The 143169-nt window shown below is 44.5% G+C and overlaps 1 protein-coding gene and 1 long non-coding RNA gene across 8 annotated transcripts; both read left to right on the forward strand.

Moving 5' to 3' along the window:
- The first annotated feature begins 4169 nt into the window (after nt 1-4169).
- Nucleotides 4170-99362, forward strand: TSC22D1 (TSC22 domain family member 1). Of its 6 annotated transcripts, none has more exons than XR_012764177.1 (4): nt 4170-4706; nt 5276-8118; nt 43651-43842; nt 44818-47249. XR_012764177.1 is itself a non-coding variant. In XM_075422227.1 (4 exons), exons 2-4 carry the CDS (start codon nt 5309-5311, stop codon nt 98186-98188), a joined length of 3120 nt encoding a protein of 1039 aa, XP_075278342.1. In that variant the 5' UTR covers nt 4183-4706; nt 5276-5308; the 3' UTR covers nt 98189-99362. The 6 variants fall into 6 exon arrangements, 5 of the variants coding, with proteins under 5 accessions (XP_075278352.1, XP_075278342.1, XP_075278334.1 ...); XM_075422227.1 differs by lacking the exons at nt 43651-43842; nt 44818-47249 and adding exons at nt 97080-97131; nt 97931-99362 and having other exon boundaries at nt 4183-4706; XM_075422237.1 differs by lacking the exons at nt 43651-43842; nt 44818-47249 and adding an exon at nt 36829-36931.
- A 2961-nt stretch (nt 99363-102323) lies between these two features.
- On the forward strand, nt 102324-115040 carry LOC142362564 (uncharacterized). Of its 2 annotated transcripts, none has more exons than XR_012765158.1 (3): nt 102324-102806; nt 104386-104795; nt 110364-115040. It is a non-coding gene; the product is annotated as an uncharacterized LOC142362564 (long non-coding RNA). The 2 variants fall into 2 exon arrangements; XR_012765162.1 differs by having other exon boundaries at nt 102324-102483.
- The last annotated feature ends 28129 nt before the right edge of the window (nt 115041-143169 follow it).

Here is a 143169-nt window from a genome sequence, read left to right on the forward strand (position 1 = left end):
AGATGATCTAGAAAGACATGATTTTGAGTATATTGGCATTGGAGTAGACCTGAGTAACCTAAAGGAAGCTGATTTTTTAAAAGATTGACAGAATTGTTGATTTCTGCAAGTATTCATTTAATAAAAACTTGTGAGAAAAATTCCCTTTCCAAAAAGTTCAACATTATTTCATAAGAATTAAAATAAGGACTGAAAAATGTCTCAGTAGGCGTTTTGGAATCAGTCAGTAAACCCAATCAACCAACTAACCAGCCAACTAAAAACAAAACAAGAAAGGAAGATCAAGACTTGACTTGAACTTGCTAAGAAAATGCAGAAGCAGAATTACAACTTTTTCAGAGCTGAAAGGTGAGAATTTTCTTGTGAGCACTTCTCTGTGAAGGAAGAAAAAAATTGCATACATCTTTGCAAATCAACTTAGAAGACTACAGTCAGCAATATTAATGAACACAGAAAAGCTTTCTGTCTAAACTAACAAAGGCAGCTTCGTATCATAAAAAAAATATTTTCATTAAAGTTTTAGAAAAATTCTTTATGAAGCAGTCACACGGGATTTAAAACACACATCAGACTGATTTGCCATGATTCTGACTGTCTTGAGTAAAAAACCCTACAGTATTCCTGTTTGTTGGCTTTATAATTACTCTGTACAAAGACACAAACTACTGCATATGCCAGGATGAACGCAGACAACTGTGTCAAATAATAAAGGAGCCAAAGAAAGAAAATATTAAAATACTGCATCTTCTAGTATCCTTGGAGAATCTATGGTGGCAACAAGGCTTTTTGTTTCCTGCCTGAAGAAATATTACATATACGGGAGACAGATCTCTAAATATTTACACTGTGAAGATCTTGTTCTCTTGCACTAACCCAAATGATGAGATTTTAAGATTGAAGTAAGAGTTCTTCCAGACACTCGCTCTGCACCAAGCCCATCTGTGCTCGCTTATTCGGGAAGGACGTATGTAGGAGATGCAATCCGAGGGGATTCCTCCATACTGGCAACCTTCCAGCAGCCTTCAGTCTTCAGCTGTGGCAATGATGGGATTGCAGGACCGTGTGCCCTGCAGTCACGAGCAGTGACCACGGTGAACAAGGTGCTGGGTCCATCCGGTGATGGCACAAGCACCTCTGGTTCCAACTACTTGATTGATACGGTTCATTAAAAAACAGCAGGTGGACTTGTCTGGAATAACTATTGGGTAACTTCACTTACTGTCCATACGTGAAGGTGGTCAATTGTGTTGTGGCTGAATTTTGAAATATTTGGTGTTTTGCAAATGAGGTATATGATGAAATTTATTTTCCCATTTGAATAACAACTAAATAACGCAATTCCTAACAATTAAATTACCAGTTTCAATGGTTTAATTTCATAAACCTTAATGGATATGAAAAGGAATTAAAATATTAAATTTGAGAATCCCATTTTCATGCTTAGACTAAGGCTTACAAAAAAATGAAAGAAGTGTAAGTACATACCTGATGAAAAGGGATAAGCAAAGAGAAAAAGGTGTGACACGAAAATGTTCATATTTACAAACAGCATTAAAAAATAATTTCAAATATGCCACTTCAGATGTGTTTTGTCTAGTCTAGACCATCACTTGGATTGTTAACTGACCAGTGACCACACTATGCAGATAACACTGTTAGCTCCATTTCCTTTTTTCTTCAGCTTCTCTTGTCTAAGAGGAGAACTACATGCACTGAATTTAAAGAACTGTTTCACATGCTGTGCTAAGAAACCTATAGCCCAGAAGACTACCAACTATTCAAAACAAATATAAGTTAGTTAGTGCTGGCAAAAGCAAACGTTTCACCAATGACAACACTACTGTTTTAATTCTTTTTCAGGCTTGTTATGGTCCGTTAGGTGCATACAAACTCTATAGCTCAATCCTTTTTGAGTTACTTTCGCACAAATTTTTGTTAGAAACAGATTCATCTGTATTCATAGCCTATGTGCTTTAAAAGTAGTTGGACTTTGTTCAAACATTCAAAAAATCATCTTTGAGAGGCGACTAATCATAGCAGACTTAACTCCTCAAGGAAATTGTTCTGGGAAAGTTATAAGCAGACAGAACAGGAATTTATAATGGAAGTTGGCTTGAAATGTGGGGCTCTCATCTCAAAAATGTTTACACGTGTGAGTATCTCATTAAAGACACATAAAAGGCCTCAGAGGTGCATCAAGATGCAGACAGATTGTGGGCACCTTTGTGATGCTTTCCTGTAATCTGCGAGGGTTACACGAAGGCTCCTTCCCGTAGAGAGCTCATGGTCAGGTAGTATGGTCTTCAAGCTGTTCTATCTGATTATCGGTTTCAAAAAAAGAATATTTTCTTGCTCTCAAAAAAGGCAGAATCTTATTTAATTACATGTCTATTGTTTCGTAGTGTTCGGCACTGTCTGTATGCCGGCAGTGTCCCAGAGCCACGGACGGAGCAAGGGTTGGATGTCTACCTTTCGGGTACCTGGAGACCTGAGCTGAATGTCTGCATTCCAAGCATAAAAGAAATTTGGCTGCAAAAGGCAGGATTTTCTCAAAGCCACCCCTGTCCCCGCACCAAGCGAGAGCCAGATAAGGCAGGTTAACAGGGAGAGGCAAGGCAGAAGGGTGAAATTCAGGAACAGGCTGCAAAAGCTCCTGCTCTGTGTGTGACCTTGAATTCTCACCCTTTTCACAAAACGGAGCTAGAAAAAACAGCTTTTTCAGTACCTCGGTGATTAAACGCCACACACCAAACACGGGGGACTCAAACCTCCTCTCTGCCTGAAGGAACTAACATTCACATCTCCCGCAAGAACTCTCTAATGACTCAGCTACATGATGAACACCTCGGACTCTGACAACTTCTGTCAAGTCCTATGAACATTTTTATCCTTAACTGGACCCATTTCGAAGCAGCGACTGGAGACGCACCCAGCAGCTCGTGGGCTGCCTGTGTTTGGAGGCGAGGAGGTGGGAACACAGGCGGCTCTCCGGGCACCGGTGTGCGCCCCGCCACCGGGCTGACGGAGGAACGGAAAGCGGGACACCCAGCTGACGGCGCTGGTGGGAGCAGTGGGGCAGCGCTGACGGTGCGGCCGTGGGATGCCTGTCGGGCAGCGGCAAGGACACGAAGGAAACTCTCCTGCCGGACACGGGCACGTCGAGTGCCTGCGGAGGTCAGCCGGCCGCGGCTCCGCCATGAGGAGAAGCCCAGTTGGGGATGGGGGAGAGCTGGAGCAGCCCCACCACGGCAGCCACCTCGAGCTTCGCTGTGAGGAAGGCCACGCCACGCCGTGTCCCGGCCCCGGCGGCATGGCGGCAGCGAGCAGCGAGGGAACGTTGGCGGGTTTCACCTCAGCTCCGTTCGGTGACTAACAAACTCCTCTGCGGAGCGGTGCGTGCCCTCCCCAGCTCCCCCCGCAGACCCCGCCACGCACACTGCCAACGCCCGGCTCCACCCGCCCCGGCCATCGCTCCCCCCCCGCCCCGCCACAGCCCCGCGCCCCCCACGCCGCCTCCCACCCGGGGCCTCCGGGCACCTCCCGGGGGGGGAACCTTCCCGCCCGGCCGGCTGAGCGGGGAGAGCGCCCGCGGAGGCGGCGGCCGCCATTTCGGGGCGGGAAGGGAATCACCCGCGGCGACCCCCGCCCCGGGGGTGGGGGGGGAACGGGACACACACACACGAGCTGCCGGAGGCACAAAGGGGAAGGCGGCCCCGAGCGAGGTGCCTCGGCTCTCCCCACGGGCGGGAGGGGAAGGGACGGGCAGGAACATTCTGGACCGAGGGAGGGGAGGGAAGAGAAGGCGATGAATAACTCGAATAAATCTGCAGCGGGGCTGAGCGGAGGGAGGGGAGGCGGCGGCCGCGGGTCATGTGAGGCGCAGTCACGCTGCGGGCCCGGGGAAGCGTAACGAGGGGCACCTGGGGGGGGGAGGCGGCTGGGGCGGTCCCCCCGCGTTCTCCCCGCCATGGCTGCACCCCGGCGCGGCGCCCCCCCCCCCCGCAGCAGCGCCGCCCGGCGGGGACACCCCCGCCCTTCCCCCTCGCCGGGCTCGGCGCCGCTCGGCAATTTCCGCCGCGCGAGCCGAGCCTATTTCCGTTGGCCGGGGCCAGACGGGCTTTATGTCTGCCGGCGGGGCGCGCATGCGCGGCGGCCGCCATCTTACGTTGTCTCTCGCCCGCCCTCCCCTTTGGCGAGCTCTCCCCTCCTCCCTGCGGCCCCGCGCAGCGCCCTCCCCCAGCGCTCCGTGAGGAGACGGGGCCGGGAGGGGGAGAGACCCGTGGCGGCGGGGGAGCCGGCAGAGACCCGGAGGGAAGAAAGGGACGGGGCAGCGGCGTGCGCGGGAGGGGGAGGAGGAGGAGGAGGAGGAGGAGGAGGACCGACCCCCGGCGCGGCTCCGCGGAGGAAGAGCGGGTGCCGCCTGTTATAAAGGAGGAGGAGGAGGAGGGGGAAGGAAGAGCGTGCGGAGCGGAGCCTCCTCCAGAGACATCCAGACACAGAGGGAGGAGAGAGAGAGGCTGCCTGGCTGGCTCCCCCTCCCTCCCTCCCTCCTTTTCATGGACTCTCTCGTCGGGCTGCTGCCGCTTTTCTTCCCTCCTCATTCCGTCTCGTTAATACCCAAAATGATTCAGCTCCATGGCTGCCACTGACGGGGATGCCCCTGCCCGGCTCAGCCCGCCGCTGCCGCCCTGCTGTGCGCCGGTCCCGTACGTATCTCCGCTCTCCTGCTGCTGCTGCTGCTCCGGCGGCGAGGGGCGCCGGGCTGCCCAGGGCCTGCCGGCCGCCCTCGCCCCGCCGAGGCGAGGAGGAGGAGGGCAGCTCTGCCGGGGCGAGCGGCGGGGAAGAAGGGGCTCGGCCCCGGGGCCGGCCGGCCGGCTGCCCTGGGCATTCCGCTGCCCGCCCCGGGAGAGGCGCAGTTGGGGGGGGGGGGGGGGGGCGGTGGGAGTCAGAAGCTGGGGGGTGGGGGAAGAGGGAGGCAGAAAGTGAATGGCGGCGGGTTGGAAGTGTCACATTCGGCGGCGCTAATGGAGGGGCGGCGGAGGAGCGGTGCTCGCCCCCTCCCTGTCTCGGAGGGGGGAGGAGGAGGGGAGGGGGGCGGCTCGCTGGCGGCGGTGCCGAGGCGCCTCAGCCCGTGCTCCTGGGGGGGTGGGGGGTGTGCGCGGTGTCCCTGCCCTGCCGTGAGCGCAGAGCTAACTGTGTGTGTCTGTCTGTCTTGTCTGTCTCTCTCCGCGCCGCGGGATCGCACGCTTAAAACACACCCGATACAATGCACCAGCCTGACTCAGCCGCAGACGTTAGTGCTAGGAAGATGGCGCACCCGGCGATGTTTCCTAGAAGGGGCAGCAGCAGTAGCAGCGGCAGCAGCTGCGTTGCTGCTCCCACTGCACCAGGTACCGGCGTTGGGAGCGCTGCCCTCTCCGCCGAGGATTATCAGCCGCCTTTGCTGGTCCAGCCGCCGCCTCCGTCTCCTGCAGCATCTTCATCAGCGGGTCCGCAGGCGACACCCCCTCCTCCACAAAGCCTGAACCTCCTCTCGCAGTCTCAGCTCCAGCCGCAACCTCTTGCGCAGGCTGGAGCCCAAATGAAAAAGAAAAGTGGCTTCCAAATTACCAGCGTGACCCCTGCTCAAATATCAGCTAGTATGAGCTCTAATAACAGCATAGCTGAGGATACGGAAAGCTACGATGACCTGGATGAGTCCCACACCGAAGACCTGTCGTCTTCGGAAATCTTAGATGTTTCTTTATCCAGGGCCACTGACTTGGGAGAACCCGAGAGGAGCTCCTCTGAAGAGACTTTGAATAACTTCCAAGAGGCAGAGACTCCTGGGGCTGTTTCTCCAAACCAGCCTCATCTTCCTCAGCAGCATGCTCCTCTGCCTCATCACCCGCAGCAGAGTGTTGTGATCAATGGAAGTGTTCACCCCCATCACGTTCACCACCACCACCATCTTCACCACCACCACCATGGACACCATCATCCGTCGCATCCTGGGGTGGGCAGTGCCCCAGTTTCTGGAGGACCACCGCCCAGTCCATCCTTTAGAAAACTATCCACAACTGGAAGCTCTGACAATGTTATATCAACTGCACCAGTTTCTGCTGCATCATCCACTGGTTCCCCAGCATCTGTCGTGTCTAATATCCGCACTACAAGTACTCCTGGCAATTTAGGTGTAAGTCCTGCTACTGGAACTAGTACCTTAAATAATATGGGTGGTGGTAGTTCTAGTGTGCTTGGTACTATGAATTTAAGCAACATCACGAGTACTGGTAATGTAAATGCTTTGTCTGGAACTAGCAGCAGCGCTAATGTGAGTATCTTGAGTGGTGTTGGCAATGGTACCGGTGCTTCCTCTAGTGTCATTAACAATGTTACTAATCCCGCTGCAGGGATGGCGGTGGGATCAAGCCAGCAACAGCCTGCATCTGGCACGTCAAGGTTTAGGGTTGTAAAATTAGATTCTAGTTCTGAACCTTTCAAAAAAGGTAGATGGACATGCACTGAGTTCTACGATAAAGAGAACGCTGTTGCAGTTTCAGAAGGAGTAGCAGTAAACAAAGCAGTAGAGACGATAAAACAAAACCCGCTTGAAGTGACTTCTGAAAGGGAGAGCACCAGTGGGAGTTCTGTTAGCAGCAATGTAAGCACACTGAGTCACTATACAGAAAGTGTGGGAAGTGGAGAAATGGGAGCACCTACCATGGTACAGCAGCAAGCGTTTCAAGGTGTGGGTCCGCAGCAGATGGATTTTAGCAGCGCTGGTCCTCCGGCAATTCCAGCATCTAGTATACCACAGAGTGTTTCTCAATCACAGCTTGCACAAGTCCAGCTGCATTCTCAAGAAGTAAACTATCCACAGCAGAAGCCAGGGGTCCAGCCTCCTGCGCAGGCCAGTCTAACCACTGTCACTGGGGTTCAGCCAGCCCCGGTTAGTATACTAGGTGTATCCCCGTCTCTGGGCCACCAGCAACCTGCCATTCAGAGTATAGCTCAACAGCAGCTGCCGTATTCTCAGCCGGCGCAGACTTTGCCAGTTGTGCAGCAGCAGCAGTTGCAGTATGGACAACAGCAACAGCAGCAGCAGCAGACGGTTCCTGCGCAGATGGCCACAGGTCACGTTAAGCCGGTGAACCAAAACTCCGTTACGGGGACTATGCCGGACTACATTCAGCATCAGCAGATCCTTCAGCCTCCTGCCCCTGCCATGCAGCCTGCTTCCACGGGAGTAGGAGCAGGGCAGCCGGTTCCCGTTGCCCAGGCGCAGAGCATGCCGCCCTCGGTGCAGGCACATCCAGCCGCTGCCCCAGCGCAGCCTGTGGCACATGCTCCAGCAGCGATACCGGGTGTAGGTACCAGTGGTCAGATGCTGAACGTTGGGCAGCAAGGAAGCGTAGCCGCTGTGGTGCAACCACCATCTGCTGCCAACCAAATTCCACCTCCAGTTATGCCGTCGACGGCTGCTCCTCCATCTTCGCAAGTAGTGCAGCCTGTGCAGACAGGAATAATGCAGCAGGGATTACAGGCCAGCGCTTCAGGCCTCCCTCAGCAAATGGTCATTGCTCAGCAAAACACCTTGTTACCTGTACAGCCGCAGGCACAAGGGGTGGAATCTGTAGTCCAAGGGATGACTGGCCAGCAGCTGCCTGCGGTTAGCCCTATACCGTCTGCTAGTACTGTTCCTGCACCGAGTCAAGCTGGTTCAGCTGTGCCTCCTGGCATACCTTCAGCTTCTATAGGTTTGGGACAGCCACAGAACATAGCACAAGCTTCGGCTGTGCAGAACGGGAATTTGGCTCAAAGCGTTAGTCAGCCCCCCTTGATATCAACGAGTATAGGTATGCCGGTGGCGCAGAGCGTGCCGCAGCAGATACCGCTAAGCTCTACCCAGTTCCCCGCACAATCACTAGCTCAGTCAATTGTAAGCCAAACTGAAGATGGCAGACGCCCTACGGAACCTTCCTTGGTGGGTTTACCTCAAGCTGCCGGTGGCGAGAGTGGCGTTGGAGCATCGGCCGTTTCGGATGGCGGTAGCGGCAACATGCCGTCCTCCGCTTCCCTCTTTCCGCTGAAGGTGCTGCCGTTGACGACGCCTCTCGTAGATGGTGAGGATGAGAGGTAAGACTGCCTGTAACTTTTGTTAAAAGAGGGACTGTGTGATGGTTTGCTTTGCGCTAACTTGCGGGTCTCGTTACAGCCATTCTGTGAAATGAAGCGGTGTGATGTTTTTGTTTAATTAGAAATAATGGTTTCTCAAGTCCCAGCGCATGTAGGTATTATATTAAAATACTTGTTTTGCTCTTGAGGGGGTGGGTTGTATTGATTATGCTCCGAAACTACTGCTTGAGTAAATTACGTTTAACAGTCTGTGACAGTGCGTATATTCCCATTGTACAGAGGAAGACTGAAGAATACTGTGGAATGTGGGTATGCTGGTGGTGATTGTAGTTTAGATTATTTATTATACTGAAATAATTAATATTTATTCTTAGGTAGATTTTTTTTTTTCACAAGCCTGGACTTCATCCTGCCTCAGCTTCTCTTTTTCAAGTACTAACTTTACTCAGGTTGAACCAGTTGCGAGTCTGTGGTCTATGTAGAAGCCTTCTCTTTGACAGCCAAGAGACGCTTTAGGCAAATGAGTATGGTGGGAAAAGGGAGGTTCAGTAACACTGTCGTGGTTCTTTAAACTGGACTTCAGGCACTTTTGGTCTTGGTGGTTTTGCTTCAAAGCGTTAATCCATTGTGAGAGCCGCTTGGGCCTGCGGAGGAGTGGTGAGCCTTTGAACCTGGTGCACCAGCTCTGTGCAGCCCGAGTAAGGAACCGCACGTGCTCTCCCACCTTCGCCTCTTCTAGCAAATGACTGCTGGCTGGTCTTAGTAGTATGTACATGTGAAGAGTCTGATTTCTTTGGCAGTGTGCGCAGAAAAGCTGTGTCAGTTGTGAAGGGTCCTCACGTGTGCAGGCTGAAGCGATCTGAACAGCAGTTCTGAAGTGTGATAGTTTGATATAAATTATACGTGGAAATTCCCCACTGCACTGAGGACCTCTCGTGATACGCGTTTACGAACGGACAGAAGACTGTGGTGGTTCTCCCAAAGAACTTCTTGTCTAAGAAGCAGCTACATTAAGGGGGGCATTAACTTTAGGATGAATAACCTGCCTTGAGAATGTGGGAGAGGACAGAAAAAACACTGGAAGAAAAACCCCAGAGACTCAGGTGAGGGGACAATATAAAGCACTAAACACAAGGAGGGGAAAAATGCCATAGCAATGGGAGGTGAAGTACTGAAATACCTTCTTGGTGCCATGACTTAAATCAGGAGTAATATCAGTGGCCAAACTTTATTGGAAAAAAAAACCCAAAAACAAACCAAGGGGTTGCTGGGAGAGGCTGGAATCTTTTCTTAATACTGAAAATACTAACTCTATCAGCAGTCTCTGATTATGTTGATCATGAGGTGTTGACTGCCTTAGTGGCTTTCATCAAGTCTTTCTAAGATGCCAGGGAGCTATAATGAGTAGCAGCTTGTCTTCCAGGAGTGCTAGAAGACAAGTTCCAACACTGTTTCATTCTGATTATGTTTTTTAGTCAAAAAGTACATGAAGGTGGTAGAAGACAGATTGGGGTGTTAAAGCCCACAGTGTCACCATTATACTACTAGTAGTTAATCTTCTCAAACATTTTTTGGTTTTCCTGCCTTTGATCCTTCTAAACCAGGACACTAATACTTCTCTTCATGGGCCCAGTTTGTGCTTGGTGGTGTTTTTTGTGGTGTGTTGTGTGTGTTTGTGTTTTTTTTTTTAACCAACCAACCGAAAATGTCCCCTAAGCTTTCAGGGGATCCTAGCTGAGCAAGAGAATCATAACTCATTGATACTCAGTGTTTTGGAAGATGACATCTAGCACGTGACTGTACCCTGATTTTAATAGCATATGTTAGCTGTTTGTCATGATTGGTAGTTTTTCCAGAATGTTTAAATCCCTCAGGGTAACAATAGCCAGAAATACCTTCTTCCTCTGTTATTTGGCTAGCCAAAGATCATATCCTTTCTTCTCCCGTGCACGTTGCGTCTTTGTTCAATCTGTCATCTCCAGGTAGACTATACTTTTGTGTAGCTGCAGTTGGAAAATCATTTAGATTCTTTACACAGAGCAGGATATGACTCTATTAAATGGCAACCAAAAATAATTGTGTTTTTTTGCATGGCAGTAGTAGTTAGGTCACTTTTGTATACAATTAGGTAATTCACAGCAGCACTTCTCCCTGTATATCTGCCTGTAACATTAAAAACTTAGTGAGGTTGCTTCTGTTACCGTTTCCGGGGGATCCTGGGGCAAGGTATTATTTCTGTTGTCATCTTGACTGGAATTTCTTTTGGTCTGGAGCTTAGATGTCATCACTCACTAGTAGTGCAAGATATGCTGCTTGGCTCCTCACTGCTCTGACCATCGGATATCTGTAACTAGAGTTTTCTCGAGAGTTTTTTGCCTGTTTGTTAGATTATTCCCTCTTTTATGGGAGGTAAAGGGTAGTGTTTTGTAAAAGTACATAAATAAAAAGCAGATATGCTGTCAATATGTGTGTATGAAATCCCCATTTCTCTCTCACATGCACACACACACACATACATTGCTGAAGATTTGTATCGGTACATCCCAAGTGATTCTAAACCTGGCAAGGGAAAAGGTGGGAGAAAGAAGTAAGTGATGACATAATCGGGCCAGTGAAGAAGCTGTAAAATTCCATTTAGTGTGCCTTTGAAAAAACATCTGACCCATGTAATACCTTGTTTAGATTAACTCCAAGCTTTCGTTAAACCTGTATGTAATTGCATTTAAAGACATGCCAGTATCTTTAAGTCTTTAGCCCTGTTCAGTTTTTAGAACGCCATTTGCAGCTCTTCCTATGCCTGTTACCAGGGCATGGCCTTTTACATATAGACAGTGTGGAGTGTATCTGCTTTGAAAACTGTAACCTTTATTTCCTCAGTATGAATGATTTTTTTTTTTTATCTTCACTGTGACTTGAAACAAGAGGTATTAAAAATGAACTGCTTGGCAGAATGCCGTATGGAAAATTAATTTGCAGACTTCATTAAGGAGAGGATACCAATAATAATTTTACAGTTTCTGTATTTAAAAAAAACCCACCAAAAAACCTCACCCCTAGTTCTTCTGACTAGTCTTTCAACAATAGCCTGTTGGGTATGCCATCCATGTCTGTCTGTTGGTAGACTCATCATCTGTTCTAATATTTCAGTCTTCAAAAATGCAGGCCAGTTTTTTGGATGTTAAGTATCTTTTTTTTTTCTTTGCTTGAGTCAGGGTATGGACATGGTTTTAGTGCATGATTCCCATACAGTTTCTTGGATTTGCAGCGGGTACCTCAATTTATTCAGTTCAGTTACTAAATCCTGTCAATTTTAGACAGCTTTTGAGCTTAGTATTTCATCTCTAGAACTGTAGAAGAGGATTTCTTTTATTTTTATGCCTTTGAAACTAAAGTATGGAAAAAATACATATTTGTATTGCAGTGAATTCTTTTGTGCATTTCTACTTAGTGTTACAAAATCAGTTTTATGTATTCATAGACAGTGCTTTACTATGCTGTAGGTGCATGCAATAGGATTTTGTAGAGACTTGTCTAATTCTCAAATTACCTATAAATTGAAAATTAAAAAAAAGTGTTTTACAGCATTTAGAAAGGTTCCTGTAAGTTAATTTAAAGATAACTTAATCTGAAATGTTGTTTACCGTTACTCAAGAACAGCTTTTGTGAATGAAGGATAAGAGAACTAATAACTGTCTCCCTGTCCTTGACAGCGTTTCCAGTAGAGTTGCTTTCATTCTTTAGTCTGATGCAAGCTGTTTTCACCTGTTTGTGCATTTCATCCAACAGTGAAATAGAAGAGAAAGGAGAACGTGATGATGAACACATAAGCCTGACATAGAGATTTGAAGTATTCTTTATTACCTGACAATCTGTCATAATTTTCTTTTTGAAGAGAAATTTTTATTAAGAGATCCCTTTACAGCTGGACAGAGGAAAAAACAAGTGGAGGAAATGTTTTCTGTATAGGATGTATGTTTTGGCTTGTTATTAAGTCTGTGGAGGGGCTGGAAGATTAAAACAGCATGTGAGAACTGAAAGAGTTGCAAACAGCCTTTGAGAATCTCTAGTAGTAGTAACTAGTGCTAGCCTGTAAAGATAGAGTACAGTCAGGAAATTAGATGAATTTTTATCATGTATGCAAGTATGTAGTAGGAAGGTTGATCAGGTACAGATCAGATTTTTATAGATGTAATTGAATACTTGTTGAAGATGTTAGTAAGCAGTAGTAAATGAACATAAGTAGAGCTGGACGTTTCAATTAAAATTTTTTTTTCATGTGGTAACTTTTGCATGCTTTTTTTTGTAAGCTGTTTTAGAGTTCCTATGGGCTTTGTTATTTGCTGTAAGTTTTGCTTCTGTGTATCTGATGAAAAAGGAAGAAGATACTTTTAGTAGATACTTCACAACAAAGGATTTATGGTAGCTTAGAGTAGATTTTGCTGGTATTTTTTTAGTTGAATGCTAGGGGCAGTGTTATCTTCCATTTTTCGGATTTTAAACTTGCTTCAGAGTTCTGCCATCAATTTGAAAATTGCGTAATTTGGGTTCAAGGAGATTGACTTTTTAAAAAGTCTCTTCATAGCTTCAATTTGTCTGTTTATGGAACTTGAAAAAATAGTTACTCTCAATAGTGGCAAGTCCCATAAGTAAGGAAAAAAAAAGCGCTTTGTCGAAGAAAGTGTGGTTGCTGTTGTGTTATGCTGGTAAGTCCAGCTTCTCATTTCGTCTGATGAAATAAAATACCTACCAGTAGCAAGGAGTTTAGGACCTGTACTTTGTATACAGTCTGCTGGCCAGCTGCAGGTGGCAATACCTGTTTGAATGGACCTTTTTCTGGTGTCTTTCGTAGATGCATCTTCTGCATGCCATGATACGCTTTGGACTGAGGATTGCTACAGTGCTTGGTATTGCGTTGGCTTTAAAGATAGGAGGAACCAGCAGATTTCAGGGGGTTATAAAAGGAATAATTTAGCAATTAAGGCAGATTGTTGGAGATGCTGAGAAATGTACCTCTGCAACGGATAATGAGACTTCCAGAAAATGTTCCTTAGCACTACAGTTTTGGCTGCTCTTTGGACATTGTTAGTATATAAGTAGACTAAATCATCTGTGTATGTACAAAAACAAATAAAAGGTTTTAAAATATTTAATTTGAAAGTGATCTTTGTTACTGTGTTAGGATTTGCATTCTTTGCATTACAGGCTAATCTGGAAATTAGAATTATCTGTTTGCTGTGCTGTGTATCGGTAGTGAAGTGTTTCAACCTTTAGAAGTTACTGTGACCAAGGTAATACCGCAATTGGGTAATGACTAGAACAGTCAGTGAAAAGCAAAGTTAGAAGGACAGGAGGGGAAAATAATAATAAACACAAACAACACCCCAACACCCTTGACCCTTCCATGATGTACCTTGCTTCAGCGTCAGTAAAAAGACATATGCATAGCACACCTGTGCTACAAAAAACACCCTATAATAACGCTGCTCACTTTACAGAGGGTAATAAGTAAGCCAGCCTTTTCAGACCTGTCTCTGACAGCTTAGGAAGTAGATGAAGTTGTAAACAGTAATATTGCTGCTGTGGTCTTTTAGAAGAAGAAACTATGCACACCTGAATATCGGTGTAATAATAACCAGTACACAGATGTATTCTTGGTATGACCTTTTTGGGAATAATTTGTGATCTGAGTGTGCAGTTTGGTGTAGGTGAAACATAAATGAGAATAGTGTGTCTTTGTTCTCGTTGATTTAATGCACTGGTTCTTTTCTATTCTTGATTAATTTATGAGACTAAAATGTGCTGTGTGTAACGCATATTATACTTCAACAAATGACTGATAACTACTTGTAGAAGTGGGCCCATACCTTTAATTTACTGCACTTAGGCCACCAAAGGCAATGCATGCTTTAACAGCATACTAAGCGGGAACTAAGGATAAGGTTATTCAGTAAATGTATTTCATGTTAATAATCACCGTAAATAAGGAACTAGTTTATTCTCAATGTGATCGTGCAAGAAGCCATAGCCTAAAGCTAAGATGGAAAAGAGCTCTTGAGTGACAGGAGATACCACGTTATTTATTTTAGCTGATTCTAAAGCATTCACAGAGTTACAAATCGAATGATGGAAGTGCAGCATAATTGCGGTATCAAATTGGAGCACCTGATCATCCTTCTGGCTTTAATGTCTTGCAACACTGTAACTCTTGGTCTGTCTTTGGAATTTGCTAACAAAGATAGTAATTGTGCTACTGTCAGTTGTGGGGTAGAAACCCTTAGCTCATTTTGTTCAAACCTTTGGACACCTACTATGCATTATCAGTGTTTCAAGCAGATTTGGTTTGTGGTTGCAGTTGTACGCAAAAAGTATTTTGCATATGTATTCCATCTTCTGAAGCTGGACAAACCTTCCTGAGAGTGACTGAGTGGTTATAAATGTTTGGCAGGCAGGGATTGTAATGATCCCATACATGCAAATACTAGACAGTATTGCCTGTGACTGTTTAGGTATTTTATCGCTGTTGGTTACCTTATGGACTAAATGACTTGCTGGTACTGAATAAATGAGGACTTCGGACATAGGTGCCATGCAGAAATTAAGAAGAATACTCATCATAGTTCAAATGCAACATTACAATTTAAAAACTGAACTTGTTCAATTTTATTCATTTTTTTACACTTGCAAAGTAGAATCCTGAACGTGTGTTTTTGTAGAGTAGAAGAGTCATGGTAAACTTGTTCACCATTTCCCTTTGAGCAAGCAATTCATTTGTTGTTACGCTTTCTTTAAATTATTTTGGCATTATCTTTTGTTCTTCAGCTCCTAATTTTTTTTCCCTACTCCACAGTCTTAACATACACTTGCTGGCCTTGACTTTGTCTAAGTTATTTTAATCCTGCTGATAATTTAACCTTTTTTAATTCAGTTAGTAATTTCCCAGAATTTTGCTAGTCTTTTTATCACAATATTTAAAATTAGAGAAAGTGTACATTGACACTAAATATTACTACTGGAAGTTTAAAATAATGCTATATGAATTAAAGAACATTTAAACTGGCATGTATAGGCATAGGAATATGTTTAGTTCTAAGTGTTGCTCCATATGTATATATGAAGTCAGACTTTCACCACTGTGCCAAGCATGAAATTCACATGTAGATATGTCTGTGTGTGGGCACTTAGGGCAATGTGTATTGTCATGTGTTTTTAAAATTTTTTTCTTTGTGTTTAAGTATTTCTTATACTGCTTTCATGAGGTGTGTAGTGTTGGTGAAGCTTTGTAGATTGAGTAGCTTTGACAACCAGGACATATATTTAAGTATCATGGGCGTTCAAGCTTGAAGTTCTTCTTCCATTTTGTGTTTCTTCTTGCAGTGCTGGGCTAGTGATGGTCCATGAGGGTCAAAAGTAACTTTTCTTTGTCAGCAGAGAACTACCTGAACAAACTACCCTGTATTATTAGCCTTCCTTGCTGGGCGTTGTAGGTAGCGTGCAAGCTGAAATGGGTACAGAACTTTGAAAGAGTGTTAAGAGTAATAGACTAGGAAGTAAAGCAGTTTGAGGTTTTTTTTTTATCATTAAGGATTAGAAGCTTATCACTTTTTTTGAAGCTGACTGTAATCCTTGGAGAGGGACAAATGCAGGTACCACTGATGTTTGCTTTTTCTCAAAGAAACTTGCAGAAAACTGTGCTTCATATTTATTTTAATAAAACATGAGAGATATCTTGTTCATCTGTTTATATACATTTGAATAACGCATTCTTTTGAGTATAGTGGAGGAGTATGGTTTTACAGATTGTTAAAACAGGCACCAGAAGACCTTCCATACGTTTGGGCTTAACAGAAAGGTATGGATGGGCCCACGATCTGTTAAAAAAAAAAAAAAAAGTTATTTCTAGTAAGGTATAGGTTTGATAGCAACGGGAAGTTGTTTGTAGAGTGTTTTATAAAAACCTGAGGCTTAGGTGTGCTAAACCACTTGGCCAGGCAAATTGAGCTTGTATGTGTCTCAAGTACTTGTCCAATCTTCTGTTTCTGTGTCTGGGTTTGGTTTTTTTTGGTTGTTTTAATTAGGATGAATATCCAGCACGAACTTTTCAGGGCTCTGATTTCTTCATGTGTGATGAAGATTTGAACTTCTCCAGCAGTTGCTTAAGCAACAGTATCAAAGCACTGTGCTAAGTATTAGGGGCAGTGCTGAAAGGCACTGAAAATGTGGATACACATTCTACAGTAGTCTTAGTGTCTTAAGCTGAGCTTTTTTTACTACTACACTGCAGTGTAGTTCTTAAAGATGAGTTACTCGGGTAAGGTAATGTCAGCACAGAGTGCTATTGGTGTATACTTCTCTCTGTATCATCAGTGTTACACTTCATTCATTCCCGTAAGATCAGAAGGTGCAGATCAAATGTAAGTTACGCCTTTTTTTTCTTTTTTTTTGCAGACATTGTTGATCTTTTATTTGTAAACTGTTTTCTCATGGGTCAGTAACAGTCCTGGTTATTGGTAACCGAGTGTTAATCTACTTCAGTACTTATAAATCTAGTCAGCAGTCCTTTTAATTGCATAGAGTTAAGTTTCTGAGCTTAATATAAGTTGTGAGTTGCTTGTGCTTGGTTTAGTAATGGTATTTTCCTTTCAATCATTGTAAATACATGCATGGTATAGAAGTACCTTTTAATGTTTTTCTAGTAACTTTGAACTCCCTGTGCAATGTGGAGGGATGAAATCCCTGTCAAGATGAGAGAAAACTGAAATGCCTTTTAAGCTTCCTCTGACCTTCGCTTCACCCAACCCTGTCACAGCTGCGTATAGATGAAAGAGAGAGAGATGATGACTGGCAGACATAACTTAAGTGTACCAAACTGAAGAAATCAAGGAATTCAAAACTTCACCATACTAAATTTGTGGTTTTAAGTATTTAGTGGTGTTACAGCTAGTAAGGAAGGAAGATTGTGATTAGAAGTAAACCTGGTAACTCATGTGTGATTGCTTTGACTTCTGTTGTGACTGCAATTTTGAAATATTTCTCTTTTTAAAGAAGAGCAAGCAAAACTACTCAGGTGGAGTCTGTCTGAATTGAGTAACTTGTTTGGCATGTGTTGCCTCTGAGTTGGGATAAGCATGGTAGAAAAAATAACAAAACAAACAAAAAAACCCAACCAAAAAAAAACCCAAAACAACCAACAACCACTTCTGTAGATTTCCTGGAAGATTATTTTCAGCTTGGTGATTTTACTGGATGTATGTGTGTGTTTCAAAGTACCATAACATGTTCTTGTACCATGTGATAAAATTCGTTATTTCTCTGAGGAGGTCTGCCTTTGGACTGTAAACAGTACCTTAATTCTTGCTCCTATGTTGAGTCTAACAGAAGTGGAATGCTTTCGTTTCCTCTAGGATTTCGTGAGGGTCCAGATAGCAATGCCTGCCCTGTAGAAAGGCAGGTAAGGGCAAGCAGAACAACTGCTGGTATTTTTATGGTTGTCATCTGTGTGGAAACTTCTGTAGGCCATTAATTGTCACTGTCCCTTGATGTCACTTGTGGTACAGGATTTTCAAACTCTGAGCATCTCTGAAATCTGACAAGGAAGGATTTTGTAGTAATAATTAGTTTATATTCAGCATTATGGTTTGTTTATATTATTTAGTGAAAATCTAGACCTGGCTTTATCTTAAAATGTCTACTAAGCAATTTGATTAATTTTTTTTTTTAAATTCTGAATGCTGTGTTACCACCTGTATACAAGAACATATAAAGTTTAACCCTTTTTTTTTCTAAGGGTGGAAAAAAACCCCCAACCTGCTGGTGAGAGAAAAAGCAATTGCTGCTCTTCCAGTTTCATTTGTTGCATTCTTACAAAATAAGACCAAATGGAAATAAAATAAAAAGGACTGAGTTAATGACTACATATTTTAAGTACTTGTTAAATTATTTACTGTAGCGCTCAAATGAATTCAAGGTATAAATGTATCTCTTTAATCTATTGAATGAGGTTATTACGTTAAGAATGGATCAGCGTATTGCACTGCCAAGTGTTTCTTTAGCAGGCCTAATATCCTAAATTGGGTGAAATGGCAAGTTACTCATAAATGTTCAGGGAATGGTGCAGACTGTGCATGTGTCTCCGTGTTCTATTCTTTCTTTCCAAGTTTGTGAGGCTCTTTCCAGTTCCATAATTGCTTGTGAAAGAGAGGAGTTCCCGAGCATGTATTTGATTGGAGAAAGAGGAGGGAGGAAAGGAGGTGTGAAATGTTTATGGTGGTGGTTTTGGTTTTCTTCCTTCTGGTGGGGAAAGGGATTTTAGTTTTTGAAATGGTATCAGGCATGCATGAGTTGGAGCCAAGTTACACAGATGTTGGCAATAGAGCCTATTCTTATTTATGGGATAGTAGCTAAAAGGCCTGCTTGTGAGTTGGGGCTCTCCTTTGCTGGCTGCTTTATAACAAAGAGCAGAAAAGATGATCCTAAGGGACATGCTGTCTGTCCATATAATTTCTGAATTTATTTTAAGTCGATGATGCTTTAAAGTGGGCAAAATCTCAAATGCTTTTAGTGCTTTATGAAAAAACAGAGCAGCAAAGCAGGACAGAGATCTGTATATTCCTGTAGAGATGTACCTTGTTAATAATGAAGCGCATCATCTCTGAAATATTACTGCATTGAAAATTGAGGCACCCTTTTGTCGTGAAGGCATAGGTTAGCCCCATTTGTAAGGTTTCAGTGAGACTGCACTTGGGACGTGTAGATTCTTAATGCTGCTCGCATAGTGGGGTAATTGAGCAGCCTTCTTATTTTGTTGGAATTCAGTATGTAAAAGGTAGATGATGATTTCCATTAATATATTTTCAGCTTCTAGAGAGTACTGTGGTCTGTGGAAGGGGAAAAATAAATATTAACGTCTTAAAGGACATCTGTGGCTAGCAGTAATCATCTTCACTTTTCGTATTTGCCTGACCGATAGAATCCAATCTCTGGGAATCTTTAATGTGTATATTTACTGTCCAAATACTTAGAATATTGAGAACATACTTTTCTAGTGCCTACGAAGCTATTGGATGAGAGTGTTTTCTCTGAAAGCATCACAAACAGTCCTCCAAAGAATTCTGTAAAGGACATCAAAATTATGTTAAATGTTCATATGTATTTTCAAATAGAATATCTTGATATTTACTGACCTAAAAATTGTTAAAGAAAGCCATGCAACCCTCCCTCTTAATACTTTTTAATCGGAGACAAATTTTAAGGATGCTTGCTTTTATTAAAGTTTTATTTTTAAGAGTTACTTCCTACTCCAACCTCGAAACAAGATAGACTAAACCATTCTTAATATTTCAGGAACATGACGAACATTTTATAAGTAACTAAAATGTTGTATTAATTTTTATACTTCAGCACCAAAAAACTCCCCAAAACAATGGGATTCGTTTTTGTAAATGATGAAGTTTGCATCTTATGTTAGATGGAAGATCAAGTCAGATCTATGTAAGATCCATGCAGGTACCCAAAATGCCAAACACTCTTTCTTTCTTCTACTTTGGCTTTTAAAAATCCTATTAAAAAAAAAAAAAAGAATTTATAGGTATTGTTTAGAATTACTTTCTCAAAGTTGCTGTCATAGCTCTGGAACAAAAGTACTTTATGATAGGCACTAGATGTACTGTCTGTGACTTAAGAGGAAAGTTGATAGCTTCTGGATCAAGCCTGGAGCCTTTGTGTGTACAGACAAATATTCCCATGGTTTTGTTACTGTGATCACTAGAACAGTCATGCAGATTGCATTCATCAGATAATAGTGCTATGTAGCTTTGCAGAATTTGGCATAGGCAACTTGGCACTCCGAGATCTGTGTTCAGAAATGTTGAAGTGTAAGTTCTAGTTTTCTGGAGTGAATTGTAGTACAAATATGTAGACCTTCTGTAAATTAGATGTTAGAACTTCTTAACCAACGTCTTTTCTACTAAAAACTTCAGCTTTCTTAGACACTTCTTAAAAATAACTATAATATGAAAAATTATATAATAGACAACAAATTTCTGTGGCATTTTATGTACTAAATATAAACTCTATCCTAAGGTGTAAATTTGTGATGAAGTTTTTAAAATGATTTGTCACTGTGCAAAATACTTCAAACATGACAGGTGAACGTTGGATGTTTTAATTTTTGAATTTTTGCTGATCAGTTGCATGTTTTCAGCCACTGATTTATGTTGTCTGCGTCTAATGAAGAGGCAAGATTTAGATGCAAAGCCTTTTCAGAAATCATGAGGTTGCTGGAAAGATCTACATTTTGCTTCAGAAATAAGAGTTAAAAGATGTAAATACCATTGGTAGTCTACTCTGCATAAAGTGACCACAAAAGAAATGTACCAAACATAATTGCTGGGAAAAGTAGACTTCTTTCTTTATAAAAGAACATCCAGCCATGTCTGAGTACTATTTAATTATAGTGTCTGTCAGTGAATGCGAGCAGTTTCTGCAAGATTGTCCTTAAGTGGTAAAGAAAGGTTGTTTGTAATCTCAAACTGGTAAGAAATGGTTTGAAATGTAGTATCTGAAGTTGTGTGCAGTTTTTTCTGGGGAAGTAAGCAGTCTTTCTCTCTAAGTATATTGATGTTACTGGGTTGAATTAGGATTGCACAAACATGAAACATGAAAATTAAGGCTATTTCTTCAATTCTGGCTTTTCTGAAAACTAAAATGAGATAAAAATTGTATTTGAAACATGGCAATGAACACCTAAAATGCCAGGATGGCTGCTTTTGACTCAGCAGCTTGATCTTCTTTGAAGGACATACTTGTGTTAATTCATCTAATCAAGTAATTGATAACAGCAATAGAAGAAAGAGCTGCTGAAGAAGGAAACTGAGTAGAGCCCTGTGGAGAGCTTGAAAATCTTGAGTTGAGGTTAGTGTTTTGGAGCAGTTTGCAGTGGAGATTCTGAACATTTAGCCTGCTACAGGAAGCATATCTAGAAATGTATGTGCTTCTCTTACCTTCAGTGTAATTTCTAGGGAAGGGGATGGAAGAGTTTCTCGCTACTCCCTCTTGATGGCTGATGGCCAGAGGCCCACTGCCGTAGGAAGCAGTGACTAGTGGAGAAGTTTTTGGCCAGCTAGAGTGGGTTTTGTAGAGCCTGGCTGGTATGACCAAGTGTTGGGGGGATGCTGTATGTCCTCAGAAGTAACTGAATTGATGCTTGACTGTTGAGGCCAGCATCTTCCAGAATTACACATAATAGATGCAGCTGGTTGATGTTAATTGTAAATTTATGAAGTTAGTATGTTTTATGTGCATGCAGATTGAATTTTAGCATTTCCTAGCGTATTTGCTTTTCTTGATGCGAACTGTTGGTATTGCAGCTTTACTGTACTGCTCCGCTTCCATACGTAAGTACAAGCTTCATAACTCTGCCAGCGTCCTCAGGAAAGGAGCAGAAGAAAATACAATGTTTACAGAGCTAGGTTGTGCTGCTTGAACTAATGCATCCTGTTTCGAAGCCTGGAATGGTGTCTTACAGTTGTTCTGCTTCAGCACTGTCCCCTGTGCGTTTTCTGTTTGCCCAGTTTGGTTCAGCATCTACTGTTCTTTGCTTGAGAACTGGTGATGAATGAAAGGAGGCTGTCTGCTGAGGAGTCTTTACAGCAGGAACAATGAAAGGGGTTAAGAAAAAGGGTGGTACAAGTGATTAAATGGTAAGTTTGTGTGCTGCTAATTCCTCTTGTCAAAGTGTGGGAAGACCTCCTTTTGTATTATTTTCCCTTCTTTGTTTTCCTGGAGTCACTCTTACCTCACCAGAAGCCGTTTGTATTGTCCTTGTAGGCTAGGTTTGCCTTCTCCTGAGGTTTGGTGCCAGCAGGAAGTGGAGCTGCTGTTGGGGCCAGTGGCTTTCCACGCATACGTTCTCCAAGTACAAAGGACCGTCTTACCTGGTCACTTTTGCCTTCCCAAGGATTTACCACTTTTACCTGCTATTACTGTGGCGAATTAATAGTTTAACAGTTCCAAATCTGTTGCCAAATGTGCCAAAATGGTTAATTGGATTTGGTGTGGACAGATACAAAGCCCAGAATGTCTGTCTTGTAAATCAAGTGAGGACTTGAACTTGAGCCTTTGAAAACAAAAAGCTAATGAGTTAAGGCCTGCTGTGTTGCTGGAGCTTGTCCTACAACATCTTAAAATTCAGTAGTGGTGGTGTATTTTTTTTAAAATGACTAAAGATGTTCTACGTGGATTAGAAGGAATTCAAAATGAAATGACCATGTAATACCCGAACCAAGAAAGAAATCTCCAAAGCTGAATGGTAAACCTACATCAGACTTCTGATGGAGACAATGACTCATAAGGAGCCTAAAGCTATGATAACACATCCCCTTTTTTGTACTTTAAATTTATAAATGGGAACTAGTTTAGAACATGATCTGGACCTTCTGTGCCTTCATACAATTTGGGAATAAGAGAACATGGGTAAAATGAACTTGGCTAATTTCAGGAAAGGTTTTGTCTCTGGAGCTCATTGCTGCAAGATACTGTGGAGGCCAGGAAGTTAGCAACCCTTAAAGAACAAATGTATGAGTATCTGTATGTTACGTATGTTTGTGTAGGTAACTATTCAGAATTGTAATAGTACGTGGAAAAGTAAATGTGTTTTGGCTTCAGCTTCTAGGACTAATTAGCTTCTAGCTAATGCAGGGTAAGCAAGTAAATTTATTCAAGACAGACTTGCTATAGCACCTTTTGCAGTCACTTGTGAAGTACTTGGTGCTGGCAACTATTGAAGGTGGGCTACTGCTCAATAACTTCTTATTCCAAACTGGAAATAAACTACAACTTGAAATAATTGTTCTTTAAATTTACACTTTATTGAAAGCAGAAGTATGAGGGCAGGAGAGGAAACTGATAGAGCCAAATGGAAAAAGCAGGTACGGAAGGCCATACCCTTGACTGTCGTTTATAGAAATGTCAATGATTGCAGTCATAGCTAAAAGCTGTCTGGGATGCAGTGATGTGTTACTGACTTTATGGACTAGCAAAAGTTTAGACGTGGTTGCACGTTCAAAGTAGGGAAAGGTGTAACAACTGCTGTACTCTTTCAAAGCATAGGTCAGAAATGAAGATGTCATGTGAGCAGAAGCAACATATTTGTGATTTTGTTAACCACAAAAACAATTATTCACAATCGTCATTTTTCAGGAAGCTGCTCTCGTGCTTGAAAAATGTAGTGGTCAGCACAGCAGTGGCTTAAAATAGCATTTTGGATGCTGTAGCACTGGCATTAGAGCCCCGTTGGCAAGCATCCAGGAGGCCTGTGAAAGAGGAATAATGCTTTAAATGTTAAAGCTTCGAAAGGCAGCTTCTGGTGTTTAAATTTTCTGAAATTTTAAAATTATGTGCCTGTTTTACAAGATGTTTGAGAGCGAGCTTAAAATCCTTTAGAGAATCACTTCATAGAAACAACTCACAATACAGAATAATTAACTCTGTTGTAGGGAGTGCATGGAGGGTAGCTAGCTGTGAAGAATTACTGAAGTTGTACAGAGTAAAGCGTTAACTGCACCAGTGAGGTAATAAATAAACTTCAGCAGTTGGATTTTTCTGTTCTCTCTGCTTGTGTATTTTTCAGATGCTTGGCTGTACATCAGGATATGCTGTAGGCCTTTCTAGGCTAGTTCTTCTTTATAAACATATAAATGTGTTTAGCAGTTACGTGATGGAATTGAAGTCTGTTGTTTGTCCTCTTGCAGGGCGCTGCAGGTACCAGGAGGGGGGATGGCCTTTCGCAGCCTCCTTCCGTGCTCCTCCTTCGTAGTCACATCCTGCCTCAGGGGAGGAAAGAAAGATGCCTTCTGTGGCGATAACCCCTCTTAGAGTGTCTGTGGATAACTCCATTAGTGATTGCTAATGAATAAATAGGCAAGTAGCAAGTATTTGAAATTGCCAGGTTCCCAACTTTGCTGCCTGCAAAGGACTCTGAGTAAAAGATGTGAAACGCTTCCTGCGCGTCCTCTTCCAGTTCTGTCAGGTAAATGCGGTTACCAGAGCTGCTCTGAGCTGTCATCACAGTAAAAGAGAGAACAGGACTGTTCAGCTGGATTCCTGGCTGTGTGGTTGCATTTATGACCAGGGCTCTAACAGTAATTTTAAAGTATGCTACCAGGACTCTGAGATCTGGTGTAACTTTCAGAACACTCCCTCATCACAGTGCTGTTTTTTCAAATGCTTGAAGTAACATGGAGGAGGAATTTGACCTTACGCTGCTAATGAATTCTGGAGCACGTTTTTCAGGACTTCCCGTTTTCTAGAATTGCTGGCGTATCAGATGCTCTGCAGATCAGCAAGCACGTCAGAGGTCACTAAACCCTGAAGGAGACAATCTACTTAGGTTTTTTTTCCTGACTTTATTTAGAACTTCTAGTTTGTAATATATTGAAAATATCTTTCATTATGTTGTGTTTCTGTTTTAATCCATCCAACAGCAGAATACTTAGAGTAGAAGGTGTTTATTTCATCCAGTCTGGAAATCAGTGTTTTGCTTAATGAATTTGTGCTTAGACAAGTTCTGAATATGATCCCCAAAAGAACCATTGTGGGAAGGACTTAAGTCAAACCCTGGGTTAAGACAAACCCCAAGTACGGTATCTGCCTGTTTCTCTCCTTATCGTGTGGCTATCAGCTAAATATTAGTATTGTATTTGACCTACAGCACCTGTTCCAGGAATCCTACTTCAGAAGCTGGAGGAGTCTGAAGACTTTTCAGGGGTTGTTCACCAAACTTGGTGTTTGGAGAGGACGTTTGATTAGATTTTAAAGCAGAGTGTGATGTGGATTGTACGCAAGTAATGCAATTATGTTGCAAGCTAGCAGTAAAATGAGTAATAAATTTAGACATGCAGGAAGCCTGTTGATCTTATTTTAAATATAAAAAGTTTAGCAAAATTTACTCTTTTTTTTAAATTAATCAGTTACTTAAGCCAGTAAATTACCTCAACTTTTTCTAGATATCAAATACAAACTATCTCGTTGGCTGCAACATCAGGTAGTATTGGAGAGAATTACTGTGTGTGGCTTAAAATACAAAAATTAAAAAAGCAAGGTAATATACTCCAAGTCATTGCATGGCATATAACTAATGTATGACTGGTTAGTAAGTGTGGGTTTGCTTAGTGTTAGTGTCTCGGCATGAATTTCTACACTTACTCCATTTTTTGTCTGTAACCTGTTTTATGTAACAAGTTCCTCTAGATTATCTTTCCGTTGCTGTAATGAAGCATCTTGAATGTGCAGTTAGAAAATGCTGTATAACACTAACTAAAATAGGAGTAGCCAGGTGTTCTATTTACACTTCGACTACTGTTCAGGAAATTTATTTTTTTCCTCATGCTGGGTAGTCTGTTTGAAATTTGCATCATACTGTTGTCTAGGTGATAGTGTAAAATGCAGTGCTCATGGGAACACTGAGGTGATGAATCAGTTGTTTGGTTAGTTTTGAATATCTTAGAATTCTCAAGAAATGGGTACAGAGTTGTTGGAAGTAGAATAAAATACCCATAAAGAAATAGCAACCATGATTCTTGCTATGTTAGTGCTTACCACGTGCCACATCTTGCTCTTGTCTACTGGAAGAGGGACAAACATGAGCATCTTGCATTCTTGGAAGATAAACTGTCTGCTGTTGGGGAGGGGGGATGCACCCACATGTATACAGTACTTATGTGTAGCTTTACTTTTAAGAAAATGCACCTGACCCTCTGTAATACAGCTTTGTAAAGCATCCTAGGAGAAAGGGGTCTGAAGAAGTTGGTGACTCAATTGATCTGTGTTTTTTGGATTTTATCAGGAAAAAGTAATTTGTATATCGCTGAGCAGTGCAGGGCAGCAGGGCTGTTGAAGATCAGGAGTAGAAGCTTGACTGCAGGGGAAAACTGCTCATGAATACAGGACAAAGAGGGGGTGCTGATAATTAAAAGGAATGTGTTCTTGTGAAAGAGATCTTCTGGTGGGGAATGTTTATGAACAGTGGCGGGTGAGGAGGGGCAGGTAGGAAGATAAAGCCAAGTCCGTTGACTGTAAATATATCATCTTCTTCCAGATATATTACTCTGTAATAGTATGGGTTGTTTTAACCCTTTATTTTCAGCTGCTGTACTTACTCAGTATGTTTAGGTGTATCTCATTAGACTAGCTCCTTTTTCAGAAGCATTTTCCACACTGTCACTGACTAGGGCTTTTTTGCTCATCTTACAGGTGTTAATCTTGACTTTTTGTCTTACGTATTTGTGGTACTGTTGAAACCTTGTTTTTTTTTAAGTTGTGCAGGTAAAAATTGTATGTGCATGTGTTGTTTCCCAGGTACAACAGGATGTGCCTGTGATGAACAGTTCAAGGGGCTAAACTGCTCAGAACTAGCCAAGTAATTCTGTAGGGCACTGGCTGCTGGGTTGGATAATCTTATAAATCTAATTAGTCTAATAACTTAGTGCCAGTAATTTTAATAGGTGCCTTTTGCAAAAACTTCTGTTGTGCAATCAGGTATGATTTCAGCAGAAGCATCTGAAGTCTGCAATATTGGTTAGTAGGCAGTGGGGGTGGATGAAATGTCATTTCTGCTGGATGAGAACTTATGGTGCTCCTGATACACTTAGTTCTAAGTAATTAAAAAGAAGAGTAAGTGTTGACTCTGTTTTGCTTTTGAAAAGAATTGTCACTGCTGTTTGCGTTTTGGAAATGATCAGGCTTTTGTAATTAGGTGTTTGAGACTAGTGGAAGAAAATATTGAAAGAGATTGCTGAGTTTTTAGTATTGCCGAGTATTTAGATACTTGGCTTTGGTTAATTGATGTGGCTTAAATACTTTTTAAAACTATATACCAAAATGGTACCGAAGTTCTTTTAAGTAAAAAAAAAAAAAAATTCTGTAAGTAGAGCAAGGATGTAGACAAAGCTCAGAGGAAAAAGTAAAGAAGCCAGAACAGCTCAGTGCATAATTTGTGTTGTGTAAATTGCTTTCAAATCAGTGACTTCTGATGTCAATTCCCTTGAAAAATGCAAAAGGGAATAGAAACACTTGCATGTTATGTAGATCTCTACTGAAAAACTGTTAGTATCTGGCTTTATATTTTAAAATATAAACTGCTAAAATCCAGAAGCTTTGGGAGATACCAGATGGAAAATAATAGAAGCAGAATTTCAGTGATTGTATTTACTTATAAATGTATTATTTGTTGGGATGAGACTGAAATGCAAATATTTTTGCATTGTTTGAAATTCATATGGAAAATATGAACTGTTCTAAAGACTGTGGAACCTGATTCAGATACTTGTGTAACACTTTTTCTGGTTTGGTTTGGATGATTTGGTCCCCCATGTTATTTAAGCTTTTCAGTTGCCACACAAAAGAACCTTACATTGCATTCCATCATCGAAACAAGCTGTTAAATTCTTTTTGTCCTTTAAAGGTTAATATAATCAGTTCAAATAATTAGCTGTGTAACAGAAAGCCTACTTAATTATTAAAAAAATCCCAACACCTGAGGATTAATACTTGAAAGTCCTAGCTGTGAAGGGAGATGGACAAACAAATCTTTTCCTTAACTTTTTAATTGATACTTGATCATTCTTGCAATCCTGCATAGATCTAGGGAAAGGATTCTTAAGATATTTAGCATTTATGATGTGATAGTTATTTCTGTGTTGTATCTAGGCAGGATTAATTTCAAAGCCTTTGACAAATGCTTATTATTTCTAGATATTCAGAACCATTTTTCCCTAGAGGAAGGAGTGATGTAGGCTGAGAAGAATTTCTGTTGGAATTTACTCATAGTTGTCTTAAAATTCATTGAGATTCTGTACTGCAACTACTTATTTATGTTTCGGATTTTTTGTCTGAATGGTTCTGTATGGGAACATTACAAGGGGATGAGTGGGAAATGTGATTTGCCATGGTTTGACACAGTTAAACATATTAGAACACCGATTAGTTCTTTGAGCCTCTCATCTGTCTCTTGCAGCAATGAACCCCAAAAATGAAAATCTGGATACCTTCTGCTTGAGGTTTTTGATTTTTCACAACTTTGACTTTTGTTTGATTAGTTTCTGAAACTTTCTGTATGCTTAAGGTTTTGGTAATGTAGCTGTAGCTGAAAACATACATGTACGTAAAGAGTTTTTATTGAAGCCAGTGGGATTATGCATGACCCGTGTTAGATCTCTTCTAGTGTGTTTGCAGTGTAGTGTTTTCTCTATCATTAATGTGGGTATTACTTTATAAAAACTAGAACAGCCATCATATCTTTAAAAGCATTAATCTTTGATGTTTAAAACCTTATTTTATAATACATAATACAGAAATGTAATATGAAATGCCCATGATAATTTCAAAGTATTTGGCCCCGTTTAAATAAATCACTGTCTTTAAAGGGTCCCAAGTGACTGTGTTTCCTTGACAACTAGGGAGGAGCAATTTAGTCGCCTTAATTCTGCTTATGGATTTGAGTTCATACAACTCAACACTTCAAAAAAAAAACCCAACCAACCAAAACTAACCATCCAAAACAACTCATGTTAATATTCATGCTTCTAGAGGGGTTACATTATTTGCTTTCTTGCTCTTTTGGTTTATTTAGTAGTCTTGGCATGTACTCTCTTCAAACACAATGTGTCCCAAAGCATCCTGATGACAGTCTCTTGAAGTCAATAAAAAATAGTGTCCCTGAATATCACTTGCTATCTTTGCTCTTTTTGGAACTGGCTCTTTCAAGCTTCTGTTCACATTTTTTTTTTTCATGTCTTTAGGTGTTTCCTGGATTAAGTCATGCAGATAGAGAAAATAAAATTCACACATTTTCTGTAGCAGTCTCTTGGCTCTTCGGTTTCAGAACAAGTCATTATAAATTAAAAAATAGTTATTCCACAAATTCAGGACTGTGTCAGTTGAAGAAATTACCGTCTTCACTAAATATTTTACATTCTTGAAACTGAAACTTTAAGATGCAAGTTTTCTATGTGATGCCCTGCTTTTGCTGTATATAGTTTTTTAATTATGAATCAATAATAGACTGTTCCTGTCAGTGAAGGTATGGTATGTTGCCTGAAAGAGGTTCTCAACAAATAGAAAAAGGCTTCCCCTAAATTAAGAAGTAGCAAACTGTGACATGTGTAAACAAGAAAATTTACCGACTTGATAATGAAGTGTCAGAATGATATGTTAAATATAGTTACTTAATGCATGATAGTTCCTGTAAAGAAAAAAATTGCTTTTCCAAAAACTAGCGTACAGGTCTCCTAAATGCAGCTGCTGTTTCTCATAATGAAGTACAAGTGCCACTGCTACCCACCTTTCAAAAAATGGGCAGGAAGAGGGGAAGGTGGCCTGTTAATTGCTAGCCCTGCTAGCTACCTCAGGAACTGAAGGTGGTGCTTCACTAAGACAGAGATAATGTTCTTCCTCCATCACAGAACTGAAACTGAAAACCTTGGGTATGTTACGTTGCTGTGTAGACTGCAAGCCGGACTTGAGGACCGCAAGCCGGACTTGTGTTAGCCCTCTGAAGCTTGCAGTTAATTCTTGTCTCTAGAACACCTTTAACTCACTCCTGACACACACCTGCATTTTATTTAGTTTTTTTTCCCTGTAGAAACGTTTTTCAAGAAAGTTGATGTAGATGCTGCGGTAAGTTACAATGACTGGCTTGTTTCAAGCAGCTTGCTTGCTTCTTTTACCTTTCTCTCGTTACTGTCTGTATCTTTGCCTTCGTCCCTTACATGTTTGCTGTGTTTGACGGCTTCAGATGGGGTGTTTTGGGATGGGGAAAGGAAGGGGGGGTGTGGTGAATTCACTGTAGTATTTTATCTGTTAAGCCCACAGTTCTGGCACTGTTTATTGTCCGTATTTAGTTTATTCTAATACATTGTATGATTGTCGGTTTGACTTAACAGTAGCAAGTTTTAGCAAGCTATGGTGAATATTTATTTTTAATGAAGTTAATTTACTACATTGTAGTTTGAACATCTAGTTTTCTGTAAAGTAAAATTTCTAGAAGGACCATAAGGAAGCTTGCTGTTTCTTCTGTGATTTATAACGAATGCTTGCCCATTTCACCCTTTACTGCCATTTAGCCGTATCATGCCCCCTTTCCCCGTTCCTTCAGTCTTGGAATCCACAGTGCAGTCAGCAAAGCTGCCTTGAGTTCAACCCTTTGGAACTAAGGGATTTACAGTTTTGTCATGCATATTTTTGGGGAGACCTCTGAGGAAAGAAAAAGCCTTGGTTTTGTTCTCGTGTCCTGAATTCCTTTTCACTGGTGCTTGTAGAGGACAACGGAAGCTTGAAGCAATGAAATGTAAAGACAGAGTATCGCAGGAGAACCCGCTGACCTGCCGTTGTCTGTTGGCCAACCCCTCCACTTCTCGTGGTGCACTTAGGGGAGTAAGCTAAGCCGAGTTAGGGGAGTAACCCCGTCGCCTTGGGCAGCAGCCTACGAACTTCTGGACAGCTGTCAGTCTGCGTGGGCTTGAGCTCTGTCCAGGGGAAGCAGCAGCTAGGTGGGTGTAGGTCGTCATGCAAGCGGGGAGGCGTATCCGTTGGGATGGCTGCCTGCGTCTTGGTAAGTCTCGAGGGATCACTAGGCCTGACGAGGTGCTTTAGACCTATTGTGTCCAGATATTTCGGTGTTGGAAAGTTTCTGTTCATCACTTTCCTTACTCTGTGTACTCTGAACTGGTAGAAAATGTGGCGTAAGTGCATGATGGAGTGAAAATAACATGCTCAGACTTTCGTTATACTAGTCATTCAGAACTTGTTAGGCTTTTTGTGGTTTTACTTTGGCCGGTGAGCAGACCAGAGTGGGTTTATTGGAGCCAAGAAAATGGAATATATATTTGAATCCTTGTTCAGATTTATTCAAACTATTTCTTTTCCCTGTTTGTTGAATTGCTAAATGGCTTTGGTAGATAACTCAAGGTGAAACAAAGGTGGAGGAATTGACAACTGCATATCCCTCTTCAAACACCCTGTCTTGAGCCTGGCGATCGCCTTTTCATGAACTTCTGTGAAATTTTTTGAAAAAGCTAGGATGTTAAATGTTAGAAGAGATGGGAGAAAGCAGCTGTCTGTAAGTCTGTCTTCCCCTTGCCAGGTCCTGTGCTTTGGGGTCTGATTGTATCACCACGACAACAGGAGTTTCACAAATGATAAACCTGGTTTCCCACGATACATTTTTAAGATATATTTGTGTTATGGCTGAGAAGTTGCCAATATTTCAAATGTCGTCCTGAATGTACCTTCACGAAAATGAAAGCAAGTCTAAGGATGAAGTCGGTAAGAGAAACAAACCAATGATTGTAGCCTCCCAATTGAGTTAAATTATGTGAGAAATCAGACTAAATTTTTTTCTGAGATTGTAAACTCCGAAGACTGCAGGAAGGCACTTATTTACATACACAGCGTAAGAACTGGGGAAAGCTCAGCAAAACTGTGTAAAGAATTTTATTGCATTTCTGCTGCAGTCTTAGGTTGAGAACTCCCAAATTCTTCAACTAGTCTTTTAGCTAAGCTGTTTTACTGTTGGATTCTTTCTAAGAGAGTATGCGCTACCTTTTGTAAATGTTTCACAAATGTGGTTTTGCTTCTGTGGAAATATTTTTTAACTTTGGTTTGTGTTAGGTAAACCAAAAATAAGGTAATACATAGTGAAGGACATTTGCTCCTCCCCAACCCTTTTTCTAGTGTAGTTCTCTGGTACTTTTGACTTGTCTGTTGCATTCCATTTTATTGCAACTTTGTTTTCTAATAAAACCTCTTTTCTTTTAGTTGATTCTTTATTTCCTGCTGTCTCTTGGATGGTATTTATGCTAGCACAGACTAGTCTCACTTCATATTTTTCTAAATTGCACTTGTATTGGTGGTCTCAAAGGAAGAATGCTCCTGAAACTGAGCCAAGGATACTTCAAACTGGGCAGTCAAAACCATTTGCAGTTGGAGAACGCTTTGAAAACATTTGTCCGTGCTTTGGTTGGTTAAAGGGGAAGGGATTTCTAAAATGTTGGGTACTTAAAAACTGGGAACTTAATGTTCTTCTCCCCCAGTACAGGCAATTAAAAGAAGTGTGGGGAAGGACAATTATATCTGTTGCAAAATATTCTTGACGGGGCCTAATTTCTTCTAAATACTTGATTACTAGCTCTGGTTAAGTGCTGATGTAAAATTGCATGTATGAATTTTGAGTTAAAGTTGCATTAAAATTATGAGCTGTAAATTCAACTGGTCAAGCTCTTTGAAATACAGCACAAAGAAGAACATGTATTGGTTGTTGTAAGTTTTGAAGACTGAAAGCTGTCTTTCTGAGAATTCCCTTACTTTCATTGTTTAAACCTTGTTAATCTGATTTTTCAAAATTTCCGTTGTAAAGTGTCATGCTTTTTATTTGTTTCTTTAGTGTGTGCACCTCTCTGTTAGAAAAGCTTTGATTTCGGGTTTTAGTACCTGTGATGCCTTTTAACTTTTTTGCACAGTGATGCCAAACGTTTTGATCCTGTCCTTCGTACAGCCTAAAGTAGTAAAATGGACGTAAGAACAGAAAAAAATGTTTAGCCAACTTTGCATATCATTTAGAAGGATAAATTTTAATATTAGCAGCTCTCTTGTTGGACACAGCAATCACTGCTTTTGATGGATGTTCTCACCGGATGATGATAATGTGATATTAGAATGGCTCTTAAATATTTGGCAAATAAGGTGGTGTTGAACAAACTCCATTTGAACAGTGTTTAAAAACAAAACAAAAAACATATAGACTTGCATCAGATCGTGAAAGAAAAGCTGAATTGTACTTAAAAATAGCATGGCTGATGCAATAGTCAGGCTAATGTTGAAGCCCAAGTATTACACCCATAACGTTGGCTCCAGGCCTGCCAGTGGCTTCAGAAATGAAGAAAGTTAATGCTGCAAGAACTTTTGAGGCAGTGGAGTTGACTCCAGTCAGTCGTTCTGCTACGGGGCGAGTGTAGGATGTAGGAACCAACCTTAAAAGATTTGACTTTCAAGTCTGTTTCCGCCCCCTCCCCCCCCATATCTTTGTTTATTATTTGAGAAACAAACAAGAAGTTTCATGAACAGTGGAGTTTAAAAAAAACAAAAATTAGAGGGCTGTGTGGAGGGCTCCTAGGGGCTTCTGTCAGAAGTCTCCTTGACTATGACACTGCAGTTAACCTTTTTCTACTGCCATGCTGCTATTCCCTTTGCCCCCAGTAATTGTAAGTTCTTGTATGTCTTCCCTGTGCCTTCCCCACTGCAGCTTCCTTTCGCTTTGTGCCTTTTGGCTTGCTGGCTGCCTGAAAAAAGCCAGGCTGGGCTGCTGCGCTCTCAGCTTGGGGTGTGCCACCTGGATAGCTGGTCCTTGTCTGTGGGAACGAGTAGTGTCGGGGGTGCCACTTGCCATCCCTTGCCTTGTGCTTGCAGAGGCAGAACTAGGGTTGTGCTGGTCTGCTTCACTGGTTTCACGACGCGCTCCTGTTCTTTGGGGTGCCAAGCTGGATTTAGATTGAACAGTGGCTAAAAAAGTTGTTTTGTCGGGAACACGCAGCAGAAATACTTGGTTTGTCATGTTCTTTTTTTGTTTTGAAGACCCATCTGAAATTGAGATAGTTCTGTGTGTAGCAGGCACTGATCTTGTGGAGTCTGGAAGGTTTTTCATTGCAAACCATTCAAGTGTAATAACTAGAGATTTACAAGTTTATGGAGGTTTAAACTGTGTATGTAAATAAACTTCTAGTGTTTTTTCCAAATAAATTTCTAGTAGATTTTAGTTATTTAGTAAACAAAATGAATAATTCTTATAAAATATGGAGGCGAGTTTATTGTTACGATAGCTATGAGCCCTCTTTTCCTGTTACTTGTGTTTGATGTGAGCTGCAGTTCTGAAATGGATCATTAAGCCTGTGTGAATTGGCTTCCTCATGGTAACTCTGGTTCCTCCCATTGAATTGTGTACTTTATGACTAGGCCACGTGGAGATGGATTACTCTAGACTGACGTCCTTGTTCATAGTGTCATGTTTTTACCTCAGATTAACTTTGTTTACACAATATATTCAAGCTCCAAATGAACACGTAGTTTAGATTTGCCTTATGATAGATGGAAAGCGGAGTAGTCAGATGTTATGGACTTTTATGATTGCTAGCTGCTAAATAGACATATTTTTTTTACATTAATAGTTAGGACACTGCTCAGAATAACAATTTGCTTTGATTGAAGAGTTAAAGAAGAGGGAAGGAATATGTTTTGTTAATGCATGCTGGGGAATGGGTGGGGAAAGAAGATGAAATGGTGGTTAAGATTTAAATTTTGTCTCTTCACTTGCCTTTTAAAGTATTTACACTTTCTCAATAATGTCTTTTTCTCATTTTTTATTAAGTTGCACTTAAAGATCCTTTATATGTTTGCATACATTTTTAGTCTGTATTCAGTATTATTTTGCTGCAGTTAGAGCTCTAAATACAGTGGAGCTCAAAAATCTGTACAGTCCAGTTAATGATTCATTTCCTTAAAGGCCAAGGTTATCATGGTGAAATTACTGGCTCTTTGAGAATAATCTGCCAATGTGTGTGCTGCTAGCAGGTGTTCAGGTGATTCCACTGGAGTTGTGGCCGATCAGGGCCCCATGTCCTCCTCCTGCCCCCCCCCTTGCTCGCTTTGGAAATGGGAAGCATCTTCCATATAGTTTTGTTGAAATCAGAATATATGTTTCATTGCACGTTTTTGTAGTGAACTGCAGTAAGTATGAAAACGAAATATTACTTGATTGTGGTAATGAGAGACTATATGTATTTTCTGAGTGCTTTTGGTTTTTCTACTGCACCCCTTTTTTCTGTCTGTGTATTTTAAATGTGCAAGAGAAAAATTCTAATTAATTAAAATGTTGAGTCATATCAGGATACATTGCTGGAAGAGCAAAGTTTTGATTAGCATAGGCTTGAATAGGCAATATTTCTGAAGCCTGCATTCAGCTGCGGGGGGGGGGCGCCGAGGGGGAGCGTTAACGCCGCATTGCGGTGTGCCATTTAGTGTTCACCCCAATACTGCCTATAGCTTATCTCCAGAGTTGTGGAGTTGTCTATGCAAGTACCATTAGAATGCAGTTTAGTAGGTACCGTATACGATTCTTCTGTCATGCAGGCTGCTTGAATATATATGCGCGCTTCATTTTATAAAATAGAATGAAAAAACTTGGCTGGTAAATGGCAATTCCCTGATGACTTGATAAAAGGACATTAAAAAATTGCCTGGGCTGGGGAAAGCGGACTGTTAGCAGTAAGTCACATCTTTAAGTATGAAAGTGACAGTTCTGTTTGAATGCTTTTTCTGTTGGATTGAAGTCTACAATAAAAATAGTTAGTAAATAATAGATTACTTGATGTTCACATGTAAAATTAAATACATGAAGTAATACTCAATATAATGTTTGTCCAGCAGAAAAAAAAGGAGGAGAAGAAAAACAGTTAAACTCTGATCTAGTTTGCAAAATGCTTATGGGGATTTCAGTTCTGCAGATATTAAACTATGAATTAAGAATAATTTAAAACTTGGAGAAACAGCTATTTGGAAGAAAAACTACACTTAAAAATACAGGCTTATTCTCATTTGAGTTCTATATAATGTAATGCCTAACTGTACAGCCTCTAGAGAATGGATTTTGAACACATGCCAGCAATGCAGGACTTTTACTTTATTAGGCATTTGTGTTGTAGTTTTCTTTGTTGGCTGTGTCAAGCTTTGTCACATGCACTATGCTTTCCTTTTTTGTATGTTCTAGTAAACTAGAACATAGTGTTTGGCTTAATTTAAGAGTGTGTAAGATAGGTTCCTAATATGAACTTTTTTGCAGGTAGAAGTAACGACAGCATGGAATGTCTGTGAGGTTTTTCGCCTTTTTTTTTTTGCTAGCTAGGAAGCCATGAACTAGAAAATATAATGGTTTGCATATAGTGTAGAGCTAAAGCCTGAAAACTTTAATGCACATATCTCTTGATGCTGGTGCAAACTGATTTTAGAAGCTTGCATTAGAAATAAAATGTGATGGAAGGAAAGGAGCCTCGCTGGTCTTCTATAGGAGAGCTGATCTTAGAAACTTACAGGCAGAAGCGTTTTATTAAATATAATGACTGATTTGAGGAACTCTGGCCTTTAAATTCTGGCACAGAGGTCAGGCAACTAATTTCATGCTAAAAAGAAAGTCATGTCACGAATATCTCTCTATGCTGTTGTCAAACTTGCTTCAAAATAAACTGTGCATGTTGTAGGTATTAATCTTACACAGAAGTGTTCAGTAGTGATTCAAATGGTGTTTTTGTCAAGAGGGCTCACCGTGTCTCACATGTTTGCCTCAGTGTGTGGGAAGCTCTTTTTTATCTGCCCTGGATTGTGTTTATTTTTGTCAATGAAGTCTTGACTCAAATGGAGAAAAGAGGGTCCTGTGAGATTCAGAGTATGGTTAAACACTCTCCAACCCAGATCAGTCAGCGGGGTAAGTTTCTATTTTGGTACGGATGTTTGATGTCTGTCTTTTTCCCTGTTCTGAAAAATTTTGTGAAAGCAGTAAGCCTAGGCTATAAATAGATCTCTGTGTTTTCATATGTATTTTTTTGTTATGTATGACTTGATACTGTTTGTTTTCTTCTTGTATGCAACCTAAACCAAATGCTAATATTTCAACAGATACAGAATGACAGTCAAATACAGCACACTGGTATGCCTGTGAAGAGGCACTGCCAAAGTTAATTGTCTAGTGCAAAAGCTGGGAGTTCTGGCTGGTGAAAGCAGGTAGGTGTGAAGGTGCTTGCATGAAGGGAAGGTACAGGGACAGCTCAATGCAAAGAGTTTTACTTAAGCGAGCCAGATGATCCATTTCAAATGGCCTCTACCTCAGCTGACTTATGAACTTTTTTATTATAAAACTTCTGGTGGTCTTACTCCAGGTCATGTTAGAATGACACAAATTTTAATTTAATACTAAAATACGGGTGAATTTGAGGCACTAGTCCAATAAGGAGAATTAAGTCAGCAAATCTTCAGAAAACATTTAATTAGTTCATTAAAGACAGCATGTTTTGTGTGGTGGTAGCAGTACAAGATAATATAAAATGCAGTCTTCATATACAGTTAACACCTAGGGAAATATAAAAAATATAATTCTAATCTAAAACATAACTGCACGTGAGACTTTTTAAACTTGAATCTTGAACTTAAGAGTCAGACTATATATTGCAGAGGTGTCATGATGTGCTTGCACATCATTTGCAAGTCATGACTCTAAATTAGAGTTTCTGTCTCTACTGTCACCAGCTCGTGTTAGACAAAAATAAGCCTTAGTTGCGTCACACGCTGCTTAGTGCTGGCGAACTAACACAGCTTACAATAGCATTTGATGCCAGTTTGTCTCAGCAGCAACAGTTACTAGAAAACTCAGTCCAGTTTTGGCTGTGGAGTTCATAGTGCTACTGAGAATACGGGAAGGATCAAACCTGTTGGTCAGATTGCATGCTAAATTTGTAAGCTCTAGAGTCAGGAAGTTCTTCTAACATAAAAGACGTAGAAATTAGTATTTGGTATGGAAAGTAACATAGTAAGTGCTCAATTCTGAAATGCATGTTTTGAGAACTTTCCAAAGTGGAACTTCTTAAAACTGGTGACTTTAAAAAAGCAACTCATTTGTTTAGCTTTTTTCCATTGCATCCATGTTGCACTTCACTAACATTAATCTATTAAATACATACAGGTTTGAGTAAATATTGCCTGAAAGGGGCATTTTTGCTGTATTTGAGTTTTCTAGAGATAACAGACACCAGAGGAAAGTCATAAAGGAGATGATCAAGGGTCAAAATGTACAGAGAAAAGCCTTGAGCTTTCTCACTGGAAAATTCAGTTTGGACCTCACCCCACTCCACAAAAAACCTCTGAAATCACAGCCAGACAGTCCAGTGTGGCTGTTGAACAGTACTGGAATCACTCCTTTTAACACTGCTTATGTGTAGTATTTCAGCTTCCAGGTTCTGCAGATAGACTGGCTGAAAGACCCTCACCAGAGAATTGTAGGAATTACGTGAATACTGAGAACTCAATAAGAAAAATGATGCTTTAAAAAATAGTGTATGACATTTATGTAAGCTAATTGCATGCAAATAGAGTTGAATTAAATCAAGCAAGCAATGTATTAAGAGATGAAAAGGAAAGTACAAAGGCATCGTTAATACTAAGAAACTACTGATTTTATGTAATGTTTTTCAAATAAGTTCAACGTGTGCATAAATACTGTAGCCTTTGTTGCTATAGTTGGCTTTCTTAAGGAGGAAAAAAGCGAACAACCTGGGATCATGTGTCGTCTTATAAAAACTATTTTTTTTTCTTTAATATTCGCTTATGCACTCTGCCCAGAAGCTTAGAATTTCCCTAAGGCTGAATGAAGGTCTGTATTTATGACTCAAATGTATGTCAGTGCCAGTAAAGTCTATTAATCTGATTTAAAATGTGGTTTAGTTAGGCCAAAAATAGGTTTGCTCTCAACTGTACTGGGCATACAAAGTTGACAAAAAACAAAAAGCATGTTAATGAAGACATTTAAAACATATTCTTGGAATCTAAACAGTTTTAAAAATGAAAAAATAATTATGATGTTGCTTAACAAATCCCATTAATTTTATAAAATTGAAGCATCTATTGATGGGAATTATTTTTACAAGGTAGTATTTTCTATAATCAACCAATCATTCAGTTTTATATACTTAGTGTTACCTGTTATATGTGCATCAAAAGAAATAGTGGCTGCGTTTCTCAAATGTGTGTTGCTGCAACAGCTATATACAATTTTGGAATTCTCTTGTCGTGCTGAATTCAGAAAAGCCATAGCTTTTTACCACTCCTAACTGGTGTGGGAAGGGTCTTTCAGGGATTGGTACCTATGCCAGCCTCAAGTAGGTATCGTCTGATGCCTTGTCTGGTAATCCAGACAATACCGTGTCGCTCTGGTTTTTAGTAGGCCTCTGACGAAGTTGAGCACAAAACATTTCCGGAGAGAGGCCAAATAATTTAAAACAAATTCTAAAATTCAGACAGCCAGGATTCCTACAGCTCTATTTGTCTGCAAGTTTAGCTTTTAATGGTGGGTTGCATGACACTTAATCTTTCAAAATCAACACTTTGCTCAGTGGTTTTACTGCCTTTTCTCCATCTTAGGACTTGACAACACTATCTGGTATAGCTGTTGTAATGCTCAGTGACTTCCTCCGTTCTCTCCCGTCAAGTGCCCTGCTCTCCTTCCCCCAAAAATCCCAAAACCAGGACGTTTTGGGAACCCAGTATTTTTTCATCATGTCAGTAGCTTGGAATTTAAACAGCCTTGCATCCCTCCTGTTGATACTTCAAAATGCATGTCATGTTAGTGCTAGTTTCCAGGAGAAAGATGCTCTACTAAATTTGTTGTTCTTGTAATGTTCATTTAGAATAACATTTCAGCTGGATGCTGGTGTATAGATGCTGCAGTGGCTTTGCAGCCTGCACCTATTTCTAGAGGTATGACTAATGGCAGCAGGGCAACAACTACTTAACCTAGAAAAAGTTTCATTTTAGGAACTGCCAATACTCTGTATGGCTAGTTGCGCTTTAAATCTAAAATAATTGCACGAGGCTTTAAAATTTCAGTTTGAGGGTTAAGAAATAGTTGATCTAGCTGCAGGTAACTTGAATCAGGTGTGGTAGTTTGAGTTTTATTTTCATGTTCTTTCACTTGGATCCTGCAGTTGTTGGAGCTGCAGTATCAGGAATAAAAAAGTATTGTTGCTTGTATTGTATACCACTTAGAAAATACATAGACTCAGTTTTTTTGCTTATTTTGCAGATGGTATTCTGTAGAATATACTCACAGTTGTTTACACTTTTCTTCACTGGCTTCTGCTCATTGGTGCAGAAAGATGGGGATCACTCTCGACTGGCTCTTGAATTACTGAGTGGCAGTGAAACCTGCCATGCAGAGAAGGAAGGTGGAAGAAAGCACTAAAGGGAGTTTTACTCCCAGGATATCTATCAACAGGCAGGTTGCTATGCAGAGACTTTGCAGAGATTTCTTTCTTTGCCCAAAGGAGATGAGAACATTGATTATAGGATTCCTTACCGTCTTCTGTGTGCTCACAAACAGAACTACCAGTGCCTCTCCTGACTTCGTCTATATCTGAAGATCATCAGCATATGTTGTTCTTGTGTCATCACGGCCCTAATTTCTTCTTGCTCCAACTAGAAGGATCCCATCACAGCCTGCACTTGAGGTAAATCAGCAAACTCTATTGTGCGATGACTGAGAAGAGCTGTTGTATATTCAGCTCCTTAAACTGGCTTAACATCCCATCTCGGTAGCGTGAATCACTTCTGGTGATTGATGTGAGGCAACAAAAATACCTGTTCCAAAATTCACAAAAGAGGGATACGAGGTGCTTTGGATGGTTTGTTCTAGACTTCTTTTCATTCTCTTAAATCTTTAGAAGAGCAAAGGAGTATTTATTAGCATTTCTCATCTCAAAATGCAGGAAGATGTAGTTGGTTCAGCCTGAAATACATATCTGTATATAGGAATTAATCAGGCTAGTATTTTTGATAGCTAGAACACAAAAATTGCCAACCTTGTTTATTCTTTAGAGTTCAAGACAAGTCTGTTCAAGGGAAGAAAGATGTATGAAAGGATGAAAATTACAAGTAAAGGGTTCTCGTTTCCTTGGGAAAGGAGAACCTTTCCTTGGGAGAAGAGAGATACCATGGCCTTGGTGTGAGGAAAGGAATTTAAAAACAAGTTACTCCTAACAGTATGTTTCAGATTGATCTTCCAGAAACTGTTTTGTTGGTCAGCTATTTCAGTGAGGAAAACACCACTGGACAAAGTCCTCGTAAATGCTTTTTTTTCTTAAATTTTACATTGGATCTTTGTCTCTTCTACTCAACTGCTACATGAATATAAGAAGATCAAGTAATCCTCTTCTGCGCCCCTGAAACTTCAGTAGGTGATTTCATCACCTGTTCTGATTCATACCGTGCAGTATATTGAAGACGATCTGTAGTCTTTTTCCAGTGAATTGGATCTTTCCCTGGTGAAAGATGATTTTTCAAAGGCAGCCTTATCTTGATACTACAGAGGCCCTTGGCAGATTCCTGTTTGAAAGGAACCTGCAATAACCTGGATCATGCTGCATCATCTGGGTTGGTTTGCTCTGATACTTCTATTGCTTTGAGCTGGAAAAGAATATTAACTTTGGGATTGTTATTAGTGTTTATAGGCTTCAAAGCATCACCTAAAATTAAGTCTATAATGCTGTATATGCCATTGTAGTTATGAATTGTAAGTAACAAGTATTAGCATCTCAAAGTTCCTGAGATTCAAAGTGTTGCAAGCTACTGATAAAAAAAGAACCTTCTATTCACAAGGGAATATTAATAAAAATGTGCTTTTAAATATAGTGTCCTTCTATGATGATTCCTTAGCCAGCAAGTACAGAGCAGGAGAAACTTGCATTGAACATGCTCTGTTCATTGTATTTTCCATTCTTTTATGTTTAACTTGTAACTACCTTACTGGAAGAGGAGACTATAAACATCATCCTGGAGGCATCTGTTGGCCAAGTACGTTTATGTGTCTGTTGGTTAGTTATGCTTTCGAAATCCAAAGACCTTCTTTCACAGAAGCATGCATGTGGGATGAAAAGACTGAACCTGACTCTTAACATCTGAAAGTTGATCTGAAATAATCAAAAAGGCAACTTTTTTGACAAATTGAAAGGTACAGGAACACATCTTGATCTCACGTTGTTGAAAAGTCATGAAACTCCACTAAAATACAATTAGTCCTATTATTTCTATCAAATAGTCTTGCTATTTAGATCAAAACCTCTTACCTTAGGTTGAGAGACCATCACCATATTCAGTATCCTCAGAGCAACCAAGTAGCAGAGTATCTTTCTGCATGCCCAAGCAGTTTCTCTGGAAGAAACTTGTTGATTTTTCTGTTTCAATTACTGTAGGATATCAGGTTCTGTCCTTGATGGGTTTATCTGTTACTTTTTTTTAAAAAAAGGAAATTTTCCTGTCTGCTACTCTAACTGCGAAAATTAAAGATTTTATGAAAATGTATTATTTCTGTGGTTTTAGTGACCAAACCGAGCGCTTTTTCCAACTTCTCCTTGTATTAGGAGCACAATAAAGGAAAGTTTCTGTGAGGAGGGGAAAGCTTATAGTTGAAGAATGCGTGTAGCCATATAAAGCCGTTCTGTTTAGCTCTGTGCTCTGAAGGACAGGATGAAGAAACGCCACCAAAATTGCCTCAAAAAGCATTACGTGAAAATGCATCAAACAGAATGAGTAGCAGACGTTCTTGGTTAACTGTTGGATCATGGCCTGCCTGGTGTCTAGAGAGCGATGAAGAGCCCCGCGGGTAAAACGGCAGTGCCTCATCTGAGGCATGCAGCTCAACGGTGACCCTGCGTGCAAATACCAGCCAGCCGCTGTTGCTGCTGTGCAAAAGGTATTGCAATGGATAAAAACCAGTAAATGCATACAGGAATGACCGTGTGTGTAACGGTGTTTTAAGTCCAGTGACTACTAGTGCTGGTTTGATGCATCTTGGCTCCATGCAGCTGATAAATTTTCATGAGAGTCTATCAGCTTTCAGGATTTGTGAAGAAGAAAATCTCAGCGCTTTCATGTGTTATATTTTTGTTGTTCAAGTAATGACAGTTAACTCCTAGGACATGTAGGTTTTCAGGAAAAAAAGAGGAATATTCTAGAAATCCATAAACCTGATCGAGGAACTCATGTAGGTTCTTAGCTTCCACAGCAATCAGAATGTGCCGAGGTTAAGTCAGAGGTTGTCACAAAAGCATTAAACTGCTGTCAGTGTTGGATCTGATTTTGCGAATACAAGTAGAAGACTTGAGATTGGAGTAAGGACTTTACAGAGGAGTTAGGGTTAGGAAGTCATTGGTGAGGGAAACGTTGAGGTAAGTATGATTGTTTCTTCTTAAAGAGATTATGGGGAGATGTTCACTTGCAATAGATGCCATTTTTAATTCACTTGAGAGAAAGTGAACAGAGGAGAGATTTGGAATTTTTTTCCAAGAAATGAGCACTTAAATGTCTTTGTTCCCACCCCTCCACCCCTACATCTACTTGTAACAAACTGGGGGAACTTTCTGGACAGAACATCTTACGATTGATCTCATCTATTGGTAGATGTCTTAAAAGTCTTGAAAGTTCACAGCTCAACACTGGGATTATTTTTTCTGGCATCAGAGCATGAAAAAAATGCATGTCTAGTACTCCTCTCTTGTCATCCTCCCCTATTGCAGTGACTATGTGTATGTCTCTGTGTGGCAGAAAATGAGGGAATGCAGATCACTATTCCAGAAGTTACCAACTAGCACTTTTCCTTCCCCTCCAGTCCTTCTGCCTCCCTATCCTGGAAGCATGGAGTCCCTGCCTCAGCCTACGGCTTCATTCTTTTTCCAGCTGCCCACAAAAGTAAAGAACCAGTGTGAGAGTTTGAAGAAAGAATCCACTCAGAGGACTGAGTCTCAAGCAAAAGCTCCAGGTTGCAGACTCAGAAAGAAACTTCCTTTGGGGAAGGATCTGCTTCCAGGATTTGCTCGTCTCTTTTTCCTTGGGCAAACAGAGCTCTTGAAGCAAACGACAGGGCTGCAGGTAGGTAGGGCCCCTTTGAACTGCCATCCGCTCAGGTGTGAAGGATGGACTTTATGCTGTTTCTCTATGCTTTTTTTTTTTTGTTGATGTTGTCTTCCACTTCTCCAGGCTGAGAGAGGGAAACAGTGTGAGCAGTTTAAAGAAAAAATGTGGGGGGGAGAGAGAGGAGAAAAAAAAAATCCTGGGCACTATGTTTTTATGCCTCTGTGTAAGCTTCCTGTCTATGGGTCGCATGTGTACTCCAGTTCTTTGAAGCACTAATGACGTTCTTTGACCCTTTTCTAGACAGGAGACCAAGTCAAGAGCAGAAACTGGTGGCTGGGGCCAGGGTAAGGCCAGTGATTGTACATGGCCCATAGCCACGCGATTTTTGTCTCCTCCCTGTCTCTTACACCGGTGCTAGGTTTGAATGCGCAGTAAGGTGGAGGCCGCCAAATGGGCCTGAAATCTGCCTCTGTTCCCAGCACTGAAAAAGTTCCCCAGTTCTAAACGTGTAAATACATTCTTCCTTCAGAGGAGCCTGTGGCTGCTGGGTTTGTTAAGTCCTGTTTCTTTGTCCATGCGAACGAAATGGACTGGGACGCCCTGATAAGGGGGATGTGTTACTAACCCACATGATCGGCAGTCCCTCGGGCTCAGGGAAGGGGAATCGGTAGGATCAGCTCAGGTAAATTCTGCTTTCCTCGCTTCACGCTGTGCCCTGCAGCAGCCTCTTCCTTGCAAACGTCTGTAGCCCGCAGTCAGACCTTTCTTTCTCCAGCTGTGTCAGTGCTGGCACAGGAAATTTGTTCTAAATTTCCTTTCGATTTTTAGCAAAAGAAATCGCTTGAAAACTGACAATGAAATTCTAAGGAGATTTTACCAGTTCCTCTTTCGTGCTGAGTTGAAGTCATTTGGAACTATGTTACGTGCATTATTGCTTTGGTGCATCTTGTGACTCTTCTCTCCCTCTTCATTCCCTCCAAATTGCTTCAGGACACCTTCTAACCTTTATACTGCATCACAAGCCTTCAGCAGAAGATCTTGAGAGCCATTTATGTTGCTGGAAGATGACTGGGTTTGGATCTTGGCCTTCCTTAAGCAGGATCTCCTGACAAAAATGGGATTGGGAAAGAAATGACTCCTTTTTCCATCACACAGAGCCACCCTAGAAATGGAGGCCTAGGCAGAATATTACTTCTGATGCATCATTCTTTAGGAAATCTGTTTGGCCTCCCACGGTCCTTTTGTTACAATGTCATAAAGATGTCTTGCATAAGACCTAAACCTGACATCTTCCTACCTGAAGATCGAGTCAATAGATCCAAGTTTGAGAGTTTACAGGTCTAATAATGTGATCGGATCTTGCTGTCCCTGTATAGGAGATGCCACGTGAATCTGTGAAACAGGGTTCTGCTGTGGTTCAGACTGTTACATTTGTAAAGCCTTTTCTACTTACAGTCTATTTAAATGATTAGAAATAATACTAATAAAGCTTCTTGTGAAAATGTATTTAATCAGGCTTCTACCTCTCCAAGTTTACTTAAAAATAAATTTGAGCCGAAAATGTCACAATGGCAATATGGGAAGTACTGCATCTTTTGAGGTTTCCTGTGGTTTTGTGTTGAGAAAAGGTACGTTCAAAGTGTTGAGAGCTGTGAAAGTGGAAAAACTTAGTTTTTTGGTTGTTTTTTTTTTTTTTCTTCTTTAAGAGTGAAAAGTTACTTGTTAGAAAGCAGAAAGCCTTAATTGTTTTCCCCTTAGGGGATTCTATAGTCAAACGAAATTAAATGTCTTGTGAGATCTCAAATAAAAACCTTATGTTTGGCAGTAGTGAACAACACGCGCACATGTGCTTTTGTTCTTGCCGCTATAGGAGATTAGTTTTGAAGAACAGGACTTACTTTTAGTGTTCAGGTTAGGAAAGGGGGAAAGCTTTGTTCTGAAGCTGAGTGTGAGAAGGGGTGGCAGGAGGGTGAACCAGACCCTCTGGCAGTAGGTAAAGAGCACATTTATTTTGCTGTTTTCTGCTTCTGGCAGTTGGAGTAAACTAATCAGATGCTTGTGCTTGAATCCAGTTAATTTCTGAAATCAGTTACCGTGAAACGTTGTTTTTTAACTAATGCCTAGGTCTTTCATTAAATTCAGCAGCGCATTTAAATTGTTGAACAGTCTTAATGTAGCCCGGAGGCTAGTGCTTCATGGCAGTTGTGACTTTTTACTATGCTGGAATGCATTGCAGTCTTAGTACATTCTAAAAATAATTGTTCAGATGATGCTGTTTAAGTACATACTTATGTAGTGAGCCATTTTCACTGGACTTTCTGAAATTTGGTGCTCTGTCGGATGGCTTTTTAATACCCTTTTTTTGCTGTGAATATCAAACTTCTTTGTCTTGCTGCTTCTGTGGTTATTGAGTAAAATGCTAAATTTATAAGCTGGTATTTTAGAAAACTCAGATGCATGTGTTAAACTGCAACCACAGTATCACTTGTGAACTTTGAAGTTGAAAGAAAAATCAGTTTGATGTATCAAATTCAATACTTTTTTTTCTATGTTGAAATATGTATGTGATAACCTTTAAAATTGAGTAGTTGTTATAGATACAGGCATAAATTGTGTACTCAACAGGAGTAGTCTAGAAGTTACAAGCTAAAGATCTGTGAGTCTCAGAAATAAATACTAACGTGTGACTAGAGGTCTATGCCAGCAGGACTTGTAGTTGAAAATACCTGATTTTCTAACTTCTAGTCCATTTAAGGTTTGATATGTTTTGTGCCTTCCTTAATAGGTGTACTTGCCTCAGCCACAGTTTTTGGTCATTTTGTTCTGTAGTATAAGGTCATCAAATACTTACAAACACTGAATACTTACAGTAAAATAATAGAGGCACTGAGAACTGTTTCCGATGTTACTGTCTCAGTTGCTAAAATGACTTTCCTCCCCCCTTCTCTCCATAGTCACAATTAGAGAAAAAAAAAAAGGCACAAAACCACAAGCAAACAAAAAACCCCACTGCTTTTCTACGGTCACTATTTTGATACTTACTGTCTATCAGCGTTGTGTTAGCATATCGCTATCATGCTCTTGAGTTTTGCAGCTGGAATCCTGGGTTCTTGACACACCTTTAGAGCAATTAACTCCTGCCTTTGTGTTATTAAATAATAAAGATGTCTAAAACCATTTTCTTCTTGTTTATATTGTACTTCACATAATTGTATGAGTATCAAGTGACTCTCTTCTGACTGGATCCAGAATACCAGGAAACATGGAAAAATACTGTACGATTTTGCAGGTTTTTAATCCCCAGTGCTAACAGAATTTCACAAGATAGACTTGTGTTCCTATTTTTCCTCTTTCTATTCCTTTTAAGATTCTTTGAACATACTTAACTTTACGTAATACTTTACATCTTGTTGACCAGATGCCAGCTCCTCCTAATTGTTTCATAGCTAGTCAGTAAAATCCTGGCTGTTGACAGCTCCTTTTTTCCTGTCCCAGAAGAGCTATCTTGTTTAACCTGAAAGATTTGCTTTTTTCGTTCTACCTTCTATTCACCCTCTGTAGCTTAAGTTGCAACAACTCCTCTGTTATGGAATGCTTTGAGTGAGTAAGCCTTCTGTAAAGATCAGGAAATTTGGGGGAAAATGTTGGTACTTCAACCAGAGCTAAACCTGTCATTTATGTGTGATACTTTGCCAGTTCAGGCTAGTTTAAGGAAGGGAGATGTGTCCAAAAAATGTGTTCCTTTTGTAAATCAGAATAATGTGTAAATTTTATAAACAAGAAAATGAGAGTAAAGAGCATAAGTTCTGGGGTGTTTATATTCCCTTGCTTTACAGTGAGGGAGCTGGATAACAAAACATCAGCAGTTCTCTGAAAGCCGGACTGGTTCCATTGGCAGTGGTGTGCTGTAACTTGGACTTCATTTCTCCAGTCTTGTTGGCAGGGTATTGGGATTTGAGCAGGTAGCAGTGACAAAAATCCCTTTTTAGCTCTTTTATTACTGAGGCAATTAGATTGATACCTGGGTTTGCCAGACCTATGTTATTGATCCCTGAAAGAATGAACGTGATTTAGAGGTTAGTTTAGAAGAGAGTTTTTAATTGAAAACTGGAAAAAGGCATTCTCTGAAAGCAGTGGTCACAGATGGTTGAACCCTTCCAGTTTTGTTTCTTGCATGGACTCTACGAAGAATTGGCGGCTGCACAGCTCCTAAGCCAGGTCCCTAAGTTGATATCAGCAACACGAGGTGAGTTGATGGGGCGTTGTTGGGTTTTGCTACTTAAGCCGGGCTGTCTAAATGGCATGGAAGGCATGAGGAATTAACTATTTAAAAAATGCTTTTGAAGACTATGTTAAATTTGTGTTTATTTTACTGATGACAGTGATGCTTCCCCAATCACTTGCGAATTCTTTTTAGACTATAAAATTACTGTTCTAATAAACTGTCCTATCTTGTTTCATTTCCTTGAGCCGCGCTTACACGTGGGTGGCTTTCCTTTTCTCTCTCCCTGTTAAACTGATGTGTTTTGCTTTTTCTATGGACCGATCAAGTGGAGGTCAGGAAAATGTGTGGATTTTAGGCTTCTGTTACAGAACAGTAAGCAAAGAAATCTGTCTTGCACAAATGGGTATCACTGGGAGCAAAATGGGGGCAAAATAATTTTATTTATCCTGATGGACGGTTGTAAGAGATTGCAGAAACAGTTGCTTGGGGTGGTTTTCTTTTTGGTGTAACTATGTCAGCAATTCCAGCCTTGCCAGTATCTGACCACCTCTTGCCAAACTCAGATGAAGATCTATGTAATGCTGAAGTAAATAGCATTTGAACAAATAACAACTTTTATGATTGTAAATATATTTAATGTGATCATAATTGACTTCTGAAGACTGGCGTGTGGTATAGATGGATTTCCCCAAATTTACCTTTTGTGCTCACTTGAACTGAAGTTTATTCATTGGATGGAATTACCTCATTTAGAGCCCACATTAAAGTCACGATAATATTAGTGTGGAAAGATTGCCAGCAAATGTATAGTGCTGTTCAGGGTGGGCACTCTTTAGAGATTAGTATCACATTAAGTAATCTTTAGAGTTACTGGCATGGCATATAGGGAAACTAACTGTCACTCTTTGGTTTTAGCTTTTTGGTGAAAAATGAAAAGACTTGTCAAATAAAGCTATAGAGAAGCTGTAGGTTAAACGGTTGATCAGTGTATCTTTGTAGTTTTAATACTAGTAAAATATAATGGTGTTTTCTGCACTTTTTTCAGATTGTTACGTTGATGAAAATTGCTATAACTGCCTAGGCGGAATGAGCTTGCACACTTTTTGCTTCCTGTTGGTAGAAAGCATTTGTTAAAAACACAAGGTAGAATACTGTTCTGTACCCTTTGCGTGGGGCTACAGGAAGAACAGAAAGACTGTTTGGACATGTCATTTTGCAGAAATTGCTGACAAGTAACAGATTCTTACCTGTTTTTCCAAAGCTTTGTCCCTGTGCCTAGGGAAAAACTTAGGGCACAAAATCAAGAGATTTCAGCTCCTTAAGGTAGAAGTTTTAATTCTGTTCTCATTTGTTATGTTGTCCCACAGTTTTATATACTGGCATTTACCGGTGAGGAAGGGTATTATGGAAGGGTAGGAAATACTGTTTAATGTGGAGCGTAAGTGAAGTAGCATGTGCATGTGAAACATGAATCTCTGAGAAACAGTGGAAATTACCTTCAACACGTGTAAGTCATGACTTGGAATAGCATCCTTATCCATTCAAGCGTTTCATGGGAATTTTCACACAGCTGCTGCTGGCATGTGTTTAGAACTTTTCAGAATAGTAAAATTTGAAATACTTATTTTAAAATGTCTTCCTGATCTCTGGTAGTACGTTGCATGAGATAAGAAAGCAGGAAAAATTAATTTGCAAAATCTTTGAGTATGTATATGAATGATGGGGCGATGAACTCAGACTGAAGTGTGTAAGAGTAAACGAAGAACAGCTGACTTCAGCACGGTTGCTGTGCACAGATGGGATGTTCCTGGGTGACTCCAAGACTGCAGAGAAGTTGAGGCTGAGTCTGGTACTGGAACAGCGCAGGAACTGGAATAACAAGCAGCCAGCTAAAGTAGAAATTCTGCTTGAACAGGCAGTAGACTTGGCAGAAAATCACTTGTAGTAGCTAAGCTTCCCCCCCCCCCATAGGTGATGACACTAGTGAAGTCTGGACTCCTGCAGACTTGTAGCTCGTGTGGTTAGGTTCACTGGTGTCTAATAAAGTGCTGATCTGAAGCTTTATTGTGCCTTGAGCACTGGTTATGTTTATCACCTAATGGTGTCTAAAACAGTTCAGTTAATGCTGCGGCTTTCTGTAAAGGGAAAGTAGGGACAAGCTAGAAGGGCTCCTGGACTTGTCCATTTATTTTTATGTAACTTTTTAAGAGCTTGTATATCTTTGGAAGCTGTAACCCTCTGTTGGATCTGGTTGAAGTTAGAAATAGGTTAAAAAAAAAATCATAGGAACATGAGAATTAGGGACATGCACAGAAAGAACTTGCATTAGTTCCTTTCCTAATAGATTAAGACTAGTTGTAAAAATGGGAATGTGCTATAACAAACTTATTAGCTTTTCATGTGTTAATCTCCTCAGTTTTACCTTATGCAACTAATATTTTTCGTACATAGCTTAATTTTTAAACGGTGTTTACAAAGCACCCGATGAAATTATTTTCTTTTGATATTTTAGGGAACAATAATGCTTTCTTCTGTTACGTATTATGCAGAAGTGTGTTCCAAAAAGTGATCTCTATGTTGACATTTTTGTTCCCTTCATGCTTTTACAGATGATATCTTTTAAGTATCTGTTCCCTTGTATTAATGCTAAATTTCACAGATTTTTTTTTTTTTAGCTATTCTTCCCTATACTTGCATCCACTTTGGATGCTTTTCCAGTCTATCCCTGTTGAAAGAGTACACTAGTCAGGTCTCTGTAATACTTTAACTTGCACAGAACTGTGTTTTTTTAATAAAGCAGTTTTGCAAATGAGGAAGATGAACAGTAATACCGCATTTGTTCAGAGAATAAATGCTGAACAAAAATCAAAGAAAATTTTGTCCTTGTATCAGTCCTCATATTGTTCTCCAAAAACACATAGTACTTGGAAGACTCACAGATGTCTCCATGGCTAGCAGTCAAACCAGTGCTTCCAGTGTGGCAGTACTTCAGCTGCAGGGTGTTTTGCTTGTCTTTCCAGGTAATGGTAACACCCAAATTCCTGCTTGTAGTTGAACTTAAGTTATTGTTTCAGGTTAATTTTCTGCCCCCTTCAAAGACTTTTTAAAATGGTAATCTTGGTGGCAATATAATAATGGTACAAAAGGCTATGCTCCTTGCGCATTTGTAATGATTCTGCAAGTTAAACATTTTTCTGGGGGCTTTAACGCTATGTGTGAATGGATGAGGTAAATCTAGGCTCTTCACTTGCCTTTACATTTAAGCAGTGAATGGTTTATATTGCAACATTTTGTCACCTTGAACTACCATCTGTTTTGTGTCCGCCTTGGAGCGCCTACTGTTTCAAAATCTGGCTTGCTCTGTGATTCAGTGTACTTTATAAAGAAACTCCTTTCTGCCTTTACATAAATACTGAAGTATATGTCATACCGAATGTAAGTTGTGTAAGGCCTTGGTTCAGTGAATAGTCTCACCAGTTTGATTGGCATGTGATATTCGGCTGTTCTTGGGACGCTCCTCCTTGGAAAATTTATGTGGACTGCACTGGAGTAAATCACGTAGTGACTGGCTTTCTGCACGGCGGGTGTTCTTGTTGCCTAAAGGAACTTTTTTCTGCTCTAGCTAAAAGCAAATACAATAAAACTGCTAGAGTCCCTTATTTCTTTCCCCCTTCTTCGCTCCTGTGTTTCCTCTTTAATTTCTGGCACAATGAAGAGATTTTATTTACTTAGAAAACTCTCCCCACCTCTCAAAGAATCCTTGCAGGTTAGATAAACCCAGAAAAATCATCGCTTTCGATATGATCCATAACATAATTTATGAAACACAATGATCTTGATACTTAAAAAAAAGCCTTGACCTGTATCAAAATGCAGGACTGTATTTTTTAAACCTAATGATGATAATGTGCCATGAATGCTGTTTCTACCTCCTCCCTCAAATCTAAACTTCAGTTTAGTCTGCACGAAATAATTCAGGTTGTCATTTTTTCTCCTTTTTCTCTTGATGCCAGGAAGGAGACTGCTTATTAAGTGGGACCCATGGATGGTGTTTCAGTACAAACATTAATTAATTTGGTTTATAAGGCAAGGGTTTTTATCTACACCCCAAATGAACTTCCTCATTTGCACCCAAGACTGAAAATTGTTCCCTCAAAATTCCAACTTCAGCATAGGCTGTCATACACGGATTTCATTAAGGCAAAAATCCTACTAAGGTGGAGTTTGAGACCTATAGTATAAAGTACAATATAATATGGTACAATGTTTTTTTCTTTTTAAAATAATACAAAAATAATTATCTTCTGACTGGGGATTTTACCCTGTTTTTTTTTTTCTGCCACAGCTTGAGGTTTTAAAAAAAAAAAAAAAAATTGTAAGTGATGTGAGGCTTTGCTAATGAAGACCTTATACTTTTAATAAGCCATCTGCCCTTGTTGCCTGCTTCCTGTCTCATTTAGCACACTGGCCTTATTTTTTTGACTGGGTTTGTAGTAGTGTCTTCCTCCTGGGTTTGTAGTTGTGTCTTCCTCCTGTAAAGGTGGTAGAAAGATTTTTAGTTAAACATTTTAAAATTCATATGTTTTTTTCATCTGCTGTGCTGTGACAGCTTTAGGTGTGAGTTTGTGTTAGACTTTTGCTAAATTAAAACATTCTTATAGGCGAGGGAACTAAGTATACTTTTAGAGTTTTAGATCAAAACTTTGTGCTCTTGTATATAGAAGAAATTAAAATAGTAGCTTTCCAGCCCATCAGTATTATCTGTGTGGGAGTGTGCACATGTATGTATCGGGTAGAAAGGGATCTGTAGTTAAATAACACTATATTGTGGGGTTTTTTACACTGAAGAAGAGTTCTGGAGATGATACTGTATATTGTGTGACATTTATGTTCAAGGCTGAAAGAAAAGTGGTAAATTAAACTTTGACGTCTTAAACTTATTTAAAGAGCTGCTGCATAGCATAGATGCTCATCCTGACCTTTAAAATGAAAGCTAAACCCAAAATAAGCTCAAACTAAAGCAACTAATGTGATTGCCTGCAGAAAGCAGGCTAAGATAACGGATTCTGCATGGCTTCTGGGGGAGGCTGTTGCTCCGGTTGTGAGTAGGTTGGGTTAAGGATGCAGTTGACTATTTTGAAAGTGAGGACATTCAGTGAGAGGGGATATTGTTTTCTGCAGCTTCAAAACCATTACTCTCAATACCTTTTGAAGTGCTCAGTAAGCTGAAATCATGAAGTTAGATCGACTTCAAACTCCTGCAGCCTGTAATAGCATGTATAAAGAGTATCAGGTGTATTTTTCTGTGCAGTGAGTTTATTTGTCTACATATGAACAGATATTTAGATATGTCTATATATATTTCTGTAGACAGTGTGTTGGTGCAGAATACTGCTTTTGTAAACAGCTTTATCTGAGGATTCACAACTTTAATTTCTTCCTTTTCACTTAATCCCGTCAAACCCAGTATCTAACCATTAAGTAGATAAGGGCTTTAGAATAACTTTTCCCCAGCCTTTCAAAAAAGTATTGTTATACTATGTTTATCTAGATCTTGATGATTCTGCACCAGTGTGTAATTGAATGGTTTTGTCCACGCAAGGAGCGGTGATCAGTCACTGCAGCGGTGGTGCTCCTCTATCACTAGAAGCTTTGGGTTTGGTTTTTTTTTTTGCCATCTGTTACTCCTGTGTGCTGCTTTTTTGACTTGACCTGAATGCTCTTGCCCTGTAAGGGCAGTGAGGTTTAAACGCTGAGCACAGACTGATTAACAAGGCATTAAGTCAGTTAATTCTGTCATTTTTAAATAAAGTATTAACATGGTTTTGATAGTCACTGATTTGCATTTTAAGTAAAAGATGGCTTATGTAAGCAGTATGGATTTTTAAACCATTTGTGGTGGTGGTGGTTTTAGTTCTTGATCTTAAATTGTGAAGTTTAAAGTAGTAGCTGAAACTGTCTGCTCATGGTAGCTGTTGCAGTGATGAAGAACAGATATGTTGCTAACTTGTTTAATGATGAAGGTTGTAAATGAATATGAAGAATGTGCAAGCCTGGTTCAGAACAAGTATTTGTAAACGTGTTTAGAAGCGATTTCCTTGTGTTACAAAGCAATACTAAATTTACTTAAGAGGGAACTTTCCCACCCCTGTGGCGTAGTACCTGAGTGAGCCAACTCAGTTAAACTTGCAGTGAAGTGGGCTAAGGCTTGAGGAAGGTGGAATCATGTCCTCTAGAAATGGTAATGAAGTAACATGACCTGCAATATAATTTTTCAGTACTTTCTAAACTTCAGACATGGTGGACTGGAATATTTCTCAGTCAGAACCATAGCAGTGTATAAGACCAAAGGTCCCACTGGAGGGGAAAAAAATTATTGAAATCCTTTTGCTTTAGAAGTGGATTCAAATGCTGAAGTTGCTCTCCTACTTTTATGTGTATTTACAAGAGCATCAACTCAAGACTTGATTTTGAGGAGATGCTTTTGAGCCCCGAGGCCATCTATAAAAAGATTTTTCATATAAAGATCTTTCATTTGTCGAAGAACTCAAGAGGATTCACTAATAGCACTTTAATTTCCCATTTGTGGGGAGGGCATAAGAACTTTGTAAGGCATTGACAGAGGACCTGTTCCTGCAGTGCAGCCTCCCGGGGTGGTGGCTACTGAATTTTCATAGAGACATTGTGGTCCTTACAGATAGACAGGTACTGCCCGGCACTGTTACCAGCTTGTGGTAGCTTACCTTTTAGGAATCTTGTGATTGTGAGCTCTGTGAGCCGGTGCGCCCTTGAAGAGCATGTCAGTATTTCTGGTAGACAGTTGTAACTTGTCTTGCAAAGTATGGGTTACCTTCCAACTCTAAACACATGCTTGTTTGGTATCAGTGTTGCTTGGAAGGATGATAGGGTGTAGGGCAGCGCTTTTCCCCCAAATGCTGCTTTAAGCAGTCCCGCTCATGCTGTTCAGAGGGTCTGTGCTAACATCTCAGCTGGAGATCTGGGGGATCTCCGCTCTTCCTGGAGGGTATTAACAACTTTTGGGCTGTACTAAACCTGTTTGTTACAGCGTGTCGGAATAGGTGGTGTGGTTTGGGGCAAGTGTAGGGAGAAGTGAGACAGAGCCTTCCAGGAGAGTCTGTTCCTGGGAACTCGTAATGATTGTGTAGGACTTGGTACAGTAAACACAGGTACTCCGGGTTTGTCTTGGCCCCCGCTGCAGCTGTGTATCTTTTGTGTGAAAGGCCATTATTCGCGTTCCTGGAGGCCATAATAAGATAGGGAAGTTTATTGCTTGCAGATGGTGCTTCACATGCAGAAATAGGTGCTTTCTGCTTGTACAGATACATGACTTAACATCTTACACAGCTTGGTCGTAACTTTTTAACTATGCTAACACAAATTTGAGGCTGGAGTTCTTGTTTTCTACCAAAGCTTTATCTAGAGCTTATTTTGATGTTAGACCAAATAAAAGTTGTTCTTAGCAGATTACTTGTTACAATAAAGGAACCACAATTTACTGAAATGATTTGCTGAAGTCTTGACTGCCTTTTAAAATAGGACTGAAAGTGTAAGTGAGAATAGGAAATGGTCCTTGAGCCCTGAAGACTTTGTTTTCTTTCCGTCATACGTATACTGCACTTGTGATTTTACGTGGAAGGAGAATCTGCCCAAAGAACAGCTAAAAATGATGTACGTATAACAGATATTTGGTGGTGCTAAGTAAAAGTAATTTCTTTTGTAACCTGCGTGGTGAAACCATGACAGTTTGACTAGGGATTTTTAAATTCAAGTTTCTCTGATCAACAACACTGAAATTGATGAAATTGTCTTAATGCTTTCTGTAATACTTCCTTCTGAGAATTTTAGGCCACGTGTAACTGTGACATGTATCTAAAGATACCTTCTTGAAAGGCCTCTTTTCATGCCTTCATGGTGTCACTGTGATATCCAAGTTCTAGCATAATTGGATGTGACAGGACTTGCCGTTAAATTTGGTCCGACTAGTTATTTTGGTAATGGAATTAAACCAGTACAAATCTGACAGAGTAGTATTCTGATACTAAAATTATCCCGGTATATCAGTAGGTGAGTAGTTCTCCATTGGCACTGATGGTGCATGCTTTGTTTCCCTTCTCTTTCTTTTATTGTTACATTGAAAAATGTGGTTTTATGATATGATTTAAGAACCTGTGACTGTTGAGCTGTGTAAGCGTATGTAATGTATTTGAAAGGATCTCTGTCTTGCACCACTTCCTCCTGTACTCCCCGGCTCTCCCTGGAAAAGTTCAGAGATGCAGTCGCCACAATACCTTACGTTTTAACATGAAGACAGAGTTGATGTGTAGTCCGTTATCCACAGAGACGTCAGGCCTGTATGATGCTGGGTACTGTCATTGTATAAATGTTAAATGTGTATTGTTTCATAAAACTATTTAACCTGAGGAAGCAATTATTTAAATTAGTTCTTCTACTGGGAGCATTTTTTTACTAATGCAGTGCATGTAAAGTAGACATCGCAGGGCTGGAGACGTAGGGAGTTGTGTCCTTTCTCCTCAGCTTTACTCTGCCTACTTCTGATTCTTGCTGTTAGCCATAGGCTTTAAAATTTTGCTTAGGTAGTGTTGCCTTGGGGTTTTTTTTTTTTTTTCATTCTTTCTATTTCAAAGGCTAGCAATGTTGTTCTGTCTTGGCTACCCACTTCCACTTGGTGGGTATGACGTCCTTCTTGCCACTTCTTCCTCCCTTTGCCCCAGCTGCTGTAATGGGGACTTCACAAGCAAACTGAAGCTTCCTCTCTCATGTTCGATACAGAAAAGATACCCTCCGTGCTGGAGAGGTCCCAAATAGTGCTAATGGGTCAGCGTTTGTGCAAAAGCAGCTTAAATCCGTTCTGTGGTCTGTGGTGTATATCCTCTTGTGTGTGATTCGTTGCGCTTGTGTCCATGTTGAGCTGTAGGCTGCTAACAGGGACGCCACAGCTTCCCCGATAATACTACAGATGAGAAATCGATAATGATGAGGGAAGGATCAAACCGAAAAATAAGGCAACTGATGTTGAGACTACCTGGTATAACCTAAACACACGGTTGTGCAGGTGGCCATAGACGTTCTGAAGCTCCATGCTTAGAAAACCTGCCTAACTAATATTTGGGTTAATGTCTAGCTAGTAGAGCATTCAATTCCAGACGCTTGGTAATCAGAATTTTTGTAATCTCACCCACCACTACAAATTCGTGTCGTTCATCTGTCTATTTTAAATGTGTCTTCTTGCAGAGTAGTTCTAAAATTACCCGTTGTTTTGACCTGACAGTAACAGGAATATGTGAGCTCCTCCTGCTGCTGTTCAGCCGGTGTGTGGCTGCTTGCAGCATTCAACAAAGATGATGCTTCTGCATGGCAGAATGGGGCTTTTTAAAGTGCTGCGGTGACTCTTATGGTATATTTGACCTTTCCATAGCTGCGGCTGACGGGGTTGCAGTTCATCATTGCAGTGGTGAGAGCACGCAATGTTTGTTAGGTCAGATGTTCAGAGCCCCTCACTGAAATTCGGCTGTTAAAATGCTGCTCCCTGTGTAAACCCTGCAAGGACCTGGTTTCATTGCCTTTAGTGGGGCTGCCCAGCCACGTGCCCTCACTCGCCTTCTCTGGCCAAGCTTCTTGCGCTCTTGCAATATGGATTGTGTGATTTCTTGCACGAGGGAACATGCCATTTAACATCAGTGCAACTCAGGGAGGGCCCATTCTAGTATAATTCAGTAATAGTAGCTTTTTTGCCAGATTGTAAATTATGTCATTGGGATCAAATAATTTGGAAATGCTGAGGTTTTAATTCAAATAAAAATAAACCTCTGCTTTTCAGAGAAAATGGAAATGAAGAGGGATGTGAAAGAGCTGTCACACCAAGTATTGGTAGAGGAGGACAGAATTAGGGTTACTGGCAAAGGTAATATGTGGGAGACGATGGAAGAGAGCAGCTTTTCAGTTGTAACTTAAGGAACACAGCCCTCGTTCCTCTTTGTTCCTCTTCCATTTTCTGACTGACTAATTCTTTCTTCTGTGCATGAACAGATTTGCATCTTTGCAGCTGCTGTAGCAGCTAGCAAGGAGAGCTGAGTTCCCTCACCCTTCTAGGCATAAAATGGTACTTAGCAAATTCCAGATAATATCTTTAGTTTTGCTTCCTCTGCCTTGCAGAGCTGCTGTGTAATTAAAGCTTCAGCTTTTCTGCCATCTCCCGTGCAACCAAACCTCCCATATTTTTTAATATCTTTACAGTTCCAGTCTCTTAAATGCTAGTGGTGAATGAGTTTTGTCATCTGATGGTTTGGATAGTTCATCAGAAATTTAAAAAAAAAAATCTATTTGTTGTTATTTGTGTCTGACTGAATTGTGAACTAAGAGTTCAAAATCATTTGTTTGCTGATAGACAGTGCTATGCAAATACTGTATGGTAGATAGTCCAGTTGCTTAGCAATAACATTAACAGTCATGAGTGTTTATAAAGCAAATATAATATGATATGGTCAACAAGGTATGTGGTGCTTTTTGTATTACTTAAGTGTCCTGATAACTGTTGGAAAACGTTTATTAGGATGACACATGAGCAAGCACCTGGCACTTAAGAGCAACAGCTTGAGTAAGTAAATCTGATAAATGGTGGGCTCGTGTTTTTTAATCTAAAACCCCACAACTTAAAACAAGTGGTGAACATGATGATTTTCCAAACACATTAGCTTTGAACTTTGAAATGTTATTTTCATGGCTTTGATAAATACTCTTGGAATGGCTTTGGATGTTCAGTCTGGAAGTACTAAAGGTGATAGGTTATGTGATTAAAAGGCTCGTGTCCGTGCGCACAGTGAAGCCCCGAGGCGTGGCGGCAGGCGGGGAACCCCCGTAACCTCGTCAGAGCAGCGAGCCCCCCGACCTGGCTCCCGGCAGGGCTGTTGCTGGGCACCATCTGGCCTGGGGACCGGGGTGAGGGACACTCGATGAGTAAGCAGAGAGTCTCTGCGGGGTCAGCTTGTGGATCGGGAAGGGGGGATAGGGTCACCGTGGGACTTGCTGTGGGACACAGGGAAGAACATGGTGGGATTGTACACCACTCAGCATGGGATGCTTAGGGGAGGGACCAAGGCTGGGGAAAGGAGGGATCAGCGCAATTTTAATGGGAAGGAACAACTGTGCAGAAGGTACAGGGGCAAAGGGTTGGAGGGGGCTGGTTGTGTGTAAGCAGGTGGCTGGACAGTATGTTTGGCTGTGCCTGGCCCCGATCAGTGAGGCTGTCCTGTCTCCTCGTTAAACTAATTGTTGGGCCAGGCGCTGCCAACTGTGTATGCCTCTGGGGGACTTGGTGCCAGCAGCTCCAGTCAGACCATGGGTGGCAGGGACCCGTGTGGCTGGGTCAAGGGAGGGTGCACGCCTTAGTGTATAGTCCCTTGGGACGGTGAAGCAGGACTGGCCAAGGAGCAGGAGAAGAGGCTTGGGAACGGCCATGAAGTCAGGCAAAACATCTGTGCATCTGCACGAGACAGCTGAAGGAGCTGCCTGCTGGAGGAACTGGGGGTCCAGGCCAGCTGTTGGGGACACTGGGGGGTCTGGCGAGACCCCTGTTTGTGTGTGTATCTGTGCGTGAAGTAACTGGAGGCAAGAACTCTGGGGGCCAGCTGCTGGCTAGACCGAGAGTCTGAGGCCAGATCCTAGAGGGATCCGTCCAGAGTGTGTCTGTGTACCTGGAGTGGGGACACTGAGGGTCTGGGGACAGCTGCTGGGGAGACTGAGAGCGAGCCCAAGGCCACTTACGGGGTACCCGTGTCCTCTGTGTGTGTGCTCGTATGTATGTACTCTCCTAATGGACTTTCACCCTGATTGGAGAGGAGCAGGAGGAGGCTGTTGGTGCTGCTGGTGTTTACCCAGGTGCTGGGTTTGCGCTGACCTGTGTGGCCAGCCGTGTATGTCTGGGCTGGGCACATGTGTGCACCCGTGGGGAGCGTGCGCTCAGCGTGGCTGCTGGGCAGGGAGGTGGGGCTGCGGCGCCTCTGTTGGGCTGCTGGGTTCGGCGGCTGCTGGTAAAGGGATGTGGCTCTGAGAAGAGATGCTGAGGCTCTCTAAGAAATCTCCCCTTACTAAAGCTCAAAATGAACATTGGAGAACTTGAGGAGATACTGACTCCAGTTTTTAAATGTACTGTGCCGATGGAAAGTGTAAGAAACTTAGTGGTGTAATGGAATAATGGAAAATGATTTTAATGTAAAGATTTACAGATGCTGTGGCTTACAGAAAGTTGGAAGTCCAAGATTACGCCATTTATAACTAACTTTGAACATGTATCATTTGGAAGATAAAATTTCATTTAAAATATAGCTTAGGTGGGCATAGTGTGTCTGACAGCATTGTTCCCCTGCTAGACTGCTAAGTGGATTTTCAGACTGTTAATGAAATCTTTTTGGTAGTATATTGTCATTTACTTATTACTGATACACTTCGGTTTTAGATTACTTAAGCAAAATTCAGTCTTAAATCTGACCTTGAAGGCTTCTCCCTGAACACGTCCCCTAAAAAAATCCAGACAAGCAGCATGTAATTAAGTGTCTCCAGTTCCTGGGATTTAGTGGAGGCTGCGAATCATATTAAACCTGTAATAAGTTTCTCCTTAATGATGTTAAAAACAATCTGAACAAAAGCTATCACTCATAAAAGCTTGAAGATACTTAAACTGTTCTTTAGTAATATTGTCTAATCTTAAGTTTACAGCTTTTAAAAAATACTTTTCTCCGGTGAATTCCTTCAGCCACCTATATGGCTGGAGGAAGTAACAACCAGACAAAAAGAACCCCAGGAAAAGTGGCAAGTTACTTGCAGTAAGGGTGTGAACATGTTTGATGCTGTTGTGCTCTGTGGAGCCTCAGATATTTTACTGCAGGGCTGTTTCAAAATGTCACAGCCACTGTGTAAATAAGTTGCTATTGTATTCAGCCATATTCTTGTACCCAGGACAGATACCAGTGTCACTTTTTTTTTTATTATTATTTTTAAAATACGCTCAGACCTCTGGAAAAACTGACATTAGACACTCGGGATCATTCGAAGGTCTCCTCTATTTTAAAGCAACCGATGTAGGGGAAAAATGGGGAATGGTTTGACTCGTGTACGTACTGCTAAAAAAACTGAATGGCTGGTGCTATTTGAGGAATGGTATGCAGCCTAGTAGCTGAAGACTGATGTAACACACTAGAAAAGAGAGTTAAAGCTCTCTGATATCTTAATGTGCAACGTGGCATGAATAAGTCAATGCAATATATAAAAGCTGAGGGGGTTACTGAATCTGGAAAGAATTGGTTTCAGTTAAAATCTGGAGGGTGGTGGAAAGGTGTGCCACATGAAGATGGAAGGAAGGGTCCTCTGTTGATTTTAAGATACAAAAAATTAGACTGAGTTTTTGAAACTAGAAGAGAACTGCCTCATCTTTTAATAAAAGAAAAAAACCGTTAATTTCAGCAGAGGAGTCTTTTGGAAAGAATGTGTTATGCAAACTGTGTTTCCAAGGAGTCTGTAGACAAAACAGACTTCAAGGCTTGATAGGCAAAGTGACTCGTGTTCTAGTGCAGTTATTGCAGTGTATATGTATTATCAATAAACTGTTGTAAAGGATTATATGGGTCTTTACAATAGTTTATTGGATTATATGGGTCTTTGAAAAAATGATTTTGTGTACGTTTAGAAAGGTTGACAGTCAGCCTTGTGTGACACCAATATATTGGAAACAAGACTTTGTTGTTCAGGTGACCTGTAAAGTTCTGCATCTGGCCTTTGAATATGGGTCAGATCTTTGAGAGCTCTGGGAGGGTCTCAGTTCTGGCTTATAATGAGCTGATAAAATAATTCTGGTACCTGGTTTTGACTTTTGTTGTTTGCTGAGTATCTTAGCCGGCACTTGTGTCCTTTCAGTCTCTGTGCATTCTTCCACGGTGGATGCAGGGTGCTTTTTATCTTTGCATTGCTTCCTGGCTTGCTTAGCAGGTGACTTGCTGAGACGACTCCTGCTCATCGTTGGCAACTGAACACTGTGGCTCCATTATAGGATTAAATCTTTGATTCAGAAGTCATTAGCTTCATCCTCTTTGACCACTAAGTACTGAAATAAATGTTTTCCATTTTATATTCTGTTAGCTTCTACAAGATACAACTTGACTTGTAAAGCATGTTAGTATTTAATCATAAGAAAAAAAGGGTAGGTCCCTTACCTGAATACTTAGATAAGGACTTTTTTGTCTGTGTAGTGTCTGCTTACTGATTACTCACTTGAAAACGCAAAACATCGGAGTATGGGAACAACTGTCTGCAATGATTCTGGATGCAGTTTCATGATAATATTTCTCTTTTACTTGTTAACATACTTGCATGCCTATTCCTGCCTTCACTGATCTTATAAAAGCTGTTGTTTCTTTCCTATTCTTGCTTGCCAAAAAGTCTTAAGCTAAATTAGTTGATGAAAATGTCTCTATTTTGCTGATGCTGACTCAGAAGTGTTTATTTAAAGATGATGAATTTAGTAATCATCAATCAATGTTTAAATTATGAGGAATGCTAATTATAGATAGGCTAGCCTATATTTCTGAAATACTTAATGACTTGAGGCCCAAATCCTTCTCACTTAAGCTAATAAATCACAGAATCACAGAATGTTAGGGGTTGGCAGGGACCTCTGTGGATCATCTAGCATTGGTTTCAGTTGGAAAAAGGTGACACTGTAATTCACAAAAGACAAAAGTATCAGTTATCTAGATGAAAACATGAAACTTGTATCCCATGATGGGGATGGGGGAAGAAGCTGAATGATATTCTCAGTCTTTTCTGGGCTCTTGAAGGTAGGAAAGGAATTAAAATCTTCTGAGATTCTTTACACTGTATGTGTAATTTTGACTATTTTGTGTTGATGATGCTTTCCTGAGTTTTGGTATGTGTTGAATATTTATATCTCTGCCTTTATAACTCTCCTTTTTTCTTAATTCCCATGTTTTGTGTTGGCATTTTTATTAGCTAATATTTGAGAATCATAATGTTGGTTATGGCTAGTGTGTTTGAGAGGCAATCTGAAGAAGAAAACAAGTCTTCCATTTAGCTTAACATTTTTTTCAGCACTTGATTTCCAGTAACGATAGTGGCAGTATCCATCACTAGCTAGAGTAACTTTCCATCGAAAGCTAATTCTGAGATGTAGCTATTTTAGAGAAGAATGAAAAGTCTTCAGTTTCTTCTGTGTGCAGACGGGGAGACAGTTACTGAGGTAAAGCTTGTGTCTAAAATTGTGATCATTTAATTTTTGTTCATTACAAATGATGAGGAAATATCCAGATTGTTGTGTCTGCCCTTTATTAACCTGGAATTTCATTTTCTTAATGATTATGAAACATAATGACAATGTAGTGGTCTTGCATACTGATGTGAAGCAGTGCTGTTCTACAGAAAATAGAACCCTCTTGTATTTTTAGAGACCAAAATGCCATTGTTTCTGGTTTTGCTTTTAAAATGAATGGAAACCTGGATAATTCTTAGTAAGAACCTATGAAGAGAGGGGAAAAAGAGGAAAGAATTTTAATGTCTGGACTAATTTAGGTGAAGAATCTGACCTGTTGTGCATGATCTGCTTTCAGAAACTGATCACCAGTTCTAGGGAGAAGTCCTATTTAATTACAATCAGTTGAAAAATGATTTAGTTCAGCTTTCTAATATAGAAGCGCTTGAACTTAATGGACCCTTACATGTTATGTTAACTGGTGATAAATAAAATTAATGCAGAGCAGGCAGGTACAATTACTCTTACTTAAGTTACTGTTAGTGTGTCTGTATTCAGAGTGTTTATGAATGTTCTTACATCAGGTTTTAAATAGAAATAATGAGACTGGGCTCTACTAATACATACGAGGCCTTAAGTATGCTTAATTTTTAGAAGTGAAATGTAAAAAAAAATAAAGTGAAATGTAAAATTAAAAAATAAAGTGCTTCACTGTAAACAAAATGAATGTGTTTTATGGGCTGAGGGATTTCTTGTATTGCTGCCATGACTTTTAAGTTATTTTTCCAGTAACTACAGGATTATGGTGGCTTCAGGAGAAACAGCATAGATGGCATGAGAGATCAATAACACTAAAGTTGCAAAATTGGTACTTCCCACAAATCCTATGAGAAATGCTATGCTGTTAATGAAGATAGATCCAATAGGTCACTCTTGTTGATGAAAGGCAGACTTGCTCAGTCACTGTGGGCCACCTTATACGCGTTGCTGCTCCTCTGTTCCTGCTAACCTGCCCTTCCAAGTTTAGTTTTAATATGGATGCATATAAAGGTAAGACTATCTTAAGGTGTTTCATGCTTCTGAGAGCTTTGAGAAAGAAATTGTTGTGCATGGTGACTCCCCCAAGAAAAACGGGTTTATCAGAGGTTGTGTTTAAATTCTCCCGAAGATTGAAGGCTCACAAATACACACATTTTCTGATACCAAGTGTGAACCTTCTCTTATAACGTTTTGGAAAAAAATAGGGTCTTTATCTTGATGATGGTGGGGAAAAAACCTGCTCCTAGCACCTATTATCTAATTCTCTTCAGTGAGTTCATGTAGTGTCAAATCACTCATGGGGTTTTGGGGGGTTTTTTTTGTTAAGTTTCGTTTTTTGTTTTTCAGTGACCTGAATCTCTCAAAACTTTGACAGTGGAAAATTGTCACCTCATTAAACTTTTGTATGGCTTTGGAGCTGGGACAGTCAGTGTTTGAGAACAAACTAGTTTGAGCATCAGAAGAATGTTTTGTGCCTGTGTAGAGTCCCAGTTCATAACTGCCAAGTTTAGGCAAGTGCTTATCTTTGGGCTATTCTTAACCTCGGCAAACATGTATTGCAAACATTTCTAGCATGTCTCTAACCTTGCTGTGAGAGCTCGGTCTGGAGTACAACTTCTGGCATTTAAAAAAGGAAAATTCTGTCTTACCTTTGTGACCATGAAGTTATTGAAACAGTAGAAATGTCAACCTTTAACTTGTAGAAGCTATAGAAAGACACTCAGTTAAGCATGTGGTTGGTATTGGCAGTTGGTGCAGGCAGGAGCGCTTGGGATTCAAAAAGTAACTGGCTCCTAATACACTTCAAAAATAGTTAAAATTGGAGTTGCATAACAGAGACTTTGAGAATAATGTTAAGTGGGATGGTATGAGGTTAAGGTATGTCTCTAGTTCATTTATATAGTCTTAACACTTCATGTACCCTGCTTTTTTCTGTGGTTTTTTTCTCTGACCTATAGACATCGGCAACATTAATTTCTACATCTCTTAAATTCATTTCTACATCTCTTAATGTTTCTGTTCTCCTTTCCTGTTTTATTTTGCTTTTGAGTTCCAGAAGTGATTGTAGAGAGCAGTACCCACTGAGTTATCAAATACATATCCTTGCACTTCAACAAACTGTTACTGGTGGTTTAATTTGGGCAGCCTTCATCTAAACATTTGGACTGAAAGAGTGGTTGAGTGATAAATTACGGAGGAAATAGTCCTGAGATGCGCAGGTGTTGAACTTTGTAGAAGTGCTCATTTGAGTGTTGCAGAACAGCACCAAAGCGCATAAAACTCATGCAGATTCATAGGTGGATTTTTAACATTAAAGTTAAGACCAAAGTATTCTAATTTTTGCCTGCCTTTAACAGGCAGCTACAGGCAGTATTTAAACAGATTTGGCATTTTTAAAATTCATTCTGTGTAGTCTCAAGTCTGCAGTTTTCAAAGCAGTAATGTAGCATTGATGTTCTGCATCAGTCTCTTGGGGTTGTTTTTTAGATAGGATCTCTCTTTTCAGTTTGGATGTGGCCTTCTTTCAGTACTGTCTGCACCCCGAATCATGACATCATACCTAATTACAACAGAACTGTTTGTGACTGTTGTTTTTAAATATGTAGTTGGATCTTGGCATGATCTGGTAGTACAGTTACACTGTCTTGAGTTGTTGAGTTTTCTGAGTGTTTCGGAGCCAGAACCTAATTGTATTTATATTTGCAAGGCAAGTGAGCAGGGTTTCATCTGGGACAGTACTATAAAACCAGTTGCATTCTGCGTGACTGATGTAGTTGATCCTCTCTTCATTGTCGCTTTTCACTTTGATATTCCCTCCCGCCCCGTGGTTCAGGTTTAACTGGGGCACTTCTGAAAAGGTTTCATGTACTGAGTTTCTTTTCAGCTGCTGCCTTCTTTACCTTCACCAGTGGAAGACTGAGGGAGTGTGACTTTCTTCCTCAAAAACATCCAGGAGGAAGGGTAGTTATTTATATACTTCTTATTTTTCATGCTAGTATGATCTCTTACCTTAAACTGTTGCAAGACAATGTGTATGACATACTAAAGCCTATGGCTGTTGGAGAGCTGAGATTCTGGTTTGGCCTCCAGCCACAGAATCACAGGATGTTAGGGGTTGGAACGGACCTCTGTGGATCATCTGGTCCAACCCCCCTGCTGAAGAGCAGGCTGCACAGGACCTTGTCCAGGCTGGTCTTGAATATCTCCAGAGAAGGAGACTCCACAACCTCCCTGGGCAGCCTGTTCCAGTGCTCCGTCACCCTCAGAGGGAAGAAGTTCTTCCTCATGTTCAGACGGAACTTCCTATGCTTCAGTTTGTGCCCATTGCTCCTTGTCCTGTCACTGGGCACCACTGAAATGAGTCTTGTCCCATCCTCTTGACGCTTACCCTTAAGTTGTTTGTAGGCATTTATAAGGTCCCCTCTCAGCCTTCTCTTTTTCAGGCTGAACAAGCCCAGTTCCCTCAACCTCTCCTCATAGGAGAGATGCTCCAGTCCCCTCATCATCCTCGTAGCCCTCCGCTGGACTCTCTCCAGTAGCTCTTCATCTTTCTTGAAGTGGGGAGCCCAGAACTGGACACAGTACTCCAGATGGGGCCTGACTAGGGCAGAGTAGAGGAGGAGCAGAACCTCCCTTGACCTGCTGGCCACACTCTTCTTCATGCACCCAAGGATTTCATTGGCCTTCTTGGCAGCAAGGGCACACTGCTGGCTGATGGTCGACTTGTCATCCACCAGCACTCCCAGGTCCCTCTCGGCAGAGCTGCTCTCCAGTAGGTCCGCCCCAAGCCTGTACTGGTGCATGAGGTTGTTCCTCCCCAGGTGCAGGACCCTACACTTGCCCCTGTTGAATTTCAGGTTCCTCTGCGCCCAACTCTTCAGCCTGTCCAGGTCACGCTGAATGGCAGCACAGCCTTCTGGTGTATAGCAATACAGAAGCCAAATAGCTGAAGTAACTTTTTATATTAACTTTAATATAAAATGTGTTCTGAGGATTTGCCTGCTGTACTTTTGTAACTGTACTTTTGATGGTCCATACAGTTTCTCCTGGATCTCATGTCCTAGAGCTGTAATATTTTGGGAACTGACTGCTAGTTCTTCTGATGCTCTGTTCTTTTTCTTTCTGCTGTTTCAGAAAATAACTAATGCTGTTTTAGTTGGAGGTGGGGGGACCACAAGCACGTGGCCTTTGCTGGTCTGAATTGCAAGGTCCATATGAAGTCTGCACCATTTTTGTTCACTGCTCTTCAGCATTCCTAAGGCTGAGTCTTTCAGATGGCACCTTCCAGCTTGTGGTGGTCTGTCAGGGTGGTAGTGCTCATGAACTTTGAGCTCTGTCTCTTCTGTTAATTGCTTCAGAAGGCAACCTGATGCAATTTTGATGTTAGCCCTCGACTGAGCTGGAGGTTGGTCTAGATGAACTCTGAAGAACCTTTCCAATCTGAAATTTGTCTGTTATTCAGTGGTTTGTAGCACCCACTGAGTGGTTCCCAAGGCTTCCATTTAGCTACTTTTCTTGATTGCTTTCTTCTTTTTATTGGGCCTGCCATGTCATTACTTGCTCCCGTACCTTGAAGGTATAAACTTCAGTTCTTTAACTTGTAGAACCTATAGCAAAAGACATTAGGTCAATTAAGAATATTTCTGTGTATCGTGGTGAAGGTCCATTTTCAGAGAGTTTTATCATGAATTCATATGAAGTAGACAGTAGAAAGAACTCAGCTACCTGAGAACCAGGAAAACTAAGCCAATGCACTAAAACAACTGAATAAATATTGCTTTGAAAATTAAAAGTATAAATACGGTTTTGATCAGATAACTTGCAGAGTCTACGTGCAGTACTGAAACTACAGGAGTAGACAAAACTCTGGCTTGGCACAGTAACAAAAGATTCAGACTCTTGTGTCAATTCCTGTTATGACAGTTGATTCATTACTAAATTTGTAAGGGTAGACTGCATAAAATGCCTGGTTTTCACTGAGTTCAAAGTCTTGCAGGCACATCTTTTTCTGCGATATACTGTGTTTAGTGCATGTGTAGGTAAGTCGGGGGAAGGGGGGGAGGTGAGGTGGAGGAGTGCGAAAAAGTCAATGCTTAATTGCTTTTTTGCGATTACTTCTGCCCTGTCTTCTTCAGTCGTTTGGATTTCTGAGCCTATGGATCTTCAGAGGTGAATTGGAGTGATTAAGTTTGAGGTGATCCCACCTTTTGATGATGATGTCTTGTCTTAGAGGCTTTCACGCTGCTGGGCTGAGCAAACCAACAATACTTCCCGTTAATGCTTGACCTGGCAATGTGTATGTTCTGCCCCTTCAGAGGGAAGGCCAACTTTACTAACAAAACTGTGCTGACATCACTTTTATACTAGCAATGCTTTTGGCAGTTGAAGAACAAGTCTTTGCCATCTTGGCTGATGCTCTGTTAAAACAAATAAACAGAAAAAACAAGGAAGGGAAAACCCAAAAAAACCAACACCTTCAAGCGTTTGGGTGTTCATAAAAAGGAAAAACACTGAATTACATATTCACCAGCACTGAAAATTTCATGGTTGAATACTCTATTTTTTAAAACTAATCATTTTTCCTAAAGAAACATTTAAAAAAATGAAATATGATTTTTAGAAATATACTCTAGCAGTAAAATGTCTTGCAAATTGAGACTGTCTAAAACCTGCGTGTGCTGCCGTACCAGCCTCGCCTGTGTGCCTGTGTCACGCAGATGCACCTGTGTGTATTTTCTTCAGCTAGGTTCAGCAGGGACTTGGTTTTTTCCTCGCCGTTTCCCTGGCAGTACCGGCAGGATTCGAGTGCGCAAGATCTTGCTGCTTTAGTGTTTTCCCAAAGGTAACTGCCAGCGAGCAAAGTCGGGCTGGGTTGTGGGGGAAGAGTGCAGTGACCCTTTGGCATCTTCGGTTAAAACAACTCTTTTGGACTTTTTTGTTTTGTTCCCCCTGTCATACGCTGTGAGGCTGGCACAGCGGATAAGGGTCACTTCTCAACAGAGCTGCAGCACTGTGGGCGTGTGTGTGTTGTGGGCAAGCTAACGACCTCCTAGCAATGGAAAGCAGTAAATTTAGGGGAGTTTTCAGGGAGACGCCAGCGGGAATCTGGTAACCCCATCAATATAAGGATTACTTCCATCTGAGAAGTGACGTTGGCTTTAGAGTGGGGAGAGGAGAAGGATTTTATATACATCGTGAATTCTATGTTTTGAAAGGGGGGAAAAACAGTCTCTAGTATGTTATGCCCCTGTAAATTGAAATGCTCTTTTTTTTTCCCTTCCTTTCTCATGAAGTGTGGATGTTCTGGTGCGACACCAGTAACTCCGTCGCTGGTCGGAGGGCTGCGGGAAGGGAGGCCGTCGTTGCGGCTTGGCGTGAGCTGGCCGGCGCGGCCGCGGCCCGTCTGCCCGCGGCGTTCGGAGGGAGGGCCGCCCTCCCGAGAACGACGTGGCGTGCGGCGGGTCGGGTTCCCGTGGCTGCCCCTGTCTGCCCCAGTTCACAGCCAGGCTCCAGCACCCCGGCATCCTGCGTGTGGAACCCCGGGGGGAGACTTATCCGGGCTCCTCCTGTGCGCACGGCCTTTAAATATTTACTCAGAGGCAAAACCAACACAGGTTTTGGCCCTGGGCTCCCTTCAGACATGAGGGTGCGGGGAGTGACTCTGCCCGCCCTGGGAAGGGGGGGCCGGTGCTGCGGCCTGGAGGCACCCCCCTTCTCGGGAGGGGGTCCGAGGAGGGGCCGGTGGGAAGTTGGCCCAGGGCAAAGGTGTAATGGCTCCGGTTTTCTGTGGGACTCCGTCCCTGCGGGCCCTGCAGTACCGGAGGTTGCTAGGGGAGGGCGTCAGCGCGGGCGGTAGGAGCGTGGCCGGGGGGGGGTGGGATGCGCAGCGGCTGGGGACAGACGTGCCCGGCGGCTCCCGGTTTCCCGTCTCGGGGCCGTGCCCCACCGTCACCCGAGAACCCGCTGTTGGCCGTCAGCCGGGGGGTGGTGGTGCGGGGCCCGGCGGGAGGTGCGGGCTGCCCGGGCCCGGCGCGGTGTGCGGCCGCCGGCACCGCAGCGCCTCCTGGCGGCCGCGTTTGGGCGGGCTCTGCCGGCCGCGCTCCGCCGCCCCCGGGTGCGGGTTGTTCCCTCCCGTCCCCAGCCCCAAACCGGCGCAAAGGGCGGGTGGGGAGCAGCGCCCACCCCCAGCGCGGCTCCGGGAGGCGGGGGGACGACGCAGCAGGCTCCCGCTGCAGGGGGTCGGCGGCGGCGGGGAGCGCAGCTTCCCCCCGCCGGCGGCCACGGGGTGGCGGGGCTGAGTCAGTGCGGCCGCACCGGAGCCCTGGTGTTCAGCCGCCTTTGGGCGCTGGGTTTTGGCTCTCCGAGTCTTGCCGGGGTGAATAGCCCGGTTGCGCGGCAGCGGTGCCGCTGGGGGAGTAACACCCTCGGGGATGGCGAGAAGCCGCCCGTAACTTGAGGTTTTTCTCGGTGGCAACTCGATCTCGGGAGCGTAGCGATGCGGGCGCTGTATTGGAGGAGAGGCCGTGCGGAGGGGAAGGGGGGCAAGCCCTCACTTCTTTCAAAAAAAGGTCATGAGTTTAGTACTGACAGTACAGAGTGAACAAAGTGGGCAGAGTATGAGGAATTTGCACAGTTTGGGGGTCTTGGTTTTCCCTGTGAGATGTTAGTGTTCTGAACTACTGATCTGAATTTTACTCTTCAGCAGCCTGTTACGCTAGGAGTGGGGTTCAGTCCGAGCACCATTTGTAGCCAGCGAAAACCAGAAGAGCTGTGGTCGGGAGCGCCGAGCGCCCGTGGGTGCTGGTGGTCGGTCACAGCCATACCGGTACCTGACCAGGCTGGCAGTGGGTCGGGTTGGTGAGTGGGTGGGGGGAAGGAGCAGGGATGCTCCACTGTGGTCTGCGGGGATGGATGCAGATTCTGCTGACAGTTGTGAAATGGTACTAAGGTAGGCAGAGCTTTCCATGGACCTTAGATATGGGCTTTTGGGGTGGTGATGGAAGTGGCTAATAGCATTACGGTTCCTTTTTGTCCACACCGAAGTTGGGTATTTTGCATTTGCATATCATGGTGATTGTTTCACCTTTTTATAGATTGCTTCTAAAGAGTCCTGGTTTGGGTTTGCTTATTTAAATTTCATTTTTATTCAGCTTTTAGCTTAGAAGATGTTTACAGCTAGACTTCTGGGGAGAAGTCACCATTAGGGGCTCTGCAAGCCTGCCTCTCCGAGCCCACAGACCCCAGCAGCAGGGAAGCGTCAAAGGAAGGAAAGGCAGAAAAAGGTTCAAAACTGCCAGGGCTGGGTTATGTTCAGCTGAGGCTGCGGTGTCAGTGATGGTATTGGAACAGAGTTCACGCACGTGTGGGACTCTCCAGGCATCCTTAATTGCTGTTGTGGTTGAATAACTCCCCCAAGTTGTACGATGCATGGGAGAAAAACAGTGAGTGGTCTATACCTGTACTTCCACTTTATATCTTTCTTGTTCAAGTTCCCAGCTGTAACCAGGAAGGCTTTTCCATCTTACTGTGACTGTAAAAGTTAATTCCACATAGAAGGAACCATCTGAGGGCAGGATTGGTTTGGATAATTTTCAGGCTTTCTGCAGTGAGAACAGGGACTTTCTGGTCACACAAGCATTGTGTGCTTCTGAATCCTATTTTTGTGTGCTGTGTGCTGTATGGGAAGGTTGAAAATATGCATGACCTCCTTGGTTTTCCTCAAACATTATGTACAAAGTAGTGATTTATGTAATTTTTTTTAGAAAGCTGCATTGCTATTTTAGGTGCCTATTTATAGTGCTGATATCAGCGGCAGTTTCATCTTGCTATAAAATTAAGTTGGTGCAGAAGTAAAGGACAAGAAAACCAGAAGAAGCTGGTTTTGTGCATTTAGAGGAGTGTTTGTAGCAGAAATGGATAATTTGTCTTTCATGCTTGCTGCATGGAGATACGTGAGTGTTTCATAGGCAGCTGAGCTATGATATAGTAGGGGCCTTGAAGAAAAACCTGGAGCTTCTACTGTGTGCCAGTGTACTGAACCAGAGCGGAAAGTACCAGAAAGGACAGAGTATAGGGGAAGTGGGAAGGACAAGTGAACAGGCTGAGAAGCCAAAAGGACGAAGCACAGGAACAGAAAAGGTGCTGCTAATAAGCTCTTTCACAGTAAGGGGCTCAGCGTGAGTAACCTTGTGAAATCAGCATGCTGTTAGGTGCTGTGCCGAATGGCTTTTAGCTACCTGAATTCTTAGTCTATTTAACTGATTCTCTGTGTGTGTATTTTTGTTTGTTGTATGAGCTTCCCTTTTAGAGTTTGGCTTACGGTGGCCACTGGAAAAAGTGCTTTATAAGAGGGGAGAATATTTGTAAAGGCTAACCTTAGTGCAGGAGTTTCATTGTGTTGGGTTGCTTCTGTGATTAGTGGAGAGAAAGGTAAGGTACAGTAGGCCTTGGGCTGGGTACTGCCCTCTGGACATCTAACCTTGCCTATGCCAAAGAGAGCCTTGGGAAACATCTCTTGATAGTCAATATGTGAATTACTTTCAGTAAGATTGTAGGCAGGTTTTTTTCTTTATAACTGCGTGCTTATCTTGAAGGTCTCCTTTGAATGGACTAGACAGTGTCACAGGTGACAAATCCATGGCTTAACCATATTTTTTTTTAATAAAATAGTTAGATAATGCTGTATCTGTGCCAAAACCTCTTTGCTCCTAGGCACAAATGATTTGGTCGCTTTTGAAGTAACCTTGAAGTAACAGGCATTGAAGTTAATCGTACTTGCTGTTCTGTATCTCTTCATATGATAGCTTTGATTATAATTCGGTGTTTTTCTCTTTCCTGCTGTCCTTTCTGCCTACCTGCTTATCTTCTTTGGAATGTGGTTCTTCAACTGTTCTGATAAACTTCTGACACAGGTAAATATCAGTCTGTTTGTATCTGTGTTCACTGAGCATGCCCTCTCTTTGCAATGAATCTTTAATCAGATGTGCGGCACACTTCGCTGTGGACTGGGAGAGGGAAATCCTGCTGCCATGATGGGTATCATTAGAAAAGATGATTAGCCAGGAAAATGGCGTGAATATTTTCTTATCTGCTTTTGTTATTCCTTCCCCTGCTTTAGAAACAACTGCAACAAAACATCCAGATAATAACATCAACAGAAATGCCATGTTTGCGGTTTGCTGGTAGCGCTTCCTGCCTGGTGTTTGCTGGAAGAGCTTGTGCTGAGAGTGTAGTTAGCATGTGGATGTGTGTAAGGAGGGGAAGGCAGCCTAGAACAAAAAATACTTACAGCTTCTCACTCTTCCCCCTCTGCCACTCATTTCTACCCTCACTTTTGTACTGTTCACATGGTGTAGCAGGTAATAACTTTTCGTTTTCCATGAGGTCCAACGCAAAGGAGAAGGCAAGAACATGTGGGCAGGATGAATCATAGAATGGTTTGGGTTGGAAGGGACCTTAAAGATCATCTGGTTCCAACCCCCCTGCCATGAGCAGGGACATCTTCCACTAGACCAGGTTGCTCAGAGCTCCATCCAACCTGGCCTTGAACACTGCCAGGGAGGGGGCAGCCACAGCTTCTCTGGGCAACCTGTGCCAGTCTTTCACCACCCTCATGGTTAAGAATTTCTTCCTAATATCTGATCTAAACCTGCCCTGTTTTAGTTTAGAGGCATTCCCCCTTGTCCTATCACTACACACCCTTGTGAAAAGTCCCTCTCCATCCTTCCTGTAGGCCCCTTCAGGTACTGGAAGGCTGCTATAAGGTCACCCCGGAGCCTTTTCTTCTCCAGGCTGAACAGCCCCAACTCTCTTAGCCTGTCCTCACAGGAGAGGTACTCCAGCCTTCTGATCATCTTCATGGCCCTCCTCTGGACCCACTCCAACACATCCATGCCCTTCTTATGTAGGGGGCTCCAGAGCTGGATGCAGAACTCCAGGTGGGGTCTCATGAGAGCGGAGTAGAGGGGCAGAGTCATGTCCCTCGCCCTGCTGGCCATGCTTCTCTTGATGCAGCCCAGGATATGGTTGGTCTTCTGGGCTGCAAGTGCACATTGCCTGCTCATGTTGAGCTTCTGAACCTTTCATGGCAATTAGAGCCCGCTGAAATACAAAGGTGGAATATTTGTAATGGAGTGAGAGGAAAAGAATGCTATTTAACTTGTCTTGTTAGCTACGTTCATGCCTTTGATTAAAACGCAGAAAGTTCAGCCTTTGTCAATGGAAAGCCTGTTGCTGTGAATGCCTGAGCAGATTACTTACATCTTTGGATTTACATCAGTATGTATATACCAGTAGGGATCACTGCAAGTGTTTAATGGGATATTGAACTGTTCACTGAAGGAGAAAGTAATAAACTTTGGGGGTTTTTTGAGGCACCTTGGAAACAAGAACTCTCGGTTCTTATAACTTGATAAATTGATATTCAGAAGCCAGAAGTACAGAGCCTTTTTGGAATACACTTAGAAGCGGGAAGGACGATGGGTTCTGGTGCATTTTTCAGTGAACAATATGAAGTGTTAGCCATTATGGACTACAGCTGAAATGCAGATGGGTCAATAAACCGGCTTTGTGTCCACCCGCCTGTTTTCCCCACTCAGACGCCTGCTGCTCGCTCTCTCTCTTCCTTCCTGTGCTCTGAAGAGGAGGGAAAATAGCACTGTATTGTTTGGAGTTCACACCGAGCGCTGCTCTCTTAAAAAAATCCTCATGCTTGCAGTGACCAAATCAGTGGCGACTGTGGGAATGCAGGTGGAGGCTGGCTTTTTAAAAGCCTTTGATTGCTGCACTGTTTAACCCACCTCTACCGAAAGGCGGCTGCCGTAGTGGTTAAACCAAGGGCTGCTGGTGCTACACGCAGCTGCAGTGCTCCTGGCAGGAGAATTCGTGTGGTGCCGAGGCTTTTGCGCAGGGCTACAAAATGCAGGACAGCACGGTTCAGGGCTGTACGAGTCATTTTGGAATGAGCTGCCCTAGCGTTGCCACCTTAGCCCTGTCCAGTGGGGTAAGCTGAGCAGCGTAAAGCCCTTGGCTAACGCAACTCTCTTACTTCTGGTGCCTTAGGTAAAAGTATTCCTCTAGTACGTGGTATTTGGAGCATGAACTAAGGACAGAGTCATCATAGGCTGGATGTTTTTGCTCATGCACACAGAGAAGAGAGATGAGGAGTCTGAAATTTCTGATGTTTTTCCTTTTTTTTTTCCTCTTTTCCAAAAGCTGTTGCCATAAGACAGTGATGTCATGGCATTGGGTAATTAATCGAAGCGTTGATCTGTCAAGAGAAATTGCAGGGCTTCGGCAGCTGCTTACTGTAGATTTAATTTCTTAATCTTTCTCTTCCTATATTTCTCTTTTTCCAGAGAAATCTGTCATTGCCAGAAATGCTCTATCTGTTTTTTAGATGTTGTATTAAATGTACCAAAAAAATAACATCTGCTGTTACCTTTCTTTTGGATATTTTTAGCCCATAATTCCTTTATCCTCTTCACTCCCTCATGCAGTTCCTGACCCTTCTCTTTAATGCCTTGCTCTCCTTGCTGTTTTCTCTGACTACTTTTTCTCCCTGTTCCTTCCCTGCTTCCACTTGCATTTTTATTTCTATTCTTTTCTTCTCATTGTCCTATCTTTTAGTTCACTGATGTGTTTTTCTAGTTCCAAATCTGTAGTTAGATGGTTTTCCTATGATTATTTAATATTTCATTACGTGATAAATACATTTCTTAGTCTCATTAATAATAGTGTATGTAAAAATAATCTCTATTCCTCTGTGAGATGCAGTAATACTCTTCCAAACCTCTCTTTTGGTCTCCCAGATAGCCTCTGTATCTTTTGCTTACCTGATTAGAGCAATTAATTTCAAGAAAATGACTGATTATTACTGGTTATGGAACTGAAGTCCCAATTTCTGGTTGAAGAGGGGCATTTCAGCACACCTGCAGTGTTGTCACATTCTGTGCTCCTTACTGATAAGGGAAGAAATGAAAATACAGTCAGAAGGTTTCTGGAGAAAATGCTTTGTCAGAAGCAGCTAATTTCAGAATTGCTTGCTGTTGTTACGTAGCCAGATGAGAAAATTGAAGGTTGTGACTTTCAGTCTTTTCTGAAATAAACATTGCTGAACACATTCAGTTTAGAAAAAATACCGAGACAGATACAGGGTAGGAGCGGTGTAAGTTAAATGTTCACAGTGAAAATAATCAAATATAGGATTAGCACTGTCTTCCAATGCCTGATAAAGGAACTAATGCTTAATGTTAGGGCATTGTTGACACTTGAACTAATGTGGCTGAAGTGCTCGTGGTGGGCCACTGATGGAATTCATCACCGGAAGAAAACCTTGTAATATCAGTGGCTCAAAATGGCAAGGTATTTACTTTGTTACTTGCAGGGCTGTTTTGTTGCTGCTTTTTCCTGTCAGACCTGTTCAAGCACTTGCTTATGACCACAGAAATCAGCATATTTGAGTAGGTTTCACAGCCCCACAGAAATTATTTATATGAGAAGAGATCACGGGCAGAATACTTGTCAGATCTCGGAGTTTCAGTTCCAGCAGCCAGCTGCACCCTTGTTCCTCCTCCTCCTGCGCAGTGCCTGCATCGTGATGCTCGTGGGCATTCCTGCGGCGGCATCTCCTGTCCCGGTGGCCTGGGAGCCCTGTGCTCAGGCCTGGGGGAGCAGCGGGCTCCCAGGGGGCTTTATTCTGGTGTAAACATCAGAGAATCACTTTGTAGCTGGATCTTGCCTCATAGGGCGTCTAGCCTAAATGAAGAAGGGAATCTGGATGGCACAGTGTTCCTCCCTCCATGGGAAAATGTTGGGCATGGCAGATAAACCCTCTCTCTCTGATCTCCGCAGCTTGCTTTGGAGCAATCAAAGACCGTGTTACAGCTGCTGTGCTCGCAATACCAGGAGCTAGTCCTGTAGGAATTTGTGCATGTGTAGTGTCTATGAGGTGGTGCTGCATCATTCTACCTACTTGCCTCCTATTCAAGACAGGTTGACTTGTTGAAAATATGACATTAGCCTCTCGGAGACCAAAGCTTTTTGGACCTGAACTGCAGCTTGAATGCAGACATCTTTCTGGAATCTGAAAGAAAAGAAAAATTTGGAGGAAGAAAGATGTAGAGTTAGAAACTCTTCCTATCTTCATAATGGTTAGAACTACATTGTTGTAAATCTTTAACTTGCTCCTTAAGTATGGATGTCGCCAAATGCCCAAGGAATGTCAGCTGTAATTTAGTCTCATGAAGTTCCTGTATTACTGGGGAGATTTTGGTATCCGGGAATAGCTGTAACTGGTTCCTGTTAGCCCACACCTAGCGATGAGTCTGTTTGGAGGTTTGGGCAGGACGCAGATTTGGTTTGGAATTGCGCTGTGAAGGCTTTCTCAATAGGAGAGCCTTCTCTGTAGGAAGGCCTGAGAGTCCTGCTTTGTGCTGCACTTGTCTGTTGAAATTAATTTACCCTTAATTGTGAAGCTCTGTTTCATGGATTGTGTGACTAGCAACTTCACAGTACTCTGAAGTTTTCTCTTGTGTGCATAGGTTAAAAACTCCAACACAACAAAACACACGTGTGAGGCTGGGGGGTTCCTTCCCCTCCAGTCTGGCTAAATGCCTGTAAATCCTTCATTATTAATTTTGTATTCAGCTGATGCAACATGCAAAATAAATTGACAGTCCCTTGCAGCAAAAAATGCTGAGCTGCTGTTACTGTGCTGTGTCAGTCCATGTTAATCAGGCTTCTTGTTAATCGGAGATTCTGCTGGCTTGAGTTTCACAGGTGCCACAGCGAAGAAAAGGATTGCTCACTTCAGAACAGGATAACACAACACAGCCTGGGTAAAAAGATGTCTTGCTGTGGAAGTAGAAGAGATACTAGGCTTGTCTCCTGTAGGCTTTGTCAGATTTTACTGATCTCCTCAGTACAAAAAGCAGTAACCAATAAATACTCTAATTGGCAATACATATTCAGTCCTAATACTCCTAATTACTTCTTCCACCCTGTCCTGGTATTTTACTCAGTTTACCTAACATATTTTTTTGTCTCGATACTAACATAGATGCATAGCTTAAATACACTTCGAGGCTGTTTGTTCTTCGGTATGATTAAATGCTAGAGGTTCAGTGACTTCCAGTGAGTGGAATGTGAAGCACTCTCCTGCAGATGGCTCACGGTGGTTCTGGGAGAAGACCAACTCCCTGTAGCTGCTCCTTCATGCTTGTGGTGGCTTACGAGTGTTCCTAACGTGTTCCTAAATCAGGGCTGCTCTAGAGATTCACATTCGTATCTCTTTAGCAGCCGGGGTGGTTGATGCTTCATATTTGATAGTTTGAAAACTGTCCCTTCCCTGGGTAATTAACTCAGAATTAACCAGCCAGAGATTTAGAAAGTCTCAGAACTACGCCATGTGAGTAATTTCTTTAAAAGAAGACAACTGGACCAGTTCTTGGAATAAAATTCCCTTGAGTTATTAAACACTAAGTTATCCCTTCTTCTGCAGGAGTGCCTCAAGCTGCTGGTTGCTGACAGGTAGGAGGATACCGTAGGAAAGTTGCGTTTATCTGCCTGCCGTGTTGGGTTCTCCCCCAGGCCTCTGCCTCTGGCCGTGCCTAGAGGTGGCTCCTGGGCTAGGTGGGTGCTTCAGACCCAGGAAGATCTTTCTTGTATGTGTTTCCTGGTCTTTCACACAGGGAGGATTTGTTTTTTGGCAGTATATGTAGTGGTACCAAGATGAAAATAAAAATTAAATGTAAAAGAACAGGCTAGTTCTGTGCAATTGTAATGCTTCTCTTTGTGTAACTGAAAGCTTTACACTCGTATTGCTTGGTGATGACTATGAAGGATGTAGAAGAATATTCCTCAGATACTCAGTGAGGATGTTAATAGCTAAGGACACTTTTTAGCTGCTTAATGATGGACTGAAATAAAGCTATCTTCTCTCACTGTGCTTTATTACATCTGTTCAAAGTATGAGGGTAGCAAAGGTACAGCAGTGATTTCTGCTGCTAGCATTTGGGAATGAGATACTTCCCAACTTGGCATCCACGCACTTGTTGTTCACTTCAGTGCTTTGGTTTTCATGAAGGTGCGAATGTCTTTGTACAGCTTTGATGCTTTTTACCTTTTCTTGTTGTCAGTTTTATTCCCTTTGGTAATCCAGCATGCCTTGCTTCACTGAGTTCTCATTAATATTTTCTGAAGCCGGATTCGGTTTGCGTGTGCTGCTGTCGCTGACTGGCAGCCTTGCAAAACACTTTGTGCCAAAGTACTCTATAAAGATTAATTTATGAGGGGAGGGTGAGGGGAAACAGTGTTAAAAAAAAAAACATTTGCATCATGATTTATGGGATGCGGGGTATCTCCCCTAGCGATAAGCACTGCAACTTCATATAAATGTTCGTTTTGAACCCCTGAAGTAGTAGTCTTGGAGACTGTGCTGTAATCACAAAACAAACTTTGGAAATCCTGAGTATTGGTGACTTACATCAATCTCGCATCACCATTTTAGTAATTTTTTTTAACCCTTAAGTATCCGAAGGATTGCACGTTTGTAACTTTGAAGCTTCCAGAAGAGCTTGAATGTTTTTCTTGTGTATTTTCTGCATTGTTAAGCTCTCATATGCACACAGAATTTCAGATTTCTTCTTAGTTTGTTGTGTCACGTCAAAATTGACATTGTCACCATAGGGCTTTTTATGTCTGTAGTCTAAAGGTTGGCTTGCGCCTTATTTTCTTCTTTTTGCTGTGGTAAAGTCTGGATTATTCAGTCTGTCTCTCAAGTCCTCTGTAGTATGTGGAAAATGAACCTGCTAAATGTTTACCCCATGAAGGTATGGCAGCTAACTCAGTGATGTGTGACATGTTCAGGAATCTCTGTTCAAGTGCTGCCCTTCATTCAGACTGACATAAACAGTAAATTCTGTTGGCTGAATGCCAGGTTCATTTGCTTACTAGGTTATAGCTAAACTTGGGCTGATGTGTGGGTGTGTTGTGCTTTTTTTTAAAGCGAAACTGTCAAGGAGTAGTGCAAGTTCAGTACCTTGAAATGTGCTCCCTCCTTCCCTTTGGATGTAAGAGCTATGGGGGGGGAGGCACGGAACTGAGGTACCCTTATGTTGTCATGCATGAAATCTTGTTTTTTGTTTCATGAAATGCTAAAACGTACCGATATCTAGCATCGTAGTGTACCCACAGTGATAATTCATTTCTGGGCAATCTGTCACTTTATATAATAGCCAGAATGGTTCAGGACAAAAGAAGGAAAGCATAGCTTGGTGCTGAATTCTTGAATGTGACAGGAGAAGAAAGGAGATCCTTGTACTTCAAGCATTTTTCGGTTGCAGCTAGAGGCTGTTTTTCAAAGCAGTAAAAAAATTTTCCACCGCTTAGTTAATCCAGTTCACTTACAATTTCTTTGTGGTTTCTATTACCTGTAAGTTGTTGACCCACACATAACTGAGTGATACTTTTAATTACTTCAATTTTCCAATTCTGGTTACAATGCATTCATGGGACTGCTTTGGAGAAAAGTCATGTGGTTATTGGAATACCCGCCTCTGAAGTGGTTATATTTTAACACTTAATTTGATTTCAGTCTGGTAACTGACAAAGCAAATTCTTTGCTGTTTTTCATAAAGGTGATAAATGGAACTAAGACTCCTCTGGGGCACAAAATGCCCAGATAAAAAGGTGATGAGTTGGAATTAGGTACTTTTAGATCAGTGATATAGGAACCATTTTACTTGGCAGAACTGGAGAAATAGCATCAAGTGAAGCCTGTGAGTGTTGCCTCACTGTAAAGGCCTCACCAGAACTGGAGCTGAAGCATGAGGAAAGGCGATTATTGTTACCAGAGATGGAGTTACCTGTGGCTTCTCTTCATGGGCCCAGCAGCATACTTCCTTCTCTGCAGAATGAAGGAGCTGAATATATTCAGTGGTCTTGCATCAAACGTGCATCTATATGTATATAAATATATTTGCCTTTCATTTTCAAACTGACACTACAAGACTTCTTTTAATAAGCAGAGCAGATTACAAAGATTTTAGTGTAAACTCATGAGGAGGATGCTGGAAAGAGCTGTTTTTACAGTATCTTACTTGTGTGTGGGCATGAGTTGATAATACAGTTGGTTATCATTCATAAATTATATTCAGTGCTTAGATTTGTGTCTCTTAAGAAATTGGGGATTTTATTCCCCATGTAATCTAACATTTAATGATCCTTCTGGCTGTAAAGGAAACCCAGATTTGAGTCGGAGCAGTGTTGGAGGTGAGCAATAGACCTTGTTTTTAACTGTCTTGAGGGTTGGACTAGATGACCCACAGAGGTCCCTTCCAACCCCTACCATTCTGTGATTCTGTGATTCTGTCTTGACACAGCCCCTGGTGTGATGGAGCTCCAGTTCAGAGGGCACCTTGGAATAGGAGAGGAGAAAGTAAAGACTGTCTGCAGGAAAGGTTAACCTCACTGCTGTCATCCCTCGCCCACCCCAACGTACTTCAGTGTGTGTTCGTTGTTTCGGGCATCCTGGAAAACACCTATGGCCAGGGCACATGCTGTGTGCACAGCAGTTACGGAGAAGGGCTGTCTTCCTAGCTGACCTCAACCATGCAGCTTTGCAGAGGGGAATACAGGCAACAGACGGCAAGAGGGATGTTAAAGAGGGTTACGAGAAGGGCAGCTTAAAATCTGAAGCTGTCGGGTCCGTTGGGTGCAGTTCTGTGGGACACAGACTCGGCTGAGCCTGACTGCCACCACGGGTCAGCCGCGTAGTTAATGCAACGGCCAAGGGAGGTTGTAGGATAGGTGATTTGTAGGATAGGTGATTTGTAGGATAATGTTACCAGTAGGATTCATGAGGGATTATTATTGTACTAAATATCTGACTATGGAAGGATACGTAAGGGTACCGCTCACTTTGTAATTTCTGTCTTCGTTTAGCTTTCTGGAATTGGTTTTGAGTATTTCTCTAGTCAACTTGATGCTTCAACTCTTTAAAATAAGCAGGACTCCTTGCTGTAAGTAATATGTCATCTTGAATATTGAAGCTATTCAGTAATACTGGGTCAGACTTTCTCATTATAATAGTTGTAGATTCCTGGAATTGTTCCCTTTGTTCCTAGCTGGCTGTTCCTTGAAAGCCTCTGAAAGTCCACTTCCTTCTGCAGTCACACCCCACACCCCCCCCCGCACACTTTTTTTCGTATGTGGTTGTACCATGTTATTCTCTACAGAGTAGCTCTGCTTTGAGAGCGAGGGTCGCTCTCATAGGGCCGTTAATACCTGTCTGCTGCTTCTCCAGAGACCAAAATCCTGGACTACAACTGCTCTGCTATCTAAGTGGTCCCACCCCTGTGGCTTTTCGGTGGGAGTGAGAGGAGAACACTCAAAGAAGCCTTGACTGTTACCTGTTTCCATGCTGGGCTGAGGGAGATGGACCTGACTGTAATGAGAAACATCTATTGTGAAGTGTAACTTGCCTGCTTCAAGCTCTGTGGTATGATTTAAGAGGAACGTGATGCTCTGCCCTTACAAGCCGGGCGTACCAGGCTCTGTGAAGACCAGCGACGGATATTCTGCACGGCTTCCCAGTTGGTAGTTCTGATGTCCGGATTAAATTATCTGATTTCCCTCTTGGCTCTGGGAATGGGGAACTAATGCCATCGCACTCCTCACCCCCCCCCCCCCCCCCCCCCCCCCCAATAATTACTGCATCATTTCTTTTTGTTTGCTCCGTTTCTACCTCCTAACCAAAATACTCCCTTTGTATGACAGTAGACTTGTTAGTTCTAATAAGTAGGGTTGGTTTTACCCCTCCCTCTTACAGGCCAGACTTTTTATCATGAAATGTCTGCTTCTCTTGCCATCAGTTGTGGCTTCAGTGCCTTGTCAAGGTACAACAGGAATGCAGCTAAACGGTAATGGCCATGCTCTGAGCCAACTTCTTTGGCCATTCCATTTTGTTTCTTTCCTATAGATTCTTGCAAGGCAAATATACTTGAGGAAACACCCGTGATACCTCTTTAGCCATCAGTGGTAAGCCTGAGTAACATTTGCTAGGTTTGATTTCTGTTTTTTTTCTCTCTTTTTGTGGTCTCAGTCTGACGGAAATGCCCATGCTCTCCTGTGTGGCAGGGATTCATGCTGGCTGTGTCTGTGGTGAGGGGTTATCTCTGGCTCTTGAGTTCATGTGTACACTAGGAGGGTGAATCTTGTTCACTTCTCTACAGTGTACTGTGGACCATCAACTTCTGTTAGTGCTGAAAAGCCTTCGCCATGGTAGAGGAACGAGTGTGTTTACGTTGAGGCGACGTTGGAGAATGGTACCTGTGCAAGTAGGCTGGTAGTTACGTGGCATAAATGTACTACAGTGCACCAGACATTCCTTTTGGCGATCTGTGATTCTGTGAGGAGGAATATGCAGTATTTGATTGAATTTTGGATTCGTATGTGAGTCTGCAGAAGACTAACCAGATGCGTGTCTGTAACTGTCATCACCGGTTCTCGTTATAATAGCAGTCAGGGATAGGATTTGCCTGTGTAAAATATTTTTTTGCAAACTGGGTACTGTCAGTTCTGTATGTAATTCCAGTTGCCAGTAAACACTAGAGATTTGATTTGAGAAACAGTACAACTCAGTTGCCTTTCTCTAAGCAGAATTAGCTACCTGTAATGATTAACATGCGCTTTACAAAAAGCAGAGCAAGCTGAATCAGCTTGAGAGTTGGCGAATTTGGCACTGTTGAAAGAAGATGCACTTGTTAGAGATTTGAAAACCTAATCGTGAAGATTTTAATCTCTCTTGATGCTTTATGTAACAGAACACCATGTGATCTCAGGATCTGTAGTGTCGTCACCATTCGCCCTGCTTGTTTTTGTTGATCATGACCAACCACTATCAAACTCGGCAAACTTTGAATAGAAGCAAAGTGGATAATCTTTAACGGGCAAGGCTTTGTGATTCTTGAAAGTGCTGTGGAGTTCAGGACCCGTGGTTAATAGTGGAATGCTAATGCTAATCTTACGGCTGCCAAGGACCGAGAGGTATTTCTTTCCACCCTCTGTCCGGGGGAAGCTAATCAGCAGGTACTAATAGATACATCGATGAAAGTGACACTTCTCCAGAAACAAGGCTCCAACCAGATAACCATGAAAGTGTTATTCTTAGAACTGGAACAGCATCTAAAGAGGTATTTATAAAGTTTTTCATTTTTAGATGCTTGATTTCCCCCCCCCCCCCCGGTTTTTTAAACGATTTTGTTTGAGCAAGTACATAAAAATGCTTCTACTAAACCAAGGTGCTTGGCACTGTTAAAAACTATTTCCAACTCTTTCAAGCTAGGAGTATCATACTGGTTAAGAGTACTGTGTCATGCGGAGTGATTTGCTTATTCACTGAAAATCTACATGGGGGGGGGGGGGGGAGTGCCCTGATTCTTCGCGTTGCAGAGTTGTTCTGTGTACAGAAGGCAAATACCCTTCTATGGGAGGGAGCACAGAATTTGTTCTTCATAACTTCTGATCGCTGAACTGGTGCTTTTGTTACACCGCACCCTTAAAATCCAGAATCCTTGCTCTTACAATATAAATTTTGACAAGTACCAATTAATACATTTCACTTGATATTCTTGTCGTGTTATGTTTGCGATACTGCCTGTGGAGAACAGCTTTCCTCTGTGAATGGTGCCTCTTTAAAGAGTATAAATTTATACACTGGAAAGCTTTTTTAAAAAACTCATTTTTAATTTCTTGAGATTGACAGTTTCTGAACACATGCTTGAACTTTCAAATAATGTTAAAAATTATACTATACTAATTCATCTGAACGCCTAAGGAACTAGTGTAATGGAAATCTGTTATAATAGTGATTGAAATATAATGACAACAGGTAAGTTATGCTTGAGCAGTGTGTGTGTACAGCAGTGACCTGTGTCATCATATATTACTGAAAAAGAAAGGTAGTATTGAGAAGATTGTTTCCTACCACGAACCAGTCTATTCCACAAAATGTATAATGAAAAAAGTATGATGTAGACAACGTGATTTTCTTTAACCTTTCTTCATTAGTAAGAGGTTTTGCTATAACTGATTTTTAGTGATACACACAGCATGTAGCACCTCTAGTCATAAACCAAAATATGCATCTGTTAGCATTATGCAGAAAATTTGGATGATTTCTCCCGTATTCTTACTCAGCAAGCTGCTTCCTGTTTACTTCTTGTCTGCTTTTGTTTCCTCTAGTTTCTCTTGCAGAGATGCTTGTTTTGCTCTGGTTGTTTTTCTGTGAATTAGGGCTGGCTGACTGTCATGTCACCATAAATTGCAAATGAAAGATAAACTTTAACCTCTCTTGCAGCTGCTCTTGGCTGATGTTGCATATGCTTGTATTTTCTTTCCAAAATTGATCCTACTGAATGCGTGGGCCAAATCCAAAGATGCATTTGGCTTTTTCTGGGTTAAACATGGAATCTCTTCTGAGAGAGAGTATGGCTGTGTGTAGCTTTCTGGGGGGGAGAGGAGCAGTTCCCAGGTCAGGCATCTCGTTTAAAACCTTCAGGATACTGCCACAGGTTGGTGGATCTTTTCCCACTTGCAGTCCTTGGTCAAGGGCAATTTACAGCACACTGAGAAGGGCTTTTACTCTTAATTTTATTTAAATGCTTTATACTTCTTCATTTGAAGTTTGGCTGCCAGAAAGAAGTCCAAGATCTAGAGTTCAGGTGCTGGAGCTCTGCCAAGGTGCTCTGGAAAAGTGATCCCTAATGTCTTTGTGCTGCTGGGGAGCTGTCTAGCGCTAGGCAGCTGGAAATGGAGGTTACAGGGGGGTGCAGGAGCTCCTGCTTCTCCCCTGGTACGGACTGTGGACAGGTGGCTGTGTGCACTTGAGATCCAGTGTGTATCAGCACCTCTCCATATTCATACTGAACGGACGGTGTTGTGGCATCCTCCGTATTTCTGTTTGAAACTTGGTTGGACATGCAGAGGATGTGAGCCTGGAGGGGGAAACAAGTCAGAAGATGCTTCAGCCTCTGGTTATGGCATCAGCTGGAAGAAGGGAGTGCTGTGTGCACCTGTCAGCTCTGGGAATGGTTAAGGTGGGCTATGTTAAAATACATAAACAATACTGAAGGCAGGGACAAAAACTTCTGTGTCTTATGCTGTTATATTTGGGTCATCCCTATCTTAACTTCAGTAACTTCAGTTTGTTTAAAGCATACCTTAGCGAAGGGCATCCAGTCTACCTGATGACACCAAGGGATAGAAAACCCACTGTAGTTACGAGCTAGTCCTCATTACTGTTTTTGGAAGGCAGGCTTTAATTCATCATTAGGCAAATGTTAATTAAAGGCACTCTGATACAGAAAATTAAAACGAAAATATGACAGCCCCTGAAACCTAGTGTTTTTTCAATTTAAAGGTAGTTGTTCACTCTAATTAAATCAGGTCTCCATCCTTTTAGGGATTGCATGGATCCTTTCGGGTAGGTGGATGTCTTTCAGTCCATCAGGATAAGTAAATTCGCCCAACCCCAATCTCTGAATCAATGGTTCAGTGGTTCTTTTCTGCCCGGTTCAGTTTATCAACAGCTTGTTTTAAAATGCTGAGTTCTTCAGAAACGGGGCTGAAAAACAGGTTTGGGCAAACTTAATTCAAGGCGGGAGCCTACCTCGGTTGCACCAGTGCTACCCTGTGACTCAAACGTTCACTTACAAATATTGTTTGTTTATAGCTGTCGTGATTGATGTTACCATCTCCCTGCCCGGGGCCTGCAGGAATTAGCAGTGGCCGGGAAGAGCTGGAGAGGAATTCCCCTGGTCAGTCCCTTGCGTGGGAGCAGGCAGTGCCTCCCCGGATGGGAGCCCGCCCAGGCTTGTTTCTGGAAGAGGTCCCTTGTCCTCTGTACTTGGTGGGACACTGCAGCGGTGGTTCCCTGCTTCCGCTGGTGAGAAGCTGGGAGAGGGGTTTTAAACCCTGTGTCATGGCTTTCTCTCCTGCCCATACGGTGATGGTAGCGGAGCAGCTCACTGCGTCAGTGGCCGCTGGGCGTCCGGGCTCACACCCGGTGTGAGAATGAGGAAACACACCCGGGAGCTGGTTTGGACTCCCGTGTGTTACTAAGCGGGTTATTTATCTTGGGCTTCTGATAAGGGAGTTGGTTGGGTTTTGTTTTGTTTTGAAGGTGTTTTGGTGTTTTGTTTTTTTTTTTTTTTTTTAGCCACAGAGGTTCAGGGTGTCATCTTAATGACAGTGGTTTCTGGAGAATGAGGTAATTGTTTTCAAGAAGTGTTAGGTGCCTGACACGGTATATACATGAGCTCAGACCTTGTTCAAAAAGCACCTTGGAACAGTGATTGAAATATAATTTAGGTGGCTATCCATCAGAAAACAGGTATCAGCAGTATTGAGGAGTGGACAGGATGCCACTCGTAAATTCAGCAAACTCTGCGTAAAGCCAGTTACCCAGATACTGAGTAGGTATGAAATAGTTATACTGTAATCTTTCCTTTGCAAGTTGTGTATTATAAGATTAAGAGTATATCTTCTGCTGTTTGCAGAATGTCTCCAGCTCAAGGGTGGCCAAGTGTCAGTGGTGTCTGCCCCGCGTGGCCACCACGGATCCAACAGTCTCAAGGTACTTGCCGCTCGTAAGCTAGAAGATGCAGTCCTCTGGAAAAGGAGGGCTTTCTGCTGCCTGGGCTTCCTTTAGATGAGCAGTAGGGGACCAGGGGAGACTGAATCCCACCTGAAGGAGAACTGGGACTTCAGGACATATGGGCCTTCTGTAGATGACGTGGACCTCTGCCAGCCATTTGCAGTCTCCAGCCTAGGAGGGGACTTGTTAAAAATATGCTGAGCCAGCACATCTGTGTTCTGACTGCTCTGTTTGGTTTGCAGTGTGGCAGGATTACAGGAACAAAGTGTTGTGCTGAAGTGGTTAATACATCCCTAAAGCCGTAAGGCAGAGTCAGGTCAGATTGAAATGTCTATTCATCTGTCTTTAGATAATTTTTAAGTCACTTTTAAGCACACCTCATTTTGTAGTCTTACCAGGTATTGTGCGTTCTACTTCAAATCAGTATTGCTTTACAATTTCTTCCTTCAGTGAGGAGAGCGTAAGTGTGTTTTACGTGAAGGTGCTCTGTTGGAATTTCTGCAATCGTGAGTCAGCAGGATTTGTGTCTCTTAAGTCACTGAAGCTATGCCTGGATTAAGAAGCCCAGGAGTACTTTCCCACTCCAGGGTCTAGCTGTACCTGTTTCTCAGTGCAGTACTGAGTTAAAGTACGAGCGTACATCAGATTCCTCCCATATCCGCGTTTCCACGGGGAGGGCTGGGCAGGAGATCATCCAACAAATGCCTGACTTAGTGGTTGATAAAGGGGAGCAAGACTTTGGGATACACTGCTTTGTGCAATAGATCTGGTAAATCAGGTCACGCTCTTACGTGTTTCTGGAAATTCCCCCCATACTACCTGAATGGGTGGAGGTACATGGGGTTTGTTTCGTGAGTGAAAGTTTCCATTCAGGTATAAAAATACCCTTAAATACATTTGAGTGAATTCAGCCTGTTAAAGTGCATGTCTGCTTCAATGGAGCAGCAGGTCTTGAATTTTCTTTAAATTTTTTAGTAAGTCACCAAAAACTGATAAACCGTGGGCTCAGGCACAACTGAAGTAGGGTGTTTTGGCCACTCAGAAATTAGGAAATACGGCATTACAAATTTGTGTAATGTATATGCATTAGAGCCGGGGGAGTTAATCTGAAAGCCATTCACCTACTTGTTCATTGATATTGCTAGTACCTTTAGAGCCATTTCATAGAATGGTTTGGGTTGGGAGGGACCTTAAAGATCATCTGGTTCCAACCCCCCTGCCATGAGCAGGGACACCTTCCATTAGACCAGGTTGCTCAGAGCTCCATCCAGCCTGGCCTCAAACACTTCCAGTGAGGGGGCAGCCACAGCTTCTCTGGGCAACCTGTGCCAGTGTTTCACCACCCTCAGGGTAAAGAATTTCTTCCTAACATCTAATCTAAATCTGCCCTCTTTTAGTTTAGAGGCATTCCCCCTTGTCCTATCACTACACACCCTTGTGAAAAGTCCCTCTCCATCCTTCCTGTAGGCCCCTTCAGGTACTGGAAGGCTGCCAGTGATTGCAAAGAGACTGAAATTGTAGGAGTGTAAATGGACAACTGGATAGAGGTCTGTCGCCTTCACCTCTTTGCTAAGGAAGAGAAGTGGCATTGAGCTCACACCTAACTGTCTTTAATCTACTACGTGTATAACTGAGTTGCGGTGTTGGGGGTTTAATATTGTTTAACAGAATGGCTTTAAAAATGGTTCTGCACAGGAGGGTGGTAATGAGTGATGTGCCACGCCAAAAGCCGAGCAGTGGCAGACCCTCATCCTCGTACACGGCAGATTCGATTCCATGTCCCAGGTGCTCCGTTCCCGCGCTGTGGTCTTACTATCGTATGTTTTGTTTCCGCACTTTTCTCCTTTGATCATCATTGACTGTTTTTAATAATTTCCATAGAAGCTGGAGTAGGGAGGGAACTGCATTCCAGACTTCCTGAAGACCGTAGGACAACATCAGTTAATTGCAGGGGTTTTGGCTTTGAGCCTGGCAACTTAGAGTTGGCTTCTAGGGTGACGATACTTCTGTGGGAAATACAGGTTTAATTTCAAGTGTTGAATCGAAAAGTGGCCATCAAAGGGAAAATGATATTCAGTGAGAAGTGTAGGCCAGCTGTTATGCCATATAAATTTCCTAATAAGTGTAACTAGATTGGTAGCTGATCCAAGTTTTCAATATAGTTTCAAGGGGAACAATTAGAAAAAGGGGAGGGGCTGGGAAAAGAGGAATGAAGGGATTAAGTGGTTAACACCCACCCCCCCAAAAAAACCAAACCACACTGTAATGGGCATAGGCTTTGCAGGGGGCTGGGGACAGGGGAAATGGAAGGACTTAAGGTCCTCCACTCCCCCCTTCCACAGTCAGCACCAGCATTCCCACTTCATGTGACTTGGTAGGACTTTTCTGCAGCCTTAAGGAAACAGAAGGTGTGAAGAGTTTAAAAAATAATAAAATATGACCTTTCTCAGTTACAGATTAAATTGGCTGGTTTTTAATTTGATGACTAAATCCCACTGTGGTATCAAGGTAGGGTGGGGTGGGTGGGTGTCAGCTGCTATCCTGGACCCCCCGAAGGCTGTCGGCCCTCTGGGTCAGAGATGCTCTTTAATATAGAGAACTTCAGCTTTCCAAATGCTCATTGTGTCACTGTGCCAAGCCTCTTTCTATACTTGATGTGTTTCTTTTGTTATGTTAGGTGTAACTCGAAATGCTCCAGTGACACTGTTTCTTTCCCTCTTTGTTTAAATTTGGAGCACATGGTTGAAAAAAATCTGTTGTTGTACAGTTAGAACAAGTGGGATTAAATACTAGTGTAAGTGGGTTTTCCTCCGAGGTGTTCTCCTTGGCTATTAGAAGAGCATAGCACATGGAAGCTGTGTGTAAGACCAGGGAATTGAACGCTCTTCTCATGAGTTGAATCTAAAATTATTTAAGCCAAATTTCACAGAAAGGACAAACGAATTTCAGCTCCATGCTTTGGATAATGAAATTTAAAAGATGGCATTTTATTGCTTTCTACGTCTGCTGCTTTATGGCAGTGAATGGTTTGTCTCCCCTCCCGTCCTGGGGGCAGTGACAGCGTGCAGTGTGATGTTGTGTGCTGCTTTCTGGAGGAATGAAAATCAATTCCTAGCTCAGATGTCCAACTTAAAATCTTCAGGGTGCTAATGTGGTCGGTGGATCTTTTCCCACTTGCAGTCCTTGGTCAAGGGCAGTTTATGGGATACTGAGGAGGGCTTTCACTTTTTATGAAGTTAAATGTTTTAACGCTTACTCATTCTAAGCTTGGATATGAAATTAGGGAAGCCTGTGATTCCCAAGCTAGATGTTACTGCAAATGTGTAACTATTTAAATTTAAGTGGGATGCAGTTTCATGTTTTGTGTTACAATAGACCTAACTTGACTCTGCGAGGAGACTTTGAAACTCAGTGGATGTGCACAGAAGAGGGTTCTTCATCCTAGCCATGTCGCTAGATGGTCATCTGTGGATAATCTCAGGAAAGGGGGTGCCACATGTCCCTCTCCAAGCATCAAAATTGCTTTAAGATGGCTTGTATTTCCTTGAAGAGTGCCCTCTGACCAGTAAAGAGTGTATTATCTCTGTGTTTGTCTATATCCAGGTACTCGATACAGACCTTATGTTTTATTTTGTCAGCATTAAAATTGGTAGAATCATTATAATTCTCATTAAAAACAACTCGGGTTGACTTAGCAATTAGTTGCCTGTAAAAGAGAAAGAGGATATCCTCAGAGGAGCCAGCGAGAACCGCTCCTTGTTTGTCTTTTGATCTGACATGGCTATCTTCTTGCTTTTAAATGCAACTTTGCGTCTCCTGTGCAGAGCGCACAGCGTGATACTTCTGTGTATGCACTGCGATTAGAGATACTGTCAGGTTATTTCCAGAACCCCAGTAGGGTGTAGGTATTCTTTCCGCTGAATATTTATTTAGTTATGCTTGCACATCTGGCAAAAAAAAAAAAGAAGTACAAATACAACACTTCACTAGCATCTTGCCTAGCTTTCCCTTTTATCTGTTTTTCATGGAACTAAAAACCAATTCCTAACTAACCAAGTTATAGATGCAAATAACTTCGCTATGGGGGAGTAAAAGCACACATTTAGGAAAATTGGTAGAGTAATATCTGGTAGCAAGAGGTTCTTCAATTTAGCAGAGGCACGTAAATTGAAATCTGCAAAATTCAAGCTAGAAAGAAAATACGTGTTAGCCTTTGGAGCTGAGCAAAAAGTTCTCAGTGGCTTGGTTTCTTTAAATCAAGATCTCAGGTACAAGTTCGGGTCTGGAAAAGGAAGTTGGCTGAGATTGTGAGTTTTTATTTAGACTATCTGTGATTTACTCCCCCACCACCCAGTATGTTAAGTAATTATTACTTACGGGGGGGTGGGGGGGTGTGGGGGGGGTGGAATTCATTGGGCTGCTTCTCCAGCCTATCTTGTACCTTTGCTGAGATGAAGAAAAAAGCCATGGCCTGTTGAAATAAATAACCCTTTAGTCCTTGATATCGGCTGCAGCCAGAGTCCTCTTTAGGTTATTGGTTTGGAGCAATTTTGTGTAAGTTTTCGATACTGGGGAGTGGGGGTGCTGTCAATACACAAATAGTTTTGAATTTATGAATTCTAAGGCAGAATAATACTCTGCCATTAATTGACCAAGTGAAATGTGAGGTCAGATGTCATGTGGCATCTAATTACTGTAGTCTTTTCTTCAGTAATTAACAGACTTTTTTTTTTTTTAACCTCTTCAGTACTTTTATTTTGTAGTTGCAAACCGTAGTTGAAGTCTGCTGGGTGTGAGCCTGCCTATAGTGTAAGATGGAATTTGTGCTGTGACAGAAATTGCTGTTTTCTAATACGGTTCCTGGTGTGGTCTCTTTGCAACACAGTCGAAAGACGAGGTTTATTTCAGCTTCAGGAGATGTGTGTCTACTGCTTTTAATGTTGACATCTAAAGGGAGCGTACATTGACAAGGTACTTGAAGGATAAATTTCTTTAAGTGAAACAATTTTTTAACAGGCACGCAGAAATACGCCACACCAGGCTTGCGTGGAGACAAAATGATTCCATGCTGCAGCTTCCCTCATTATGTGCTTAAGATGAAAAGCACTTTTTTCAAGTGCTTAGCATGATTTAAATTGAGACAAGAGGAAATGATTTAGTGGGAAAAACAGCGTTCAAGAACTGAAACACTACAAAAGGTGAAGCGTGCTAAAAAGTCTGACTACTGCCTATGTTTCAACTTCAGCAGTTAATTGATCTGCGGATGAGAGGTGCCGGTGAGCGGGTTGTTCAGCACTGCATGGTGTTCCGCCCTGCTCGGTTCTCCGTAACCCACCTCACGTCTTGCTCTATGACTTTGCGCAGTTTGTGAACGCCGGGGGTGCTCCGCAGGCATGCAGGCTTCCGAAGCGGGTAGTCCTCTCTGTGGATCTGACTCTTGGCCAAAGTCCCTCGTCGCGTACCCAGGGCTGATGGGCAGGAGCTGGTCCTGCCCAGTGTGGACCTGTGGTGGCTTTATGGAAATGAGGAATTTTGCAGCCTTCCTCACCTCTGCTCCCACCAGGAATGTAAAACTGTAAGCTTTTGCAGGAGTCTAATATCGTGTAGTATCTGCTAATGAGGCGTTAAAAGAGGTGGTTAGGAGGTTTTGAGCAGCGCATTAGTCATCTGGACTCCGTCCTTGTGGTGTGAGGGAGGGCCAGTGAGTCAAAACAGCATAATCTGAGTGAAGTGCGTGGTGGAGGAGGCAGGAGGGGAGGCAAAGCAGCGTGTGAGGGGAAAGGGAGTTTGGAGGATGATTTTCCTTGGATGTATATCTTGTTTTATTTCGTAAATAATATAGATTGAGAAAGGGCAACAGCAAAATCACAACCTTTAAATATGGAGTTCAGTCCCTGTCCTTGTCGGGGCGTTGAGGTGAGAACAGCGGAGATGAGCAGTTTTGGGGTTGAAAGTAGTACATGTCATATTTTTTATTTCCTAGATGATCTGAGAGCTCAGAGCTTTCTCAGCCGTAAAGGGATGCTTATGGCTTGGTTTTTCATGGGGTGGGCAAAGCAGAACATGCATATTAATATGCAGTCCTACTTACACAGCTGACAGCGTTCTGTTGAATCAGAGCTCGGCTTGTAGGCATCTAAAAATAAATGAAGGAATTTGCTGAGAGCCCACTGAAGCTAATGGAAGGCGGTTAATGAGTTTAGTAGGAATTGGATTTAGGATTGTATCTCTCTTCTTTGTGAAGATGTATTAATGTAGATTAAAGAGAGCATTGTTAGTTATTGTTAATTTAGTCTGAGAATCTTACCTTTTTCTGTCATAAGTGGAATGATGGCATTCAATAATTATCAATCATTATGGCAGCACCAACAATCATCTTGGAATGCATCCATGGCTTTATTTTTACATGTACCAATGAAAATACGTACAAATGTCTGCTGTCTATGGTAAGGTAAGGGTTGGAAGGGAGCTTAAAGATCATCTGGTTCCAATCCTGCAACAGCAAAGCAGGCATTTCAAGGGTATGTCTGTTCAGGCATGCGAATTTGCCATCTTCGAGGGCGATAGTCTAAGGATCTAATTAGCAGAGATAGGACTTCTCCCTGTTTTTATACCTATTCTGCCCTTTTTTTGATTAAGAGCTTCAGGGGACGGAGATTTCCCCTGAGTAGCTGCTGTGATGAGGAGTCATTTGAGATATTACCAGTTTTTGAAGCCCAACCCTTCACAAAACATTGATGTAGATGAAGTCTAGGACAGGAGTTGATAGAGGTTCCACTACAGACGATGTGCTTTTGGAGCTGTTTGTTAGGTGGCTGGGTTGATCCCTGAATACAGCGAGTACCGTCGTGAGTCACCTCCACGGGGAAAGCGGTTCGTCGAAGGTTACACGCAGCGTGTGGTCACTGGTGTTTGTCCGTCAGGAGGTGGGAAGATGGAGCCTGATGCGCACGTCGTGATGTGTTGCTTCTAATTTACCTGCTATTAAATTTGCAAGTCAAGACAGGCAAGGGTTATTTTGAAAAACTTCCTTCAATTTCCAGCCTGTAAGGCACTGTTCTGGGCAGCTTCCCCAGGTGGGGCGAGACGAGAGCTGTGCCCTTGCGGGGTGTGCGTCCTGTGTGGTGCCGGGAAAGCGGCGGTGAGGAGCTGCTCTTCTTAAATGTGACCTCTCTCGTGAATAGGATTAGTTTGTACTACTCTGCTGGCGTTATTCAATGAAAGAATAGTGGGCTAGGACAGCAAAAATAAACTAAGAAGGATGATGCAGATAACGCAAATGCTAAATTTAGCTTTAAGACGATTATTCCGTGCCTCCTAGCTTTCCTGCCGCTCTGGGAGCAACACCTGTGACACATATGTGACTCCTGGTTCTTGGAGAAGTTTGCTGTTGAGAATCGAAGAGGGTTTTGACTTTATCTTTGTGATTTTAAGATGCGACTCGTGGTTCTTGGAGAAGTTTGCTATAGAGAATTGAAGAGGGTTTTGACTATTTTTTTTTTTGCCATTTTAAGATGCAACTTCTCGGAGAAGTTTGCTGTAGAGAATTGAAGAGGGGTTTTGACTTTATCTCTGTGCCTGTAAGTCATGTCCTGCCTGATGAAGGTGCGGGTCCAGAAAAGACTGTTTTTAGAGGCCGGCTGCTCCTCGCGGCAGTATTTTGTAGCCTAATTCCGCCTTGGGTGCCCTCCGAAGCCGGCGCTGGTGGCGAGGGCCGCGGGGGCCGGCTGCGTTCCGTGGCACACGGGAGCAGGGCGCCTGGGGAGAGATCCCCGCGGTCGGGTGGCAGCAAGAACAGATTTTTCCCAGATCACCGATGCGTGCGCCGCAGCTTTTCGAAGGCCGCGAACGCGGGCGAGGCGGCTTTTCCCGCGCTGCTGTGGAGGGGTGCGGGGTTCATTGGCGGCGGTGCGGGGCCGGCGGGTCCCGCCCCGGGCGGCGGCGCCGCGCGTCCGATAGATGGCGGTGTCGGCGCGGCGACGGGCGGCCCCTCGGCGGCGGCGGGCAGACCGGCGGGGCGCGCGGGGCTTCCCCGCCGCCCCGCACCGGTATTTTGTAGATACATATATATAATTATTATTTTAATTCCCTTTCCGTTCTTGCCGGTGGGAATCGGTACGGTGAGCCGCGCTCCGGCACCCCGCGTGCCGGCGTTCCACCGGGGAGGGGAGGGGGGAGCGCTGCTAACGAGATGCGGCGGAGCGGGGGGGGGGGGGGGGGGGGGGGGGAGACGGGGGGCGTGGCCCGGGCGGCGCGGCAGCCAATGCGCGACGGCGCCGTCGCATAAATTATGCGGGGGGCCGGGATGCGCAGGTTTTGTGCGGCGCGGCGGAGCGCCGACCCGGGAGCCGGCCGAGCGCAGCCCCGCGCCCCGCAGGGTCCCGCCGCCCGGCCCCGGCCGAGCTGCCCCGCCGCCCGCAGGCGTGCGTCCGCAGGGAGGGGGCACACACGCACACCTGATTTCTCCGGGGAGCGTTTCTGGCCGCGATCGCATGAATGCCCGGTGCTGTAGAGCGGTGGCAATGGATCTAGGAGTTTACCAACTGAGACACTTCTCGATTTCTTTCTTGTCGTCCTTGCTGGGCACCGACAGCTCGCCCCTGAGGCTCGACAGTAGGTAAATAAGTGTCGTGTCCGAGGGGCGGCGGGGCGGGCGAACGCCGGGCTGGCTCCTTTGTCCGGGGGAGCGCCTCGCCGAGGGGCTGCCCTCCCTCCCTCCATCCCTCCCTCCATCCCTCCCTCCCCGGCAGCCTCCCCCGGCTTCTGCCGCAGCCCGCAGCCCAGCTCCATCTTTGTGGTCTGCGGGGGGGGGAGTCGGGGGGGGGGGGGATGTCGGGACATCCGATCCGGCTGCGGGCGGGGGGTTCGGGGCGGCTTCAGCGGTTGCTTTGCTGCAGTGGAGCATCCCGGCGGGGCAGCGTGAGGATGGCTGCCCCAGCCGGCTGGCTGCCCGCGGCTCCCGTCTCCTAAATAATTCAGCCGCTGCGAATGGTGTGTGTTGTTTTTTTCATTTTTCCCTCTTTCTTCCTCTCTTGCAGCTCCTCTGGTGCAAGCGTGGTAGCTATCGACAACAAAATCGAGCAGGCGATGGTAGGTACCCGGCGGGGCTGAGACCCGGGCTGGCGTTGAGAGCCGTAAACAATGTGGGGGTGCGGCGGGCGGCGCGTCCCGGGGAGGCACGGCTTCGGGCTGGGGGGGGGCTCTTCGGGTTGTGGTTTTTTTACCCGTGATGGTTTAATTGACCGGAGCCTTCCCGGGGGGGAGGAACGGGAGGGAGTGAGGGCATCGCTTCTCCTGCCCGGCGGTCGGTCCCGGCCCCACGCGGCGGGGGGGGGTTGTTTTGGGGTGCTTTTCATGGTAATTTTTTAACTCCGCTCCGGGCCGCCCGGGCAGGCGGGCGCGCAGCCGGAGCCGCCGCTCAGCCCTGGTCCCGGCGGCCGGGTCCGGCGGCTCCCCCGGGGCCCGGCCGCCCTTTGTTACCGGAGCGGTGCCTGGGAGCCGCTCTCCCGGGAGCCTCCGCCGACTGTTGCTAGGCAAACTGCGAGCCTTTAACTCCCGGCTATAAATAACTCGGCCGCCCATTGGCCGGGCCGCGCTCTGACGTCACCCGCGGCCGCGCACGGCCGGCGGGAGGGAGGGAAATGCGGCAACCTGCGCCGAGAACTGGCTGCAGCCGGTGCGCGGGGGGGCGGGGTCTGGCGCGGGGGCGGGGCCTGGCGGCCGGGGGGGCGGGGCCCGCCGCGGAGCCGCACGTGTGCGGCGGGGCCAGGGGCAGCGCGTTGTCCCGTCCCCCCCCTCCGGTCCCGGTCCCCGTGTGGGGTGGGTGAGCCCCGGCACGGCCCGGGCTGCCCCCCTGACGTGCGGCCTTGCCCTCTGTTCTGCGTTTCAGGACCTGGTGAAGAGCCACTTGATGTACGCGGTGAGGGAGGAGGTGGAGGTGCTCAAGGAGCAAATCAAAGAGCTGATAGAGAAGAACTCGCAGCTGGAGCAAGAGAACACCCTGCTAAAAACGCTTGCCAGCCCGGAGCAGCTCGCCCAGTTCCAGGCGCAGCTGCAGACTGGTTCCCCGCCTTCCTCTTCCCAGTCACAAGGGACGGCGCAGCAGCCCGCTCAGCCGGCGTCACAGGGGTCGGGGCCTTCGGCGTAGCTGAGGATGTCGCTGCCGTCGTGACGGCTGGACTGCCCAGAGCAAGGACTAGCGGGAATCTGCCGCAGCCGCCTCTCATCCATTCCAAGGCACGCTGCAACCCGGACTGAGGACTCCATGCCCTGCCCACATCAGGAGAGGCTTCTCCTCCCCCCACCACCCCACCCCATGTTACACGCTCGTCTGCCTCGCTCTCTTCCCTCCCTTCCCCCTTTGGCTTGAAGGAGTCTTTATTCTTAGGTTGATTGAATAAAATAAACTTCTTCCAGAGAATTAGCACAAGCACGCTGGGGACTTGAGCGGCTTCCGCAAGTGGCTGAGGAATGAAGCTGCGTGCCTGAATTTCTTCAGTTGGTTTTTAAATCCTCCACGCGTCCAGTGATGTAACTGATACAAGTGCTTTTTCGAGCTTGGAAACGAGAAGAAATAGACTGGAGTGAAAAGCGGTGGCTCGGTCCTCCCGTAGTGCACCGGGGGTTCCAAAGTGAGGACTGGTGCATAGGATCTAAGAGGAAGAGGGAGAAAGGTAAACTCGGTGTTCAACACTTACTTGTCACCTGAAACCTTAAGTGCAAATATTTGCACCGTTTTCTGGAGCAGTGGACAGGTGCATAAAGCTGTATTATATAGAGAAGGCGGGTAGGTGACGTGCGGTTGGGTCATAGGATAACTACAATGAAGGTTATTTGCCTACTGTATATTTGTGTATTTAGTGTAATTACTTTGTAAAATAGAAAACTGTAACTATTTAGGTTGTACAGATTGAAGTTTAGTTGTTTCATTGGCTGATCTGAAGAAGTTTGAAAAGTTTTTTTTTTTTTAATGCTACATAAATAAGAACGCACCTACGCAACTGTTCAGAATTTGGCAGATTTATGCTGTTTGTGTAACTTCTGAAGTTCCCTGGCTGCTGATTATCTCAAAGTAAATCTTTGTTCATTGTAGTTTGGTTCAAGACAGGAAAAACCACTCCAAAAATTATCAAACCCTGCTAGCAAGGAATTTAAAAAAAAGAAAAAAAAAATTGGGTTTCCCGGTATGGATTTTTTGCATATGATCTGTATAGTAGTATGCATATGTTTTTGTGCATGTTCTCTAAACAGTTGTAACACGTCGATGTATTTAACTGTTGCACTTGTCAACTTTCAATAAAGCATACGATGTTGATAAATGACTGTTTGTGCCTTGTGCTGATGTTAGCTGCAGTCACTTCAGCGTGTTGCAGTGCCGATTTACAGGAGCAGCGAGGTCAGGAAGTGTAGGTCTGGGTGCCAGCTCCTGCCCCTTGGCTTCGGAGCTTTCGTTTCGGCTAAAGACGCCGCTCCCGCTTTCCACGGTTTCTTACAAACGCAGCGAGCGTGAAGCCAGACGAAGGAGCGGGGAGCGGGGGGCCTGACGAAGCCGAGCTCCCTGTTTTGGTCCAGTCCTGTACAGTCGGGGCTGCGGGGTGCCCTCTGTCCATCGAGCCGTAGGTGAGCACAGACATCTGCTGTATGATCAGCCACGAGCGTGTAAATCTCACGCAGCAGTTGTCCCCTAGCAGTGAGCTGTGCCCTTGCGCGGGCGCGGGTGGTCCCGTGCTGGCAGCAGCTCCGACGCCCTTCATTCGGGGTGACAAGGGCAGGGAGCAGCACGGCTTCCCCAGCGGAGCAGCCGTAGCGCCGCCTTCTCTCCAGAACTTCTAGTGGTGAGGCCAGGCTGAAATCTCCATGTCCCAAGAATTTCTCACTTCACCCCCGCAGCTCTTAAATCTTGATTATTTCGTACTGGTTCTGTGAGTTGGAATCGTGTGAGCTTGGCATGTGGTGTTAATTCAGCCCGCTTAGAGTTGTTTAGAGGGATTTCCAGTTCTGTGTGAAGATAAAACTTTCAGTCTGGAAAAAAAAAGTATTTTTTTCCTCTTTAGTAATGATAATTAAAATACAGCTGAATCTAAACGTACAGATTTTTAGGTGAATGGCTAGATACGGTGCGACTGGTAGCCTGCAGCCAGGCGAGCGAAGGGATTTGTGGTTTCCCAGTGGGTTCTGTTTGCTGGTGTTGAGGATGTGCATCTTGGATGCTTAGAGTATTCACCATTAAAGGGATAAAATGGTTGGCGCTTTGAGCAGTAGGATGGGGCTTTGAAAGCGGTGTCCTATAATTTGAATCCAAGGAATTAATTTGGTTGGAAATGTAAGGGTTAATTACAAAGTTTTTTTTATAGGATCTTAGAAGACTGCTTACTTCCTACAATGAAAACCGGGAGATACCATTCTTGTGGAACTGCATGTTACTGTGAAGAGTCAGGTGCAGCAGAGGAAGAGAGAAGGCTGAGGGTTCAAAGGCAGGACAGATACTTTTTTTTTTTTTTTTTTCCTCTCCTGTGTGTGTGACTTCGGCTGAGTTCTTACCTTTGGGTTCTCCTCACACAGCAGCAGGTCAGGCACTGTTTGGCTGTATCGGAGCGCGAGTAGTTGCGTTACTGTGATTGGGGTTAGCGTAGCCAAGCGCGTGCGTGAGTGTGTGGCTGTGGGAGTGTGAACTTTAATTTGTAGTTTGTGTTCTCGAGATTTCAAGACGTAATTTAAGACTGTTCTTAATGAGGAAACGCCAGAGAGAAATGCGAGATACTTTTTTTTTTTTTTTTTTTTTTTGGATGGATTAAGCTAAAATTAGAAATTGATGATAGCCTTTGTGGCAGAACAGCACTTGAATTATCTGGATCTGACAAAAGGAATGCTAATTTTGGTGCTTTTTAAATGGCTTAATTGTCTCCAGTTGCCTTTATATTCTGAATGTCTCTTTAGTACTTCCAGGCCATAACACTGAGTGTATAAAAAAGTCAATCTTAGCATGCAGATAGGCTTTTTCACCCGCTTCACTGACCAAAATTTGCAAAAAATTGTTTTTTATGTTAAAAGGAAATTAACCTCTGGATTTATTTCTTTTACTTTGTTTAAGAACAGCTTGGGCATATTCTAAATCCAAGATGTTATTTTTTTTTAACTGTTCTTTGATTCAGTATCTGGAACTCTGAAGGCTTTCGGTGAGGCAATACATCGGTATTTTTAGTACGTTGTGCTTCAATGTTGGCAAATCTGATCATTTAGTCTTAAGTTCTGAGTAGCTTTAAAACTATGGAGCTGATTTTTGGAGCTGTTTACTGTGTACTTGCGAAAGTTAGACAGAGTGATGTTTTATTGCTGAGATTATTGTATATTTATATATAATATATATTACATAGAAGTATAAATTATATATAATTTATAATAAATATTATTATTAGAGTAATAGCTCTGTTGAAGCTGAAGCCTGTCTCCATGAAACTGAGTCAAATTGACTAAAATTGCACTTGAGACCCAAACAAAGAGTAGCCGTTTCAGTCGGTGGTGGTGTAATACTTCTGGAATGAATTGTTTTGATTTTTGCTTTTGTTCTAGAACAAATCGTTTTTCAGAGCACTTTAAGTCAAATGTTATCAGTAGTCAAAAGTGCTGTCATTTTCTGCCAGAGTTTTTCCTCGTGCAAACTCTGAAATGCTCAGGTTTTCATCCACAGTGAGAATCAAATCAAATGAAATCTCTTTTGTATGTCAGGCTTTTTTGTTCTCTGCATATCTACAACTCAGTAATTCTTCAGGCTGTATTAAAGCTGTTTGTCATTTAACTTCTTGTTGACATTTAGCTGCACGCTTGCTTTATTTTTAACAGCAAGATGATAAACTGATCTAAGCAAATTATCACAGAGACCAAGTTGCTGGTTTTTTTCCTCTTGTGGCTTTTTTTTTTTTAAACCGGTGATTTTTGGTGAATAATTCTAAGGCAAGTCCAGATTGTCCAAATTGTGAGGGCTCTGTAAATACTTGGGGAAGAGAAATCCGCTTCAATAACATGCCTGAAAACTGTCTGGAGAGCAACACCCAGACAAAACCTCCCAGCAGCAGTGGAGTAAATGCTGTGCCGTGGCGATGCCTCTCCCTAATTCTTACGGAATAAATCAATGCCTGGGAGGCAGCTTTCCCGTCTTTCAACTGGAGAAAGAACCCAGAGAGGCTATTGGGGAATTAACCGCCCTTGATTTCTGTAGCTACAGTGAATGTGTTAATCTCAATACAAAGAATTTTAATTATTATTTATTCCTCGTAGGGTGGAATAGCAGTACTCGAGCTCGCTGACTGAAGGCGGACTTGTGTAGCTTAATACGTGCCGTTCGCAAAACCGCTCATTAAGCATCTTGGAATCATAGAATCATTAAGGTTGGAAAAGACCTCCAAGATCATCAAGTCCAACCCTCAACCCATCACCGCAGCTCGAGTACGTAACAGTTCACATCTTCACAGGCGTTGCGTTATTTCTTGCTTTTCTCCTCTCTCTTTGGGATTATGCGTTGTAACTTTCTGGAGAGTTTGCCGCTGGAGTGAACCTGAAGCAAGTTATGAATCCAAGGCTTTGCCTAAGCTGGAAATTAGCCCGATTCCAACCGTTGCTGGTCGGTGTAACTTCAGATGCGTGAAATGAAATGGAGGGTGGTTGCTGGAGGGAGCTCCTGGGAAGTCTGGAAGGAGCTTTGGTGCTTGAAATGCCTGTTTGAGGATACTCTGAAAAACACCTGCCGCTGGCCCGATGCTTTTCCTGCGGTGAGTAAGCAGGCTTTTCCGACTGCGTTCAGCGTGTGCCAAGCCAGGCCAACAAACAGAGTGCTTGAAAATCCCATGGCAAGGAGTTTCCAGCAGACACTGGCAACTGCCCTCCTGAATCGGGGTCCAATTTCCAGCAGGAGCGGGGCCAAGCTCAACAATGAAGTTAAAAGCCAAACCGTGAATAAACTAACTTCCTTACATTGTAAATACATCGGGAAAGGCCAGCAGTGCAAAAGGGAAAACGAGCAAAACTGCCATGACTTTCCTTGAAACTAAGCCCCAGGTGGTGGATGTTCATCGTGATGCCCCCGGGGAGAGTTGCGCTGGGCCAAGAGGCAAGCGAGGTTGGGTAGGACATGGCCAAGAGGCCCCCGAAGTGTAGCACGACGGGAATTCGGGTAGCTGAGGAAAGGGAAAACAGTTCTCAAAAAAAAACGTCGTTCCTGAGCTAAGCCAGGTTCTTAGGTCATCTGGAAGCTTAACTTTGATTCTTCAGCTGCGTTGGGTGGGGGTGGCTTTTCAGTGGTGCGTATGTGGTAATGCACGCTGGATGCGGTTCAAGCCGTCATGAGAAAGTGGCTACGGGCGAAGAAAAAATGAAAGGTCATAACACTCCACAGTCTTCTAGTTTGGGTGGACTGAGGACTCGGTTCTCCCTCTTTGGAGCTCTGAAGGCACCGTAAAACATCGACAAGTTGAGATTTGGCAAGCGTGAGCTCAGGGCTACTTGCTTGGAAGTACTGAAAGCACAGAGAATAAAATTTTGTAGGCTTTTAAAAAACAAAGTCAAGAGGAACAAACCTCTATGGCCTTCAGAAAGGAAAGCGGATCTGTTATTCATCAGGGAGCATGGCAAGGGAGGCAGATGAATTTATTTGTGGATTATTTAAATTACTGTCAGCTGCTGTCCGGTCCAATGTACGCTCAAGATCTCTGGGAGCTGGGTATCTGTGCTGAGCTCTCAGATCTCCCCCCAAAATCTTGTTTAAAGCGTCTGCCTGCGTTCCGCTCCCCGTGGAGGCTGCAGTAAATGGCCGTTCTTCCTTCCGTTAGTTTCATTACGGAGAACCAGCCTGCTCTGCCTCTCCGCTGCTGCTTTAATCAAAGCTCTGCTACCAGATAGCCATCAGAGGAGACATCTGCAATTCAATTAGATGTGTGCTTAAACTCGCGATCTCTGTGAAACTGGCCGCTGCCAGGACAGAGTGCCCTCCGCGCCGTGGGCTGGCCGGGGCTGCGGGGCTCTGCTCCAGCGCTTCTGCATCCTGCCGCTGCTTGAGGGGAGACAGCTTATGGGGGCTTGAAATGCATAGGACACTGGTGGGAGCTTGGTTCTTCTTTGCAAAGCAGGAGAGAAGCTAGAAACTCAGGTCTGCTCCAGAGCCATCATATCTGCTTTATAACTTATGGAGAGCAGTTGGTGCAGAGCAGCATCCTTCTGCTTCAGGAGGTAGAATGAAGAGGCTCCCAAGGTGCTCCTGGGGTAAATTATTGCACCTTTTGCATGGGCATGAAAGCGTGATAAATTGATGGCAACATCCATGCTAAAAGAAGTCTGACTTCTTTATTTTCACAGGCTTTGCAGTCTCCAGTGCTGTAAATGGCTGTCCCCTGGTGCCAGCCACCTCCAGGGCCACCATTCTTGCTTGCAGCGACCATATGAGGTGACCAAGACAAGGTCCAAATACCTTCTGGGCAGGCCAGACCACCGAGACGCTGTGAGGAACAGCTCTTTGGAAACACTTCCATGAGCCTAGAGATAAAGGTGACTTCCAGGTGATGTCCCTGATCTGTACCACAACCTCGTTTACAAACGCTCCAGAAGGATGTTACAAAGTGCTGTAGTGATCTTGCTTGAAGCCTTTCTAAGAACTGACTATACAGGCTCGCAAAATCACAAGTGAAAGCAGCCAGAATGGAGGTTTGTGTGGGCTTGCTTGGAGAAGATGCAGCTCACAAAAACCCCAAGCCCGAAGAGAAGTGAAGGTGAGCGTGGGGAGTGGATGTGGCTCGCAGCTCGCTGCAAGCTCTCCTGCCTTCAGGGAGCAGCGGCCTCCAGTTGACAGAGGAGCAGGTTTAGTGCTTACCTGGGGTGGGAGAAAAGCGAGTTGGGGATCAGGGCAACGCGAGGGAGTATAGCCCTGATGGGCTGGGGTGCTGTAGCTGTCCGTACCCACTGAGGGTAGGGTTTAGGAAAGCCCTGGTAAGCGCCCTGCAGCCATGGGGTTTCTCCACCTACCATTCCCAAGGGACCCACCCCAAAGGTGACAGTAGAAGTGCTTCAGGTCTGTCAGGGTGAGGTGAGAAGAGGGTGGAAGTGTAAGTACTTGTAGGCGGTGCAGGGAAAAGTCCCCTAGCCCTTCTCCCCCTCTCCATCAGCTTTAACTTCCAATCCAGTGAGCAACGGTGGTGGATCAAGTTCAGTCATGCTCTTAATGAACAGCAGCTCCCCGTTTAATGGGTTCGTGTAGAGGATCTGAGCCAGGACAGCTTGTTTGCTCAGGAGGCAATTACTCCTATTTACTACTTAAGTGCCATAAATGCACTTGGGCTTTCTAAGGAACAGCAGTAGCTGTATTGCTAGGGCACGTGGATAAACCTGAAGCAGCTTCAGCCAACGATAGGACAGAAGTCAGTCAGGGCTGGGGATGCTCAGGTAGATTAAGGATAGAGGGAGGCAGCGGGAGAGGCTGTATTATGGTGTGACCTGTTGGATGCCGGTATCGGTACTGGAAATATTAGAGCTGGGCAGTGATTTTACTCCAGCCCTGGGCTGCTTTGGTGGCTTTGGTAGCCAGCAAGGTCTGGGAGCAGATACTGGGGCCAAGTTGCTGTGATGAACCACGGGCAGAACAAGGGAAATTTGAAAAGGCTTGGAGACTGAGCCTCTTTTTTCCCCCCCTCCCTCCCAATATTGAAGTTCATAATACGTTTTTGATAAATAAACTGAAATCTTACAGGAGAAGGGAAGTCTAGGCATGTGGGGGAAGGAGGGGGCTGAACCTCTGCACCCCGTAGCCCAGGGAAAAACACTGGTTTTCCATGGCACTCTTACTTCCTCTCAGTGTGGCTGCTCGCAGTCAGCCCAGAGGTAAAATCAACCCATGCCACAACACTCTTTGCATTTCACCACGCTGCTTCAGTAGCAAACGCTCCTTTCTTTAAAAAAGTTTCCTTTCAGGGATGTGAAAATACAGATATTGGTTATTAGTAGTTTAGAGAGGAGAAAGCTCTCATGTCTGCAGCCTGCAGTTTACAGGAGGGTTGGACTCCTTTGCATTTCTCAAGATAAATTTAAGGTAGGCATTTGAATTAATCAAGAAGAATAAGCAATGTAAAAGAAAAAAATAAGCAGCCCAGATGAAAATAAACAAAAAACACCCTGCAGAAGGCGAGGGCAATTTTGCACATGGTGGTTTTTGGTGGCTCTGGTCATGAAAACCTTACCCCCAGTCCAGCACAGCCTGGCAGCTCGTCGCTGCTGCAGCTCCTGCCCGACTGAGTGCGTGCGGCAGCACCTGGGGCATGAGTGGAAAAAGCACCCCTTAATGAAGTGCCTGGAATTAAAATACTGCACCGCCTGCTGACTCGTCCCTTCAAACCCGTTGCTGAAGTGCTGCCCAAAAAATGTGTTGATGTTCTCAAAGGTGGGGGTTTCTGTTAGAGAGCAAGCCCCTTGCTGGGGTCGCGGGACCTCCCAGTGTGGACACGGCTGTGCTTGGGCAGTGGCTATTCCAGCTATTCTCTTCCGTGCAAGTGCTGTCATCCTGGTGTTGCTGCGTTTAAAGCGATGCTTTCTGCTCCGTATAAATTGAGCAATTCGGTGCATTGTCCATCCGTAACACCCTTGCCTGGGCTGCCAGTGAGGACTGGCCCAGCCCCACACCTCCATCTGCAGCTGACACACGAGGGAAGGCGTGGAGCCCTCCATGTCCCCGATCATCATCTCACCTTCCCGCAGCCAACAACTTAAGGATTTTCCAAACCGTAGGCTGCGGCTGGACACCCACATTTTAGAATTGCCGTTGGACGTGTCCTCCAGGCATGCACTTAAATTGATTTCCACTCTTGCACTTGCTCTGCAAGTTGTCCCGTTCCAGTCTCACTCCTTGGGGCTCAGGCTTGCTCCCTGGTGTAGCAGCACCCCTGGAGCCGGCGCTGGCCCCGGTCCATGCTGTCAGCCCACGGGCATCGCTTCAGACGTGGAGTTTTCTGCTCTGCGGGTGTTGCCTGGCACTTGGTGTCGTCAGCTCCTCTGCAAGTCCTCTTCCTTGTCGTTTCAGGTAGGTTCACACAGCTAAAGCAGTGTTCTCTGCAGACCTGAGGAGTCACGTTATTGCTCGCTACAGCTACCTGAAAGGAGGTTGTAGTGAGGCAGGTGTTGGTCTCTTCTCCCAAGTAACTAGCGATAGGATGAGAGGCAATGGCCTCAAGTCGTGTCAGGGCAGGCTTAGATTGGATATTAGGAAAAATTTCTTTACTGAAAGAGTGGTCAGGCATTGGAACAGGCTGCCCAGGGAAGTGGTGGAGTCACCATCCCTGGAGGTGTTTAAAAAACGTGTAGATGTGGCACTTCGGGACATGGTTTAGCAGGTGTGGTGGTGTTGGGGTGTCAGTTGGACTTGATGATCTTAGAGGTCTTTTCCAACCTTAATGATTCTGTGATTCTGCCTTGTCTCCTTACCTTTGCCACACTCACCTGCCCGCTCCATTACTTAAAAGAAGTAATCCTCTGCTTTCAGAAAAGGAGAGGACTTTGGGTATTGGCATCACAGAATCACAGAATCACAGAATCACAGAATAGTAGGGGTTGGAAGGGACCTCTGTGGGTCATCTAGTCCAACCCCCCCGCCGAAGCAGGGTCACCTACAGCAGGCTGCACAGGACCTTGTCCAGGCGGGTCTTGAATATCTCCAGAGAAGGAGACTCCACAACCTCCCTGGGCAGCCTGTTCCAGTGCTCCGTCACCCTCAGAGAGAAGAAGTTCCTCCTCATGTTCAGACGGAACTTCCTGTGCCTCAGTTTGTGCCCATTACCCCTTGTCCTGTCACTGGGCACCACTGAAAAGAGCTTGGCCCCATCCTCCTGACACCCACCCTTCAGATATTTGTAGGCATTTATAAGGTCCCCTCGCAGCCTTCTCTTCTTCAGGCTGAACAAGCCCAGTTCCCTCAACCTCTCCTCGTAGTGGAGATGCTCCAGTCCCCTCACCATCCTTGTAGCCCTCCGCTGGACTCTCTCCAGTAGCTCTTCATCCTTCTTGAACTGGGGAGCCCAGAACTGGACACAGTACTCTAGATGAGGCCTCACCAGGGTAGTGTAGAGGGGAAGGAGAACCTCCCTTGTCCTGCTGGCCACACTCTTCTTGATGCACCCCAGGATCCCATTGGCCTTCTTGGCAGCCAGGGCACACTGCTGGCTCATAGTTAACCTGTCGTCCACCAGGACACCCAGGTCCCTCTCCGCAGAGCTGCTCTCCAGCAGGTCCACCCCAAGCCTGTACTGGTGCATGAGGTTGTTCCTCCCCAGGTGCAGGACCCTGCACTTGCCCTTGTTGAACCTCATCAGGTTCCTCTCTGCCCAGCTCTCCAGCCTATCCAGGTCACGCTGAATGGCAGCACAGCCTTCCGGTGTATCTACCACACCTCCCAGTTTGGTGTCGTCAGCAAACTTGCTGAGGGTACATTCTAACTCTTCATCCAGGTCGTTGATGAAGAAGTTAAACAAGACTGGGCCCAGTACTGACCCCTGAGGGACACCACTTGTCACCAGCCTCCAACTAGACTCAGCGCCGCTGATGACAACCCTCTGAGTTCTGCCATTCAGCCAGTTCTCTATCCACTTCACCGACCACTCATCCAGCCCACACTTCCTCAGCTTCCCTAGGAGGATATCATGGGAGACTGTGTCGAAAGCCTTGCTGAAGTCAAGGTAGACAACATCCACAGCTCTCCCTTTGTCTACCCAGCCAGTCATGTCATCGTAGAAAGCTATCAGATTGGTCAGGCATGATTTCCCCTTGGTGAATCCATGCTGACTACTCCTGATAACCTTCTTTTCTTCCACTTGCTTGATGATGGCCTCCAGGATAAGCTGCTCCATCACCTTTCCCGGGATGGAGGTGAGGCTGACCGGCCTGTAGTTCCCTGGGTCCTCCTTCTTGCCCTTTTTGAAGATTGGAGTGACATTGGCCTTTCTCCAGTCCTCGGGCACCTCTCCAGTCCTCCAGGACCTCTCAAAGATGATGGAGAGTGGCTCAGCAATGACATCCGCCAGCTCCCTCAGCACTCGTGGGTGCATTCCATCGGGGCCCATGGATTTGTGGACATCCAGATCGCTTAAGCGATCCCTCACACAGTCCTCCTTGACCAAGGGAAAGTCGTCCTCTCTGTAGGCTTCTTCTCTTACCTCCGGGGCCTGGGATTCCTGAGGGCCAGTCTTAGCACTGAAGACTGAAGCAAAGAAGGCATTCATTAGCTCTGCCTTCTCCGCATCCTCCGTCACCAGGACACCCTCCTCATTCAGCAGCGGCCCCACGTTGTCCCTAGCCTTCCTTTTGCTGCTGATGTAGTTGAAAACATCCCTTATTAGCATTGATTTTATTTGTTTTTGTGGGTGAATCATTAGACAAAGCATCGTTAAATGGCTCACTTTCATTCCTGTGCAAACTTTTACTTTCCCTTTCTCTGACGAGGATGTCATCCTGGCAGGGCTGAGGGCAAACCAGCTAAAGGAAGGTTTAAATCAAAGCGCTTCCACCCTTTTGACATGTTGCCTATGAAAACTCAGACACCTTTTTCCTTTCTCTTTCTGAAAGGAGGGAAAAGAACAACATTTACTTTTGGTCTCAATTTTCACAAAACTCCATTTCTAGCTATGCTCGACTCCAAAGTTTGCCAGTGAGGCTGTTTGGCTAAGTCAGTACAGACATACAGACACATATATCTCTATCTATATCTGTCAGCTGTGATCTGTGTTAGAAACACACTCAGGATACACCTTCAGCATTGCTAATTTCTGATGGCCTTATGATAACGACAGATAGATTTGATGTTCCCATGAAAGTCTGAGCGTTTGAAATCGTGCTGCTCCTATGAGACTCGTACCTCCTATTAAGAGTGAGTCAGCTTCTAGCCTTCAATTTCTGACGAAAAGAGCTGAAAATATCAATAAGCTGTAATACATAGAGCCATAAATCAGAAAAGAAGTAACAGAAAAAATATTCCAAAATTATTTCTTAAGATTGCGTGACACATTCGACCCTGATTTAGGGCGTTTTTGAATGCTTTGACAGCTCTGAAATTGTGTTGGAGCAAGGCTGCTGTGCCTTGTTCTTGGGCTCTGACGGGAGCACAAGCTGCCTTTGGTGTTACGGTGCCCTGATCCTGCCGCACGTTAGTGAAGGGTTTGGGGTTAAACAGAGAAACAGGATCAATCTTCATGCTTCACAAAGTGGGGCTGAAATATTTTATTCTTGAAGCGTGACAGTTTCATGATGTTTAAGCATATGTTGGATCTTTAATCTTAAATAACTTTTATCGGTTTCTTTTTTAGGGAGCATTTTTGTACACACAGTGTTTTGTCCAGTGACTCATATGCAAATAAGCAAGCTGACATACTAATTGCTTTTGAAGAGGGAATAAATCATTACACTGTTCTGGATCATCAAAAGCAATTCAATCTGTTCCTCAAGGCAGGAATAAAGGTTGCGACCTTGTTTGCAAAGACGGAGAAGGCAAACGGCCGCTCGCTTGTCGCCGTGCAAACCGGTGAGGAGAAGCAGCATTCAAGCTGGGGTCGTGTAGAGGATCTGAGCCACTCAAAATTAGACTTTGCTTTTGCTTCAGAAGCAATGGTGTTCGTTCATTCACCCCAAAAAACCTCTCTGGAGTGCTTTAACTGTAGCATCTACAACCTGGGCGCTCTGTAGCACCACCTGCTCCGTAGTAGATGGCTTCCTTGGAGAAGGGGCTCTGGCAAACCATGCCCTTCAGTGCCTGGTGGGACGGCCACCCTGCAGCCCTCGGAGCTTTCTCACAGCGGCCCTGACAGCGAGGGCACGTCCAAGAAATGGGAACCCTCCGACACCAAGTTTCCTAAAGCTCAGGTTGCGTTTTGCAGTGAAGGGTCAAGAGAAAGCATGGACTTCTTTGTTCTCCAGAAGCTGCTGGCTAAATCGACTCGACTGAAAAACAGCAAGGGCCATTTCCAACAATAATAACCTGCTGCAGTAACGAGCCTGTCTCCAGTCCCCTGCGTGCGCTGTCGCCTTTGCAGAACTCCATCAGGAGCGTGGCAAAGGAGGAGAGCGCTGTCCTTTGGAAAAGTAGAAGTCTGACCCTTTCCTCCCCCAGCAGCCATGAAGCTGTCTGTCTATCCTGAGCCAGCTAGGAGATTTAGTTTCTCTCACCTGGCCTAAAACGTGTGGACAGGGAGGTTTCCGAGGGCGCAGTTCCTTTGACAGCTGTATTCTGCTGTCAGCCAAAAGAATGAAGCCAAACACCGCGGCCCTAGGATGACACGTAAGGCGTTTCCCACGTGCTGCGTGAAGTCTGGCAACTGCTGCCCGAGGTCTGGGCACGTCTGGGGCCGCTCCGCCTGGAAGATGGTTGTGCAGGCGGCCTGTTTCCTCCACCCATGCAAACAGAGGGATGGAACATACAGTACGTTGCCGCTCCTGGCAAGGTTAAACCGAAGGGCTTCTCTGGAGCAGGTAAATATGAAGGGTTCCCTGCACCATTTACTTAATGGGGGCAAGGCACTTTGAAGAGGGGCGGCAGGTTAATAGATCAGTCCTTCTGGAGACGTCTTGGGTGCTGGGAGAGGCATGAGCATCTTCCAAAAACGTGTTTAGGAACTAATGGGGCGAATGACACATTTGGGACCTGGACTATCAGTGTGTGGTGCACCTCAGCATGGTACCTCAGTGATCTTGGAATTCTGCTGGCTGGTGAAGGGTGAGTATTTACTGCCCGTGCCACAGGGAGTAATGACATGGCAGGAGCTGCCAAGCACAGCCAAGTGAGCTGTCAAATGCTGCGATTGAAGGCTCTGCTGCACTTCTCCAGGGGTCTCTGCCCGTGAACCGCATTTATCTTGGTGTGCATCACCCCTACCAACTTTGCTAGCCCAAATCAAAGTCCTCCTTCCCTGAGGTGAACAGGCATGGCTGATGGAGCCTCCCACAGCGGGACAGGCTCGTGGTGCCACGTGGCATTCATCTGCTTCTGGGCACCAGGTGGTCCTCACGTCAGACTAGAGGGGAGATTTTTGGAGACGTTTCTGTCTTGTTGGCAAACTACTGTTGTATCTAGGCCACAGCTCCATAATATTTTCATTTGGGAAGAGATGGGTTCTTTGGGAGTTGTGGTTGTTGCTTCCCGTTGGTTTCCCTCTCTTAGTGAGGAGGGGAGCCCTCGGGCATGCTGGGCTGTGTGGTTGGCTGGGTTGTCCACAACATGGGGCGTGGAGGAACAACATGAGCTAATTGCTGACTCCATGGGGTGCTAAAGCATTGCAGGTGGTAGGAAAAGCTTTGATTTTTGCCCGGAGAGGGCGAGAAAGGGGAAGAGGTGCTAACAGCCAACCAGTAATAATAATAAGCAGTAAACAACGTGTGGAAAACAGGTCCTCTTGTTACAGGGGAGAAAATACCGAATTCTCGGCTCTCCAGGATAAACCAACTTTGTGCTGACGCACCGTGAATGCAGTCTTTCAGGAAGAAAAGCATGAAAGCTGTGAATTTTGGGGGAGCCCTAGGGAACAAAGCTCGTATTCCTGTTGGCTGGTTTGCAACACCCAACCCCCACCTCTAGCCTCCCAGGCTTTGGATTTCTGACTTTTTTTCCCAATAATGATTTATTACACCTTAAAATACTTACCGCTGGGTTGAAACGATACACGTACACAATCCTACAGCTGGTGTTTCTAAACAGCCTGTGCTTAAAAGGGGAGAAGATGAGCTAAGGCTCAATTGTGTCTCAAGCAGCCTTTGCTCCGCAGATGCTGGAAAGTCATTCTCAGGACAGTGACACTCACCGACCCGAAGCGTTGGGAGAGGAAAGCAGACCCAAACGTGAAGTTTGTACTGTGCATGCTGACACAAAACCCTGGTGTGCGGCGGTCTGGGCTGCGCTTGGACATGGTCCGTGTGTTGACGCTGCACCAGCGTGTGGTTCTATCACTACAGACAGTTCCTCGTGCCAAAAAGCCCACAGACCTGCGCTGCCTGGGGTCTCCTCCTGACCTTGGGCGGTGTGATACAAGTCCTTCAACCCCAGACAGGTTCAGAAGAGTGTTATGAAATGAAGCTATCTGGGAAGCCGAGGACTTTCCCTTGGAAGGGTTGAGTGCTGTGCCTCAGATGGCACATCCCGGGCATGGGAGATGGTGATCTGCACCACCACCAATGCAGCAAATGTCAGTGATGCGGCAGGCTGGGGGTAAGGACACGAAACCAGGTTTGGGAAAACCTGAGACTTGTTATGTCTGAGCTGGGATTCATCCCACATAATTGCAGGGATGTCATAAAATGGATGTGGAATGGCTGAACCTTCAAGGGACTTATGGAGGTCATCTGATGCAACTGGCCGCTCAGAGCGGGGCTAACTTTGGCAGTAGAGCAGGTCACTCAGGGCTGTGTCCAGCTGAGTTTTGGAAACCTCCAAGGACAAAGATCCCACAACCCCTCTTGTCAACGTCTTCCAGTTTTTGTGATGTCTTTTTCGCTATTAGTCAATCAGACTTTTCTTTGATGCAGCTTTTGTCTGGTTTCTACAACAGAGTCACCCTTGATTCCTTTATAATCGTTTGTAGAGAACCAAATTTCAGGCCCCTGAAGTTTCTCACCTCTTTTAGGATGAGGTGAATTGCAAGTTTCAAATGAGGATCGCCCACCTTTCCCTGCTGATGAGACAGGCTCCCCTCAGGCATGATGCTGCCCTTCGGCTACCAGTTATTCTGGGCTGCGGACACCCCCTCCAGCTGCCGTGCCCGTTGGAGACAGCTAACCTGTTCTTGGCTGTGGTTGTCCACCTGGAAAGCTAGAATGGCATTTCTCGATGAAGCAAGAGCAGACTCGCTTTTAGGGGGAGGAAAAGGGGCTGGTTGCCTTCCTCTGCTCCACCTGCAGCTCCCGTGTGCAGGGACCACACGTCCACACTCATGCCCAGCTCCTCTCCAGTGCCTGGGCGCTTGGCCTAGATGACGATGGCAGAGCCCTTCTCCTCTTCAGCATGCAAATTAAGACAGAAATGACAACGTGCATGTGTTGGGTGTTTTTTTTCCCCAGCGTGTAACCACCACAGTATTTGTGTTGTTGGAAAGCTGGGGGCTGTCCATGGAGGCATCCTGCATCCCGGGATAAAAGGCAAACACGTGTACGGGGGGCTGGTGGGAGCGGCGCGTTTGAGAAACATGGATGAAATAATCCTCCAGCAATTAATTTATTTAGGAATGACAATAAAGCCAGCAGGTGATTCTTTTGTTCTCTGGCAGGGACAATAATCTTTTGTACATAAAAAAGGCTTTTAAGAAAAGATTTTCAAGTCGACTCCATCAGAATTTTTTTCAATGGAGTGTTTTTGACAGAAGATTCCGATTTGTTGAAATGAAAAGGATTACAAAAAAATATTTAAAAACACTACAAGAAGGTCACAGTTTGGTAGAGAAAAATATTAAAGGAATGCTTTCGATTCATAAATTGTTCATTTTAAAAAAAATCTGGAATTTCACACTGGTATTTTGAATGTCGTTTGTTACGTAGGGTGGGTTTTTTGACATTATGGCTGACATGTCGTGAAATCATCACGCACATAACATCTTATCATTTCTAGCTCAGAGTGTTGCCTGTTTGTTGTAATGAAACAGTTTGGCACCTGATCAAAGTGTCTCCTGCCTGTCTTGTTAAAAAAAAAGTAATGTCAAACTTCCATTACAACACAGACAGGAGACACTTTGATCTAGAAAAGAAAATATGTTAGTGTTTACTAAGTGGCAGATGGTTTTAATAGTTTTAAAATGAAACAGAATAAAAAAAATAGTAAGATACCCTTATATAATATGCAGCACTAATGAAATGCCATGAAATGATATGGAAAAAAAAAAACCCAACAGGGAGAAATAGTAAAGTGAAAGTAGGAAATGGCATACCTAGAGAGTGACATTTTTTTGTTTTTTGGTGGGGGTCTTTCCGTTGCTATTTGCTTTTGACCTGGCTGGTTTTTGCTGGACACTGAGCCTCTCCTTCGTGGTGCCACTGGGATGGGGGTGCGGAGTCGGCAGGGCTGTGAGCTGGAAACGCCTGGCTTGTTTAAAAAGGGAGAGGAGGTTGACCAGTCCAACAATGATGACTCTTGCGTTGTTGCCGTTGGCTTGTTTAACGTCCAAAAAAAAATTCCATATGAGCAAGAGCATATTTTTGGTGAATATGTTTCTTAAACAAAAAAGAAACCCGAAAGAGCTGCCCAGTCTGGAGCAGAAACTTGTTGTGGTTGACTGTGGTACCTGGGGATCTGTTCCAGGAGTCAGCGTGCTGAGCCGGCGTCTGACTCAAACCGTCCGGCACCGGCTACGTGGGAAGTGAGTGCCAGCTTCACACTGTTGTGCGTAAGCATTCGTTTGTAATAATAATAATAATAATATTTTTAAAAGTTCCAGCCTCAAACAGAATCGTATGATGGTATACACACAGCGGATGTTGTCCAGAAGCAAACACACACATGGCCGTCACACAAATGCACACCGGCGAGAGCGGGGGAAAATCAGCCAGTATGGTTAAAACCAACAGAAAAGCAAAAATGTCCTTTTCTGTTGCAGCTCCTTGCCGTTAGGTAGGTTGGTAAAAGCCCGGTGAGGGTTCCTGCTCTCCTCTGCTAATCCATCCCGCCGTATTTTAAGTGTTAACTGATAACGTGAAGCCATCGCCGCTGCTGCCGGCGAGCTCAGCTGTCGCTGTACCTGCGTCCTGCAAGCGCTGGGTGCGCGCAGGCATCTGCTGGTGGGGGGGCATCCTACTGGTGTCCCAGTATGGGCTCCCAGCTGCATGGGTGTCTGCCAAACGGAAGAGCAGCTGACTGCTGGCCTTCCCGGAGCAGACTGCGGCGTGTCCCCAGAAGACACAAGACGGCCAGAAACGCCTTTGCGTTTATGCCGTCAGAACTGGGGGTGTCCAAGCCTGAGGCACAGCTGCTCTATCAGGCGAGGCAGCTGCGACACGGCGTGGCCGTGCTCCCCCGCTGTCCCCAGGGGCCCGATCCTACACTCCTGCCCCGTGCCAAGATGCCGGGCGTCTACTTGCCTTAACTGTCTGGAGGATGGAGCCAGCGCAGCTTGCAGCATGCCCTGGAAAACTTTTTGCCACAGGATTCCTTGCGTATGGCTTTATCGGGTGTTGCCTGTGATATTAGTGAAAAAGCCAAAGGGAGCAAGGACTGCATGACAGCAAAAGGGAACGACGTTCTGCAGGGGCGTCAGACTGACTTCTTCACCGGTGGCTTCAGAGATTTACCATCACTTGGAGCAGGTGCCGTCAACTTCCTGATAAATCCTAAAGGATTGAGGAGCTACTGGAGAGAGCCCAGCGGAGGGCTACGAGGGTGATGAGGGGACTGGAGCATCTCTCCTACAAGGAGAGGCTGAGGGAGCTGGACTTGTTCAGCCTGAAGAAGAGAAGGCTGCAAGGGGACCTAATAAATGCTTATAAATATCTAGAGGGTGGGTGTCAGGAGGATGGGACCAGACTCTTTTCAGTGGTGCCCAGCAACAGGACAAGGGGCAATGGGCACAAATGAAAGCACAGGAAGTTCCATCTGAACATGAGGAAGAACTTCTTGCCTCTGAGGGTGCTGGAGCACTGGAACAGGCTGCCCAGGGAGGTTGTGGAGTCTTCTTCTCTGGAGATATTCAAGACCCGCCTGGACGCAGTCCTGTGCAGCCTGCTGTAGGTGACCCTGCTTTGGCAGGGGGGTTGGACCAGATGACCCACAGAGGTCCCTTCCAACCCTGAACATTCTGTGATTCTGTGATTCATTTTGTGAAAAACACGAGGAGGGCTGGGGGGTGAGGCAGACCCCGTGTCCTGGTGGCTCTGACACAGGGGTGTGACTGCTTTTTCCTGGAAAAGCCCGTGGGAGGGCGAGAGGCTGTGTAGATGCCGTAGGCACAGCGCCCCAGCGTTCTCCGCTTTTGTGGGGGTGAAGCAGCCCATGCCCCCACCACATCTGGGAGGTTGAGGGAGTAATTTGGGAGCGGTGGGAGCCTTCCTGCTGAAAAGGCAGCAGCTTTCCACCGTGGTCTTCATGGCACATCTCCATGCGCAAGCCCATGGTGCATGAAGGGTTACTGCAGGAGGAAGCACCGGGGAAGAGGAAAGACAGATTTCAAGCCCCATGTCAGCCAAAAAGCTGAAATTGTGGGAAGCTGCTCTGAAAAGAGGGGAAAAAGGAAAGGAGATTTGAATAGATCCAAGCCTGCTGAGGGGGATAAAGATGGAGAAAAACACCACAGGCATGAAACCCTTCCAGCTGCTCCCCACAGACCCAGAGTGGCGAATTCGTCACAGGAAATAAAGCGGAGAAAGGGAGCGAGAGGGGCCGAGGCGGGGAGGGCACGGGGAGGGATGCTTCCAGCCTCCCGTGGGGCCAGAGGCCCGAGCTCACCTCCGCAGGAGGGCCGGTGGCCGGCGCCGGGTTTCAAGTGCTCTCAGAGTCACGCACTGAGGACATGGATGGGGTCAGAGGGGGAAGATGTCCCCTGAGGACCAGCAAAGGCAACTGCACCAGCTCTGCCCCCCCGACCCACTATGGGCGAAGCGGGGAGATGCATCCTGTGTGAGTGTCTGGTGAAGATGTGAAGAAGACGCCCTTTCAGATGTGTCATGGCGTGTCGGGAGTCTCCGTTTGGGAAGGTGACCAGCCACACGTGGCGATGCCCTCGCACCCTGGGTGGGACTCTGGAGCTGTGACACCAAACCCCTGCCAAGCCCCTGGGGATGGGACGGGGAGCGGTTACCAACATGGCAGATGTTAAGTGCCACGGCGTTGCGGAGAAAAACTCCGGGAGGTGAGATGGTGGCTGGTCCCACAGGAAAGAGGGTTTACAGGTAGAAGGCGTGAGGTCAGTGAAACCGTAGAGGCCAACCTGAGATGTGGTTTGCCTTTTTGACCTGTGGAAAGATCTTTCCTTTTCCTTTAGGAAAGATGAACAAAAACTAGCTCAAACACATAGAAGATGCAGACCTGTGCGTGTAACGTCTGGGGTCACTGAGGGCCCCCCCTGGCGAGGAGGGAGCGGGGAAAGGATGGGAGCAGTTTTAGTGTCGCGTCCCAGCAGAAACGAAGGAAGGCTGTTGCTTCACTCTCGGAGGTGGGAGGCGAGGGGCAGGGTTTGGGTTAGACTTTGAGATAAGGGCCGAGCGGTTGGGGAGAAGTCACCTGCTGAGGTGAGGCTGTCTGGGCTCGCATGGAGCTCACCAAGCCTTTTGGAAATGGCTTCTGCCATCAGGAAGCGTTTGTTTAAGCACAGCCCCCCCAGCCATCTGATTCAAGAGCAAAGTCGGAGTTTCTGAGAGCCAGCGCTGAACCCAGGTCATTATCAGCGCCGTGTGTTCAAGATGGGTCTCCAGATAATGAAACTAATTCTGTTTCGCAGGCAAAATGTCCGCGTAATTTGCCGACGGCTGAGTGCAAATAATGAACATCACTTGGGGCGCAGTACTACAAATGTTTTCACTCAGAAATCAATCTGTCGATCAAGGCAATCATTTACTACTAGGAAAATCATGTTGTCTCCTGAATACAGCCATGAGGTTCAGGAGATGAAGGTACCTACTCAGCTGCGTGCCTTTGACTTGCTCTTGGTCGCGACATGCTTCAGCTCCTGTGCTCACTGCCATCTTCCTCCTCCTCCCCATCTTTTTGGTGCTTCAGGTGCTCTGGGGCAGATTTTGTGATGAAGATGTTGGGAGGGAGTACGGCAGGCAGAGTTTGTGCTGTCTGCCCAAGGATGCTTGAAATGGCTGGGTACCTTGTCACAGCAAAGAACAACTGTTTGGAGATAATGATAAAATATCAGAGATGTCTAAGAAGCTGTTAAGCTGTTTCTCTTTTTTTAAAAAAAAAGTCTTTTCCCTCTTAGTTGAAGGTCACACAGTTAAAAAGCCACAGAAACCCAGGTATGGCTGTTGTTAAAGATCAGGACTAAGTACCAAACCCAGCTTGGCCAGACTTTGTTGAACCCATGCAATTCTGGGAGGATGCAAGGAGGTAGCCTTACAAAATTATTTGCACCACCACACTTGTCCTGGTATAAAAACATGATGCTGGGATGTATTAAGCGCGACCAGTGGAGCGTGCAAAAACCAAATGCCTTCAAAATGCACTTCAGCGCCTGTGAAAGATTCGGTGGGTTTGAAAAGCCTCTAGGTACCAGCAGAGCAGGGTGCAGTGCAGGGACCGGACACTCACAGCCCCCAGGAACACCATCCCTGCCTGGGAAGGTGGCCCAGTTTGTCCCAGTTAGAAGTCTCTAATAAGTTTGTAACCTAAAATCAAACCGCGGGAGCAGGTTTTGTCACCTGGGCTTATCCAAACGTGTCCTCTTGGGGGTTACTAAAGCTATTTCGGATGGCAACAGTGGCAGTCGCTACCCTCACACACCAGATGCCAACCTGCATGAGAAAAGACGCCAACCAGCACCTCCACGCTGGCCAGTGCACCAGACACCGAGCAAGTCTCCCACCAGCTTTAGCATCCAGACACATTTCTCAGCAAGACTCAGCAGCAGTTAAATAACAAACACTGAAAGTCTGGGGAGGAAAGGTAGCAAAATGAACTTTTTTACATCTTCCAGAGCTTTTTTTCTAAGCCACAGACAGGTTTCAGGGGGAACCACGCCAGGCTGGTGACTGCTTTCCATGTTCCAGCTCAGCTCCCTGCCTCCCTTCCCTGCCCACCCTCCGGAAGCACGTTCGTACCTGGTCCGCGGACAACAAAACCAAAGAGAGCCAGCAGCTGGGTCCTACAGGGGACTTCTCCTCCTGTGGCCTCGAAAATATGGGTAGGGAGAGGGGAGAAAAGAAGATTTCAGTTGTTAGCGCTTTGCTCTTTGGCCCTGCTAGCTCATATAAAAACAGTCACAGAAAGACAAGATAAGGAACTCTGTGGTTTCAACTTCTAACCTCAAACAGTAAACGCTCCGCAAAAACAGTTTACTCTGTGGTCACGTTGCTTCGAAGAAAGGATAAGGAGCCCAACTGAAAAAAAAACACAATGTGGTAATTGGAAAATAACATTTAGTCACAGAGGAGCTGTAAATAAGACAGAGGATGCTCCAAGATCTGAAAGCTTCAACAGCCCCATAGTATTTCTCTCCCAGGAGGTTTCTTCTTTTTCTCTTGTTGAGATGCCTCAGTCGCTATTGATACAGGCACCTCCTCCCAACAACCAGCTACATTGTTACCCTCCCTCCCTCAAATCCTGTTAAAATAGATGCTTTTCAGCTTGTGCCAGGAATATTGTTATGTGAAATGTGCTAAGATATTGCAACTTCTATTCATTTTATTTCGAGTCAGTACAGTGAAGCAGCACGAGGCAGGGCTCTTGGGCTGGGGAAGAACACGGAAAAGCGAGGTTCGTTGATTTATAGTAATTTTGGACCGCTGAGTTTCATTTTCATGTGTACTGCTAACAAGGTACTCACGGAACAGGTTGAAGAGTTAAAAAAAAAAAAAAAGAAGAATTAAATACCAATAAGTTAACTATAGCACTTACAGCTTCACAGAAAGAACAGATGTTCTCTAAATGCAGATGTTGCCAGGACTGAAATAACAGCTGACATATACTGATAATTACTCATTAGACTTGTTCAATGGGTAGAGCTTAGCAGCGGCGGAGTAAAGGCTGTGTAACAGCTGACTCTTTCCCCCCGGCTCTGAAGAATAACTGAATTTCTACTTTGGCTTCCCTCTTTTTTTTTCCTCTTTTCCTTTCCATTTTTAATTTCAGTGCCGTTAGCGTCTTCCGCCAGCCCTCCCTTCCTCTCCCCGCTCTGGGTACCCACCTCGTGGAGATGGGTCCTGGGGCAGGTCCCTGCTGGCACGGGGGGCCTTTTGGCAGCCCCGCCGGCTGTGCCCCATCCCCGAGGCAGCCGCTGAGCAGAGAGGGAGGTTCAGAGCAATCACCCACGAATTTGGCACCTGGAGGGGTCTCATCCACATCCGTCCCCATCCCACCCAGGACGATGCCCCTGCTCTGCACTAAGCACGACGACTGAGCTTTGAACGATATTTTGGGGCAGAAAGTGCAAAATCCCGCTAAATGGCACAAGGCAACTCAGCGGGAGCATCCCCTGGCCCCGAGGGGTGAGAACTGGAGCCGCGTGGGGCTGCAGGCAGAGGAGGGAACCGGAGCAGCGACCGAGAATCCCAGGCTGTTCGTGGCACGAGCAGTCGCTCCAAGTGAAAACGCCGCTCCGCGCATCAACAAGTGGCAGGAGCGAAAGAGCAAAACAGATTGACTTGGACTTAATGCAAATGTGAAAAAAAAAATCCAGCCAAACCCTTGTGTCTTTTTGTCAGAAAGGCACTGGGTGGTAGAAAGACTGCGTTTTAAATTAGCTGGTGATAGTTGACTTGGAGTCGCGGTTGTTTTGAAGAAAAGGAAATCTACTGGTTTTTCCTAAGGACTGAAACACATCAAGAGCCTCAACGTATTTTCTTTTAAAATTCATCTTCAGAGACATGAGGATGATTCAATAGCAAAGCTGGATTCAGGCCAAAAATAGCTGAAGAGGAGTCCCGCTTCCAAGGCGGAGTGCGTCACGCCGCTCCCGGCCACCCAAAAATCCCGGCTACTGGTCTCCCTCCTCCTCCTGGGGACACCAGGAAACCACCCCCTTCCTTCCCGGGGAAGCCGCACCGCTGGGATGGAGGGAAGGGAAAGGAGTACGTCTGCGCTTCACTTTCCACATATCTCCTTTTCTTGGTGGATTTAGACCAAGCAAGAGCTGTAAACGAGTTTTAAACAAAGGCGGGCTAGGCTTAATTTGAAAGCCCTCCTTCGTCAGCCAGCTTTTGGCTGTTGTCAGCTTCAGCATCGCGAGCGCTGGTGGGCGGCGTTGGTGGCTGGGTGGACCCGTCGCTGGCGGGGAGATCTCGGCTCCCTTCGGCCACAAAGCCACCGCTCCCCCGAGCCATCTGTACACAGAGACGTACGTACACGCTCGCGCGTGTGTTTTTTTTTGGCAGGGTGGGGTCTGACACTTCCTCTACTGCTTTCGCTGGGGCAGATGCACTCTTTGAAACAAACAGGCAGGTTTTTTTCCTCCCTTTTGAAAAGGATGCTGGGGAAAAAAGAAACCCTGCCCGCCCTGGGCCCTGGGGATGCACACCTGAGGTGTTCCCCCAAGAGCCCCAGTAATGCCCCCGCCACCCCCCACATCACCCCGGCATCGCCTTGCCAGGGCTGGGCTGCATTTCCTCTCCGGTGGGTAGGGGGTTGCACTGGGCTTTTCGATTACCAGCCAGATCCACTGATTGTCATTGCTTTCTTATTTCACATATATATTAATCAATTGTAAGTATATGTACACATATCATTATATATATATGTATTGTGTATGTTTTGGTGTGCATATTTCTATCACACATAGGTGTTTTAATGGGGGATGTTGCAGGTGGGACTGCTAGTGCCTGCTCTTCTGGCCCCTAGAGTGTGAGCATCCCCCCGAGTCCCCTTGCCCAGCACAGGCTGTGACACTGGGACACGTGTGGGGCCCCATGGGAGGTGGGCACACCTGCCCTGCCCAGAGAAGCCTTGTGTGTCCCTCCTTGACCCCCGGTGTGTCCCCACTGTGTGACCCCCATGTATCCCAACACCTGTGTCACACCATGCCCCGCCGTGCCAGGCCCCCAGAGCTCTGCATCTCCCACGTTCCCTCCTTATGTCCACATGTCCCACCATGCCCCCACATCTCACTGCCTCCCCATGAGTGTCCTGCTGTTGTCTCATACTGGTCCTTCCATGCTTTTCTGCAGGTCCTGCCACTCTCCTATGTGTCCCACCACACCCCCATGTGTCCCTCATTACCCTTACAGACCCACAGAATCACAGAATGGGAGGGGTTGGAAGGGACCTCTGTGGGTCATCTGGTCCAACCCCCTGCCAAAGCAGGGACACCTAGAGCAGGCTGCACAGGACCTTGTCCAGGCGGGTTTTGAATATCTCCAGAGAAGGAGATCCACAACCTCTCATGTGTCCCTCATGCCCCCACTTGCACCCCCCATACGTCCCTCCGCATCTTCATGAGTGTCCCCGTGTGCTGTGCGTGCCCCCCACACCCTCCACACATCCCACCAAACCCCCTGCATGTCCGCAGCAGTCCCTAGTGCATGTCCCACTATACCTCCACACCCTGCACCCTCCCTCGCTGTCCCCCACCAGCTCTCCCTGCTGCCCCATCCCTTGCTGTCCCTGGATCAGCGGAGGCTGCCGACACTTCGGTACAACATGCGGCCAAACCCTGAGGTGGCACTTGGCAATTTTGGGAGAAGTGGCTCCCACAGCAGCAAGGATGCCATCCGAGATGAAATCAATGTGATGCACGTTATCACCCTCTGATGAGCACCGCATACTTGGAGCCCTTTGAGTGTAGGCTTTCCTTCTGGGGAGAAATCCAGGACTTGAAACATGAGTGTTTTGGTCGAACTTGCCCACTTGTGACAGACCGATCGGTTCTTCAAACAAGAGTGCAGACGGCTCTCCGGCTCCTTCAGTCTGGGGCTGTCTCAGCTTTCAGGATATAACACGTCCCCAGGAATGATTTCAAGCTGTAGCAAGGAAAACACATGGCAAATTGTCCAGCTGCTGGCAGTAGCCCTGCAAAAAGACCTGTGTCATAAAAGTATGGCTAGATGTGGCAAAAGAGAGAGAGTGCCCCTTGACACAGCTTCGTGGGTGACTCCTGCCATGACCAAAGTAGGTTGTTACTACCAACCCAAAAGCCATAAACCCATTGCTACGTGCTTTTTAAGCCAGCTTTCAGCTGACAAACAAACAACGTGATGGAGCTTCCCCAGGTCAGTATTCTGGTGTTTGCTTTGGGTATTGACATTTCACACCCTGTTGTTAAGGGCTGGGAAGAACTGCAGTCATTGACGGGGACTGTGCTATCTTTGTAGAAAGGTGTAGGGTCCTAATTTTCATATTATTTGCGTATCTTCTTACTTTACTGGGCATGGAGAGAGGAGGGACGCTGTGTGGTGCAGTGACCTCTTGCCCTGGATGCATACTGAGGTGACACCGTGGCTGACAGAGCAGGCTTGGCTGCCTGGGTTAGACTGGTTTCGCATCCATCCCAGCGTCTGTCTCCAGCTGTGGCTGGATGTTTGGGGAGGAGGGAGAACAGGGCTTGTGAATCTTCCCCTGCCAGCCTCTGGGATCTCTGCTCCCTTCCTACAGGTTCCTAGTGCTTGACTTGCTCTCTTGACTGCTGCCAACTGTTGAGCTCATGCTTTGGTAGACACTAAGCACAGGACCCAGCTGTTGACCAGCAGCACCCATGTGTATCTGGGACTTTCTTTTCCCCCTCCAAACACCTAATTTTGCAATGATCTGTGTTGAATTTCGTCTGCCCTTTGACCACTCACGCCGTCTACAGTTCCCACAGCGTGTCTTCGTCCTCAGATAACTTCTTATCAGCGGCAAACTCTCTCACCTCACTCCTCACCCCACTCTTCCAGGCCATTTACGAAGACATCAAGCGCCCGAGGTCACTGCGCAGACCCCCGTGTAAGGTCACTGCTATCGCGCTGCCGTTGTGAGAACTGGCTGGCTGCTCCTGACCTCCGTTTCCTGTTTTTCAACCCGTTATCTATAGATAGCAGGACCCGCTTTCTTGCGCCCGAGCGGCTGCGTTTCCCGAGGAGCCTTCTCTGCAGCATCACTTTGTCCTGAGCAGCTCCCTGGGCTAACTCAGCTGTTGTACCCACAGGAACGGGCACGCTCGGCTGAGCCTTGGGACAGCTGTAGGTCCAGAGCCTGCAGGTCCAGAGCCATCCCACTCGGCTTTGAACGCCTCACTCGGGTAGGGGCACATGTGCTTTGGGTCACCTCTACAGGAAAAGGGAGAGAGGGGCAACTCTGGACCCTCCAAGGGTCACATCATCTAGGGCAGATGCCCATCATCTAGGGGTCCTGCAGCCACCGAGCTGCTGACCCAGGGCTGAGCAGCAAACAGCAAAAGTCCCCACTCGACAGAAGTCTCCGAGCACGTGTGGTGCCTCAGCTGTGTGCACACAAGCCACTGGGACCGGTATGGTTTCTGAACAAGCCCAGGTGATTTTGCAGCTGGGACGGGTCTCAGAGCGCATGCATTTAGCACTGTTGTTTCTTTCGTGTGTTGATGAGTCAAGTCCAAGACCTTTATTGACTCTGCTCTTACTGTGATGGGTTCCTCCTGGTTGCCATTGAATACTCAAGGTGTGTAACCAGCGACTGCATCGGGCTGCCCCTCACTAGCAGCACCTGAGAAGTCTGTGCAGTACCTGTAGTAGCATCGTGGTAGCACATACCGGAGGGGCACGGCTCGTTTCTCTTCACTCAGCTCTGGACGACAAAAATAACGTTAAATGGCAACAATTCTCTCATTGTTTTATTTCACGGTAATTTTCTTCTCCCTCCTCTCTCCGCCTCACTCAGGGACGTTTTGGCAGTTTGCAGACATCCCCCTGTTCACATTCACTGAGTGTTACTGCAGGCATTTCTTTCATGTGACAGCTTGAAAAAGGGATGTGAAAGCTTTCCTTCTTGTCTTCCTGGCCTTTCCCTCCATCATCTGACCCTCATGAATGCTCTCCAGCAAACAGTTTGCCTTTCTTGCATGGTAAGATCTGGAAATAATTGCCTGCCACAGCACTTATTTCCATCAGTGAATAAGCTTGTGTAATCGCGCTGTGGTCTTTGCTCCACAGTTCATTTTCTTAACTCAGAAATGTGCTTTTATTTTTTTTGCACCATTGCATATATTCTGTTTATCCCCACAATTCACTGTTGCCAATAGAGTAGGAAAATAATGGATAATCACCACTTAAATGCTTTCAAACCAATGCCATATGTGGGGGAAAAATATCCCAAACCAAGGAAAAAGTCCTCACACCCTCAAAAGAACGTGCATCGAATGTGCCCGCGCTAAAGTACTCACTTTTTCTGATGGATGGATCATATGAAAACTGAAGGTCCTGACAATCTGACAAGCCACCTCTTGATTCCTCGAATCCCCAGCCACAGATCAAAGGCTGTCTCAGATCAGCAGCTTAGTTGTTATGGTTCTTGCTGACCATTTGTTTGTGTTCCATATCGCAAGCTCTGGGAGCAGCGAATGTCATAATCTTGTGTCGTATAGCTCCAAGGAGATTACTGATAAATAACAATAATATACATGCACATATAATGAATAGAGGCAGCAGCCAAATGGGAGAATAATTGCCGTCTTGGTGCAGCTTATTAACTTAAAGTAAGAAGAAACAGTTTTTGAGGGTGGATTCCACCTTTTTAATTTCCTGAAAAAAACAAAGGCCAACGTACATCTTTCGATATGCGTGCCCTGATAAATGTACCTGATGTGACAGGGAAGGAGCAGTGGATATGTGTGATTCTTCTTGATTGTGTCTGGTACAGCGTGACCTGGGCCCCATCAGAGCATCCGTTTCCTCACTGAGCATCGCTCCTGTGCGCTCTCCCCCATGAAGTGACCCAAACCCAGATGATCTGAATGCCCTCCCTAAATCTGAGTGATGTTTCAGTGTCCTGGGATGGCTCCAGCGTCCCCGCATGTGCCATGGAGAGGTTGTTCCGACCTTCCCCCCAAACCAGGGGGTGTCTGCCCTGGGGACCACCCTTATGCAGCCACCCCACTTTTGCATCTCCAGGTGGAGTTACTCCAGGTTTTGCTGAAAACAAAGGAGCTCCACAATGCAACTGAGTGCCCAAACCATGCCTCTAGCTGCAGCGTTTGCCAAAAGTCAACCTGTAATGGCTACTTGGTTGCCTATCCACGGTTGTTCTAGAAAGGAAGTTATTCCAATAGAAATATCTGGGCAAGATTTGGCCACGTTCAGCTACACGTGTGAGCTGCTTTTTGCCATTGCACTTATGCAAAGCAGCAGTAAACCCAGATTAAGTAGCTACTTGTTTAACAGATTTAACTCTGTTTTACAGCTTGGGAGTGATCTAAAGCAGCAGGATTATCCTGAATACATACACGCTTTAGAGATAAAGGCGAAATCTTGGTTACATGGAAATTTACGAGACTTTTCCTAGGATTTCTCACCCACCACCCTGGGAGCCTTGTCTGGGACTCAACATCTAGCCACCATCTTTACGTTCATCTTTATGGGTGCTAGAGTTCAGTTAATCACAGCTGAAGTTCATCAAGTTGACAACTGCCAACGAGGAGGCACTGCAAGGCGGATTTTCATCTCTGTTGGCTGGCATTAATGTGAAGTCAGAGAACTTATTCTCGGTACGTACTGGTTTAATTAAAATTAGTCGGATCCTCAGTTAGTGGAAATCACAAGAGAGGAGAGTTAGGGAATTCCTTGCTGCTGAGCTGTGGAGAAATGCACGCAGAGACAGGATTCCCAGGTCCCTGGTGTGGCTAATGAGGAGTGCCGCACGGGCTGGCTCCCCGCGGTGCGAAGGCAGGATCATCAGCGCGGGCTGGAATCCCGCTCCTGGGAGCACCAGCCCATCCCGCTCCCGCGCCGTGGCTCGAGTCTTCTCCCGTTCTGAGTTAATGATAAACACAACCCAGCTAAGTGATGTACGTGACACGTTTATTACCATGTCCTTTAGAAGCAATTTCCTTTCTGCTCTGTTTTCTCACAGACGGTGTAATTACCAAGTTAAAGAGAACAGGAGAAAAAAAACCAAAAAAGAAAGCAGTTTCCAGATTTGCTCTGTCCCAGATGAAATGGCAAAATTAATGAACCAGTGTATTCTCTTCGGGGATGTAAGGAGATATACCTTAGGGGTAACAGCTGCATTTCAGCAAGTTTTCAAGCGAAGGGACACAGTGAAATCGACTCCATATAGGTAGAGCTTAGCAACATGAGATTTTTAAATGATTATTCCCAAGCCATTGGGTTGTGCCTACATGGAAGGCAGGCAGTCGTGACATTCCCACCTATGCTTTGCAAAGCAAACCCAGCCACCGTTTCTCACGTAACAGATTGCTCAGTTCCATACAGAAAAAAAACACAAGCAATAATTTGAGGCAAAAGCCTGACACTGTTGGAGCAGGTGGCCATTGACTTGGTCAGAGCGAGGGTTTCCCTAGCGTGCTGCCTTGTCTTGGGTTGTGCAGGGGGGAACGCCGTGTGTTTTGTGTCGCAGGTTCCTCCTGTCCTGCTCTGCAGCCCCATCACTGGGGAACCTGTTTAACCGTGGACCAGAAAATAACCCCTCCGTTGCAAATTGCGCATCAGCAGGTGCCTGAAACTGTCCTGATAGTTGCATAAACCAGAAGGCTGAGAGAAGTGTGAGTGAGGGTGAGAAGCACAGGGTGGGAACAGGCTGCTGGGTTTCCCTGCGCCAGTGTGCCCAGTGAGAAAGTTTCCATGCATGCTTTCAATGTCTTCTGCCTGGGAGGAAAGGACACAGCCCTCAGGCACGCTCACTACAATGGGCTCTGTGTAAGATGCTGCTTACAAGCATTTGTCAAACTGCAGCGAGCGCGGGACAGCGTGGCCATGTGTCCTCATTCAGCAACGCTTCTCATGGGCAGTGGATCATGCTGGGAACTGGGCAGGCTGCTGCTTGGTTCTGGCAGTCTAAGGTGCCTGTGTTTTAACCTCTGAAGTCCCGAACGATTTGGCTTCTGACATCCTCAGAGGGCCTGCATCAACCTCGCTGTCCATGGGCCGTCATGAGCGGGAGCCCTGTCCAGGTGGCAGGACCTGCGTGTTAAATCGTCCCCTGGAAATGGTTCTCTGCTTCCCTCCGGGTCCAAGATTTGGAAACTTTCAGGGCATACCACAAAACCTGCAGGTATTCATGAGTCTGCCCGCTCCATACTAGCTTTCAAGAAGGGTAATTTATCAGTAAAATACCAAGGAGGCAGAGGCAGGCAGGAGGAGGGTGACATGGACGGAGCGGTGATAGACAAAAGACATGTGCGTTGTTGCAAGGCAGATGAGGCCCCAGCACCCACTCTTCTCCAGTGTCGCCAGACCAAGGGCACCCCAAGGGCATCTCTAGACCAAGCATGAGGGGGGACCCCTTGGAAGGGTCAAACCTCTCTTCCCTCCATGGGAGGTCTCGGTTTTTGGGGATGTCTTGGTTTTCGGGGGCTGTCTAGTGAGGCTGTTCCTGAAAGCCACCCCACCAGGGCGGGCATTGAGAACCCCCCAAGGCCCCGCAGCTCCGAAAGCCCTGGCGTGTCACCCTCCATGGCCAAGCCAACCGGTCAATGGGTCTGGTGCCACAGCACAATTTCTGCTTCTTGCCAGGCAGCTGTCATGGGGTTGTCTTGAATGGGGAAGTTTGCTACAGCCGAGGGGCGAGATGGGCACCCTCGGGTTTGTGATGCTGGGATATGCCCACTCTGTGGGTCAAACATAAAGAAGTAATTAAGCTTAATCCTTCCGAGGCAGAAATTACAGGTCAGATTTCAGCTGGCGTAAATCAAGCACGGCTCTGCTGGGGTCAATGGAACAAACCTAGCTTGTGCCAGCACAGGCTCTGGACTGGTGCCTGTCATTGTGTGCAGTCACAAACACTGCTGAGTGCCATGAAATTAGAATGAAAGATTAATAAAATCGTACTTTGCATTGTCCTCAGCACAGACAGGCCATTTGGAAGAGCACAGCAGCCACGTACTGCTGGTGGCTCTGACCCACGTTCTTTTCAAAACTCACTGGTGTGTACGGAAATGAATATGGCTATGTGGTGAAAAGCATTATTCTCTGCATTATTTGGTAATTTAGCCTTATGGCTAAACAATTCACTTCATTCAGCCTTATAGTTTATGTTTTAGTTCACACACAGCACTTCCAACTGCTTCGTAAGCTGAGCTGTGGGCAATAGTCCTGGGAACTTGGGAGCTGGTGCCGATAGCAGTCAGAGCCAGGTGTGTCTTCAGCTCTTCATCTCCTCCCGCAGTTCCTCCAGAATTCCTCCTTGCTGACCATTGCGCTGAGCTAACGATTCAGTACAATTTACGACAACCATGGTTGGTTGGCAGACTGAAGCCCTCTCCTTTCCTTTTACAATATGCGTGACACCGATCCAGTGAGAGACTTAACATGTAGGGTTTGTGTTTTGAAACAGCCTCTCGTGACTGTGTGCGAGCCTGGCATTCTGCCCCTTTTTCCCTAAACAAGAAAACGTATTTTTCTAAAATCTGGCCGTTTGCTAGCTATGTTTTAGACTCCTTCCCAAAAATTGTAACTGAATTTTGCAGGTCCTAGCTCAAACTCACTTGATGTGACATTGCTTAGGATATCAAAATGTATTATTGCCTTAAAACCAGTAATAGTATATTTCCTATTTAATCATATCACACCTCTGATTTGCAACAGAAGCAACTTTGTGGTCCAGCTGAACACTGGAGCTGGAAAAAAAAGCAGAATAATTTTATTGCTTGGAGGTGTAATAGCCTTTATTCTTGCAATTACTCACCTATGTCTTCTCAGATTAGCATTAATTACTGAAAATGATAAGCTGTTCTTGCGTTCGCTGTTACAGCTAGGGCGATACCGGAGCAGTGTGACATGGCGCATGTTCATTGCACTTCGAGACACATATTCCCGGGTGAAAATTGACAGAACAATTTCAGCAGACATAAAACCTTCTGCTGAATTTGCACTAGGTCCGCAGATGCTGCTGCCGCAGGGTAAGTTTTTGAGATATTTTATGTAAAAACGGATCAGCACGGTTGTGAGCGTGATGTTGGCTTAGAGATTATGAATGCATCAATCTCCAAATGTGCTAGTGCTTCAATGGGATGTCCATGCCATGCCTAGGGTGACTCGCTGTGCATTTGCTTGTACAGAAGGAGCTTTGCTAGGTCAGCTGGATGACAACAGGAAACATAATAGGCACACTTTGGATCTGCTAAAGGGTTTTCTAGCATCTGCAGATCCCAGTTTGATTTCTTCTAAGGTGGAAAAGACTTCTCAAACTAAGGGGTTTTCAAACAGCTGTTGCTGGGACAGCCTTGGTTCCTGGCCTTGGCTGAGCTTGGGTTTCATCCCCTGCATCGTGGAAAGCATATTCATAGCTCAGACTAGCAGAACCTGGGGTCTCATGGAGAAATCTCAACTGTAGTACCTAGGTCAGTTACATACCTCAAAGGCAGCTCTGGTTTCTCCTGAATCCCCCGTTCTGTGTCTTGCTCCTTAAAATGGGTGTTTATTGTTTGGGCCACCAGGTCTGTATTGCATGAATTACCATGGTAGACGTGTGAAGTTGCAACATTAATTCTGTTGGTAGGATTAATACCTGGACCTCAAGGAGGTATTCGCTTGATCTTAAGGGGCCCAGTGTCTCTCTGTTGATCCTGGGACAGTGGAAGAAAAAAGGATTGTCTAAAGGGGAGTCACAGATGCTGGCTGCTCTGACCTGTCCCTCTTCCCTCTCCTTTCTCTCTTCGTTGACTGCTGAGGAAGGATGTAGACATTAGTCCTAGCCATTAACACCCTGTTTCTACCCCTCACAGCACCCTAACTTGGCATCCTGCTTGTGTCCGTACCTCTCCCTGGTTTTGCACATCATTACCCCTGGTAATCTCATGTCCAACTTAATTTCTTCATTAGACCTGGAAACACTTCCTTGTCAGGAGCAGGGCCTGCGAACGGCTTCATTCCCTGCTGCAGCCCCTGGCTTAGCTGCGAGATGAGGGGAGAAGGCGGCAGCTCTGCGACAGCAGGGCTCCGGGCTGGGAGAGGAGGGAGGGCGGCGGGCAGCCTGTGGTCCCGCTCTGCCGCAGGCTCGCTGTCTGAACGGGGGTCATTGCATCTCAGCACGCTCTGCTTTGGGCTGTGAAAGGTGTCGAGCGGAGCATTTGCCCAGCTTTGTAAAAAAACTTCGCTATTACAGGTGGGCTGCGCTTTCCAAACATTTCTATCTACTCTCGCACCATCGTGCTTGGCTTCCCTCCTGTTTTCATTTAAATCCCCCTTGCACACCCCCTCCTTCCAGGAGGCCTATAAATGCTAGCCTATGTCAAGATAATGTCATTATCACTACCATCGATGGAGTAACTCATCAAGTGCTGAAATCAATCACTTTCCCTGGGGATTACTGCCTAAAAGCCAAATGTAATCAGTAAAGCTTGGGCTTGACGAGGCTGTCACAGATAGAATTCATTTACTAATGAGCTGCGACCTAAAGTCCACATTGGTAATGTGTCTGTGGTTTTAATGGAACATCACAGAGATCTTCTTCTTCCCATTTGTTGCTTGTTAGATACGCTGTTTGTCAGACATGTCTTCCCACTTGATGGGAAAGTTTTTTTCTTCCTCTTCCCCCAGCTGAACAATAGGTCTCGGAACATCGTGCTGCCAAATACCGTTTTCTAAAATAATTATTCCTCCTTTAGAATAATGTACCTCTTCAGCCTAAATTAACATGCCAGCTGCACGATTGCCTGTCCATGGAGGGATACTGCCTTTTGCAGTGGTTTTTATAAAATAGTTCCTCCTGAGAACTGCGGAGAGAAAAATAAAGGTGCTATCCGTTCACCGTGCTACCAGAAGAAAACTTGAATCATCAATAAGGGTGGTTTCTAAGCAACGAAACGCAGTCTACAACCATAATAACGGCACTTTGAAATTAAATCACTTAGTCTGGTACACGCGAAGCCCCGTTCTCCAATTAATGGTGAATTCATATCAGCTCCATGGTCTGGCAGACGCGCTGTAGTAGGGCTGAAGTGGTTCTAGAACAACACTTTAAGCGGTAGAACAAAACTCAGAGGCCTTCGGATCTCCTAAGGGCTAATCGTTTTAAAGAGGTTTTGCAGAAAGTATCGTGAAGGTTTTAATAGAAAATAATAATTCTTACCTTTTCTACCCTATAGGATATTCTGGTGAATTGTGTCTCCATTCAAGTATGACTCCTAAAAGCTACAGAAAAGATATTCATTGCCATAGTTTTTTTTAATATTTTGCGTAACTTTCCCAGTAGAAAAGTGACCCAAGTGCCGTCAAGCATTGTATTTATTACAGTGCAGCGTCTTTATAAAGAAAACTCACTCTTTGTAAGGGAATCCTATTCTGCATCATTGTCCGCTCTACTGGAATGTAAACAAGGGTCAAAATAGGATCAAAAATTATCTTTTTCAGTAGGTAATATGAAAACCTGTGAAAAATACCTTTCCCTGTGACAGTTTACTGCCGAAATCTGTCACTCCTCAGCTCCACTCCCTGCCATGCATCTTCCTTTCTCATCTGCTCCTCTTCTCCCGTCTTACTGCTGAGAGAGAGCAATGTTGCCTGAAGGTTGGTCCCCAGTGAGCTGGTCCCAGAGGATTCCTGTCTGTGGCTGGTAGCCCTTCTCCTCTCCCCGTGGGAAGGGATGGAGCCTCTGATTTCTCCTAGCCAAGGGAACAAGCCAAGAGGACTCATATTCATCTCCATTCTCCTGGTACATTTTAACAAGCAAGGAGGAACTTAGGGGACTTTGTGGGCCATGAAAAGGGAGGTGGTGGTTTAAAATGTACTACTGAAGAGAGCAGCTGGCAGCCAGTTGTTGCTTCTCATGCTTTTTGTGAGGAGGGTAAGCGCTGCAGTGACTAGTCCTCAGGTGGCCCCATCACAGACATGTTACTGGGAGCTGGGTGCTGCCAGAACGGAGCACTTGGAAATGGGAGATTGGGGTTTTGGCTGGGGAAGAAGGCATCCTTGGTGGTTAGGGAACAGCTGGGAGGGATGGCAGAGAGCCCAGGGAAGCCTGGTCCCTCATTCGCTCATGCATGGTGCTGAAATGGTCAAAACCCCTGTGATCCATGTGGGAATAAGGGCCAGAACTTCAAAAAAGCGGATGTTTGCTGGCGGAAACACAGGCACTTCGGCCACCCGGGAGCCTGTGCAGTCTGCAAAGATCTTTCCATGCTGCAGTTTGGGTCCTTTTAAGTGGCATGCTAAGATTTCCCTGAAATTTCTCTGGGCCTAGCTGTAAAATGGGTGTGGAAATATTACATCTTCCTTTGCTTTGTCTGATTTGCCTACTTAGACAGTGTCTGGCACACTGATAGTGCTGAACACCATTGAAATACAACTAATACCAAATTACTTGCAAGACCATGCTAGAGGAGTTGTAGAAGCTCGAGGACACAGCAAATGAGAGTGGAAATCTGGGTCTGGCAATCCAGGGAGGGAAAGACTGTGACTCTGTGAGCATTAGTTGCAGGATTCTCCATGCTCTCTATGCCATGCCTCTTTGGTGGCTAAAGTTGGGTCATAAAACCCAGCCTGGAGGTGGGTTTTGGTGTTGGGTGACCCCCTGCTCTGTGCTAGGGGGAACTCTTGAGGTGAGAGTAGGTTGATGCACCAGGCAGTATTGGGTGCCCTGGACTCATGGCAGTGGAGAGGCTGTAGGAGAGCCTGAGATGGGAGACCCATCGCAGACCCATCTCTGCCATCCTAGGCCCGTCACAGCCATGAAAATCCGTGCAAAGCAGTGGGTTGCTATCACTGAGACCCACCTGTCTATGCTGTGTCAGCTGTGGAGGTGTTCTCATGGTGCAGAACCAAAGCATTGAATAGCAGCCGGGCTGTGGAGAGGGCACAAGGAGTGGAAAGGTCTCTCCCTATACCTTCATCACAATTACCCATGTTATTAATTACCTGCAAGAAGGGAATTCAAAAGTGCAGACATAAGAGATCTCTGGGGTCTCCACAGCTCTTGAAAAGGCAGAGTTAAAAACCCAGAACATCCTTCTCAGGGCAGCTTCAGACATTTCTCTCCTTTTTAAAAAATTTCGACGTCAGCTTCTCAGCTGTACTTGCATATGGGGCACATATGGGGAGGGGAAAAAAAAAAAGCAATGACTGGCGCCAAACAGGGCCTGCTGCAGCTTTTAACAGTCCTCTCCGCTTACTATTAAAATGCAGCTTTGCCCAGTGAAAATGCTGCTTTATTGCTACAAAAATACTTCCCAAAGACGCGGCCCTCAGAGCACAGCAGGGAAACGTGATGCGAAGCAGGCGGCTCTGGGGTGGCAGGAACAGGGCTGAGAGCAGCAGCTGGGTCAGGCTGTCCCCGGGACCCAACCCTGCCGACCCGGGTGTCGGGGGCTCAGCAGCCTGGGGAGCTGCTGGGTGGACAGTCTGGTGTTGGTACGGGAGAAAGCGATGCATGGTGTGCCCTGCTCAGGCTGCCCCAGCTGACGACTCACGGGATGGGACCATGCCAAGCACCCCATCTATCCACCACATCTCGCTCCCCGCAGTGCCTCCCCAGGTGGGCAGGTCTTCTCCATCTCTCCTGAACATTAGTGGGGACGTGTCTGCAGCTCCGACAAGCTATCTTCACCTGGGACCTGGTGCTCTCCTCTTGACATCCTTGCAGTCCTGTGTGATGCATGTTCCCCAGCCCATGTGCATCAAAAGGTGATTGCAGATGCCTGTTTGCATCCCACCATCATGCCCCAGTCTGGGGGCCAGCTGGTCCTGTATTTTGCACGACACTGCCCACAGAGGTCAGCTCCGCCGGGGCTCCTCTCCCCATCGTCCCTGCCGGGGGGACAGGAGGAGAAGTAGTGGCAGAGACCCGGAGGGTGACGCGCCGGTGGGGCCTGGGAAACCTGGGAAACCTGCCGCCGTCGTCCCCGGGAAGTGGCTGGCAGCTCCTTTGAAGCCGCCCACCCCCCATCTCCCTGCCAGCTGCCCTCCCCACCACGGCTGCCTGCAGAGACATCGTGGGTGGGAGGCAAAGCAGGAGCCATGCTGAAGCTCGTGGCGGTGGGCTCAGCGTGGCGGTGGGCTCGGTAGGGTGGTGGGCTGCCTGTGGCAGGGAAGGGTGACATGCCGCCCACGCAGCACGGGTGCGGTGATTGTGAGCGGTGGCCGTGGCCCTTTGGGTCTTTCTCCCCTCTTTCACAGCAGCTGGTGGTCGCTCCACAGCAGGCCAAAATCTGTTTCCAATGAAGGCAAATTGCACTTCAGTGGGATGCCAAATACTTGGACAAATGTACAGAGGATGCTTGGCTTGCAGCTGCACAAGGACAGCGCTGGCTGTACTATGAACCTGCATCAGGATGGTGCTGGTTACTGCATAAACCTAAATTGCTTCTTTCAGAGATGCCCAAAACCAGGGAAGAAGATACGGGCTCACCACGGGCAGTGCGGTTTCTTAACCCCTTCTGCTGGTGCTTGCCAGATCCCTTGGGGAAGAGGGCTTGCTTTTCAAGAGGTGCTTTCTTGCCTGCGCTAACTGTGCTTGTTCATCTCAGCCAGCTGACGGCATCCTCGGCGGTCTGTGATGGCTGCATTCGCTCTTAAAATGCAACAGGAGGCTGTGAAATACTCAGTCATCAAAGCTCTGTACTTTAGTTGCATCTCATCTGCGATCAATGTCCATTTTAAGGCTTCTTTCATGACACTGCAGGGTTTTCTTCACCAAACAGATGCAGAAGAGATGGGAAATGGTGCACCGTTTGGGTTTTATTTTTGGTCCTTTTCTTGTCTTTTATGTAGTTCCAGCATGTATATTTTTGCATTCCCTGTTTCGAAAATATGCATGCGTGCTTATGCAGTAGAGAGCCTTTACCGCTGATCTCTGCTCACATTATCTTTCCATGCCCAAGTAAGACTTGTACACCTCTTTTCCTGTAGCAACCCGCTCATGAAGAGTTGAACTTTTTAGCAGTTATAGTCAGCTGAGACAAATTTTTATGAAGTTATTTCAAAAATGGAAAGTGAAATTAGAAGTCAGATTTCCTTGGGAAAGCACTAGTTGCAAAACATCAAGAGGTGGTAGGACCAGTAAAAAATATGGAAAGAAGATAACGAGCTTCAGGCAAACTCTTTTTTTTTTTTTTTTTTCCCCTGGCATTGTGACGTTTTCAGAATATTTTGCCCACACTCAAAGTTACCCTTCTGGAGAAAAGAAAAGGATACTCTTGTTTTCAGAACAGTCTCTGGAAAACTATGAGAAATCGTATATTCTGTCACCCTGGCCGTGCTGAGATTTCTGTGGCAGCCACAGGCAGAGACAGAGGTAAAAAAAACTGGGTTGGGGTGGAAAGAAAGCATCTTCTCTCAGGGTGTAAGAAAATAACGCAGGTGTTAAAGTGCCCTCCAGTGCCAACCCAAACAAAGGGTGGTCTGCTCTTAGTTTTCCTTTGAGTTACAAGGGTGTAGTTTCCAACTACAATGAGATTTATTTCCGTAGAATTTAGTTTAGGAATCAAGATTTTTATTTTTTTTTTTAAACTGAAAAACTAACAAGTCCAGGGATTTCTGGACTCACGTGCTTTGGCAAATGAGGTCAATTTTAATGGCATCAGCACGAATGGACAAATGGGGCTAAGTTGCAGTGTAGTGGATTCCAGATATGTAAAAAAACTGCATAAAGATTTATGAACACCGTTTTCATGCTGATGAAGTGCCTGGTTGTTGCTACTTACAATTTAATACTGGTTCCCCTTGGTGGGGTGGGGTTTTTTTTTTGTTTCTTTTCGTTCTGTGGCCTCTTTGGGGGGCAGGAAAAGAAGAAGGAAGCAAAAGAATTTAGAGAAATCAAGTGGGGTCAGGCTCCACACGCGCTAAAGAAACAGCAAACTGTTTGAGGTCACAGACATTGTTAAATCGCGCTCGAAATGTCCAGTACTTTTGTCCCAGCTGATATGATCAAGCAGATGTTTGGTTGTTTATTAAACGTGGAGACAGAGCCGAGCTATGAGGACCGTGGCTTGCCGATGCAGCCTGCCCGGGGCACCGTGCCAGTGGTGAGACGTGACTTCTGCTGCCGGACCCTCGGTGGGTTTTCCAGTTAGTCCAATGGGGAAAACGGGTAGGAAGGGAAAAGCATCTCTGTCTCCTTGATGAATCCATGGCAGATCCGTGCCTCTACAGGACATGTGGGCTTTCCCTCTCCTGTGCAATGTCCCTGTGAAGGAGACGGACAGAGCAGTTCTTGGATAGCCCCGGGGGGTGCTGAGCTCCTGAAAATGTCCTCTGATTTCAAAGGGAGTTTTGCATGAAAATGTTATTAAGCACTTGCCTCTCTGAGCTTTTTTGTCTACTGAAGTGGCAGTACTCTGGGAAAGGCTTGGCGGGCTCTTAGCTCCTCTAAACACATTTCCACCAGTAATTGATGCGGAGGAATGGCTACGGCTGGCTGTTGCTTCAAGCAGCGTCATAGACCTGGTGGGAGCAAAATGCTTCTCTGGGCCGTTCTGCCTGCAGAAACTCGTCATGCACTGTTGGATGTGATGCCGAGTTGTTTAGGGGGACTTTCTGTGGCTCCTGAAGTATTCTGACCTTGAAGGTGGCTGTGTTCCTTTCTTAATGACTAATATTCTTCAGATTTCTTATCTGACTGCTCTTTTTTTCTAAATAATAATTCTTGAGATCTGGTGTAAGGTAGCAATTCTGAATCAGCAACATTTCTTTAGACTTATCAAAATATATGGGAAAAAACAAACCTAAGCAACGTCAGAAGAAGAATTGACTGAGCAAGTAAAGTTCTGTTACTCTACGTAATGTTCCCTTTGAAATGTGGGTTTGCAGTTTCGTGTTGTACCATAAACAGCAGATAGCTCATGTGCCCTTCTGAAGGCTAATTCACTCGTGTTGCTTTGTGTTACATGCCTTGTGTTCAGTCTTTATAAAAATCTGATGTGATCTTAATCATGTTCTGCCTTCAGCATTTCTTGCTTTTCTTCTGACTTACTTTTACATGTCGAGATTCTTGGTGTTGCTTATTTGGGATGTTACACAAAAGACTTTAACAACTGTAGCAGTTGTATAAACATCAACCCTAGCAAAGTGAATGTAACGTCATCATTTATTTCTGATAGGAGGTGATTTCCCTGCTTCAGAGACCAGAATATCCTTACGTGGCATCTGGTGAAATAAAGTCCAGAACAAAACAAGCTGAGCAAAGGAGGCACAGACAAAGGTGAAGACAGGAAGAACCGGTGTGTTTTTCCATTTAAGTGTAGGCACCTTCTACCACCGTGTCTTCTCCATGGCTCCAACACTTCATGAGCTGATTTGATGAATCTGTACTGTTAGGCTTATTTAAATATTTTGAGGCTACATGTCTAAGGTGAATGGGCTGGATTCATTCTATACCTGGAGCATCAGAGGTAAAACTGCAGCTGGCTAATTTCCCTAGTCTTTCAAAAATGAGCATCTCTAGAGAGTGGTTCACATGTTAGGTGGGCCATATCTCCATCTTTTTTAAGTAGACTAAGGCCAGTGTTTCAAATTTTTGTTCCAAAACCATCCGTCTTTATTGAAAATTCAGACAATACAGGAAATCTTGCCAGGGAAACAAACCTCCAAGTCACCATCCCAAAAGGAACCAGGTGGAGAAAATACTTCTGTCCTTTACCTAGCAAGAAATATTTGAAGACAGTTTAGAAAAGCGTCTTTAAATCACATTGCAAAGATGTTTTGTACCAATGAAGATGACGGTGAGTGCTCAGTGAAATTGTCAGATGTCAGCAGGTAACGCATTTCCATCAAGATCAATAGGAGATGGCAAAGCAACACTTTCAAAGAGTCTGCTAGGTAGAACATCCTTTTTCCAAGCGGGCAGGAATCTAAATCTCCCTAAACATCCCATTCCTCAGGAGTTAAGTTTCTTTTCAAAATGATATTTGGGACCCTAAGTTGTTTCTCAGAGTGCCTCTTTGAAAAATGTTAGTGTGGATCTTCTTAGATACTGCTTGTGACCACAATATGTTGGGAAGGGGTTGTGATACCCAAGAAAATTTGATTATCAATTTGTTGAGCATGTTCTTAGGCAGATCAAGTGCAAAGAGTAATTTTATTTAGCTTGAAGTATCTGGTAAACATAAAGAGAAAAAGGGCTCTGTAGTTGGACAGGTCTTATCTCAGTATCTTTATTTACATTTTCAAAGAACACTGACGCAATCGAGCCACCAAAAGAACTGCTTTCCATCAGCCTGGGAACAGAAACAAATTAGTCTTTAATAGCGTTGTGTGAAAACTATGGCAAATGTTATGTAAAACTGTGCAAACAGAATGTTTGTGTTCTAGTTCCAGGTCATTTAGTGGGCAAAAAGAGAGACATTTTGTGTGAAATAGCCATGAAACGGTTTGCCATTATATAAGGATAGGAACTGCTAGATCAAACTAATGGTGACATGCCGAGAATCAGATGCTTCAAAGCAAAATGCAAGACATCCCAGTGTGGATAATTATGAAATAGCCTGACCATAGGGGAAATTTCTGCGTAAACGACTTTAGTCCTAAAAGGCTACATGTTTATATTGCTTCTGAAAAGGTTTTAGTGTGATTTCCCACAGACACAGGGCTTATGCAACCAGTGCGCTGCCTGGCTGTGCGAATGTCTGGCTCCCTCCCTCCCTTGCCTGCTCTCCCGCCTCCAACAACCTCTGAACACGCCGATCTCTGCCACATGGAGCAGAGAGGAGGTCTCACAAATAGTTAAGTTCCTACAGGTTTCATGAATATAAGCTGCTCCCCAGTGAGGAGAGACAGGTAATCGTGCCAGCTCAGGGTGAGATTACACCTCATTAGAAACCAGAGAAACCACATGGGAGAGCATCTTAGAAGTGCTCCAACTGTGGGAAAAGCTTCAGCTGTGGCTCTCCCATCAACATTAGATGCAAATCCTAGGTAGCCACTGGCACTAATGGCACTATCTCTTTTTCCTATTGATTATAACTTTGGATATCCTCAGGATCTAATACAAATGCTTAATTCTTTGTGCCTGAATGTGTTCTTAGCTTTAACAACATCCAGGGGCAATGAGTGCTAGTTGAATAACGTGCAGATAGGACATTTCCTTTTGGTACCAGAAATCTACAGATTTCATTGTAGCGCTTCCCATAAAGCAGCTGGGCTTAATTGGTGCATGATACTTTTTATGGGCCAGCGGGCTAATTTGTGAATTAATTAGAAGTAAGTTGAAGGCAGTCTCATGCCTCTTGGGAATGCTAGAATTAATTGTTTCAAGGTGTTGAAACCTTGCCTCTTTGCCACACTGAGCTGTTTGACTATTCTCTGGAATCAAAACTATTTTGGAAGATTTTTTATATCATATTGTCCTTTTTCTCAGACCAGGACAGGGCCACCCCATGGCACCCATCTATTTCCCAGTGAGCTGCTGCAGAGTCCTCAGGATGGAGATACTGAGTGTCTTCACAGCTTGGCCATCTTCTCAAGGACCTGTACCACAGTGAGCCACCCCATGCCAATCCATCCTTCTTGCACTTCCAAATGCCACATCTTGTACCGCTTCTTCATAACCTTCACAGCCGCAAGAATTAAATGAAACTTCCTAGGAGAAGATCAGTGGTCCTTGCCGTAGTGCTCACGTTGGCCTGGATGGTGTTTAGATATTGAACAAAAGTTATAATAGGAAGTTCTAAGGTGGATAGGAAGTTCTAAGGTGGAAAGGTGGGTCCCTGAAAGTAGAAGGAGATATGTAGATGTGTTTCCCACAAAATTCTGCTGCTGATATAACATTGCTAACGGGGCAATTTATTCACAGAAATTTTGGCAACTTCTCAAAGTAGTCTCATTTCAATTGCAAATGCATACCTCGCTCTTTACTTTTCATTAACATTTGTGCAGGGACGGTATTGTTCCTAGGAGCAGTATTGGGAAGGCACTTTGACACACCCACCTGTGGGTTGCTTGCTCCTGAAATAAAGTAAGTAAAATAAAATCAATGTATATTTCATTTGGAAGCCCAAATGATTTATAAGATGAATCGACCTGTCAGGGACAGTCAGGGCTGGCAAACAATATGTCATGTCTCAGATGGTGGATTACACAGTTCAGCTGCTTGACTGCAAACCTCAAATATGCAGGAAAACAGTGCTGGAGCCTGTTTAGGCAAAGACATTAATTGAACGAGTTCAGAAACTCACACTGTATACATTTCTCCCCCCAGTGAGCTGAGCCATGTGTTCATTCAGTTTTCTGGGATACGTGGTTTTTATTCACATGGAAGAAGTGGCTCTGAAAGGACACAGAGGCCCAGTGGCCTGAGAGAAGAGGAGCAGCAAGACCCTGCAGGTCTGAAGGGACAGAGATTCTGGTAACTCCAAAAGACTGATCGCTGTTCTTAGAGGTTTCTTTCTGAAAGGAAGCTCTGGAGAATTTTGCTTGTGTTTTAGTGAAGTTGCTGAGCGTAATGTGTCTTTGACAGGACCACCTATTTTGGTGTAACACTGCTTCTCCGAGCAGCTGTATCAGCATGTTATTTTCTATGCTTTTTTTTTTTCTGACCCAAGACATTTATGTCCATGCTTGCAATATACTTTATGTTCCAGTCTTCTCTTCCATGTCTGCCACACATCCTCGTTTCCACACTCCCACATAATCTACTAGAAGGGCGACTTTTTGGCATTTGAGAGGGGTGTTAACAAGGATCAGATGCTGCCATCACTTACGAAAGAGCTAGGTTTCCTTTACCAGCTGTGGTATGCGCTGGTAAAAAAAGTCCATCGGTGTGGACGTTACAGTGAAGTTCTTGTATTTAGCAGGTGAAAAGTCAGTACTCGACCTGTAGTGAGATTTGCTCGTGGAAAACCCCTGGAAGTTGTTTTTAGCAGAGGGACGGTAGTCACTCTTGGCAGACTGCTGGCCACTCGGTGCTGCTGGCCTGCACCGCGCCGCGCTGTGCCGTGCCACGCTGTGCTGCACGCGAGGATTGCTTTGGAGGCTGCACGGTGTTAAGAGCCAATCCTGCTTTGCCTCAGGTGTTGAGTTTAAGCGCACGGTTCCCCGTTATTTTAGGAAAACATGAGCTCACGTTCCAGACAGCTTTCTCTCCAGCCAGGAGACACGAATTGCGGTCCTTCTATGCGCTGGGGGGCTGGCAGGCGTAATGCCCCGCATCTGCGAGGGATTTCTGCGGAACTGTTTTGGGGATGGAGGGTGACGGCAAGACATTACGAGGGTGACCGAGGGCTGAGAAAGGGATATTTTCTGTGTCAGAGGGAGATCAGGCAAAGAGGAGACAGTGGAGCAGTGAGGTCATGGAGCAAGGTCTGAGGAATGGAATCTATTAGAGCATCAAAAGCAGTGGATTATGTCATGCTGCACTAAGGCTAAGGCAGCTCCTAAAAAAATTTTTAAAAAGGGAAAATACAGGTGATGAAGGAAGAAGTCAGTCTGGCAGGCTTGAAAGCT

The sequence above is a fragment of the Opisthocomus hoazin genome, chromosome 1, assembly GCF_030867145.1.
Source record: "Opisthocomus hoazin isolate bOpiHoa1 chromosome 1, bOpiHoa1.hap1, whole genome shotgun sequence".
NCBI lineage: Eukaryota > Metazoa > Chordata > Aves > Opisthocomiformes > Opisthocomidae > Opisthocomus > Opisthocomus hoazin.

What these genes read in the sequence shown, in the direction of transcription:
- TSC22D1 (XM_075422219.1), top strand. Translation starts at nt 5,267, where the DNA reads ATGCACCAGCCTGACTCAGCCGCAGACGTTAGTGCTAGGAAGATGGCG. An exon ending in GTAGATGGTGAGGATGAGAG is followed by an intron (nt 8,119 to 97,079) that starts GTAAGACTGCCT and finishes CCTCTCTTGCAG; the next exon opens with CTCCTCTGGTGCAAGCGTGG. An exon ending in ACAAAATCGAGCAGGCGATG is followed by an intron (nt 97,132 to 97,930) that starts GTAGGTACCCGG and finishes TCTGCGTTTCAG; the next exon opens with GACCTGGTGAAGAGCCACTT.